The sequence below is a fragment of the Triturus cristatus genome, chromosome 2_2, assembly GCF_964204655.1.
Source record: "Triturus cristatus chromosome 2_2, aTriCri1.1, whole genome shotgun sequence".
Lineage (NCBI taxonomy): Eukaryota > Metazoa > Chordata > Amphibia > Caudata > Salamandridae > Triturus > Triturus cristatus.
In genome coordinates, this window is record NC_140582.1 from 1,166,761,476 (window position 1) to 1,166,905,654 (window position 144,179).

The 144,179-nt window shown below is 47.7% G+C and overlaps 1 long non-coding RNA gene across 1 annotated transcript; it reads right to left on the reverse strand.

The window, feature by feature from the left end:
* Positions 1–32,803: 32,803 nt before the first annotated feature.
* LOC146863303 (uncharacterized) lies at positions 32,804–117,256 on the reverse strand. The gene is made up of 3 exons (XR_014978593.1): positions 117,146–117,256; positions 33,444–33,538; positions 32,804–33,028 (listed from the first exon to the last, which is right to left on the reverse strand). It is a non-coding gene; the product is annotated as an uncharacterized LOC146863303 (long non-coding RNA).
* Positions 117,257–144,179: the final 26,923 nt, after the last annotated feature.

Here is a 144,179-nt window from a genome sequence, read left to right on the forward strand (position 1 = left end):
GGAGCAACCAGACTAGTGATGAAGCAATCGTGGTGCGTCGTGAAGAGGGCCACAAGCCGGTCGGCAAGTGGTCGAACAACGCGGTGAACAACAAGGAGCGGAAGGGCCCCCACGCAGATCTCGGGGATGCTGGGGAGGCAGACTTCGATGCTGGAGCTGCTCAGGGTTAGGGCTTCTCAAACCCTAGGTGCACTCACTCGAGGGTCCCTCGGTGGGCGTGCTAGATAAGCGTCGTGCAGGTTCTGAAGATAGCCGGTCCCGCAGGTCTCGTCACACCTACGACTCTCAGCTGAGCTGATGAGGGAGGTAAAAGGTCAGAGATGGCAGGGAACTCGGGTCTCGTCGAGCTGGGCAGTCTTGATCCGTAGGAGAGACTTACAGCAAACCGCAAGCGCTTAGATGGTGCCTGCTGGTGCAGGGTGGCTACTCCTTAGCCACAAGGGAGAGTCTTCAGAAATAGTCAAGAGTTCCTTTCGTGGAAAGTAGTTCGTGATTCGGAGTTATCCGATTATCTGATTATCCAATTTGGGAAGGGGACTCGCTCCTACCTTTATTCTAAGAAAAGGGGCTGGCCCGTGACTAGGTTCTACCTATGGGTGGAGCCAGGAGGGGGGTGGTTACACCCCTAACCTTTGTCCGGCTTCGCGCCAGCTCAGGGGCTGGTGTGCCCCCGAAACTGGTTTGAGCCGGGCTATGCACAGTGAGCACCGGGGTGCCACTTACAATCACCTTCCTTTCAGCCCTGCCTACCTGGGATACACAAACCCTGTCTGGGACGGTGCTAACACCGCCCTCGACAGGAAACCCTTTGTCCAAGCTCCCCTTGCTGGAAGGTCCCCCAGCAGCAGGAGGTCAGACTTGTGTCTGGTGGCAGCATCCATTTTGTGATGCTGAGGCTTGAGTCAACTTTAACCGGGGTTCAAGGTTACTTCCATGTCGTGTCCCTCTAAAAGGGGGGAATGCTAACCCCGTCACCAGGACTGGCGAGGGGTTCGTATTCCCATTCGTATGACACCTTACTCGACATGTATAGGTGATGCGATGCCAAAGTTAGCAAATAACCGCAAGGATTATAATGCATTAAAAGTAGTTGGCCCGCGTCACCATGGAACGGCTATTAGGACTTGGTTCCGCAAGCCGTCGACGGGCTCAGCTCGCGCCAGAGCACCGTCCCACATGATTCCCTGCACTCTGCCTTCAGGATTGATAAGGCCTGCTATAGGAGTGACTGATAGGAATCCATGTGTCCATTTTAGGGTTTAGGTGTAGGAATACTACACCTACAGCAACGGGTGATTACACCACGTGGCCCCAGCTGTCGTGCAGCCAGTTGTGTCAGATTTGGGCGGCCATTCCGGGGGTGGCATAATACATGCTTCAGCCCCTGGTAGGCCCTGGGTACACCGATGCCCTGGATACCTGTGGTATGCTGAGACAGGGACTGACAAGGCGGCCCAGTTCCAATTAGTGGATGCACCTAATGTACATGTGTGTTAATTTCGAGAGAGAACAGCTAGGCTGTGGGTCTGATTGGCAGGCCCACAGCCGGAGAAAGTCGTAAACCAATGAAGCAAAAGCAAAAAATCTGGGTGATCATAGGATTGCAGACCCTACTCTCCTACATGACCCCCCCCCAAACTTTGGGACAATAAGCTAACCTTGACCAGGTGAGTCTTCTTGCTCTAAGTGGAAATACCTGGAGAGCCCATCTGCATTGCCATGATCAGTGCCAGGTCTATGCTCCACTGTGAAGTCCATCCCCTGTAGGGAAATGGACCACCTAAGTAGTTTGGGGTTTTCACCCTTCATTTGATTTAGCCACAAGAGGGGCTTATGGTCGGTCTGAATCTTGAAGTGAGTGCCAAACAAGTATGGCCTCAACTTCTTCAGGGCCCAAACCACAGCAAAGGCCTCCCTCTCAATAGCTGACCAATTCTTCTCTCTGGGGGTCAGCCTCCTGCTAATAAAAGCTATGGGCTGGTCATGACCATCAAAATTCAGTTGCGATAGAACAGCTCCCACACCCAGCTCCGAAGCGTCTGTTTGGACAATGAATGGTTTGGAGTAGTCTGGACTCTTTAGGATAGGTGCTGTGCACATGGCCTGCTTTAGGTCATCGAATGCCTTCTGACAGCTTGCTGTCCACTGAACTTTTTTTTGCATCTTTTTACTTGTCAGGTCGTTTAGCGGGGTCACAATGGATCCATAATTTCTGACAAATTTCCGGTAATAACCAGTCAGGCCCAAGAAAGCTCGAACCTGAGTCTGGGTGGTTGGAGGAGCCCAGTCCTGGATGGCCTGTATTTTGCTCTCCAATGGTTGAACCTGGCCTCCACCTACAAGGTGGCCCAGGTATACAACCTGTGTCTGCCCTATCTGGCACTTGGTGGCCTTGATAGTGAGGCCTGCCTTCTGCAGGGCCTCTAACACTTTCCTCAGGTGGACCAGGTGATCCTCCCAGGTGGAGCTAAAGACAGCGATATCGTCCAGATACGCCGCACAGAAGTCGTCCAACCCAGTGAGAACTCGATTCACCAGCCTTTGGAAGGTGGCAGGTGCATTTTTCAAACCAAAGGGCATTACCACGAACTGATAATGCCCACCCGGGGTAGAAAATGCTGTTTTGGGCTTGGCCTCCTCAGCTAACCTGATTTGCCAATACCCAGCTGTCAGGTCAAACGTACTTTTTTTTTTTTTTTTTTTTTTTTTGAAAAAGTTTTTATTGAACAATAATTCGGTTACAAGTATGGGCCTACAACCACCCGGGCCGGCCGCTAGGTACATAAGGAAATATACACATATCAAGGCTGCAGTCCGTTCCCCGGGCACTGCCCCGCAGTGGCTCAAGATAGTTCTCGAAGAACAGCAAGTGTCAGTCCAACAAGAACAGAAACAAAAGGAAAAACAATAAAAACAAAAGGCGAGTTACGAGGGATACCAGTGCGGTTCAGGCTCCCCCCGGGAAACTCCAGTCAGAACATTGGCGCAATCCGCTAAAGAGAGGAGTACCGGGAGGCCGGGGACGGAGGGGGGGGGGAAGGGGGTCAAGGGAGATGAACTTCCATATGTAGTTGTTACAAAAAGCGCCAGGAGCCGTCAAGGGTCAGGGGGACATGGCGATATCAGTGTCTACCAGGGGGGGCGTACAGATGCCTCCGCGATACGCATTCCAAGGTCAAACGTACTTAAGTAGTTGGCCGAGGCCAACCGGTCGATAAGTTCGTCTGCTCTTGGTATCGGGTGGGCGTCGGTCTTAGTGACCGCATTGAGACCTCTGTAGTCCACGCAAAACCTCATCTCTTTCTTACCGCCCTGGGTGTGAGGTTTCGGCACGAGCACTACGGGACTAGCCCAGGGGCTGTCCGAGGGTTCAATGACTCCCAGCTCCAACATTTTCTGCACCTCTGTCTTGATGCAGTCTCTGACATGATCAGGTTGCCGATAGATTTTACTCTTTACGGGCAGACTGTCCCCAGTGTCGACCTCGTGGGTACACCACTTGGTCTGACTGGGTGTCAGAGAGAACATATGTCGAAAGGATTGAAGAACCTGTTTACAATCCTCTTGTTGATGTCCAGAGAGGCTGCCACAAAAGACAACACCACCTACTGATCCATCGTCAGGGTTCTGAGAGAGCAGGTCTGGGAGAGGGTCACTCTCCTCCTCCTGTCCCTCATCTGTGGCCATGAGCAAGCCCATGCCCTCCCTGTCGACATATGCCTTGAGCCTGTTTACGTGGAGCACCCTGTGGGGGCTCCGGGGAGTTCCCAGGTCTACCAGGTAGGTGACCTCTCCCTTTTGCTCAATGATCGTGTGGGGCCCAGACCATTTGTCTTTGAGTGCTGCTGGGGCCACTGGCTCCAGCACCCACACCTTCTGTCCAGGCTGGTACACAGTCAGGACAGCCTTTTGGTCGTGCCAAGCTTTCTGTAATTCTTGGCTCGCCTCCAGGTTTTTAGACGCCTTTTCCATGTACTCCGCCATCCGCGAGCGGAGACCGAGCACATAGTCCACAATGTTTGATGCCGGCTTTCTGAGAGGTCTCTCCCATCCTTCCTTTACCAAACAAAGGGGTCCCCTTACAGGATGTCCGAACAGAAGCTCAAAAGGGCTGTAGCCAACCCCCTTCTGCGGGACCTCTCTGTAGGCGAACAAGAGGCAGGGTATCAGGACATCCCATCTCCGCCGAAGCTTTTCAGGTAGTCCGTGAATCATCCCTTTTAGGGTCCGGTTGAATCTCTCAACCAGCCCATTGCATTGTGGGTGATAGGGTGTGGTGAACTTGTAGTTGACACCACATTCCTTCCACATAGCAGTCAGATATCCCGACATGAAGTTTGCACCTCTGTCTGAGACGACCTCCTCAGGGAAGCCCACTCTGGAGAACACTCCCAGCAGGGCCCGTGCCACCACAGGTGCTGTAGTGGTCCTAAGGGGAATAGCTTCAGGATACCTGGTGGCGTGGTCCACCACCACCAGTATAAACTTGTGCCCTGATGCTGTCTGGGGTTCCATTGGTCCGACAATGTCGATCCCCACTCGTTCAAAGGGTACCCCCACCACTGGTAGTGGTATGAGGGGGGCCTTTGTCGTGCCACCTGACTTACCACTGGCTTGGCAAGTGACACAGGAGCGGCAAAACTCCTTCGTATCTTCGGACATGTGGGGCCAGTGAAAGTGTGGGACAATCCTGTCCCAAGTCTTATTCTGGCCTAAGTGACCTGCAAGGGGAATCTCGTGGGCCAAGGTGAGAAGGAAACCTCTCAGAGACAAGGGGATGACCAGCCTCCTGGTCGCACCAGGTTTGGGGTCTCTTGCCTCGGAGTACAGGAGTCCATCGTCCCAGTACACTTTGTGGGTACCTGTGGCGTTCCCTGCAGCCTCAGCAGCGGCCTGCTGTCTGAGGGGTTCAAGTGAGGGGCAGTCTAACTGTGCCTTCCCCAGGTCTTCCCTGGAGGGTCCCCCTGAGCCCAGAAACTCAACCTGACCAGGTTCAAGCTCTTGCGGCTCAGTTTCCCTCAGTTCTTTAAGGTCAGCCTCCTCGGAGACTTGATCCACGACCTGGGGCAAGGGGGAAGGCGAAGCCTTACCCTTACTGCTCCTTTTCTTGGAAGGTGTCTGGTCCGTTCTTCCAGGATCCAGCACCTGTTCAGTGGGGCATCTTTTGGCCTGTGACCTGGTCACAGCAAGGACATGTGCTGGCAAACCTAACATTTCCATGTGAGTCCTCTGCTCCACTTCTGACCATTGTGACGTTTCCAAATCATTGCCCAACAGACATTCTACGGGGAGGTCTGAACTAACCACAACCTTTTTCGGGCCACTTACCCCTCCCCAGGAGAAATCAACAACTGCCATACTGTGATTGGTAGTGACGTTGCTGGCATTGGTCACTAGGTAACTGGTACCTAGCATGATCTGTCCAGGGTCCACGAAGTTAGGCGTCACCATGGTGACACTGGCACACGTGTCCCTGTAGGCCTGAGCGACTTTTCCATTTATCAAAGGTGTCTGCCTGTATTTGCCCAAAGTATTGGGACTGGCATCAGGGGACATATCCATATCCCCTGTACAGACAAGGACGGCCTGAGTGAGCGTGCCGACTAAGTCGTCACCCCCCTCGGTTCCCAAGGTTAACCCAACTAATGCCTTGGGAGGCGCACTACCACTGCTGACTGTACTAGGGGGCGCAGGTGCCTTAGGGGCTGCAGTGGTAGGAGTTTGCCCTCCTTTCTTGGTGCACTCACTAAACCAGTGAGTCTTACTTTTACAGTATTGGCACCACCTTTTTGACTGGCCTTCTTGAGTCTTCTTCTTCTGTGAAGCCTGACCCCACCCTCTTTGGTTTGTTGGGGACCTGTCGAAGACTTCTGGTCATTTTGTTCGTTCTTGTTACCCTTTTGGTCTGCTTTCTTCTGACCACCCTGGTTCTGATTCTGGTTCTGCTTGACCCTTGTTCTGACCCATCTGTCTGCCTTCTTTCCCAATTCTTGGGGAGAGGTCAGATCCGAGTCGACAAGGTGCTGATGCAACAATTGGTTCTGACAGTTGTTTAAAATCTGTTCTCGCATGATAAGATTGTACAATCCGGTGTAATCAGTAACCTTGCTACCCAGCAACCAGCCTTCCAAAGCCTTAGTGGCACAATCGACAAAGTCAGCCCAATCCTGAGACTGAATTTTCTGGGTGTCCCGGAACAGCACCCGGTACTGTTCCGTGGTTAAGCCGAACCCATCAATCAGTGTGTTCTTCAGGACTTGGTAGTTGTTAGCATCCTCAGCTCTTGTAGTGAGGAGCTTGTCCCTTCCTTTACCTTCAAAGGAAAGCCACAGTATAGCTGCCCACTGACTTGGGGGGACGCACTGGACAGTGCAGGCCCTCTCCAAGGCAGTTATCCACTTGTGGATGTCGTCCCCTTGTTTAAAGGGGGGCACTATTTTACTCAGGTGTCTAGTGTCTATACCCCTGTCTTTCTCTCTATTGAGAATGCTGCCACCAGTGGGATCTAACCCACTTAATTTCTGCTCTCGGGCTAAGGCAAGTCTTTCTTTGGCGAGGGCAAGTTCTTCCCGCTCGATCCTCAGATTGACCTCCCGCATCTTCGCTTCATGCTCCCTCCTCTGAGGGGAAGTCATTCCTCTCTGAGAAGGTGCCTGAGAGACATGTGTATGAACCGATCTGCCAGAGCCTCTGGAGAGAGACCTAGCTCGTCCGTTCCCAAGGTTAAGCCTGCTTGAGCGTGGGCCCGGGGCTCCCCCAGTTCCATTCTCATGCCTGCTTAAGTTGGTCCTTGTAAGCCTGCCGACTACCACTGGACCTTTGTCTGCCTCGTCTCCCGATAACTCGTCCTCGTCCTCCTCCTCTGTGTGGAGGTCGAGGTCTGGGTCACCGAGGGTTCCCTCTAAGGGAGGCATGTTCCCATCTGCACTGGGGGGACCTGGGTTAGAGGACCTCCTAGCATCGTACGCCTCTAAGAGACCTATCAGTATTGCGATGGTAGGGTTAGAACCCTGGTTTAGCTTCCTGGAGGCACACAGTTGTCGCATCTCCTTGAAGCTAAGAGTTGCATATCGTGACACGACCTGTGGAGGGTCACTGACCACTAAGGGAGTCCCTGCAGACTCTCCGTGGACCGACATGCTTTTCTAGTGAGGTGTAAGTGTTGCACCTACCTACACTATGGGTTTACCTACTGATCCCTTGCTAAGAGTTGTAGTCAGGGTGTGCTAAGCCCTGTTACACTACAACAGCCGGTTCAGTAGAACTCGGAGTATTCTAAGTTAAGTTATATGTACCTGGGTACTTATGTGATCTTTCACTGCGATATTCTTAGGATACGTGTGTGGTAAAACAACAGCAAGCTCAAATCCCATCCGCTGCTCACCAATGTGAGAAGTTGGCCTGATATGTAGTGCTCACTATTCTAGTGATCACTGTGTATCATTCCAAACGACCCTTATTGATGATTGGTTGTAAGTCAACCTTTTAGACCAGCTATCCTAGTAGCGTGGATACGAGCAGTCTTTAGGCTAAACTCTAGAGGGGGTGTTAAGCCAGCTGTTTACCATCACATATACCCCTTGAACACCAAGTGAAAGGACACCACACAAGTTGTTATGAAAATAAAAGGATATTTATTTATAACAAGACTACCCTGGCTCTTTATGAGTCAGGGAGCTAAGCACACTACAAAACTCTTAGGAAAATACTTCAGTTGCACAATTTACACAAATGCCCGAGGGGCACGAGAAACCATCTACACTAACAGTGAAATGCGAATGGTTAGAGTCTGGAGATACTGATTCCGTAGTGATCCGATCAGTGAGACTAAACGAAAAAGGAACTGGACACTTGTAGAGCGAACCTGCGATGGAGCACCGAGATGCTCGAGTTACCTAGCCCGGAGGCTGCGGCTGCGTGAAGTTCGGCAAGATGTCGGGAGTCCTCGTGTAGTCTCAGGAGCCTGAAAGAAGAAGTTGCTGGCAGGCGACCAGTGACGATGTTCAGAGCGATCCAAGCCTGGATCGGTGGTGAAGGAAAACCTGAAAGCAGAGGGGACTCAGTTCTCAACCGCTAGCCAGCGATCGTGTGGGTACCAGGAGGGTACCGGCTGAAGTCACCTCGACCAGGTGAGTGGGTGACGTCGGACTCGGCTGTTCCTCGGACCAGGAGGCGCGGCGGCGACCAGGATGGAGGGCGAGCTGTCCCACGAAGGTGTCTGCTGTCGATGATGCTGGGCCCAGGAAGGGGCAGCGGATTTTGGCAGTGGCCACCCAAGCGGGGGAGTCAAGATGGCGTCGGGAGTGGACCAGGAGGGTCCGTGGTACTCCTCTGTTGAAGGGGAGCAAAAGCCAGTCTGGAGCAACCAGACTAGTGATGAAGCAATCGTGGTGCGTCGTGAAGAGGGCCACAAGCCGGTCGGCAAGTGGTCGAACAACGCGGTGAACAACAAGGAGCGGAAGGGCCACCACGCAGATCTCGGGGATGCTGGGGAGGCAGACTTCGATGCCGGAGCTGCTCAGGGTTAGGGCTTCTCAAACCCTAGGTGCACTCACTCGAGGGTCCCTCGGTGGGCGTGCTAGATAAGCGTCGTGCAGGTTCTGAAGATAGCCGGTCCCGCAGGTCTCGTCACACCTACGACTCTCAGCTGAGCTGATGAGGGAGGTAAAAGGTCAGAGATGGCAGGGAACTCGGGTCTCGTCGAGCTGGGCAGTCTTGATCCGTAGGAGAGACTTACAGCAAACCGCAAGCGCTTAGATGGTGCCTGCTGGTGCAGGGTGGCTACTCCTTAGCCACAAGGGAGAGTCTTCAGAAATAGTCAAGAGTTCCTTTCGTGGAAAGTAGTTCGTGATTCGGAGTTATCCGATTATCTGATTATCCAATTTGGGAAGGGGACTCGCTCCTACCTTTATTCTAAGAAAAGGGGCTGGCCCGTGACTAGGTTCTACCTATGGGTGGAGCCAGGAGGGGGGTGGTTACACCCCTAACCTTTGTCCGGCTTCGCGCCAGCTCAGGGGCTGGTGTGCCCCCGAAACTGGTTTGAGCCGGGCTATGCACAGTGAGCACCGGGGTGCCACTTGCAATCACCTTCCTTTCAGCCCTGCCTACCTGGGATACACAAACCCTGTCTGGGACGGTGCTAACACCGCCCTCGACAGGAAACCCTTTGTCCAAGCTCCCCTTGCTGGAAGGTCCCCCAGCAGCAGGAGGTCAGACTTGTGTCTGGTGGCAGCATCCATTTTGTGATGCTGAGGCTTGAGTCAACTTTAACCGGGGTTCAAGGTTACTTCCATGTCGTGTCCCTCTAAAAGGGGGGAATGCTAACCCCGTCACCAGGACTGGCGAGGGGTTCGTATTCCCATTCGTATGACACCTTACTCGACATGTATAGGTGATGCGATGCCAAAGTTAGCAAATAACCGCAAGGATTATAATGCATTAAAAGTAGTTGGCCCGCGTCACCATGGAACGGCTATTAGGACTTGGTTCCGCAAGCCGTCGACGGGCTCAGCTCGCGCCAGAGCACCGTCCCACATGATTCCCTGCACTCTGCCTTCAGGATTGATAAGGCCTGCTATAGGAGTGACTGATAGGAATCCATGTGTCCATTTTAGGGTTTAGGTGTAGGAATACTACACCTACAGCAACGGGTGATTACACCACGTGGCCCCAGCTGTCGTGCAGCCAGTTGTGTCAGATTTGGGCGGCCATTCCGGGGGTGGCATAATACATGCTTCAGCCCCTGGTAGGCCCTGGGTACACCGATGCCCTGGATACCTGTGGTATGCTGAGACAGGGACTGACAAGGCGGCCCAGTTCCAATTAGTGGATGCACCTAATGTACATGTGTGTTAATTTCGAGAGAGAACAGCTAGGCTGTGGGTCTGATTGGCAGGCCCACAGCCGGAGAAAGTCGTAAACCAATGAAGCAAAAGCAAAAAATCTGGGTGATCATAGGATTGCAGACCCTACTCTCCTACAGCCATGTCTGAACTGGGGTGGCAGAGTGGGCTAAAGAATGGTGATGGATTAAACCCAGATCAGTTGACTGGGGGTGAGTGCTTGCAATGTTCAACACTTCGTCCATCATTCCCTTTGGTTTTGCTTTGTTCGCCATAAGTTGGCAGGGTATGCTCAGACGTGAGTCCCTTGCTCACTTTGCCACTGGATTCAAGCAAGCCTGGTTGAAGATGGCTGAAATGCCAGAAACCGGTCCTAGGAAGCTTGTTTCCGGTCCAGGGAAGGCATAGCTTGGCAGTTCGGGCTGGACTGTTCCCATGAGGCACAGGGTCAGACTGATTTGCATATGGCCATGTCTGAACTGGGGTGGCAGAGTGGGCTAAAGAATGGTGATGGATTAAACCCAGATCAGTTGACTGGGGGTGAGTGCTTGCAATGTTCAACACTTCGTCCATCATTTCCTTTGGTTTTGCTTTGTTCGCCATAAGTTGGCAGGGTATGCTCAGACGTGAGTCCCTTGCTCACTTAGCCACTGGATTCAAGCAAGCCTGGCTGAAGACGGCTGAAATGCCAGAAACCGGTCCTAGGAAGCTTGTTTCCGGTCCAGGGAAGACATGGCTTGGCAGTTCGGGCTGGACTGTTCCCATGAGGCACAGGGTCAGACTGATTTGCATATGGCCATGTCTGAACTGGGGTGGCAGAGTGGGCTAAAGAATGGTGATGGATTAAACCCAGATCAGTTGACTGGGGGTGAGGGCTTGCAATGTTCAACACTTCGTCCATCATTTCCTTTGGTTTTGCTTTGTTCGCCATAAGTTGGCAGGGTATGCTCAGACGTGAGTCCCTTGCTCACTTAGCCACTGGATTCAAGCAAGCCTGGCTGAAGACGGCTGAAATGCCAGAAACCGGTCCTAGGAAGCTTGTTTCCGGTCCAGGGAAGACATGGCTTGGCAGTTCGGGCTGGACTGTTCCCATGAGGCACAGGGTCAGACTGATTTGCATATGGCCATGTCTGAACTGGGGTGGCAGAGTGGGCTAAAGAATGGTGATGGATTAAACCCAGATCAATTGACTGGGGGTGAGTGCTTGCAATGTTCAACACTTCGTCCATCATTTCCTTTGGTTTTGCTTTGTTCGCCATAAGTTGGCAGGGTATGCTCAGACGTGAGTCCCTTGCTCACTTTGCCACTGGATTCAAGCAAGCCTGGCTGAAGATGGCTGAAATGCCAGAAACCGGTCCCAGGATGCTTGTTTCCGGTCCAGGGAAGACATGGCTTGGCAGTTCGGGCTGGACTGTTCCCATGAGGCACAGGGTCAGACTGATTTGCATATGGCCATGTCTGAACTGGGGTGGAAGAGTGGGCTAAAGAACGGTGATGGATCAACCCCAGATCAGTTGACTGGGGGTGAGTGCTTGCAATGTTCAACACTCCGTCCATCATTTCCTTTGGTTTTGCTTCATTTCTTTTATAGCACTCCTCATACCAGTGTAGGGTGTCAGAGCACTTTACATCATACATACAAGTTGTTGCAATGACATGTCATCCATACTAGTAGGCAGTATAGTTTAAACAAGCATTAAAAATGCAATATATCTCGCCTTTTATTAAGTTAAAGCCATTTGCTTTGCTATACAATACCATTAGCAAAGCAAACGGCTTTAACTTAATCAAAGGCGAGACCTTTTGCATTTTCAATGCTTGTTAAACTTGGGAATCCTGTTTTGTCTGTACATTGGTTGCACTTCTTCAGTACCAATTCAATACCCAAATATAGCACTAAGCAACAGAAAGCTGACCATGCCAGCTTTGCCAAGGAACTTCCTCTGCACTGCAACACGTCACTGCATTTTTAGTAACTTTTACACCGTTAGAGGTTAAATCAACATTTTTTATGGGGCTAAAATCTGCAGATTATGCAGCAGATAGTGGACTATGTGGCAGATGTAGTAAATCGATAATTATGTGAAAATCGACACACAATTGCATAATCCCAGTGCCCTGCTAATAATATATGTGCACTGGCACCTTTCAGTTAGTTAGCAGTAATAATAATGTACTAGCACTTGTACTTTTCAGTTGGGTAGAATTACTGCGAATATACGAACACTGGCACTTCTCAGCTGGTAAGCAGTACTGATAATATACAAGCATTGGCACTTTACTGTTAGTTGGCAGTACTGGTAATACACCAGCACTGGCGCTTTCCAAGTTGTTTGCAATACTCATAATTTAAAATGAGTGGTGTTTCTCGACAGGGTTGGATGCAGGTAATATGCGAGCACAAGCACTTCTAGGCTGGTGTGAATTCTGATAACATGCTATCGTGAGAACTTCTAGGCTGGTGTGAATACTGGTAATATGCACGCACTTCTATGCTGGGCTATAATTCTGAACAAATACAAGCACTTTTATGCGCTGGGTTGTAATAAAGGACAGTGGCACTTCTTGACTGAGTTGTAAAACTGGTAGTACATGAGCACTGGCACTTCGCAAAGGATTGGGATACTGGTAACATGTGAGTACAAGCACTTCTAGGCTAGAGTGAATACTAGCATTATGTATGCACAAGCACTTCTAGGCTGGTGTGTATACAGGTAATATGCTAGCACTTCTAGTCTAGAGTGTATACTGGTAACATACAAGCACCTCTGGGCTAGAGTGTATACTGGTAACATACAAGCACCTCTGGGCTAGAGTGTATACTGGTAACATACAAGCACCTCTGGGCTAGAGTGTATACTGGTAACATACAAGCATCTCTGGGATAGAGTGTATACCGGTAATTGCGAGTACATGCACTTCTAGGCTAGAGTGAAAACTGGTAATATGTGAGCATGAGCACTTCTAGGCTGGGGTGAATACTAGTAATCTGCGAGGATGAACACTTCTAGGCTGTGGTGAATACTGGTAATATACACGCACCAGCACTTCTCAGCAGGGATGAATACGTGTTATAGGTGAAGTGTATGCCACTTCTGGCTCGGTTGTAATACTTGTAATACGCGAGCACTGACCTCCTCCTCTGTCACTACAATAGCCTTTCAATGGAAGCACCAGTACTTAACAGGTGGATAGCAGCACTTCTCAGAAGCGTGTTTGTACTGGGTGGGGGTGGTGGTGGGGGGGGGAGTGAGTATGTGCTCATTTTCTTTCCAAACAACGCCTGCAAGTGGCTTAGCAGCACAGGCTTGTTACCGGGTATTCGGCTGAAAGGCGCTCGCCTTTCCAAGCTGCACTTAGGAGACAGGCCATCCCTGCTCACCTCTATACAAATATTTAGAGGCCCGATATAAAAGCCCTGGAGCACCTTCAGCTAACGGACAGAGAGAGCTGCCCCACACTGTCTCGATCACCTGACTCACAGCTCATGGCTGCCTGGCTTTGATCTGCGCAGAATAAAACTCGAGTCTCTTTTTATACCTCGATCGGCTTCACAATGCGACCTTGTACCTCCAGCCACTTCGGTTACAGTGTTATTTCTTCCCCGATAAAATAAAGATTGTATTAAAAAATACCGAAGCAGGTAAAAAACTAGCAATTACAATGTAATCGGTCCGATTGCATTGCAAATGCTTAAGTTTAAAACTGAGCGCGGCGCCGCTTCACGAACACCGCGCTCGGTTTCTCTTGATATATTTCTTAACTTTAACACTGAGCGCGGTGTCCTTGAAGCGGGCGCTGCGCTCAGTACTAAAGTTAAGAAATATATAAGTAATCCGAGCGCGGTGTCCGTGAAGCGGTGCCACGCTCAGTTTCAAAGTTAAAAATCGCTCCAGCTGGAATGACAAAAAAAGTCCTCACCCTGTAATTAAAGGAGATAGTAACACGCTGCCAGTAAACAATCCAATCCCGGTGGGCGGGGCCAAAAGGAGACAAGGCGGCAACAAGGCGGGACTAAGAAGCCTCCTTTACAATCAGAAGCAAGCGTTTTGCATGGAAGATGACGCCAGCGAATGAGGAAGATGGGTGGGCTTCAACTCCGCCTCCGAGATCTTCGGAATTTGTATTGATTCCAAGAAGCCCTCGTATGACGAGAGCAACGCATGCGTCGCTTTCGCCAGCCGAGACCTAAAAATTGTTGGTCCAGAGAAGCACAAATTCGGGATTTAAAACGTACCACAGTGATTGGCTTTACTATTAAAAGAATGTATTTCTATCCAAACAAACCCCTTTTAGCAACATTAGGATAATGAAAGGCTGGGGGGGGGGGGGGGGAAATAACTTTCTAACCTACACCTTGCAATTTGAATGGCATTTCATATGTAACTGTGTCATATTAGGTTTGTAACTTATGAACTGCAGGTAACAAAAGGCTCTCTGTGACAAAAGTAGTAACTCTAAGTTAACCTCATGAAATGCAGTTTAGTGAACTGTACGGTACAAGTACTTTGAAGCATGCACATTAACCCTCTGCGCTGCTTCATGATCAGTGAAAACTGGCACTAGACCAAATGCTGATCTCGCTCCAGAAGCCATCATTCACTGGTTCCCTCAGAAATACTATTCACTTGCGTTATCTTTACATTTTAATTGTTTCCTGAAAACTCCTGGACACACGAGGAATTGGGCAGCAGGTGGTTTCATTTCTGAATGCACAGGACCTGACCCTCCCCCTCCCTTGCCCCCAAGCTCAGCGCTAGGTGCCTCGGCAGAAGATCCACGGTCTCAAAAGGATCTATATGACAAAAGCAGTAACCCCCTTGCTATAATCCTCATTAAAGGGTTGTGATGAAAAAATGTGTGGTACCCGTTGTTTGTATTTAGGATAATGAACTGCCAGTGCTACGAGCCATGCTGCTGCGTCAAAACTGCCAGTGGACCACAGACTCCGACCTCTCAGCAGGAACATTATTTGACTTGCTTACCTGTGTATCTCAGGGTCGTGCAGCTCTGTGCTGCAGCTTCCTGCTGCCTCGCGCTGCCCTGGAGCGTCTGTCAGTCACACTGGCTGCAGATAGCTGCTGCGGATGTCATGATGAAGTCTGTCACTGCGAGGAGATGTTGGAGTGGTGACACCTTGACTTTACAGCTGTGCCCTCTACCTTTTAAAGACACTCAGCGGCTCTGCTCTAAATGTGACCAGACACAAAATTACCCCCCGCACCGCACTACACACACACAACAGGGCAGCAGCATGTGTGTTGAGGACGGTGCCATCAGTGAGGATAGGTAAACTGTGGCGGGCGGCAGCAATTTCAGGTGAGCCAGGTCCGTTGGCAGGAAATGCTGCAGCCTGTGCCGAGTCCCGACCCTGCAGCGTTCAAGTGAGACAGAGACTGTCTACGTGCACCGACCTGGGAGGCGCCAATTCAACATAGAAAGAACAGACAGTGCCCATTGTGATCCTCTGCAGATTTAGCAGTCCACCAGAAGGTGTCAGCTGCACTAACCGTTTCTGAAAAACAGCAACACAGGGAAGGCACCACTGCGGTTTTCACTTGGCTGTCTCTACACTGACTGCTGCTAGCATGATGGAACCTGACATGGGACGACCTCTGAGGCAGCTGGGCATCACACCAGATACCGGTCGAATCTGCCCCTTTGCGACCGGTATTTTTGTATTTGGGATGCATCATCCAAAATGCAAAAATAGCAAATGAAGGAACCGCAAAATTTGCGATTACTTAAATTGTGATTGCATTTAAGGAATCATCATCAAGATCTTTATTTCGGTCACTATGGACCATAAAAGAAAGCGACATGAATACAATTAATATAAAACATAAATGGCTAAAATAGATGGTAAGAAAAACCATAACACATTCATTAAAAAACATTTCATGTTAAGCAAATGGTATTATTGGACGTATTAAATCGATTACGGATAAACCACATTGCTGTTAAAAATTTGGCAACTGCAAAAACAACTGGGGCGGATAAGTCTGACTTTAAAATCCTATATGCAGGGTAGTATTTCCTAAAGCCTAAGTTTCTGAGGAGTGGGGCAAGCCAGTATCTCCTAGGTATGTTGTATGCAGGGCAAAAAAAGATAATATGTAGGTCATCTTCTCGCGAGAGTGGGCATACTTGACAATTTACTGTTGTGTGCATGTTAGACCAGTGTTCAGTGTGTGCCCTCAGAGGAAGAGTCCCATAGCGCCACTGCATATACAGCTTCCTTGTTATCGGAGGTCCTACATCATCAAAGACTAGTTCCAGATGATAGTGATCTTTAATGTCAAGGAAGTGTTTGGATAGAGATCCTTGGCATAAGGGCTCGAGACCCGCAGCTTGTACTCATAATATGCCTTTGCTAGGGATCTGCGAGAGATACCAGCGCAGGCATTTTCTGGGTCAAACCACATTTCGCGTTTCCCCATCATTTCGAAAGAGTGCTTGATATATTTGAGCCAGGGTATTTGTAACACTTTAGGAAAGCGCAAAATATCTGCAAGTTCTGCTCTATAGCTAGATAGGTCCTGCGAGCTCCATATTCTGCGCCAAAAGGTTAGGGGCTTGAGTCCTAACTCCTCGGTGATTGGTCTTAGGTCAAGGTCAAGTCTTAAGGGGAGAAGTGGGGTGCTGGATGGTAAAACAGCCAATTGTCTGATAAATTTATTCTCAGTTATCTGTAATTTCTTACTAGCTATATGCCCCCATATCTCACCTCCGTATATTACTGCCCCTCTAGCCTGGGTTTTATAAATATGAAGAGGGGGGCCAAAGGGTTTGTGAGACGACCTGGATAACATCTTGCATATACCGCCCGTTAACTGGGCTAATTTCAGATTCGCCTTGATCATATGGGAATCCCAGGTCATAGATTGGTTAAGGGTCACCCCCAAATATTCGAAAGTGGAAACCCGTTCCAATCTAACGGTCCCTATCATGGGGTTTGGGCGAGATGAGAGGGGTGGGTTGAAAACCATGAACTTGGTTTTACTTGCATTGATTTCCAGTCCACGCCCCTCACAAAAGTTCGTAAACCCGTCCAGCACCAGCTGCAGGCCCATAGGGGATTTAGACAGCAGCAGGGTGTCGTCAGCAAACATGATTGCCGGCACCCTGCTGCCGTTCAGCTTTGGACACAACCCTGTCTCACCCCTGTGTCCACGGGGAAACCATCGGAGAGGGTTCCCCCTCTACCGCATCGGACCTTGGCGAAATTGCCCTGGTGCAGTCTCATCAGCATTAATAAAATATCAGCCGGAACGCCTAAGTATTTTAATACTGTCCATAATTTGGCCCTCGGTACCAAATCGAATGCCGCTTGTAAGTCCACAAAGACCGTGTACAGAGTTCCGCCCTCGATTAATGCGGTCTTCCAATATAAAAGGTTGAAACGGAAGATCTGGTCTGTGGTTGACACACCCTCTCTAAACCCAGCTTGATACGGGCTCAATATTTCCCGCTCCACAATCCAGGCCTGGAGACGGTTTAGTATCAGTCTGCCAAACAATTTTTGGGGGACATCAATTAGACTGATAGGTCTATAGTTGGAGGGGAGCAGAGGGGATCCCTTTTTGAATATTGGGACGATCTCTGCGCCCAACCATGTGCTTGGGACCTCCATACCACCTAAGATGGAATTAAATAAAATCAGTAAGTATGGGGCCCAAACAACAGGTTCCTGTTTGAATAGGTCTCCGGGTAAACCGTCTAAACCGGGTGCCTTTCCTGGTGCTAACCTAGCTATTGCCTCCTGAACCTCAGCTAGCGTAAATGGAGGTCCTTTTAACTCAACCCTAGCAGAAATGGTTGAGTCAAATCTGACATCGTCGGATGCACTATAAAGTGATTTAAAATGATTTTGCCAGACAGTAGCTGAAATATTCGGCTCTATTGCGCTGGTTTGTGATTCGGTACCCGTGTTTACAAGGGACCAGAATGTACGGGAGTCTCCTCGTGCCAGAGTGATTTTAAGTTTCTCCCATTTGTCATGCTCCCATTCTTTTTTAGCGTGGCAAATCAGGTATTTATAGGCTGTTCTCCTGGCCCTAATATCCTCGATCCCCTTCCCCTCCTTCATTGCATCCAAAAGGTCATTTTTAGCCTTCCGGCATGTAGAGTTGTACCAAGAGGGACGAGGAAGGCGTCTTTTGGCCTCTTGTTGTGTTGAAAAGAAAATGTCAGACACTGCCAAAATTAGATCTTCATGTAACGTGCCCCACATTTTCATGGTGTCAGTGATGCTACAATCTTCTATAATTGCAAGCGCTTTTATGAGTACTGGGATGACCTTGGCATAAAGCCTAGGTAAGTTGTCTGGTTTGGAGACAAGTCTCTCCCATCTCACTCTACGTCTATTACTCGAGAGGACTAGGCCCGTCTGGGATGTCAGCCTCTGTTCCCTCCTGGCCTCAAGGAAGGGGAGATTATATTCCATTTCAAGAGCACCATGATCGCTATCCTTCCTTGGGAGGACCCGGAAATCCTTAATGAAGGACCACGATGCTAAAGGGACAAGAATATAATCCAATCTTGATTCCCTTCCACTTCTGTTATACGTGGGTTTTGGTGGGATATCAGATTTTATCCGGCCATTACATGCCCGGACGGCAAATTTTAGGGTTAATGTTGTAATTTGGACAGCCAAAGGTGTCCATGCTCTTGGGCCCGGTGCCTCCAAGCGAGGTATAGACCAGATTGCATCCTCCTCATCGGCCAACTCATCCAGAGCGCCGTGAAGTGGCTCAAAATGGCAATTTAAATCTCCTCCTATTATAAAAGGAATGCCTACAGGAATTTCTCTCAAGACATCCTCAAGTTCTTCAATAGTACGTGATTCATGTCCCATTTTGACTGGGTGAGAATAGACATTTATCAAGAGGAGTTTATTTAAGTTTGGCCATTCCAATAATACCACAAGAATGTCCTCCTTAGTGAGTGGGTATAAAGCAGCACTGCATCCAAGATCTACTGCCACCCAAGTTGCAAGACCACCCGAAGGGCGTCCCTTTCCCCCCCATTTCGCCTGTGTAGAAAATGTGGCGAATCCTATATGTTTCACCTCTTCACGTGCCCAGGTTTCTTGGAACATACATATATCTTTGCTCTTGACATATGTGTTCCATTCTGGGCAATATAGCTTGCTAATTAGGCCCGCCAGATTCCACGATAATAATTTTAATGAGGGAATATTAATGCTAGCAGTAAGTTCATTCGTGGGGGGGGCCCTAGACAGTTGGTACGCCAGGAGTATACTAGTGTGTAAATTAGTGGCTCGAGGGGTCTCCAGCTTGCTGACATATTCGGTGGTGGGAGAAAAGCAATTGACTGTGTCATTAGTGTTATCAACCTCCCCCAAACTAGCTTCCTCGTCTGGGAGAGGTACACCACTATCCTCTTTACTACCCAACCTAGACTGTCAATCTACATTGTCTAGACTACTATATCTATTTTGAATGGGAAAATAGTCAAGGTGCGATGTTCGAGTCGGGCATGGGAATATCCTTTCCCTATAACCCCACCTACTGCCTCTTCTCTGGACTAGTTCCCACCCGCCCTCTACCTGTTCTTGTGATATGGGCGGGTAGAAGAAAGCTAGAGGTAAAACTTGAATTGAGGTTACCCTGTCCCAGTAAGGCCAATTTAATATATAGGAGACAGTCATAGGGTCCCTGAAATTAACCAGGACACAGTCACCAACAATAGATTTCCCTGTACCTCCAAGCCACGAAACTCTTCTGACCATCAACACTTCACTCCTTATTCCTTCAGGGAGCGGTCTATTGGTGGAAAGCCAGTTAATAACTTTATTTTTTAGGGCTTTCACCGGTTCTTGTTTGGGTTCTTTTAATTCAGGGATGCCTGCCAAGATAATTATATATGGGCTGGCCTCAGGTGGTAGGTTGATTGCCCTTTGCTTACTAATAGTGCCATTGTTTAATCCCTCATTTCTAGGCGTAATCAGCTTCTCCCTCATGCTACTATTTTGTGGCCGGCCCTGTAGTCTGTAAAATAGATTGCAGAGAAGGGGTTTGGGATTTCATAAAACCAATAGCAGGACTCGACTTTTTAGCTGGAGGGGGTGTTTTTATCGTCTCACTGCTCGACCCTATATCTAATATTCTACTCTGTTTGGGATGAACAGCTGATAAGGAGGCCATTTCCTTTTCCATAATCTGCAGGGAAGTTTCGATCTTACCTAACCGTACTTCCAACGGTTTAAGCATAATCCTCAACAAGTTGCGAATATCAGCAAGAGTGACATCCTCCTCTCCTGCCGTTGGGGTGGTGTTGTGAGGTTTCTCAGTTAGTACATGAGAAGATGGAGACCCTTTATCTTGTAATGGGGTTTGCCTCTTGTTAATTATATCATTCTCCCCCTCGGGTGGTATAAGGTTTTTGGGATTTTTCCTTTTTTTCCCTCGTGGATTCTGAGCCCTCTTGTTTCTTTTTGGAATGGCTCCCTCTCTCTCCGTCGACTTGTGCATTACCGGAGTATGAGCCCCGGGAGTTTTTCCCTCCTTAGCAGGCATAGAAGTCTTTGGGACAGTTTTAAGCTGTGCAGGCTTGGGTAAGGGTAAAGATATTATGCTTAAGTCTACTGGGGATAATATTGTACTTTCTGCATCAATTGCAGTGGGACTACTTAGCCCAACCAGATCGGGCGCATCATCTGGGCCCCTGCTCCCAACTACTGATGGTCTAGGATCAAATATTTGCTCTGGGGTAATGGCAGTAGCAAGGGGGCCCAAAGACGATCTCCTTACCCACTCAATCTCTTGGGAGATACGTCTTTCTAGCGTAGTAATATCTTCAATAAGTAATGAGCCAGCCTTTGCAAAATAGTTATCCAAAGTACTTTGGGGCTTCCCAACAACCATCAATGTCTTACTTCTTGTCTCTCTGGTAGTCATTCTTAAGATGGAGTTTTAAATATATATAAACAAAAACCAGTGAGAACAATGTAATGAAGGTGGTCCACAACCCTTCACGACCGTTCTCGAACGGCCTCAAACGGCCCGCTCTTTGCCCGGTCTTCGCCCCGGGATACGCCCCGCACGCGTCCCGCTAACGCAGGGGGAGGTGTAGATTAAATAAAAAAGGGGGGCGGAGCCGGGAAGAGGAGCCAGCTGCGGTAGATAACTGAAGCACAAAGCAGCCTGGACCTCGCAGTCCCGTTTATTAAAGTTAGAGTTTGCAGGTAAAAATCCCCATGTGGATGAAACGTCACCCGCACCCGATCTGTAGTCACCACAGCAGCGAGGGCACAGCCAGTGGGTTCAAATAATGTCTACAGCCCCAGGCGGCATTCACGGCAGCAGCGACAATTAGGGCAGGAAAATCACCAGTGTCCAAAAGCCTACGAGCGGCTCCCGCGTAGCGGGGGCCGCGAGGCATTGTATACTTGTTGGGGGCGGAGCCGGGAAGAGGAGCCAGCTGCGGTAGATAACTGAAGCACAAAGCAGCCTGGACCTCGCAGTCCCGTTTATTAAAGTTAGAGTTTGCAGGTAAAAATCCCCATGTGGATGAAACGTCACCCGCACCCAATCTGCAGTCACCACAGCAGCGAGGGCACAGCCAGTGGGTTCAAATAATGTCCACAGCCCCAGGCGGCATTCACGGCAGCAGCGACAATTAGGGCAGGAAAATCACCAGTGTCCAAAAGCCTACGAGCGGCTCCCGCGTAGCGGGGGCCGCTAGGCGTTGTATACTTGTTGGGGGCGGAGCCGGGAAGAGGAGCCAGCTGCGGTAGATAACTGAAGCACAAAGCAGCCTGGACCTCGCAGTCCCGTTTATTAAAGTTAGAGTTTGCAGGTAAAAATCCCCATGTGGATGAAACGTCACCCGCACCCGATCTGCAGTCACCACAGCAGCGAGGGCACAGCCAGTGGGTTCAAATAATGTCCACAGCCCCAGGCGGCATTCACGGCAGCAGCGACAATTAGGGCAGGAAAATCACCAGTGTCCAAAAGCCTACGAGCGGCAAATTGCGATTCTTTACAAATCGTAATTAAGAAGTCACAATTGGCTATTTTGGTGCATGTGTACCTTAAGGTCTACTAGGTTAGCAACTGCAAAAATTGTGCCATATAGCTTTCTAATTTTTTCATAAGCTTTCTCAGACTGGCTGAGATAACTTGAAATATAAACACCAACTTCAATAGACCTCCAGCTCTGGCATAACACTGAGAAGTACCTATCTCGATATGAAACGGCAATAGAAGGTGAAGGATTAATTTTCGCCTCCATGACCTTAATAGAGTTGATAGAGTTCAAACTTTCAGTCACAAAATCTACAACATTTTAAGTTCATCAACTGTAGGTATTTCAGAGAGAGGCTTGTCCAGTAGAGGGTCAGTTCATGACACCCTTTGCCCAGGCATATTGACTACAGTTACATTGTTGTTAGGTTCTGTGCTCAGAACCTAAAGCAGGTGCCACCTCGACAACTGTGTCTAAGGTGGAACCTGGAATGTAAATGAAATGTCAGATGTTGGTTGCTGTTTGCCCCGTTCGGTCACAATCCAATTGCTCTCCAAATAAATTACTTTCTTCTTGAAGAATCCATCTACGAGAACTTTTTATTGGCAATAATTGGGCTGGAATCTGGTGACCGGCAGGACAGGCAATTATCTGGTTGCAGCCAAAAAATCTTTAATTTGCTGGGAAAAAAGAGCTGCAGCTGATTGTGCCATCCTTGCGGCTCGTTTACTCTTCAGCGATAATCCTTGCTACGGAGACGAGTGACATGGCCCACAAACAAGTACTTTCTACTAATTTGGGAGGTCTGGTGCTCTTTGGTGGGAGGCTCTGGCGTAGCTCTCTCCCCAGCCTCATCAGGTGATCTTCTGGTTGCCTAGCAACGCCCCTCAGCTGTGTGGGGACTCAATATCGAGCCATTTAAGTGTTGCTTGGGAATATGGCTCATTGCATCGCAATGCATTACATGATTCGCTTTTAAAACACGGTCGTTACAACGACCGTGTTGTTAGTACGCGATGCATTTACATTGCAAGTCATTACAACGACTTGCACTAGGGGGGGCGCTGGATTTAAGAATAGTATTAATTTCTATTGCTACTCCAGTTTGGGCAACAGTAGGGAAGGTGTTGGAATTAATTTCCAATACCTGAGCGCCCCCAAGTGCAAGTCGTAGTAATGACTTGCAATGTAAATCCATTGCATACTAACAACGTGGTCGTTGTAACGACCGCATAGTAATAGTAGCGTGATGTAATGACAGCGTTGTAAACGCTGTTTCACGTTGCTTGGCAACACCTCCTAGTTGTTTTGGCAGACACCTTCCCAACTATTGCCCATTTCACCACGGCTTCATATGTCATGGAAGGAGGGATTTACTGGCATGCCAACCCGGAACATGTACTTGATGTCTGGTTGCCATCTTGGTTTGGGCACTGGTGTGAGCCCAGCCCAGCTTTGATAAGAAAGTCGCTGCAGACATCACTGTAGTTAGAACATGGTTTCCCATACATTTCTAAGTCTGCATCTGTGGTGAAAGGCACACCCCTGGTACTACATTTGTTGGCCTGCACCCGCGGTGACAGGCACACCTAATGTACTGCATGTTTATGTATTTATTTATTTCCCATAGCATTATGATACCATTAAGCTTGTGTTAGCTCCCTGTCTATCTATGCGGTGATAGGCACACCTTATGCACTTGATCTACTTCAATTTCATTGGGCTATTTGTAATTGTTGCCACTTCATTAAGGGATCACCCCTTATATGCACCTTGCACTTTATCAATTGGCATATTTCATGTGACAAATCCATTTTGTGCTGTGTGTGTCGTAATATGCACACCTTCCCTTTCAAACTGTGGATGCATTTCTTGTTTTTCCACCGGTGAAACGCAACCTATTTATTTTGTGCACATCTATGTCATCTGCATTGGTGTTTCGCAGGTTGTCTGTGCAACCTGTAACTTTTCTGCTAATCTACTTATACTTGTAGGGTGACCCTGAGTTCCTTTAACTGTTACACATAATTTATTCTTGTTACTTTGCCCCTCAAGATCTCATAATGCAGAAGATCATTTTATCTCCTCTCCCCTTTTTAGCCACTCCTGGACCTCCTCCAGTAGAATGGGAATTATGGTTGGAGGGGTTTGAGGCTTCCATGAAAGCCATTGATGGGGAGAAATTTACCCAGAAGAAGAAGCTAGTATTGTTACGGCACTCTTTGGGGATGGAAGGCAGAAAAGTCTTAAAGTATATATGTTTGCGATGAGGATGATGAGGTGGATGAATATGCGTCAACTTTCAGAATGTTGGGTACTAGGTTCAAGAAAAAACGCAATGTCATAATGGAAAGGCATACATTTCACATGAGGGAACAACTGTGGAATTAGTGGATCCTTTTTTTAGGGATATGAGGGTGTTGGCTACAACATGCAAGTACAAGGTTTTGAGTATGAGATGTTGAGGGATCAGATGGATGAGAAGACTAATACCAAGAAAATCCAGGAAAAAAATGAGATAGCCTAGTGTGTAGAAACTACTGCTGTGCGCATGGAGCAAATGGAATTTAAAACATGGGCTCAATATGAGAGTTTGGATACAGCAGCAAAGAGAAAGGAGAAAAGAATGGACTCTAAATAAAAGGTGTTAGAATGTTATAGATGAGGTAACAGAAATCAGTTAGGTAATGCCACTACGTGTCCAGCAGTGGACAAAACATGTGCCAAATGTAAAAAAAAGGGGCGTTTTGCAAATGTTTGCAAGTCTAAATCTACTTTTGTAAAAATTAAACAAAGTGCTGGAATCAAATTCAAACTTAGATAGTGATGAAGAGAATCTAGTCATGATGATTTCTTATTCACCAGTTGAGTGTGTGGAAAAGAGTGGTGTTTTTAAAATCGACTCCAATATGGTCCAGAGACCAGTTTGCCTGGTGGATGTTGGTGGTATTCCTGTATCCATGATGGCTGATTCGTGTTAATTTTTCACCCTGACTGGCCCAGATGAATGGCGTTAGTTTGAAAATATCGATTTGAAAAAGTCCATGGTTAAACCTATAGCATATCGGGGTGAACCAGTGGAGGTTTTAGGTGAATTTAAGATTTTCTTGAGTATAAAAGGACGCAACACCTCTGTGACAGTATATGTAGCAAAAAGTCATGTTTGTTGGGGTGGTTGGAACAGAAGAATTTAGGTATCATTTTAGATCCCAATAGTAAGGAACAGGCTTTGCTGAAAGATGAGTGCAAATCGGTTTGGAGGTGGAGGAGCAGGTTTGGGAAAAGAAGTTCCTGAAGTTTTCAGTGAGAAGCTGGGGGAAGATTAAGGGTTTTTCCCATCATAGAATTTCAAAAGATGGGCTCAAGCCAGAAGTTCATAAAGCGAGACGTGTGCCTTTTGCTATGAGGGAGGAAATGAAAATGGAGTTGAAATCTCTAAGAGAACAAGGGATAGTTGAACCCTTTGAGAGATCTGAGTGATTATCACGTGGTTCTGGCATGGAACGGGAACAATACTCTTAGGATATGCATAGACTTTGGGTGGATAGACACCTTTTGCCAAATATAACGGAAATGTTGGGCTCCCTTAAAGGGGCAAGGGTTTTTATGACTCTTGATATGTCGTCTGCATATCATCAAATTGCATTGCACAAGGAAAGTCGCCATCTGACTTTGTTTGTTACCCTGCCTGGTGCATTTAGTTTCAAAAGGATGCCTTTTGGTTTGGCCTCAGCCATTTTACATAGGTTGGTGAAAGCCATGTTCAAGGGGGTTGCCAATGTTAAGTGCTTCCAGGATGATATTTTTGTGTATAGAAAGGATGTAGTGTGTCACAATAAAACATCAGCAAAGTTGTAATTATTTTGACTGAGAAAGGGGTTACTTTGAAGGCAGCAAAGTGCAAGTTTGCAGTGGATTCAGTGCCTTTCTTGGGTTACAAATTAGCCTACCAAGGAGAGTTGAGTCAAAGTGATCAAAGATTTTCTGGTGCCACTGAACAAAGATCAGTTATGTTCATTTATTGGAATGTTAGAGTTTTCCGCCCCCTTTACTTCCCAACAGCAGTGGTAAAATATATCACATGAAATCCCTCATGAAAAAAATCAGCACTTTGCGTGGTCTGAGGAGCATAATCAAGAAATTGGAATCATTAAGAGTGAGTTAGCGAATGCCATTTCTCTGCAACCCTTTGACAGTCGTGTTTCTTCAGTTGTAGTAACAGATGCGAGTCAGCATGGTTTGGGGGCAGTTCTTTTACACAAAAGAGAGGGTAGAGAAGTAGTAGTAGCTTTTGCTTCAATGGCATTGAGAGGTGTAGAATCCACTTATTCAGTCATCGAACCCTGGACTCTGGCATGCTATGGGGTGTAGATCATTTCAGAAAATATTTGTGGGGGACGGAGTTCGTTAATCATATGGACAACAAGCCCTTGTTGGGTGTGTTTACCACACCCTGTGCCAGTGAGGGATTGCATTGGCAAGTGGGATTATATCATGTTGGCATTACAATTTAATTTGGAGTGCATTCCAGGTGCGAAAAATGTATTTGCAGACTGTTTATCCAGGTTACCACTTAAAGATGAAGGAACTGAAGAAGGTTTGGAAGAAAGGTTTTGTGTGGTGGCCATACTGAAAGGTTCAGATTATGAGTGCGTTTTGAAAGAGAAGTAGAAGTTTGCCGTGAAGAAGGGTGATATCTTTTAACAGGTGACATCTATGTTGTGTACAAAATGGTCTGATGTGGGTGTAGGAGAAGATGTGAAGGCGTTCAAACGTGTTTTCTCTGAATCAAGCATGGATGATGCTGTGTTGAAAAGAATGAATTTCTGGTGGTTCCACGGGCCATGCAGAACAAAGTGTTGACCTTAGACCATGAAGGGCAGGTGGGAATGAGGGCTATGAAAGAAGGATAAGGGAAATATTTGGTGGCCTGGAATGGACAGTTGTGTAGAACACTTTGTGAAGGAGTGTATAGCGTGTGCTTTAAGTGATAAAACACAGGTGACTTTCCCAGTCCTGTGGAAGCAATACCAGTTCTGGAAAAAAACATGGTTCAAATTGGGTTTGGACAATATAGGACCCATGTATGTTTTGAATGAGAGGATCAGGTATGGTCTTGTATTGGTGGATTATGCCACTAGGTGGCTGAGGTGAAAATTGTAAAGACGGCCAATACTGAAGAGGTAGCAGTGTTTTTACAAGTTGTTTTCTTGAGACAGGGTGCTCCTACAGCCCTGGTCACTGACAATGGGGTGCATTTCATGGTGAGGGGATTCCAGGAATTTCAGTCACATTGGGGCAAAAACATATCACAACCTCTTTGTATCACCCCTGCAGCAATGGCATGGTCAAGCGCTGCAATAGAATTATAAAGGACAACATTCAGTTGTCCATGGCAAATGGGTTGGGTTTGAAAAAGGAGCTAAAGGATTTATAGTGGGCTTTATGGACCACTCCTATTTTCACCACCAATATGTCGCCATTTGCATTATTGAAAGGAAGATTGGATACCACCAAGTTAGTCAGACCATGGATGGGTGACTTAAAAGTGTCTGTTGAGAAACGTGAGCAAGTCAAACTTAGTTGTGAGAAAGCACAATTGAGGTATGTGAGTGAGGAGACAACTAAGGAAAGACATCAAGCAAATTTCAAATTGGGAGACTGGGTAAGGGTGCAACTCCCTGGTATAATTTCTAAAGGAAAATCTAAGTTTTTGGGGCTGATTCATATCAAAGCTGTCAAAGACAGAGTGGTCCGACTGGACGATTGTAAATGGTGGGATGTATGTCGTTACAACGCACACTTTTACAACGCATGCACTTACAACGCATTTTTTACAACGCACAATCCATTACAACGCATGACATTACAACGCAGGACACTACAACGCATTTTTAAAAACTACCTTTACAACGCATTTCCATTACAACGCATACTACCTTTACAACGCATACCATTACAACGCATAATATTAAATTGCATTTAAGGTAAGTATTAGATAGTATAGGGGTAAAAATTACTATTCTAACTCCAGGGGGTGTAACAGTAGGGTAAGTGTTGGATAGTCTAGGGTTAAAAATTACTATTCTAACTCCAGGGGGTGCAACAGTAGGGTAAATGTTGGATAGTATAGGGGTAAAAATTACTATTCTAACTCCAGGGGGTGCAACAGTAGGGAAAGTGTTGGATAGTATAGAGGTAAAAATTACTATTCTAACTCCAGGGGGTGCAACAGTAGGGTAAGTGTTGGATAGTATAGGGGTAAAAATTACTATTCTAACTCCAGGGGGTGCAACAGTAGGGTAAGTGTTGGATAGTATAGGGGTAAAAATTACTATTCTAACTCCAGGGGGTGCAACAGTAGGGTAAGTGTTGGATAGTATAGGGGTAAAAATTACTATTCTAACTCCAGGGGGTGCAACAGTAGGGTAAGTGTTGGATAGTATAGGGGTAAAAATTACTATTCTAACTCCAGGGGGTGCAACAGTAGAGTAAGTGTTGGATAGTATAGGGGTAAAAATTACTATTCTAACTCCAGGGGGTGCAACAGTAGGGTAAGTGTTGGATAGTATAGGGGTAAAAATTACTATTCTAACTCCAGGGGGTGCAACAGTAGAGTAAGTGTTGGATAGTATAGGGGTAAAAATTACTATATTATGCGTTGTAATGGTATGCGTTGTAATGGTAGTATGCGTTGTAATGGAATGCGTTGTAAAGGTAGTTTTTAAAAATGCGTTGTAGTGTCCTGCGTTGTAATGTCATGCGTTGTAATGGATTGTGCGTTGTAAAAAATGCGTTGTAAGTGTAGTGCGTTGTAAAAGTTGCGTTGTAAAGGTTGTTCCCCTAAATGGTGTAATAAAGAAAAGTTGTCCAAACAAAATGTGGTGCCAAGTGTGCCCAGGAGTCTGGTCGATTGCCCATCATCCAATGGGGAAAAGAGGTTGTTGAGATCTGAGGGGGAGAGAAGGCCACCTGGGTGGCAGAATGATTATGTTTAAAAGTACATCCTCTAGGTTTATGTTAAGTTTGTGCTTGTCTAACAGTTCGTTTGGTAGTATATTTCTTAGGTTAGCAGCTGCTAATGTACTTCTGTTTGCTTGGGGAGGCTCTGGCAACTTATCTTTATGTACTTAACACTTTGAATTATTTTGGACAGCATTTATGGGGGGTAGCGAGTTTTGTTGTTTTGTTTCCTTTTGCCTTTGGGTGAGTAGTATGGGGGCAATAAATTGTTCAATATGCGGGAGAAGATGTGCTAGGTTCTGTGCTCAGAACTTAGATCAGGTGCTACCTTGACAGCTGTGTCGAAGGTGGAACCTGGAACATAAATGAAATATCCATTGCTGGCTGCTGCTTTCCCTGTCCCTCGGAAATCCCCCAACCCCGACGGACCACGCACGAAACCTCAGCATCATACTAGACTCATTGCTCACAATGAACCGCCAGATCAACGCCGTTCCATGCTTTGAAAGACTTTCAGATGGATCCCAACCGAAACCAGAAAAACTGTCACGTATGCACTCATCAGCAGCGACTGGAGAACGGCAACGTTCTCTACGCCAGAATCAACAAGAAACTCCCCTGCAAACTCCAGACTGTCAAGAATGCAGCAGCCAGACTCAGTGGCGTAGCTAGGGTGGGGCGGTGGGGGCGGTCCGCCCCAGGCGGCACTATTTTGGGGGAGGACAAAGGCATTCAGATAAGGCTCGGCTTGCTTTCGTGGACGTTCGAGGACAGGCAGAGAAGGAATAGGACTCGGGCAATGTCCTCTTCTTTTTTGTGCTGGCAGCTGTCCCCCCCTCTCTTCCTATTATTCCCTCTCTTTCTGTCTTGCTCCTCACTTACTGAAAACCGTGACTTGAAGAATCGGTTCACAACGTCTCTTTCCTTCTTTCATTTAGTTGCTTCCCTGTGAAATGGATCCATAAAAGAAAAACACTCTTGCGAGAAATGCCCTTTTTCTGACATTTTTATATTCCTACGTGCAGCGGGATGGAGAGAAATAGAAGGTTTTAAATATGAAAAATAAATACATAACTAAATAAAGCAAGACAGAGTGGTTGCAAAGTGGCCAGATTGGTTTTATTCCCATCCAAACACATCAGCCTCACTTTACAGAGTTTGCCAGTGAAGCGCTACTTTTGTTTTCTCGTCTTTCTTTGAACAGCATTGTTGTTCCCAGGTGGGAAAGTGTACCATTCCTGGAGGTACTGCAATACCTGGTTGATGGGTGGATTGGAAAACAAAATGTGTACCATGGCTCTGTGTTTATGGATGTGGTCTTTTTAAACCATACTGCTGACTTTTTTTAAGGATATAAGCAATGGACATTGAAACAGTTCCCTTCAGGGCCCTCTAGTCATGTCCTTAACTTTTCAGGTAAAACCACTTGCAATTTCTGAATAGTGAGTGAGAGATCGTTAAGGTAACCATGTTGTTTCTGCTTACATTTCACATGCTTTACTTAATCTTGCATTCCCTATGAGTGTTTGCTTTTACTTTTTTTTTGTTAGGCAGCATATTACTCTTATCAAGTGCATAATTTGAATTAAGCCACATCCAAGTGTTTATAGCGGGCACAATTAGGTTATAGCTGAAGGCAGTGCGAGTTTCTCTCAGTGGGGAAGTATGGTGTCCACTGGGGGAGAGGATGTGGCACTATGGCCAGAGCTGTCGAATTTGGAACTGGGGAACCGGGTTCAGCCTTCATGACCAGTCCACCAGACCACTCTACTGAGGGAGCATATTCCCATGCTAGACCTTAGAAGGCCCCACTAGACCTTAGAAGGCTTGATGTCTTAGCACAAGCAGGTGTACCCTAGTGGTGTCAATTGTGGGTTAACCTTGAAGGCCTGTCCACCACAATCCATACTGAAGTTCATCTCCAGTCTTGCGGGCAGGCCTACGAAGCAGCACACCCTAGAGCAACAGTGATCCAGTCTCTGTGACTCTCTCACTGAGGTCACATGAACCTTGAGCAGGTTAGGGCGATGCGAACGGTGTGACCGCACTGGTTACCTATTTCGGGTGGGTGCGTAGTGTATCATGGTTTAAAAATAACTTGCTACCTCCTTCCTGGCCTCCAGCAATTTTCAGAAACAATAAAAATGTCATGATAACATCGGTGATTAATGTTCTTCCTAGAGAGAGATTGGAGTTTTGTCTAGTGGAAGGGTTGACTTCTGGAAAGGTAGCACAGAGGGTTAATGTGCCTGCTGCAAAGAACATGTACCATTCAGATCACAAAGTGCACTGCTTTAATGGGGGGGCCATGATGAATGGTCATTTAATGTCAGCTTTAGATGATGGATCCCTGAACAGTGTCATATATGTGCATGTTTGCATTGTGCTGAGGGGATTACCAGGTAATTATTCACGCAGATCTCTGATGGATGTCACATGCAGTTTTTCTGAGTCCCCAGATAGATCATGCAGTCTGTGTGTTCTCTTTTGTACTGCCAGTCACTGGTGTATTCAACTGTGTAGCCTTGGACCGTGTCATGTATGTGCATGTAACTTGCATGATCGAGGTAACTATTAGCGGCGATACTACGTGTCTCTCGGACCTCTTTCAAGTGCTCGCCGTCCTTTTTCCCCAGCAACCCCCCCTCCCCAGGGGCGGCAATCTGAGGGATAGCCCCAGGCGTCACAAGCTCTAGCTACGCCTCTGGCCAGACTGATCCTCGACATCCCCCCTCACAGCCACATGACCCAACACCTCCGCGATCTCCACTGGCTTCCAGTCGAAAGAAGATTAACCTTCAAACTCCTCACCCACGCATACAAGGCCCTTCACAACACCAGACCCGCATACCTGAACAGCGGCCTATCCTTCCACGTACCCAAATGACACCTCCGATCAGCCCAGCTCTCACTGGCCACCGTCCCACGTATCAGCAAGACTAGAATGGGAGGAAAGTTCTTCTCGCAGCCAAAGCCTGGAACACCCTCCCCCTCCACGTCTGGTAATCTCCCACACTGCCCCAGTTCAGAAAGGACCTCAAGACTTGGCTTTTTAGATGACCCCAGCACTCAACTGAGCCACCCTCTCCCCCCCCCCACCAGCGCCTTGAGACCCTCACAGGTGAGTAGTTGCGCTTTACCAAGCCCTGATTGATTGATCTGGCAGAGCTTTATTCTGAAGCCTCATGCATCAGAATCTTGTGCAGTTGTGTGGTACCCCGCTCTCTTCTCTGTCTTGTCCTTTCTCAGTGTGCTGTACTCTGCTGCTCAGCCAGTGTAAGTGATGTCACAGAATGTTCCCTGTGTGTATGTTTGAGTGGGCTGATTCTCCTGATACTACTTTCAATACTACTACAACCAACCCACCCTCTAATGTTCCTGTCCAGATTGAACTAAAGAATAAATCTACCATTTGGATACAACAACATCTTAGGGTACCTCATTTCTTGCATTTCACAAGTCGTTTGTGATCCATTCTTAAAGTGATCTTTGTTCTCAAAACAAATATCTTAAAGTATTACACACTCATGCAGCTGCCACGGCTTTTTTCTTGATGACAAAATATTTTTTTCCTGAATCACTTAAAACATGGGATGAAAAGGCAACTGTTAACTCTTCATTTCCATGTTTTTATGATACAACTGCACCAATTCCCGAAGCACTGGCATCTAGATTGATGACATGTCAAAGGTGTTGAGTATACCAGAATTGGCAAAGGTGATTTTAATAGCTTTAACGCCTTTTGTTGAGATTCTAGCCAAGAGAAGTCACACTTTTTCTTAATAATACTGTGTGTTTTTGGCAGAGCTCTCAACAAGCTTGTCATAATATTCAGTCAGGCCCATGAAGGACCTGAGAAGGTCTTCATGGGTTGTTGGACAGGCATTCGCCATTGTGCGGACCAGATCTTTTGTTTGATTTTCACCCCATCTCCTGAAATGGTATTCCCAAGGTAATCCATTTCCTTTTGAGGTAAACAGCATTCCTCTTTACTCTGTGTCATGTATTCCATTTTTATTACCAGCAGCCATTTAACACATTAACAGTCTTCAACAAAAAACTTCATTTCCCAAAAACCATAAGGAACATGTAGTATCAATCCATAACAACAGTCTACCAATCAGGGTTTAGCCTCGCCGATAACTCGTATTGTCCCTCGTCGGAATCCCTCTTTCTTCCTGCCACCATGCAGCCAGTTGAAAGTCCTTATTCTGGTATCGCGGACTATGATCCTGAAAAAGAGAGACTTGTGAATTGCCAGGAAAACTGAGGGAACACATCCCTGAAAGCAATCATGGTAACATCATTGTCAATGCAGGCAGCCCAAATCAACTGGAAACTCGGTTACTTACATCCATACGCCGATCCGATAAACACAGATGGGTAATTCCTGGTCTCAGGGTGGGCTAATCCTCACCTCCGAGTCCTTAATAGAATTGAAACTTTCCGTTACAGTAGCTAGGACATTTTTTATTCGATTTCAGGACCCAGAGGTGAGGATTAAGCAAATTCTTTCTTCCATTTTTATTACCAGCAGCCATTTAACACATTAACAGTCTTCAACAAAAAACCTCATCTCCCAAAAACCATAAGGAACATGTAGTATCAGTCCATAACAATAGTCCACCAATCAGGGGTTAGCCTCACCGATAACCCGTATTGTCCCTCGTGGGAATCCCTCATTCTTCCTGCGACCATGCAGCCATTTGAAAGTCCTTATTCTGGTTTCGCGTACTCCTATCCTGAAAAAGAGAGACTTGTGAATAGCCAGGAAAACTGAGGGAACACATCCCTGAAAGCAATCATGGTAACATAATTGTCAATGCAGACAGACCAAATCAACTGGAAACTCAATTACTTACATCCATTCGCCGATCAAATACACCTGGGTTGGTCATTCCTGGTCTCAGGGTGGGTTAATTCTCGCCTCCGAGTCCTTAATAGAATTGAAACTTTCTGTTACGGCAGCTAGGACATTTTTCATTCTATCTCAGGACCCAGAGGCAAGGATTAGGTAAGTTCAAAGCTTATCCACTACTAGTGTCAGGAGCTGAGCCAATGCGCCTACTGAACATGCAGTGGGACCACAACTCCCAGAGATCTCGGCGGAAAGGAGGTGTGGCCACAGCTGCTAAATACGGGCACCGAGGACCTATCGGTGTGCGTAATACTGCCTGGTTGGATTTGCTGGTGTGTGACCGCAAGCAGAAAGAAAGGAAACGCCGAAGCTCACACGAGCACGGAAGGAAACCCTGAATGCCCCGCTGGGCAAAGGATTAAGTCGAGTGGATACGAGAGGCTGAGGAGTCAGTCTCCAACCTTGGTTCGCGGGACGCTGACGTAAGCGTCACCGCGGTTGACGGTTTTTCGGGAGTGGAGCACCCTCCCTGTTCGCGGAACGCGGGACAAGCGTTGCCGCGTTGTACCGCCTTCGGAGCCCCTCCCTGTTCGCGGAACGCGGGACAAGCATTGCCGCGTTGTACAGCCTTCGGAGCAAAGAGGAAGTAGGAGCGGACGCTCACTACGGAAGATTGTGGACCTGCACAGTGGGAAGGACGGAGACCTACCCAGAACTGCAAACGGTCAGGTAGCTCATCACAATAGGGGGGGGGGGGCTGTTTTGTACGGGACACTAGTCAGTGGTTGGAAGAGACCACGAGTGTAGGTTCAAAGGGAGAGCGTGACTTTAACTTTACTCCCAGCGCTCCTCGCGCTATTATTTGGAATTCACTCTCGAGGACCCTCAGAGTAGATTCGATTCAGGTCTATTGGAAGAGAGTCATCCTTGGTTCACTTTTGCTTTCCAGGGAACTTAAGTGGGGCTTTCACGTAGCACAGTGTGTTAACTGTTGTACAGTGCGTGGGAGGGGGTCCAACCCTCAGTTGTATCTCATTGGGTTCTAAGGCATGGTTAATACCGCTTGAGTGTGTTTGGGAAGACACATGGTTGAGGCATACCTAGTGAGACCGAATGAGAGTAGGATGCCTTATGTTTACCGTCATTTGTGTTATACTTATGTTATGTTACAGGTATCCCTATCCCTGCTGTCCCCATCCTAACTCCCTTTCCCTCGCCTGATTGCCCTGGTACTCTGTTTCCCTATTCAGAGCCGGGGACGTCGGGAGGTGGACCCCTTATGCTTCACTCGACTCAACGGAACAAGAAGAGAAACGTGACAGAATTACGCGCCCAAGAAATAATTCCGTGTGGGTCGAGTCAAGCATAAGTATGGCCTCTCTAGATGAGGTGTTACAGGCCCTCATGTTAGTCCAACAGGAAATGGCCGCCTCAAAGATAGAAACGGCAGCCCTTAAAGATAGGATAGAAAGGCAAGGGCGCAACACCTTTAACGCCACGCAGTCGTCAACTCCTATTCAAGTAAATGTTTCACCGCCCATACCGCTGGCAAGCCCAGAAAGGTTTTCGGGGGACCCTCTAAAAATCCAAACCTTTCTCACACAAATAGTGTTTCATTTTTCGTACAAACCCGCTTCTTTTCCGACTAATCATTCGCGAGTGGCGTTTGCAATATCGTATATGACAGGGGACGCTGCCAATTGGGCAGTCCCCTTGGTCAAATACAACGATCCTCTTCTATCCGATTGGAACGCATTTAGGAGTGAGTTTGAGAGGGTGTTTGACAGGCGGGCCACTACTTTATCAGCAGACCGCGAATTGTTATCGCTCCGACAGGGCAAACAAGATCTAGTGACGTATTTAACCCAGTTCAATCGTCTCATAGCGGAAACAGAGTGGCCAGAGGAGAAGCGTATGTCCCTCTATTACCAGGGATTGCGGGACGACATGAAAGATGTACTGGCGCAAATAGATCCGCAGCCCACTACGTACACAGACTTGATGAACCTTACGCTTCGGTTAGACCATAGACTGGCGGAGCGCAAGGGAGAGAGGGTTTATACTCATGTAGAGAAAACCGAGAGAGGACCCGGAACTGCAGGGGCAGCCCCGGGAGCTCAGGCAGAACCTATGGAGGTAGGGGCAATCAGAGCCCCGTTATCAAGGGTCGAGAGAGAGAACCGCCGATTAGCCGGTCTCTGCATGTATTGTGGCAAGAAAGGTCATTACGTTCGGGACTGTCCCGTCAAACCCAAGAAAGGGGGATACGCCGGCCCGAAGAAAGTGGCAGTGGCCACAGTACAGGCATCGACTTCTGAAGCATTGGACACAGTCATACCCGAGAAGACACCTGCCTCTAGGGTCTTGCAGTTGCCTTCTTTGGCCATCATAGAGTCGGTTGCCTCTGAATCACATGTCGTAATAAAGATGCGAGTAACGGTGGGAACTAGAGAGCAAGAGATAAGAGTTATGATTGACTCAGGTGCCACTGGCAATTTCGTAGATAGTGGGTTAGTACAGCGGCTTGGGTTAAGGCGCATCCCGAGAACAAACCCCGAGACAGTCTGGGCGGTGGACGGTAAGCCTCTGAAATCCGGGCCCATCACCGAGGTCACGGAGTCTCTAACCCTGACCAGACCAGGATCGTTGTGGGATCATGTAGAACAGGTAGCGTTGAACATTATTGATGCTCCACAATATGAAGTGATCCTCGGCATGCCTTGGTTGACGACTCATAACCCATCCATTGATTGGACCCAGAAAACTGTGGAGTTTGACACAGAGTACTGTAAAGAGGCGTGTGTCAGCGCTCATCGGACTCACCTGTTGGCCCTCACTCAGGGGTATCACCTCAGTACAGCAGCAGAGAAAGAGACGGTCCTCCCCGTCGCCTACGACGCATACCGAGAGGTGTTTAGCGAAAGTAAAGCAGAACTCCTGCCACCGCATCGCAGTTACGACTGCCAAATAGACTTAATTCCAGGGGCTGTCCTGCCGGCTTTTAGAGTCTATGCCTTGTCCGAGCCAGAAACCGAACATCTGCGAAAATATTTAGAGTACTACGTTGAGAAAGGATTCATCAGGCCTTCCCGTTCTCCGGCTGCTTCGCCCCTTTTTTTCATCAAGAAAGGCAATGGCGACTTGAGAACGTGTATCGATTATAGGGTATTGAATAGAAATACCGTCCGCAATCGCTACCCTCTTCCTCTCATCCCTGTCTTGCTGGATCAGGTGAAGGAGGCGACCATATACTCTCGATTGGATTTGAGAGGGGCCTATCACCTGGTCCGGATAAGGGAGGGGGATGAGTGGAAGACGGCCTTTAAAACGCGGTACGGGCTGTTTGAGTACAGGGTAATGCCTTTTGGGCTGTGTAACGCCCCCGCAGCGTTCCAGTACTTCCTAGATGACGTCCTCAAAGAGCTCATTGATAAAACAGTAGTGGTATATATTGATGACATACTAATATATTCCACAGACCCTAGGGAACACATCACGCACGTCTCACAAGTATTACACAAGCTAGAAGCTAACAATTTGTTTTGCAAGTTGAGCAAGTGCGAATTCCACGTTGAGAGGGTGGAATTCTTGGGGGTGGTTCTGAGTCCTTCGGGGTTGAGCATGGCGGAAAGAAAAGTGGCGGCTGTACAGGAGTGGCCCATACCAAAAACAGTGAGAGATGTGCAGTGTTTCCTGGGCTTTTCTAACTATTATAGAAGGTTCATCTCTCACTTTTCCCAGCTCGTATCGCCTCTCACTCGTTTGCTACGCAAGGGGCATCCATTTTCATGGACACCGGAGGCCATGCAGGCGTTCCGTGAGCTACAACAGGCCTTCACCTCAGCTCCCATCCTGCAACATCCACAATCTGAAGTACCTTTCGTGGTAGAGGCGGACGCTTCGGACATAGCAGTAGGGGCCGTGCTATCGCAGAGAGAGGCTCTGACCGGACAATTACATCCAGTTGCCTTCCTTTCCCGGAAGTTAACATCAGCGGAAGCAAACTACACAATTGCAGAAAAGGAACTGCTGGCCATCCACAAGGCGTTCCAGGAATGGAGACACTACCTGTGGGGGGCTAAACACACCGTAACTGTTTATACCGATCACAGGAATTTGCAGTACCTGAAAACAGCCCGACATCTCACGCAACGACAAATGCGTTGGATGCTGTTTTTTGCAGGTTTTGACTTTGTCATTACGTATCGACCAGGGTCAGAGAACCGGAAAGCGGATTCACTATCGCGACAAGAGGGAGGACTGGTACATCGGTCGGAGGAACGCAATGCCCTCATTCCCCCTGAGAAGGTGATATGTGCGGTTCGGGCTGACACGTTTCTCAACTCCATAAGAGAGCAACGCACATTGGTGCAATGGCTACAATGGGAGGATCAGGAGGCGGACAGACACCTCAAAGAGGGGTTACCCTTTTACCAAGATCGTCTGTTTGTGCCCTTGGAGGAGCTGCAACGCCAGGTATTCGTGTGGTGTCATGAGTCAGTGGCCGCAGGGCACCCAGGTCGTACCAAAACAATGCACCTGATGAGAAGACACTTTTGGTGGCCCTCCATGACCAAGGAAGTCAGTCAATCGATACAGCAGTGCGAAGTCTGCGCTAGGGCGAAAGGAGAGCATTCAAAGGCTAAAGGCAAGTTGGTGCCGCTACCGACTCCCTCGGGACCCTGGCGCAACATAAGCATAGACTTCGTGGTGGGCCTACCCGTGGACCAAGGATACGATGCAATCATGGTAATAGTGGATGGACTCACCAAGATGGGTCATTTCGTCCCGTGCAAGAACTTACCCTCAGCCAGTGAAACCGCCCAGTTGTTGTTGTCTCATGTGGTACGACAGCACGGTTTTCCTGGAGTGATAGTCTCGGACAGGGGACCGCAGTTCATTGCTCGGTTTTGGAGAACTTGGTTAAGGCCTTACAAGTAGAGGTGGCCACGTCCACCAGCTTCCACCCGCAGACGGATGGCCAGACCGAACGTCTTAATCAAACGCTCAAGAGATATCTCCGTTGCTATGCAAAAGAAGCAAATACATCGTGGGTGTCTCTTCTGTGGTTGGCCGAACTCTCATACAACAACGCTTGGCACAGCTCCATCAAAGAAACACCGTTTCGGGCTAACTACGGGTACCATGCCAAGACACTCCCTTTATCGTTTCCTGAGGATACTCGCAATCAGCCAGCTCTGGCCGTTCAGTTGCAGGCCTTGAGGGACATACACCGCCATCTACAGACTAACTTGGAGAGGGCCAAGGGCTTGTACAAGAGCTGAGCGGACCGACATCGTCAGGAGGGACCCGTGTATCAACCGGGCGACCGAGTGTGGTTGTCCACAAGGAATCTCCGTTTTAAGTTCCGCAGCATCTTCCATCCTCGTTTCATTGGTCCGTATCCCGTGGTGAGACGAGTGGGATCCGTGGCGTACAGGTTGGCCTTACCGGCTTCGTTGCAGATCCATCCAGTGTTCCACTGCAGTCTCCTGAAGCCGGCGCTGGGGGCTAGGCGAGTCGACCCACCTCGGGTGTTCAGGGAAAGTCGTGAGGAATACGAGGTCCGTAAGGTGTTGGATTCCCGGTTTCGGAGGGGGCGTCTGTGGTACCTCATCACCTGGAAGGGGTACACGGCGGAGGAAGATTCTTGGGTTCCCTCCTCGGAGGTGCATGCTCCTACTGCTGTGCGTTCGTTTCACGCCCGTTTCCCGGACAAGCCTGGTCCTAGGAGGCGCTTGGGCGGGGGGCATACTGTCAGGAGCTGAGCCAATGCGCCTACTGAACATGCAGTGGGACCACAACTCCCAGAGATCTCGGCGGAAAGGAGGTGTGGCCACAGCTGCTAAATACGGGCACCGAGGACCTATCGGTGCGCGTAATACTGCCTGGTTGGATTTGCTGGTGTGTGACCGCAAGCAGAAAGAAAGGAAATGCCGAAGCTCACACGAGCACGGAAGGAAACCCTGAATGCCCCGCTGGGCAAAGGATTAAGTCGAGTGGATACGAGAGGCTGAGGATTCAGTCTCCAACCTTGGTTCACGGGACGCTGACGTAAGCGTCACCGCGGTTGACGGTTTTTCGGGAGTGGAGCACCCTCCCTGTTCGCGGAACGCGGGACAAGCGTTGCCGCGTTGTACCACCTTCGGAGCCCCTCCCTGTTCGCGGAACGCGGGACAAGCGTTGCCGCGTTGTACAGCCTTCGGAGCAAAGAGGAAGTAGGAGCAGACGCTCACTACGGAAGATTGTGGACCTGCACAGTGGGAAGGACGGAGACCTACCCAGAACTGCAAACGGTCAGGTAGCTCATCACAATAGGGGGGGGGGCTGTTTTGTACGGGACACTAGTCAGTGGTTGGAAGAGCCACGAGTGTAGGTTCAAAGGGAGAGTGTGACTTTAACTTTACTCCCAGCGCTCCTCGCACTATTATTTGGAATTCACTCTCGAGGACCCTCAGAGTAGATTCGATTCAGGTCTATTGGAAGAGAGTCATCCTTGGTTCACTTTTGCTTTCCAGGGAACTTAAGTGGGGCTTTCACGTAGCACAGTGTGTTAACTGTTGTACAGTGCGTGGGAGGGGGTCCAACCCTCAGTTGTATCTCATTGGGTTCTAAGGCATGGTTAATACCGCTTGAGTGTGTTTGGGAAGACACATGGTTGAGGCATACCTAGTGAGACCGAATGAGAGTAGGATGCCTTATGTTTACCGTCATTTGTGTTATACTTATGTTATGTTACAGGTATCCCTATCCCTGCTGTCCCCATCCTAACTCCCTTTCCCTCGCCTGATTGCCCTGGTACTCTGTTTCCCTATTCAGAGCCGGGGACGTCGGGAGGTGGACCCCTTATGCTTCACTCGACTCAACGGAACAAGAAGAGAAACGTGACAACTAGAGCCGTAATGGAGGAGACTGGTTTGAAGTAGAACCTTTTGAAGGTTGAATGCGAAGACCAGTCTGCCGTATTGAGAATGTCCTCCGACCGAGCTCCCAGGACAAAAGCTTTTGAAGTCATCGCACCCCTTGTCGAGTGCGCTCCAAAGACCTCCAACATCAGCCATCTAACCCACCTGGCGAGAGTCAGGGATGACACAGCTCTGAAGGGCTTTTGCAGGGCGATCAACAACTGGCGTTCCCCGTGGGGACGTAACTCTTCCATCAAGCATTCGTAGGCTTTAATACATCTTACCACTCACAATTTGGGTACCTCCGGGAAGGCCGGGTAAGAGATAATCCTAGATTAGCATTTAGTCCTGCGTTACACGTGAAAGGTGACTCCATCAGGAGTAAAAGAACGACCAGAGCCATCTAGAGCAAAGACATCGGAAACTCGTCTACACGATATCAGACATAGAAGCATCGTCAATTTCGCAGACAATTGCTTGCAAGAAAAATATTTGTTGCTCGGCCAAGCCGTCAGGAAATTGAGTACCTTGTTCATGCCCCAAAGGACCAAGCATTGTGGCTCAGGTGGGAGTGATAATCGAATTCCCCGAATTAGTTTCCTGAATAGCAGATGTTCACCCGCTGGGAGGCTCGCCATAGTGGTATGACCCGCAGAGATAGCAGAGCGAAATTTATTTATCGACCAATAAGCCAGGCCCTCCGAGGCTAGATGTGCCAGAAAATTCAGGACATGAACAACGTCTGACCCCACGGGATCCAGGTTTTATTGCAGACACCAACCCATCCAGCATGCCCAAGCTGAACGGTATCTCTTGACCATTCCATCCCACCACGCTCAAGAGAGGAGGTCTGCAGCATTTCTCAAAAAGCCAGGGACTTGCCATTGAGTCCTGTAATCCTCTACTCCATGAGAGGCACTGAACCGGACGTCACCAGCGGGGAGGATTGCCCGCTGGATCGCTCAGGAGATGAGGCACCTGGGGTAGTCGGATTGGAGAACCCCAGGAAAGTTCCATCAGAACTAGAAACCATGCTTGCGACTTCCACACTGAGGTGACTACCACTAGAGCCACCTTTTGCCTGTGAACTTGGGTTGTCAATCACATGACCATTGCGAAGGGAAGAAAGGCATACCCCAGTTCCATTGCCCAATTCTGGTGGAAGGCATCCATGGCCGTCGCCCCCGGATCCGGTCTCCAACTGAAGTACCTGGGGAGTTGGTGATCTAGGCACGATGCAAAGAGGTCGATCGAGAAAGGTCCCCATAGCTCCGACATAGCCCGAAACACCAGGGAAAACAGTTTCCACAGACTCAGGTCCCGCAAGTGCCAGGAATGACAATCTGCCACCTGATTGTCCAGGCCCCGGAAGATGTTCCGCCGTCACTGAGATCTCGTGATCGAGGCAGTACTCACAGAAGTTCTTGGCCAGATCTGCCAAGGCCTTGGAGCGCATGCCCACAGGTGGTTAATGTAGCGCACCAACGCCACATTGTCCATCTTGAGAAGGACACAGGCCTGTGCTCTGTCTCTGGTACAACAATGAACCTCGAAAGAGCCTGCCATTAGTTCCAGGCAGTTTATGTGCAAGGATTGTTCCGCAGTGGACCAAGCGCCTCCGGTGGTGTATTCTCCACAGCGGGCTCTTCAACGGAAGCCGCTGGCATCGGCCTCTATCATGAGATCCAGTTGGGAGCCGAAGATGGCATGACTGTTCCATGCCTCCATGTGGGCTAGCAACCAATTGAGTTCCTCCTTCGCCTCCTCCGATCGCGACCCATGCTGTGCATATGAGAGACCTCTCCATAGGTGAGATGCCTTGAGCCAAGGGGCCAGGGAATATAGCCTGGATTGAGGTATACAGGAGGCCTACTACCCTGGCAATAGTGCAGTAGGGAGGTCTGAGTCCTCCTTAGTAACTGTCGTACCTCGTGCCGAATCTTCGCAACCTTTCTGGACGGGAGGCTCAATGTTGCCCTTACCGAGTCTATGACAAAACCCAGGAATGTAATCTTAGAGGAAGGAGAGAGACTGGACTTTGTCTGTTTGATCACAAACCCCAACGATTGGAGGGGAGACACTGCGGCGAGTACCTGCCGGCCGAGGGCCTGAGGGCACTGATTCATGAACAGCATGTCATCCAGATAGACGATCATCCGAATCCCCTGTTTCCTGAGGTAATCTATCACCGGGTGAAGGACCTTGGTGTAGCACCAAGGGACCGAGGAGAGACCGAAGGGCAGAGAAGTAAACTCGAAAGTCTTGTCCCTCCACTGGAACTGCAGGAAGTGCCGATGAGGGGGAAAAATCAGAATCGTCAGGTATGCATCCTTGACATCCAACCTGACCATCCAATTGTTGGGGCGAAGGCGGTCCTGCAATAGATGGATACCCTTCATCGTGAAGTGGCAGTAGACCAGCCACTTGTTGAATTCCCAAAGGTTTATAACTGGGCGGTAACCCCCGTCCTGCTTCTGAACCAGGAACAGATTGCTCAAAAACCCTGCCGGGTGAGGGGAGGATCTGCTAATTGCTCCTTTCCTCAGCAACTCTTCCACCTCCCGCTGAATGAGACAAGCTTCCTGTCCCGAAAAACCAGAGTTGTCTGGGCGGCACCGGTTGAACGGGCAACCCGTAAAACTCTATGTGTAAGCCTTGTGCTGTCTGTAAGACCTAAGCATCGTTGGTAAGGGACCTCCAATTGTTGAGAAATTGAGCCAATCGACCCCCCAAGCGAACACATGAGAGAAATGAAGAACTCACCGTGGGAAGAGTTGTTGTTGCCTCCCCCACGGGGGCCGTTTCGCTGTCCCTCCTGACGGCCACATCCTCTGGTCGAGTTGAAGCCCCTGAAGCGAGAGGGGTCTTGCCATTGTCCTCTCTGGGATTGTTGACCTAGGCCGGAGGTGCCTTGCAAGGAACGGCCTGCCAAGTGCCCAATGCCGCGTCCGGCCCCGGAGGAAAAACACGCCTTGAAAATGCGCTTCACCGTCGACTGGGCTTTGTCTAGAGAACTGAATGTAGACACAAACTTACTGAGCTCCTTAATAAAAGGATCTCCTAAAAGTCCCTCTTGAGCTACCTGGCCCACTTACGAAGTGGCTAACTCGCCCAACTTAGGATCTAACTTGATCAACAAAGACCTGCGCCTTTCGGTACGAATTATGCAGTTGGCATTACCGAGAAATATGATCGCTCTCTGGGCCCAAATGGATAGAACATCGAGCTGGATCAGGGCACCAGGGGCCTTGGTGTCTTCCGCCATGTCAAATATCATGACTAGTGGGCTGGTAATATCAAGGAGCTTGTCTTGGCAAGCCCGCCAAGACCTGTCAATTCCCATTTTGGGATCCTTAATATATTTGGTCAAAAAGGTTGCCAGCCGGGCGTCAATTTTAGGTGTCACCGCCACCTTGTCCTCCAAAGAGGGACGAGGAAACTCGGCCCTTAACCTAGAACGTACCTCCTGGTCCAATGGCTTGCGCAGCCTGGTGGCCACGTACTTCGCCACCTTATCCGAGGGCACCCACTCCGAGGAGCGGGGGTGCAAAAGCTGTTCTGGATCCAGAAGATCTGAATGGCCCTCTTGGGGGGTTCAGATGGAGGAGCGGGAGAGTGGCGCCATGACCGCTGATGGATTTGTCCGAAGGTTGGGGGGAGTTTTCCCTTTCCATGTTATCTATCACAGGGGGTTCCTCCTGTGTGTCTAATTGCGAGAGGGGGTTCCTAGTGTCTAGGAAGGCTTGTTTAAGTCTGGCGAAAGCGTCCAGATCAACCCCATCAGAATGGGCTCGTTTGAAGAGTTTATCTGGGGCAGCATCAGTGGCCCGCTCCTGAGGTTTAGGGGCGGAAGGCCCCGGGAGGTCTTCCCTCTGAGGGAGGGGTGGAAGGCACCTTTGTGCCACTCAATGAGCCTCTTCTCAAGAGGGGCCACTGCCTCCGAAACTGCCTTCAGTATAAAGGCAACCGCCGCGTCACAGAAATCATCTGTGACGGGAAAGTACTGGGCATCCTCCCCCTCATAGTAGGCTTCCTCCTCCATGGGTAGGTACTAAATAACAAGTGAGGAGGGTAAAGCAAGGGTGGGGGAACCACCAGGTAAGAGGGTCAGGCAACACTGGGATCACTCCAGTAAATATGGGCACCCTTAAGGATGAGGGCGCAAAGTGGGTTAGAGAAGCCCTGAGAGAAAAGACAGGCCTTTATGAAATGGGGAAAGAAACCCCAGGCCGAAATCAGGCTCACAGCAGACTGTCACCCTTAGGTATATACACAGATCTTATTTACCAACCTGGGCAAGTCTGCACACAACCAGCAGCTTCCACGCTGAAACCTTACCCCGTAGGGTGTCAGGCTCCAGGCCAGCCGGGGCAGAAGGGAAAACGCGGGTGGAGGCGCTCAGCAGCAGGCCATAACTGATAAGCTTGCCGCCCACGTCTCTGCTGTAATCGAACAGCGGGGAGGCGCGCCCTCTAGCGGCCAGCAGACCGCCGTGCCTCCCTGTCCCGTCACCACAATACAGGAGCTGTCTGAAGGGACAACGAAGTGTTTCAGCTGCCTTTAACTAACGAGCCAAAGCTATGACTCACCTCAGGAACCTGCGAAAATACATTGCGCAACATCCGAAAATAGTCATGAATGCATCAAGGCAACAGTAAATACAGCAAATAGAGAAAAGGGGTGAGCGAACTCCACACTTAACTAGAGGCAAGTACCTCTTCTAGAACTTGGTATGTTCTCTGACAGTGTTCCCAAAGACTAACATATCATCTTGGATGAAAACCATGTTTCGGGGTCCATCAACCGCCAGACATCATACGCTAGTAAACACTGGGAGCTGATGCCAAGTCTCTTAAATTGGAAAATCCCCTCAAGTGTAATAAACGCTGTTCAAGCTTTGGATGTAGGGTGCAACTGGATCTGGTGAGAGGCAGTTTTTGGTTCAAGTTTTGAAAAATCCATTCCACTCTTTAGTACCAACACCATCTCATTGATGTTTGGTAAAGGATAGGAATCTAATACTACATTTTGGTGAAGAGACATCAAATGTGTACAAAAGTGAAGGCTTCCATCAGCCTTCTTCATTATAACAATAGGGGATATTCATTCACACACCTCTGCATGCTCAACAGCATCGTCCTTAACCATTTGTTTCAACAATGTCTTTATTTCATCACTAACTCAGTGCCTAATAGGCACCGTTCCTTTTTTCAATACAATTTCATGCATGTGATTCTTTACTGTACCCATTCTATCTTTGAAAGACATTTTGAAAATGTGTGAGGACCCCATCCAAACTTGTATCAGAAACTACTATCACCTGATCATGTTCTCTAGGGTTATTATACTCAGATTGTACTGAGGCACCCACCTCAAAATGGGTGGCCCTGACTGAGCTACATATGCCTTTCCCTCAACTCTGTGGCCTGGAACATTATCTCGGCTCACTTGCATCCTAGTACATCAATGGAATGTCTCTGCTATTCATGTGGGTTTATGTATTTTGGGAGAAGTTTAACATCCTGCCATGTATTCACAAACATTCAGGATACAAGGGTGTTCCTCCTCTTTACACTCGTTGTGGGATCATCTTGGTCAGTGTCTATTGCTACAAATCTGCCTTTCCCAATATGACATGCGCAGGCAAAACAACCTCTTTTGCCACATTTCATACAGCCTTTGCCGATCGCTGGGGTGCTCCTTTGTGGTTGTTTTCCCTGTTGCTGTGCTGTACACTCTTTGTTTTCAGTAATGTTTCATTTTGTCAATGAAGATGTTTCTTTCCAACTACATTTATTGCAGTATTTAGTTGTTGCTGTATCTGATCTGCCATTGCATGTTATTGCCACTTCTTGAATCTTCATTGCACCCTTCATGCAGGCTTGATTCCTCAACAGTCTTCGCCATTGTGTTTGCCTGTTTGAGAGTAAGATTGCTTGCTGTTCGCAGTCATTCAGGCAATTTTCTACTGGCACACTGAACTATGGCTCAAGCTTTGATTAACTCTTCAGTCATTGGGCAGAAACTGACATTTTGTTGCCAATTCACAAACTCTTGTCATAAATGTATCTATACTCCCTCCTATCTTTTGTAGCAAAGTATAGAATTTCTGCCTTTTCATGACAAAAGTAGTAGTTTTAGCAAATCTGTTTTCAAGTCTCATCTTCGCTTTCTTGAAGACCTCTTTTATCGTAACTTCTTGGTGTAGGAAAGTGGCTCTGTATATACTGTTCCCAAACAGGTACATTGTGTACAGAGTCCACAGTCCCCAGAGGTTTGGCAGAGGCTAAAGTTAGATATAACATTACTCTCTAAAGTGGTAGCTTGGTCGAGCAGTAAGGCAGTATCAGAGGACAGTGTAAAGCATTTGTTGCACACACTCAGACAGCAAATGGTCTCACACACTCAAGAACTGAACTCTAGGCCAATTGTTTGTATATAGAAATATATGGTTGTTTTATTTTAGAACCAACAATAGGTATCAAAATATACTTTCTCAGAATGAGATGCTTTAGTTAAATACTTTTCAATAGGCAATTGACTTTTGAATGCAATAGGCAGCACAATTTCAAACACAATAATACATTGAGCTCAATGGGAATTTCAAGTTAATCAATCAATATGAACTTTATTCGGATAAAAAACAGCATATCCATAAAAGTACAGTTTAAAAAGTACAGTATTTACAAATATCACATAAAAGAAATTAATCCAAATTCATGGAGTTACGAAAGCGTACGGCCATTTTTAAAAAAGATCCTACTCGAAAACATAATTCATCGTTATCAATTGCAAGCACCAACTCATAAGCTATTTTGTAGTCAGTTACGCATCGGGTTTTAAAATATGGAATCAAAATTTTTTTCGTAAGAGGTATATAAAAAGAACAAAAGACTAAAAAATGTAACATAGATTGTTTCAGATTATGGGTACATGGACAGGGGGTATGATCAAGGTTCGGAGAATAACCAATGGGAAAGGACAGTAAATATTACATGGTATCTGTCCTTAGCCTGAAGAATAAACCCCTTTCCCAGCGGCCAACAGGTTTTAAGAGGTATTTAGGCATAACTGTGGTTACGTACTCAATTTGCATATATCTAGCAACCAAGGTGTTTTTACATTCTGCTGCTAGTCTTATTTCTTTGTAGGATGCATAGAGTAGTTTTTCCACAGTTTTAATGCTTGGAATGTTGTGGGCTAGAGGGTTTGAAAACAAGTGTTCCAAATTCAGGCTATTTAAGCTTTTGTGGACTCCAGCCAACCATGGTATAGCCAGCCCTCTGTCACATCTTAGGCAATCCAAAATGATTTCCCTAGTCAGTTGCGCAGCCGAGTTCTTCCAGATTCTAAGCCAGAACAAGGTCGGGCGAGCCTTAATGAAGTCCTCCACATAAAATAAATGAAGCTCGCTATGACAAGCATATATGGAAGAGAAAAATGGGGCACCCAGTATTTTACGGCAGAACCTGTTCTCTTCTCGTTGAATAGGTGTGCTGACAATGTTCCCCCATACCTCTGCGCCATATGTAACGGTTGGAATACATTGTGTTCTGTAAATTTTAACGATAGCAGGCACTTCCTCTATATTTTTAGGTTTGGGTAGCCTGAGAATTGTGTTAATGGAATTAACAAATTTCCTTTTGCAGTGGACAATGTGATCATTCCATAACCCGTTAGATGCGAAAACCAGACCAAGATACGTGCAGGTGCTAGACAATCTGATAGAGTTAGATACAATAGAAAGGTTAAAATGCTTCTTAGACCCACATGACATTAAAAACGATTTCTTAAAATTAGTGCACAAATCTAATGTTGCCATAAATTCCACGAACCCATGGACCAAAGCTCGCAAGGCATTAGGGGTGCACCCCATTAACACAGCATCATCTGCGTAAAGCAGGGCGGGGATCTTGTTACCACCGATGCTTGGGACGTCCTCAGTTAAGGGCAGTAGAGATTTGGATAGATCATTGATGTATAATATAAATAGGAGGGGGGCCAAGACACAGCCCTGTCTGAGCCCCCTCCCAATATCAATAGGTTTAGAGATCTCACCGTTTCTTCCTATGCGAACCCTGGCTCTCAGGTCTCTGTGTATATATGCCAAGAAGGAGACTAACGAGTCGTCAAGGCCAAGATTTAAAAGGGTTTGCCCCAGTCGTGATCTATTAACAAAATCAAAGGCTGAGGTAAGGTCCATGAATGCCAGATACATTGGTGTTTTCTTGGCTATAGTGTATTTACTGACAATCAAATGTAGGTTCAGGCATTGTTCCACTGTGCCAACCTTACTCCTGAAGCCCAATTGGGACGGGTGCAAGACCTTATTATCCTCAGCCCATAGATTGATTCTGTTAAATATCACCCGCCCCAAGATTTTTAAGGTGTTATCGATCAATGAAATTGGCCTATAGCAGCTCGGGTTAGATCGGTCCCCTTTCTTAAAAATTGGAACAATTGTGCTAAGTGACCAAGTGTCTGGGATAGATGAATTAGTGAGATTATTAAAAACATTCGTGAGAAGTGGCGCCCAAAAATCAGGTTTACTTTTGATAAGGTCGATAGGAAGACCGTCTGGTCCGGGGGCTTTACCCCCCAGGCTTTGGGCTATTGCCTCTTCGACCTCATGTAAATCGATCTGTATCCCACCGGTATATATATATTCTTTTTTGGAATTATTAGAGATAGGGGCAGCGTAAATCTTACTAAAATGGGCCTCCCAAGATTCGCTCAGAATATTACAGGCAATTGGTGAGGGGGTATTGCCCATAGATTTCATGTCCTTAACTGCCTTCCAAAAATTCTTGCTGTCTTTTAGCACATTTGCCTGCATAAGGTTTGCCCAGTAATTGTTGGTAAGCTCTTCCTTTCTACATTTAATAGCTTTTTTGTAATTAGCCCTGAGCGATGATATAGAAGACGCCACTCTGGGTTTGCTTACTAGGGCCTTTCTTAGCGCTCTATTAGCTGCAGAGCATTCCGCGTTAAACCAACCAAACTCAAGATTCGGCTCCCTTGTCGGTTTAGACAGTATATTTTTAATGCCAGAGCATAACCCTGAAAAGGCATTAACTACCTTTATATTGTGAAGACATGGCGATAAACAGATATCGACCAGATTTAAATGGTGTTTTATCATTTTTTCAAATAATATGTTATTGTCGATGTTACGCCAAACGACTCTAAGTTTATCATTTGATGCCACCAGGTCACGTGCACCAAGCGCACAATCGTGCGCTGGGCGGCGTGTGAAGCTTAGAGTAGTACTAATAGGGTTGTGGTCACTTTGCATAGTTTGGATCACCTCTGCCTTTAATACATAGCTTTCTAAGGGAGCAGTTACAAATATGTAATCAATAATAGAGGTGGATCCTCTGCTTCTATAGGTTGGAATTGTGTTGCTTCCAGGAGGGGAAACGTCAGCAATCTGCATGACATTCAAAAAATTGTGGGAATTTAAAAGATTCACTAATTGTTCCCCTCTTAGGCTCAGAGGTGCTTGAGTGTCAATTCGGATAACAGAAAGAATGTCTTTTTGAATCTTTACATTGAAATCGCCATCCAAACATATACCCATAATTTGGTCACCGCGATTATTGGATTGTAATTTTAAGACAAAATTAAACAGAGATGAAAAGTTCATATTGGGCACAGTTTTAAAATCATCATTATAAAAATTAATCAGATAAATTGAAACTCCCCTGGTGTAAAGGACTGCTTGAAATGTGTCACTGTTCGTGGGTATGATTCTGAAGCGGCCACCTGCCTTAATGTTAATCCAAATTGAAAGACCACCAGCAGGTCTACCTAATGTGGGGATAGGGGACAAGATATTAAAACATTCAAACCCCTCCATATACAGCTCCTGGGTTGCCCAAGTCTCCTGGAACATGACAACATCCTGCTGATTAATTAGATCTTGCCAATCCACTAAATTTAGCTTGGATGTCAGACCAGCTATGTTCCAGCTCAATATTTTGAGTGTCTGGTTATCTTCCCTAATGAGTGATGTGTCCAGTATAGGGGCATGAAGACTTACTTGGGTTGATATTGGGATTGTGACCTCTTCCCTAGTAAGTGATTTGTCCAGTATAGGAGCGTGGAGACTTACTTAGGTTGATATTGAGATTGTGGCCTCAGTTCTTAATTCATTTGCTGCCTGGGAGGGCAGTCAATCTTGACTGTCCAAACCCGACAGCAAAGTGAATCTATTATGGGTTGGAATATAATTATACATGTTACGGGCTGATGTTTCGAATACAGGTTTATAAAAATAGCCTAGGGGTAAAGCCCATATATTAGTGTCATGGCCATTCTGTTCCATCTGGGGTGTCAAAATAGTTTTAGCCACCGATTGTCTCCGGAAATTAATAATAATGCAATCACCATTAATAACTTTGGGTGAAGTCCCCAACCAGCCTACTCGTCGTACCATAATTATGTTCCCAATCAATGAGGGCCTGAATCTCTTATGTTTGGTAAGCCAATCCACGCACTTACAGCGTAATTGCTCCCAGGACTCAGTCTGATCTTCTCTTAGGGGGGGGACGCCTGCTAAGATTACGACGTATGGGCATGCCTCAGGGGGCAGATTTAACACCTCCTTATTGCCCGCAGTGTGATTTATTGGCTTAGGATTAATATCGGCCTCTTGTATGGTCTTGTTTGTTGGGTTCACAGATACATTCCTGGTGGGTGTCTTATTATTTGACATATTACTATCAGAAGTTTCGATAATATGGTCTGGAGGTCTGTTGACATCCCTAATGTTTCTCGCATCAAAGCAAGTACGAATCTTATTACAAGTCACACAGTTGCTGGGTCCCAGGATTGGGTTGGGTGTCGCTTCGATATTTCGTTGGGGAATGGGTATACTACTTGAGGATGTATTTGCGGTTCGCCCACCAATATTGGCACGGTCGCATATCTTGGCGGGAGCTTGAGATACCACATTCACAGATTGTAATGCCGAATTAGGAACTTGACCAGGCTGAAAGTTGCTAATGCGGTCTTGCAATAAAGAGAGGAAATTGTCAAGAACTGGCTTAATATGATCGGTAATAACAGTGACTAAATAACTCGTATCAATTGTTCTATTTTCAGAGTCATTGTCAATAGAGGAAAGTGAATAGTTATTGTCTGTTTGAGTTCCAACCGTATGAGAGATCATATCAACCAGAGAAGCCTCCTCGGATATTTGATTGGTAGATGGATGAAACCATGAAGTTAAGGTCGAGCGTGTGGAACAAGGGCGGCTGGGTTGCTTCCTCTTCACGCTAGCTGTCTTTCCAGCTTTCCTTTTGCGTTTGGCCCCAGAAATAGATGTCGGTGTGTTCCTTGCATCTAGGTTTGATGCAGGTAAGTCAGATAATATGGCGTCATGAGCCGCTTCACAGACCAATACAGGGGCTTCGGAATTGTTGGCGGACAGGTCGCTAATTTCACCAGTGGGTCCGCTAGGTGGTGCAGTGAATGGAACAGATTGATCCAAACCAAGAGATAACCGCCTCTCCGTAAGCTCGATTTCGTTGCTTACAATACTGACTGCCCTCTCCAACATATTTTCTATGCATGTGGTAGTAGATTTCACGACAGGGGCATTAGTGCGCTTCCCCATAGTTCTCAGAGTAGCAATGACAGTGCGACAGTAATACAAGGGGGTAACAATGTCAATTACAATAAGATAAAGGAAGAGGGTGGCGCTCACCTAACAGATGACCACTGACTGTCTTCAATTGTCAGGGGTATGGCCCAGACCAGTGTGGTAAATATTTCATTACCGGTACTATTTTTTATGCGGTAAAGTCAAGTAAGAATAACTCAGTAAATATAAGAGGCAGAATCCGTGGTATTAGAGGTTTTAAAAGGCTTTATTCCTATACAAAGGAATGTAATTCGAATTACAGGCTTCTATTCCATCACCACGAAAGTTCAGGAAGGAAGGCGATACATTATTGACAGGTAATCACTTTTATAAGAATTACATTATAGTGTAACAGATGCAGGAGGCGTAACAGCTGATAAGAGAGATAAAATATGCATACGTAACCAAAAAAGGCGTAAACATGGGTGTAACTAAAATACGTCATTAAACATGATGTCACAAATGGGTGGATCCATAAGAGAATCCTGCGGTGGCACCCGGCGGCTTAAGTGCTGTTCCGGCACGCCTGGGTGACGTCACCTGCAGCGCCGATGGTGTGGGATGCTGGGTAGGGTAGTCGCCTTCTGGCCGTTCCCCTCACGGCGTCGGGAATAAGGAAATAACCAGGATTCCCCCACTGGCGAAGCCGTTCCCCTCACGGCGGATCAAAAGGTATGAATTGTATCAGGCTCTCAAGCGCGTTAAATGCAATTGATTACTTTTAGGATTACTTTACTAACTCCAGGACTGCATCCTAGATTCAGTCCTGGGACAGTTGCTCGAAACAGGTGAGTAAATACGATTTAGTTACTGTTGTGATTTTTAAGCAATATTTTGGTATTTTAAAAGTTGACACTTGGAAACTTTTCTCTAATAAAATCACCAATGTTATCCTATGGGAGTATATTCACTTAGCAGGTAAGTGGGGTTATTGTTACTTTTTCTAGCTCAGTGTTGGATCCTGGATCCAGCACTAGGGTACCACCTGTAAGCAGTTGATAGAATGCGTTTAGGTTATACAGGCAATTTTTAACGAATATTTATAAGTTTGCAAAATCGACACTTCGAAGAAATTTCACAGAAAAACAGTCAATGGTTTCCTATGGAAGAAAATTCAAGTTATAGGTAGAGTATGTTCTCGTTACTTTTGTAATCCAGTGCTGGGCTCCTAGGTTCAGCACTGGGACATCTATCTAAGACAGGTAAGTAATTACGTTTTCACAGTTGGTGCAATTTTTAAAGAATATTTGTAGTTTGCAAAAATCGAGACAGAAGAAATTTCACAGAAAAACAGTCAATGGTTTCTTAGGGAAGAAAATTGAGTTAGCGGTAAGTAAGGTTGTAATTACTTTTCAGGGTCGGTGCTGGGCACCAAGATCCAGCACTGGGATCTCTCCTAATAGCAGGAGAGTATTTCCATTTTCGTTACTCGGTTGATTTTAGGTGAATATTTTAAAGTTTAGAAACTCCACACTTAAAAGAATTTTCAAGTAAAACCAGCCAATGTTACCCTATGGAAAGTGAGTTATCGGCTTTTGGGTAAGTACTCGACTGGCAGAGTTATGGTTCTGGGCATAGACTGAGGGCTCTCCCAGGGTCAGCTAAGTACAGTTGTTACACCCTCGGCGGCACAGGGGCAGCCGGGTGCCGAGTGAGTTAGGCCCAATGTTATCCTACGGAAGGCAGGGGGCCCTTGGTTGGTGGCTGCTGGCAGGCAGGCCACGTGGCTGTGGGAGCTGGGCTCCTGGTCACTTGCTCAGGGCAAAGGGGTAAGTAGGTTAGAGTAGAAGTTGCACTGCCAGGGCCACTCAAGCAGCTGGGTGCAGGGTGCTTTTGAGCCTTCGGGCACTCAATGGACTGCAATAGAGAAGCTCAAGAAATAACAAAGGCTGCAAGCTCGGGGATGAAGATTCTTCAGGTGCGACCACCACTTCGAGAGGTGAGTTGGGTAGTTGGAGGATAGGTAGGTACCCAGGAGTTGGGCACAGGGGGCCGCAGGGCGCCGGTGCAGGGGTGACTTTTGGTGTCGGAAAATCTTACCCTCTGTTGATAGCGGTTGGGGGGGTCCCTGGTTCTGAGCCTGCAGGCGTCGTAAGGAGCATCGAGGTGGGTCCTTGGGTGCCGGATTTGGGGTCGCAGTCGCCGGGGGGACGTCCTCGTGGTCTTTGTCCACTCCAACACAGGCCAGGCTTGGCGGGTGCAGAGTGTGCAGGGTTCGCGGTTCCTGGCTGATGCCAGGGGTCAGTTACTTGCTTTGAGCAGTGCCACTGCTCGTGGGAGTCCCAGATGCTCAGAGTCACAAGGTAGCCAGGTCCTCCGGGGTTTGTGAGGTTGCTGGCCACGGGAGATGCCGGGATTTAGCAGGAGCAGGTTTGAGGGTCGACAGGCCGGTAGGGCTGGGGCCAAAGCAGTTGGTGTCTTCCTCTTGTTAGCAGCTGCACGGCAGGTCTTCTTTCTTCTTGATCTTCTTTGCTGTTTCGGAATCTGGATCTAAGGAAGGAAGGTTCAGGGTGCCCCTAAATACTAAATTTAGGGGCGTTACAGGTAGGTAAAGGGCAGGGACCACTGTGTCCCTGCCCTGGGGTGGGTACACCCCCTATCCTGCCACTCTCCTGTGGGAGGATGGCAGTGGCTTAGTCCTGATTGGGCAGGGCTCCCCATCTTCAAGATGGCGAGAGCCCGGAGATGTGCTTCACCTCGCCTCCCCCACCTGAGGGGTGGGGTTGGCAGAGGCTGGCACACCCCCTGTTCTTCCTTGGGGTTTCCGGACAGTCTTCCCGCCAGAGTGGGGGTTTAGAACCGGTAGGGGCCAGTTTGCTGAGTACAGCAAGTGGCCTGGGGAAGCTCACAAAGGCGGCATGCCTTTGAAGCTTCCCCTGCCCATCCTGAGGGAGGAGACCTAGCACCTCGCCCAGGATGTGCATTGTTGCAGGCCCAGGAGAGCGGATGGCTCTCTACACTGGGGTCCAGCAACATGTCTGCTGTGTGGCAGCCTAAGCAGCCCCTCAGACCAGATGTGGATTGTAGGTTAGGTTCAGGGGGCATCTCTAAGATGCCCTCTGTCGTGCATTGTACATTACATCATGCACTGGCATCAGTGCTGGTTTAATGTGCTGAGAAGTTTGATACCAAACTTCTCAGTCTTCAGTGGAGCCATCATGGTGCTGTGGAGTTCGTGTGGATGATCACCCAGCACCATATACTCTTAAATGGCAGCACTGCACTTACAGTGCCCAGGAATGGACCTGGGTACTGTAGGGGCACAGGGCTCATGCTCCTGTACCCACACCACTGGCATAGGGCACCCAGCTAGAGGGGTGGCCGATGTATGCCAGGGCAGTGTATTTTGTGGGCATGGCACACAGGGATGTGTGCCATGTCGACTCTCTGTTTTGTTCTATACCCAGACACTCAGCCTGCGAGGGCAGTGTGTTTGTGTCAGGGTACAGGGCCTCTAAGGGTGGCACAATAAGTGCTGCAGCCCTTAGAGGCCTTCCCGGGTCACAAGGCCCTGGGTACCCAGTGTACCATTTACCAGGGGCTGACATGTGGCCAGGGTTAGCCAACATGGGTTTTAGGTTTCAGCACAGTTTTTAGGGAAGGAACATAGGCCCTGGGCACCTGATTGGCAGGAGCCCAGGGCATACTTAGTTAAAGTACATTCAGCAATTCAGAAAAAGTGGGGGCATACCATGCAAGAAAGATGGCACTTTCTCACACTTGGGAATCCATGACTTGTGACAACAAGCATTGGCATAACCAATAGGTCTCGCTTTTGAGACCTTATAAGTATTTAGTTATGCAGAACAATATCCTTGGTGCAACAACATCAACTGTTGCATGGCTAAAAACTTATAAGGTACAAGGTTTAGCCATGCAACAGCTGATGTTGTTGCACCAAGGATATTGTGCTGCAAAACGAAATACTTATAAGGTCCCAAAAGCGAGACGTATTGGCTATGCCAATGCTTGTTTTTATTTTGAGAGGGAGAGTACCGGCGCTTCTCAAGAGAAATTATATACTTTTAAGTGGAGAGAACAGGCACTTCTCAGAAACAAGCAAGTACTCTGGTATAGAGTACCTGCACTTCTGTTTTTCCATTTCAAGCAATGCTGTGAAGTAAAGCTAACACACAGGGAAAACACATACATTTTTATACAAACCATAGAATGGCTGCTTCTAACAAATTAAAAAGCATCATATAATTAATTGCTCAAAGACGGGTCCTGTTTTCCTGAAACGATTCCCTGCACAGAGGCATTAAATGCACGACAGAAAATTCACTCTCCTGGCAGGCGTTCTTGCTGTTCGTGGTCAGCACAATCAACCCGAAGCATGTTAAGGATATTCAGGACTACATAATATATTTTCCGTATGGCAGCAGGTTCAGGTAATCATAATATTCGGACTTATTTCGAATACTGACATTTTTATGTAAGCATATTAAAAGTGGAATGCTTCTCGGTTCAGCATTGAGAAAGCGGCTCTGTATATACTGTTCCCAAATAGGTACAGTGTGTACAGAGTCCACAGCCCCCAGAGGTTTTGCAGAGGCTAAAGTTAGATATAACCTTACTCTCTAAAGTGGTAGCTTGGTCGAGCAGTGAGGCAGCATCAGAGGACAGTGTAAAGCATTTGTTGTACACACTCAGTCAGCAAAATGGTTTCACACACTCAATAACTGAACTCTAGGCCAATGGTTTATATAAATATATATAAGTCTGTTTTATTTTAGAACCAACAATAGGTATTAAAATATACTTTCTCAGAATGAGATGCTTTATATAAATACTTTTGCAATATGCAATTGGCTTTTGTAGAAAGTACAAGTTGTTGCAATAGGCAACACAATTTTAAACACAATAATGCATTGAGTTCAATGGGAGTTTCAAGTTATTTGCAATAGATTACTTTCTAGATTACTTTGGTGATTCCATGACTGGATCCTTGATTCAGTCCTGGGACAGTACTTAGAAAACAAGTGATAAAAGTCGACTTAGTTACTACTAGGATATTTAAGTAATATTTTGCTATTTTAAAAGTTGACAGAAGAAATTCCATAGAACACAGTCAATGATTCCCTTTGGGAGCAAATTCAAGTTGCAGGTATGGTATGTTCTCGTTACTTTTGTAATCCAGTACTGGGTGCCTAGACTCAGTACTGGGACATTTATCCAAAACAGGTAAGTAATTACGTTTTCACAATTTATACGATTTTTAAAGAATATTTGAAGTTTGCCAAAAATCGACACAAGAAATTTCACAGAAAAACAGTCAATGATTTCCTATGGAAGATAATTGGGTTACTGGTAAGTACGGTTGTGAGTATTTTTCAGGGTCAGTGCTGGGCACCAAGATCCAGCACTGGGATCTCACCTAAGAGCAGGTGAGTATTTTCGTTTTCGTTACTTGGCTGATTTTTGGTGAATATTTTAATTTTTGAAAACTCCACACTTAGAAGAAATTTCAGAAGAAACCAGTCAATGTTACCCTATGAAGAAAATTGAGTTATCGGCTTTAAGGTAAGTACTCGACTGGCAAAGTTAAGGTTCTGGGCACAGACTCAGGCGTCTCCCAGGGTCAGGTAGATACAGTTGTTACACCCTCAGCGGCACAGGGGCAGCCGGGTGCAGAGTGAGTTAGGCCCAATGTTATCCTATGGGAGGTAGGGGGCCTTGGTTGGTGGCTGCTGACTAGCAGGCCATGCAGCTGTGGGAGCTGGGCTCCTGGTCACTTGCTCAGGGCAAATGGGGAAGTAGATAGGTGTAGAGGTTACACTGCCAGGACCACTCGGGCGGCTGGGTGCAGGGTGCTTTTGAGCCTTCGGGCGCTCAATTGATTTCAATGGGAAAGCTCCAGTTTGGAAAAAGACTGCAAGCTCGGGGACGAAGATTCTTCAGGTGCCACCACCACTTCGAGAGGTAAGTTGGGTAGTTGGAGGATAGGTAGGTACCCAGGAGTTGGGCACAGGGGGCCGCAGGGCGCCGGGTGCAGGGGTGCCTTTTGGTATCGGGAAATCTTACCCTCTGTTGATCGCAGTTGGGGGGGGGTACCTGGTTCTGAGGCTGCAGGCGTCGTCAGGAGCGTCGAGGGAAGTCCTTGGGTGACGGACTCGGGGTCACAGTCATCGGGGGGTCGTCCTCGTGGTCTTTGTTCACTCTGGCACAGGCCAGGCTTGGCAGGTGCAGAGTGTGCAGGGTTCGTGGTTCCGGGCTGATGCCAGGGATTAGAAGCTGACTTTGAGTAGAGCCTCTACTCATGGGAGTCCCAGGTGCTTAGAGCCAAAAGGTATCCAGGTCCTCCGGGGTTTGTGAGGTTGCTGGCCACAAGAGGTGCCAGGTTGTAGCAGGAGCAGGTTCGAGGGTCGAAAGGCCGGTAGGGCTGGGGCCAAAGCAGTTGGTGTCTTCCTCTTCTTAGCAGCTGCAGGGCAGGTCTTCTTTCTTCTTGCTCTTCTTTGTATTTCGGAATCTGGAATCTGGGGAAGAAAGGTTCAGGGTGCCCCATAATACTAGATTTAGGGGCGTTACAGGTAGGTAAAGGGCAGGGACCAATGGGTCCCTGTCCTGGGGTGGGTACACCCCCTATTCTGCCACTCTCCTGTGGGAGGGGGGCAGTAGCCTAGTACTGATTGGGTAGGGCCTCCCATCTTCAAGATGGCGAGCGCCCGGAGATGTGCTTCACCTCGCCTCCCCCACCTGAGGGGTGGGGTTGGCAGGCTGGCACATCCCCTGTCCTTATTTGGGGTTTCCGGCCAAGCTTCCCGCCAAAGTGGGGGTTGCAAGTGGCCTGGGGAAGCTCACCGAGGCGGCATGCCTTTGAAGCTTCCCCCTGCCCATCCTGGGGGAGGAGATCTAGCACCTCGCCCAGGATGTGCATTGTTGCAGGCCCAGAAGAGCATGGGCTCTCCTACCCAGGGGTCCAGCAACATGTCTGCTGTGTGGTAGCCTAGGCAGCCTCTCCGACCAGACGTGGATTGTAGGTTAGGTTTCAGGGGGCTTCTCTAAAATGCCCTTTGTGGTGCTTGGTACATTAAATCCCACACTGGCATCAGTGTGGGTTTAATGTGCTGAGCAGTTTGATACCAAACTTCTCAGTCTTCAGTGTTGCCATTATTTTTTTTTGCAAATCTGTTTTTATTGGTTTTGTAATTTGGTGTAGAAGTACATTGTACGGCAGCATGCTTTACACACAGTAAGTCATAAACTTATACAGGTTGGCAAATCATGCCGGCAGTCAAGAGGAGATAACCTGTTGTCTGGTTGCGCGCCAACCACCACCCGCTTAGGAGCCGGCCACTTTGCCCTTATCAGTTCCGGTGTCTTCTCTTGAGGAGGGCCCATCGCCACCACCCACCAGCCATTGAGCCGTACATGGAAACTAGTATCGCCTACACAACTGAGGCGCCAATAAAGACAGAAAAGTTACATGCAATACAAAAAGAAGAACCCATAACAGAGGCAGCGTGAACAGTGATTCACATGGTGTGCTCCTTCCCCCTTCCTACCCCGGTCCCCCCCCCAAACCCCCGGATCGCCCCTCCCAGCTCCCACTGATGCAATTATCCCCAAGTGTTCGCAGACGCCCCATCTGTGGGCCAGTGATAGTGGGGGCTATGCTATCCCGTCAGCGAGACTGCCTGCACTGCGCCGCCGCTTGCGCCATCGCCATCCTGTCTGGCCTCCCCTATGCAGCCCGTGGTACCTTCCCCGTCCAAGCGCCGAAACTCAGCAAGCAACTGCTCCTAGCGGTCCGCCATGGGCTCCCTCCGCAGCCCCAGGGTATCCTCCCTGCGGATGGCCGTCCCCTCCGCCCTGGCCCATGCCTGGAACGAGGAACTCCAGGCCCGTGTGTGTGGTGGGTCGTGCGCCTTCCATCTCCTGGTGATGAGGCGCTTCGCCACTACAAGCCCCAGGTCTAGGAATCGGACGCTACCTTGTCTTTGGGCGATCTGGTAAATTGGTGTAAGATGTGTTTAGGCCAGTCTAAGGGGATGCTGCGACCCACGCTCCCCAGTAACTGCCCACTGACCGCCCTCCAATAGGTGTGCAACGCAGGGCAGCTCCACAGCATGTGTAAAAACCCCGCCCCCAGCTCCCGGCACCTAGGGCAGAGCGCGCCGGTGCGGTGGAAGTACCTATTAATCAGCTCGGGTGTGAGGTAGGCCCTGTGGACTATGAACAGCTGGATTTGGCGGAACCGCATATTGCGGGGGATACGCACTGGGCTTTTGAGGACCCTCTCCCACTCTTTGTCCGCCAGTGGCCTCCCCAGGTCCAGCTCCCATTTGCCTCTGAGTGGGCCCAGGCCAACCGCCGTGTGCTCCTGCAACGAGGCGGCGAACCTTCAGTGTTGCCATTATGGTGCTGTGGAGTTCGTGTTTGACAAGCTCCCAGCACCATGTACTCTTAAATGGCAGCACTGCACTTACAGGGCCCAGGAATGGACCTGGGTACTGTAGGGGCACAGGGCTCATGCTCCTGTGCCCACACCACTGGCATAGGGCACCCAGCGAGAGGGGTGGCTGATGTATGCCAGGGCAGTGTAGGTTGTGGGCATGGCACACAGGGATGTGTGCCATGTCGACTCTCTATTTTGTCCTGTATCCACACACTCAGCCTGCAAGGGCAGTGTGTGTGTGTTAGGGTACAGGGCCTCTAAGGGTGGCACAATTAGTGCTGCAGCCCTTAGAGGCCTTCCCTGGTCACAAGGCCCTGGGTACCTAGGGTACCATTTACCAGGGGCTGACATGTGGCCAGGGTTTGCCAATTTCGGTTGGAGGTTTTGGTTTAGGGAAGGAACATAGGCCCTGGGCACCTGATTGGCAGGAGCCCAGGGCACACTCGGTCAAAAGTACATTAAGCAATACCATGCAAGAAAGATGGCACTTTCTCACAAGCATGCCCACAAAATTTGCTCTTGTTGGATGGGCATCGGTGCAAATTATTTGATAATTGGAATAATAAGGCAAGGCGTAGTTAGATGGTTGGTTACTATGGTTTTCTTTATTAACTAGGTATGTGTATGATGCAAAGGGTCTTTTTATGCCAATCTTGTGTTCGCAGCTCACAGGCTGTAGATGGCAGCACAGTCTCACAAATGAGATTGAAGCTGATCAATCTTAAAGTGAACTAGCCATCGAGCTGCAAAACTCTACGAGGCATGCAAGGCAAGCAACTTAATGACCCGTGACGGAGGAGTGTTGTCTTTCAAGACGCGCTCTGTGGTGAGGGAGGGGGAGGGTATTGCAAGGCGGAGAGAGGCATGCAAGGCAAGCAACTTAATGACCCGTGACGGAGGAGACAGATGGCGGCTGCGCGCGTGCACGCTCACGTGCACGCAAGCTTTATGCCACCAAAAGCCTGTGGCAGCACTTGGAAAACCCGTACACTAAACGTCTCGGCCAGACCAGCGCATGCGCTGGATCAGGCGAGACGTAAAAACTTGAACACTTGCTGACCTTCTTTGCCTAAAGTGCTTAACAGTTGTGCCTTTTTGCAACCAGGAGAAAAATCTATCCATTGATTCTAAATTACAACATATCGATCCACTTTTCCCATTCTATTTTGAGAGTTCCAACCTGTTCAAGAAAACTGGATGATATAATTATCCCTTGTGAGGATGTGATGGTCATACCAGGTAGGCTTGGGTGGTATTTTACCAATAGAAAGCTGTAATATTGTGCCTGGAGGCATAAAAAGTTCATGTCATTTTTCTGCTTGGCATGGATGGCACTTGCTAATCTTTTGCTTAAAGACATTGCTGCATAATGGCAAAGGACTTAGTCACTTTTCTAGCTTGGCGTGGTTGGAACAATGCTAATCCTATGCTTACAAACAGAGATTTGAGGTGATCAGTTTAAGAGTGTCAGTGCTGTTGTAGAGTGTTCCATATGAAGGAGCTGCTCTCCATCTAAAACTTGGGAACTACCAACAGTTCCTTTTTAGGTCAAGCCTAGAGCAGCGCATGCGCTGCTTGCTCGACTTTTTGTAAGGGGGTTTTCAAAGTGCTACCCACAAGCTTTTCCTGGCCTCAAGCTTGCGTGCACGCTTGCGTGCATGCTCGCGTGCACGCGCGCAGCCGCCATCTGCCTTTCTTATCTCTTCCTCTGCATCGCTGGCCGTGTCACTTTCACAGCCGCGCAGCCATTGCTTGTCTTGTTTTAAAAAGAATACCAAATTGTACTGTTGGACGTTTTTAGCAGCCTACGTGTCACGTGGACACAGGTGTACATCTGGATGGGGCACTTCCTCCTCTCGTGCCAAGACTATATATCTGCAGGGGCAGCTCAGATGGCATCACCGGCCTTCTGCTGAGGGAGCAATATGGCAAAAAAGTTCTAGCTCGAATATGTTTCACGGGCAGCGGTTGCACACAGTTTGTGGTGTTTAACCATCAGTTCGTTCGCAGGGTGCACACTCAGACTAACGACAGAAGCTCACCCAGCATCAAGGCATACGTCGTGTCCTGCTATCAGTCGGACTTTAGTTACCCGCAGCTTCCGGCCGGACCCTCGTCTCACCCCTCATCAGTGTTTCACTGTGCACAGCCTACACCTGACCGCCCCTGCCGCTGTGCTTATGTTTAGGGCCCTGATCTGTTGACTGGCTCCGATGCACCCGCCTCCTTTTGTAAATAAACCACCCTGCTGTCAGGGACATTGTTAGCTTGAAACTAGAACTGATTTTGATGTACAGGACAGAAAGCTGGTTGTTTTTCTTGCTGTACAACTTTGCATGTATGTTAATACTAAACTAAGACTTGGGTTCAGGAAATGCTCGATATTTTGAGTTTACGTAACTCATAAGACATGATGAACCGACAGTTTGCAAACAGACACAACACTAAAAGGTGCAAATTATGGTGGTAATCAGGCACGCAATGCCCATAGGACTCAAAGGGCTTCAGCAAACACCCCCCCATCCCCGTCGTGTGTGGCAGCCCGGGCTGAGACGCTTCCCGGGCGAACACACAGCCCCACCCGAGTATTTCAGAGGTGATTAAAAGACCATTTGCATGTTAATGAGGCTTTGTTGTTCTTTCACCGCTTTCAGAGCCCCTGCTCCTCTACTCTGCCAATTGCTGGAAGAATTAGCCCCAATATTTTTCTTAGCTACACCCAGCCCCCCATTACCCCCCACCCTGCGAAATTTGACTCTAGTTGCGCCTCTGGTGGCAATCAACTTTCCGTTGCCGAAGTTTTTCAGTGTACCATTCGTTGACCCTCTTGCAGCTCCAAATCCGCCTTGTGTTGTGAGGTGCCAGTTCCCTCGTAATTCATGCAAAGTGGGCATATCTGGAGTGGAACACCTCAAACACCACTAGGTTTCGGCAATAGAAAAGCCAGATCAGCTGAAGAAGATGGCCATGGCTTTGCCCCACATTCTTACTACAGGTGAAACCAGAGGCAGGAAAACGGACAAGCAGTAAATTGCCTGATACTCTGTCCTGCACGTAAAATGTGGGATTTAAGAGGAGGCACACATCCTACTGAGTTACCCCTGTGTGTTTGTGTTCACATAGAAATTTGACTACTCGACGATGTAGATTAAGTACAAATCTTACACTATACAACGCTGGTAGGCCTTTGTGCCATAGGGTAAGGCTGAGTGCCACACAAATCAGACATTTCTTAATGCAAGCACCACCAGTGACATCTGTGGGTGACTGTGAATGTATTGCAGTGCACTTTTCTAACGTTTGTGCAATGCTTTCACTCATTCCTAGCTAATCCACACAAACACATAAGGATTAGGCAATCCCCTTCATTTGAACCCTTTTTCCTCATTAGGGTTCCGAATACACAGTATTACTATTTAACCATGTTTCCCCCCTATTCACAATACTGAGATAAACCAGACTTGGCGAATTCATAATTTAAAATAAGAAAACATGTATGATGCCATATTTTACTCAAAGATGAGCCATCATGCTCAAAATCATGTTTGAATAATCTATTATCTTGGCAATGCAATAGGTCACGCCTTTGGGACCTTTTAAGTGTTCAGCCATGCAACAGTTGATGTTGTTGCACCAAGGATAATGTGCTGGATAACTAAACACTTATAAGGTCCCAAAGGCGAGACCTATTGGCTATGCCAATGCTTGTTTCCTGTATAATTATAGTTAGGATTACGTTTGGGTTGAAATGCTACCCTGAGCAATTGCCGGTGGTAAGACTATTTGCAATCATTCCTTCTTTCACCTTTTGTGTGTTGGATGAAACACTCTAAGTAGCAAGGGTATGCTCAGACATGGGATCTGTGCCCACTGGAACCAAGCTGCAGCTGACTGACGAGGCCCAAGTAGGGCAAAATCAGTCTATGGTTCCTATTGGAGCAGGATCTGATTTGTATATGGCTGGGTCTAATCTGAGGTAGCATGGTTTGGCATCAAAACAATACGTTGGAATGCTACACCAAGTGATTGCCAGGAGTTACGCTATGTGCACACATTCCTCTCATCACCTTTTGTGTGTTTGATGTAACATGCTATGGCACCAGGGGTAGGCCCAGACATGGTTCCCCTGCTCATGGTGCTACTGGAACCAAGCGCACCCGACTGTAAAGGCACAAATAGGCTGAAGCCAGTTTCGGGTTGCCTTTAGTCTGGTGCAGAGAGGACCTGGCTTGGCAGTTCGGGCTGGACTGTTCCTATTGGAGCAGGATCAATACTAATTTGCATATGGATGGGTCTAATCTGAGGTGGCACGTAGGGCATCAAGACAATATGTTGTAATGCTACCCCAAGAGACTGCCAGTGGTTTGACTATTTGCAAACATTTCTCCCATCACCTTTTCAGTGTTCAATGCAACACCCTGAAGAGCGAATGGAATGCCCAGAAGTAGGGCTCCTTCTCACTGTGCTACTGGAACTAAGCTGCACCTGAGTGAAGAGGCCCTAACAGTCTGAAACTGTCCAAAAATTGCTTGTGTTCCTGTTCAGAGAGGACCTGGATTGGCAATTCCTGGTGTACTATTGCTATTGGAGCCAGACTAAGGCAGATTTGTATATGGCTGGGTCTAATCTGAGATAGCGTGGTGGGCAAAAAATGCTGGGTTGGAATGCTTACACAAGAGATTTCCAGTGGTCAGACTATTTGCAAGCATTTATCTCATCACCTTTTGTGTGTTTGCAGTAAGGCCGTAAGGCACCAAGGGTATGCCCAGACTTGGGTCCCCTGCTCACTGTGCCACTGGCACCAAGCTGCACTTGACTGAAGAGGCCAAAATAGACCAAAACTGGTCTAAGGTTGCTTGTCTTCTGGTTCAGAGAGCAACTGGCTTGGCAGTTCAGGCTGGACTGTTCCTACTGGAGCACCATAAATGCTGATTTGCATTTGGCTGGATCTAAACTGAGGTGGCATGGGGGTATAAAGTTAATAAGTTGGAATGCTACCCCAAGCGATTGCCAGTGGTCAGACTTTTTGCAAGCATTTCTCCCATCACCTTTTGCATGTTTGATAGAACTCAAAACCCCTTGTTCTAATGAACAACATTCCCACCTTAAGTCCTGAACACAATAATGATTGGCAAAATATGCAAAGAAGCTCAAGGGGCTGCCCTACGAATCTCAGGAATAGGGACTCCCTGAATTTCTACCCAGGAAGCATCCAGCCCTCTAGAACACCTCTAATAAGTAGATTCAGGAAGAGGAGTTCCAGACAAAAAGTAAGCAAAATAAACAATAGACTGAATCCAGTGACTGGTGGAAATAGCAGAAGCCATACAACCTTGGCCTAGGATACCAAAGGTCACAAACGGGTGATTTGATCTACAAAAGGATTTAGATCTGTCCTGATAGATCAAAATTGCTCTCTCCACACCCAAGGAGTGAATAAGGAGCTCTTCTAGAGATGAAGGACTGGAAAAATGGCAACTAACACTATTGTCTGATCTCTATGGGCCATCAGTTTTCAAAATAATACTATCCATTATGATTATAATAATGGAACTCCACACAGAATAGCTGCAAGTTAACCAATTCTACAAGCAGAAGTTATTGCCACAAGAAAAACTATCTTTAAGGTCAAATACTTCAAATCCGCAGATTCAAAAGGTTCGAAAGGGGAATTCTGAAGTGAGTTTAGAACCAAAGGCAAGTTCCAAGCTGGAAGAAACGGCTGAACCATAGGTCTTGATAGAGGAAAAATCCCCAGAAGCATAATAGCAAGAAATTCATCTACACACAGGCCTTCCCAAGTCTTTAATGATGAGACTGCTAAACTCTGCTCAAAAGAAAGAAAGAAAAATTGAATTGCAGAAGACAAATCATATTGTAAGGCGATAACCACCTAGACAGATACTAACTATGGGAATTTACCCCAGTGTCTGAAGAATGCATTTAGGGCGAAGGGCTGTGTAGATCTTCAGGTAGCTTCTGCAAGATGTTGTGTGAGCCCTCTTTTTGCAACCCTCTCCCCTCAACCCTCTCAATTTCCAGACTGACTGAGACAGACACAGATTGAAGAGGAAGACAACCTGAGAACCCAATAAGAAAGATAAGCAGAGGAATATGCAAAGGATGAGACAGAGACATAAACTTGTCAGGTTCCAAGCTTGTGGACCCACAGGAAACCCATGCTGACCCAAGTCCCTAAGCCAACAGGGGATAGAAAAGCAGGGACAACAGTGAAGGGGAGAAGGAGATATAAACACCGGACCGTAGACGCTCTCCAGCGCCACAGTGACTCTCTCGGGGGACTGAACCTCTCAGGTAGTTGGTGACAAAATATCTAAAACTGACACAGCTGTTAAACAAAAGAGAATACATAAGTTCAAAGGGTCTAATATAAAGGCCAACTATTCAAACACACAAGCAATAGGTTTACCGGTTTCAGCACTGATTTAGCTTTGATGAGCAAGGGCCGCCCTGGAAACTAGCTGACCGCCCCACGAAGCTGCTTAAAACACACTAGTCTGTACTGTGAGGGGTAACGTAAAACAGAGAAAACACAGCACAGGCGAGTGAACTCTATGTAAGTAAAAAGGGAATGCAAGTAGCGACTTGTTGCAAGGCAAGGTGCATGAGTTCCTTTAGATCTTATATAGAGCTCTGCCACTGGTGACCCAGCAATGACCTCAACAATGGAAGCGAGTAACGGGAGGGAATGAGGTTAGCAGTCTACTCTTCTGAATCGTCTGAGTTCCCCTAGTCGTGAACTTCCCTCCCTACCACCAAACTGTAGGGGTGGAATTTCCAACCGCCAGGTGCAAAAGCTTAGTTCAGTGCACCAACACAAATGTTAAAATCCAATTGGATTGCGACCCATGCACAGTCCACTAAGCAGCAGAGTATTCATGACACAATTAATCCCTCTAGATGAGTTCAGGGAAACAGTGGCACCCCAAGCCCCTCTTTCATAAATGAATAACACACTCAAAATAGCATTTTTTATCTCACGTTCTTAAGTTTGGTGACACAAAATTCTTACTAAGAAAAAGGAGGATGGCGATAAATGCATCATCTCTATTCACATGTTGAAATGTTAGCCTCCACTGTAAGCATCTATATTAACATGGCAGTGTCAGTAATCCACATGTAGCCTTCCTGTTGACTACCTCTGGGGATACTCTTTGGTCCCTGGCACCTGGTCGCTGTTTCTCATGGCACCTTCTCGGGATAGTGTACAAAGGATGCAACTGAATGCAATTGAACACTGTGCCCCTCCCCACATAACACACAGTCAGAACACAACCAACTTATACACTGGTCCCCCATTAGTACTATAATGCTTTGTGGAGCCGGCATCCGTAGACTAGTTGATCTTCAGTAAATGGTGTAATGCAGTTTAAGGCCAGTGAAGAATATGGTAGCTAAGTGGCATGATGACAGTGATTATGGTGTTTAGGGGTGAGTGCATAAACATTCCAAGTAACTGTGTTGCTAGTGATTGCTGTATTGAAAGGCTTGGACAGAAAAGCTTTCCTAACATATCAAACAGGGCCCAGGGACCTCATCTGGCGATGAGGATCCTCCAACATGTGATTAATCCACTCCTCCAGAATCCCGTGAGAGTTCTCGGCTCTCGTGAGACTTCAAGATCTTGGTGGCCATCTTGGCTCCAGCGATTATAAAAGGCCTTGTTGCCCGAATCTTCGATGCTTCGCATCATAGAACTTGAGGAGAGAGGACTGTTCTGCCGGAGCCGCTGCAGGAACATAGTCCCTTTGGAGGTACTTTCCCTAGTCTTACTAGAGGACAACTTGCTCCTTCTAGCAAAGGGTCTCTCTCAGACTTTCACAGAGAGTAGCTCACCGGTCAATGTGGACTGCCTCTAGCTACTTATTGAACTGTTGATGTTTGCGTTCGGGAACTGTGGCATTGAATTACTGATGTTTATCCAAAAATTCTGAACTAAATCGAACAATGTGATGTTATTATGGCAGCACGAGGTAACATTTGGACATACAGGTGCTTTAACCTAGATGTGCAAATTTTTGATATAATAACAGTTATATGTCATTTGTTTGAGGTGCTGCAGTGTTCAACTGGGGCCAGTCAGAACTAAGACAGTGAACAGCCATTTGTGACAGGCTGGGGTTGTCAAACGGGAAACGCTTTGACCGTGGTGACTGGTGGGCCGCTACACCCCTCTCTACCCCTCTTGTTTCTCGCGACAGGAGGACTGGACTAACAATCCCAGAATCCCCCCTTGTCAGCTATCAGGAAGAAGGTTTCTCTGATTGGGGACTCCCGAACCACGAGACCCCACCCTCGACCGATGTCATGACTTTCAGCACAATAAGGAATGGAGACGCCCGGAAGGAGGTGTGTCGCTACACCGGCGAGGAGGACGAGGCGTGTTTGGAGAGTGTTGTGTCCTACGGAGGAAGCGGAGCGTCAGAGGAGGAAGCAGACCGAGTGGCCGTGTCATCAGGAGGCCAGGGAGATCCAGGAGGCCAACGACCCCGTGACTCGTCCAGCCACGCTCCTCAATCAATCAATCAATCAATCAATCAGGCATTTATATAGCGCACTACTCACCCGGAGGGTCTCAAGGCGCTTGGGGAGGGGGGTCCGCTACTGCTCGAACAGCCAGGTCTTGAGTTGCTTCCTGAAGGCGGGGTGGTCTTGGGTCAGGCGGAGGTGGGTCGGGAGGGAGTTCCAAGTCTTGGCGGCCAGGTAGGAGAAGGCCCTTCCTCCTGTGTTGACTCTTCGGATGCGGGGGACGACGGCGAGGGCATGGCTGGTCGATCGAAGATGACGTGTGGGAGTGTAGAAGTTGAAGCGGCTGTTGAGGTATCTTGGGCCTTGGTTGTGTAGGGCTTTGTGTGCGTGGGTGAGGAGACGGAAGGTGATTCTCTTGTTGACCGGGAGCCAGTGCAGGTCTCTCAGGTGTCCGGAGATGTGGCTGTGTCGGGGGATGTCGAGGATGAGTCTTGCTGAGGTGTTCTGGATCCGCTAGAGTCTCTTCTGGAGTTTGGCAGTGGTTCCGGCGTAGAGGGAGTTGCCGTAGTCCAGTCGGCTGGTGACGAGGGCCTGGGTAACCGTCTTTCTGGTCTCGGTGGGGATCCACCGGAAGATCTTACGTAGCATGCGCAGGATGTTGAAGCACGACGAGGAGACGGCGTTGACTTGTCTGGTCATGGAGAGGGAGGAGTCCAGGATGAAGCCCAGGTTGCGTGCGTGGTCTGTCGGTTTGGGTGCGCTGCCCAGGGCAGGGGGCCACCAGGAGTCGTCCCAGGCGGAGGGCGAGGAGCCCAGGATGAGGACCTCCGTCTTGTCCGAGTTCAGCTTCAGGCGGCTGTTCATCATCCACTTGGCTATGTCTTTCATCCCTTCGTGTAGGTTGGCTCTGGCGGTGGCGGGGTCGTTGGTGAGGGAGAGGATCAGCTGGGTGTCGTCGGCGTAAGAGATGATGTTGAGGTTGTGTTGGCGTGCGATGGCCGCGAGGGGGCTCATGTAGACATTGAAGAGGGTGGGGCTGAGCGAGGAGCCTTGAGGAACGCCGCAGATGACTGCGGTGGCTTCTGATCTGAATGGGGGGAGGCGAACTCTCTGTGTTCTTCCGGCGAGGAAGGAGATGATCCATTCTAGTGCCTTCTCCTGGATTCCGACGTTGCAGAGGCGCTGCACTTGGGTGCGGTGGCAGACAGTGTCGAATGCCGCGGAGAGGTCCAAGAGGATGAGGGCCGCTGTTTCCCCGTTGTCGAGCAGGGTTCTGATGTCATCAGTGGCGGCGATGAGGGCGGTCTCGGTGCTGTGGTTGGCCCGGAAGCCAGACTGCGAGTGGTCGAGAGGTCTTGTGATGGGGTGATGTTGTTGTTTCCGGCGTTGGGGTTGGAGAGCTCTTTGACGATGTTGAAGAGTTCCTTGCTGTTGTGTGCGTTGTTGTCCAGTCGTTCCTTGAATGCGGTTTTCTTGGTGGTGTGGATCAGTTGGTGGTGTTTTCGAGTGGCGAGCTTGAGGGTGGTCATGTTGTCAGGTGTTGGGTCTCTGCGCCAGGCTCTTTCGAGGGCTCGGCAGTTCTTCTTGGAGCTCTTGAGTTCGTCGGTGAACCATGGTGCTTTTTTACTGCCGGGTCTACTAGGCGCGGTACTCAGGGGGGCGAGGTCGTCTGCGCAGTTGCTGATCCACTTCGTGAGGTTGCTGGCGGCTTGGCTGGGGTTCTCTGAGCTGGCTGGGTCCTGGCTCAGGGATGCGGTGAGCTGGTCGGCTGTGATCCTGTTCCAGCTTCTGCGTGCAACCTGTTGCTGGTGGTGGTGGATCGTGTTCTTTTTGAAGCTGAAGTGGACGCAGCTGTGGTCTGTCCAGTGGAGTCCGGTGGCGTGGCTGAAGGCGATGTCCTTGCTGGATGAGAAGACGGGGTCGAGTGTGTGTCCGGCGTAGTGGGTGGGGGTGGTCACCAGCTGCTTGAGACCGAGGTTGGCGAGGTTGTCCAGCACGGTGGTGGTGTTGCGGTCGTTGTTGTTCTCCAGGTGGAAGTCGAGGTCCCCGTGGAGGATGTAGTCAGGGAGGGCGTGCGGGCTGATGAAGTCGGCGATGTCTTCGCTGAATTGTGTACGTGGTCCCGGGGGTCTGTAGATGAGGGTGCCTCTGAGGGTGGTCTTGGGGTCGGTGTGGATCTGGAAGTGCAGGTGTTCGGCGGTTGCGAGGGTGGGGGTGTCGTCGGTGTTGGTCGTGATGCGGATGGTGTTCCTGTGGATGATGGCGATGCCTCCTCCGGTCTGGTTGCCGCGGTCCCTCCGAGTGATCTTGTATCCGTCCGGGATTGCGATGGCGATGTCGGGTGCTGAGGAGGCGTTCATCCATGTTTCAGTGAGGAAGGCGACGTCTGGTGATGTTGTGTCGAGCAGGTTCCAGAGCTCTACGGCGTGTCTGTGGACGGAGCGGGTGTTGAGCAGGATGCACTTCAGGTGGTTGCTGCTGGTGCTCGGCTTGGTGGGTGCGGGTGCAGTGCAGGACCAGATGCAGGAGAACTTGCAGGAGTGGCAGCTGAAGGGTCCGTGGGTGCGTCTCGGGGTGGCTCGGTAGCATCCGGGGATTCGACCGACATTGAGTGCGTAGAGTTCGGTGGCGGCGTAGGTCCGGCGGGTGGGCTGGTGTCTGCGGGGGCCAGGGGTCCGGGCGCTGGGTGCGGGATCGGCGCGCCCGCTGCACGTCAACGCTGCGCGTGCGCACGGTCGCCATTTATGGTGAAGTGCGAGGGAGGGAGGAGCAGCTGGGAGGCGGGAGCGGGGAGGGCACAGAAGGAAAAGGGGGCGTGTCCGTTCTCACGGCTGCGGGAAGCGGGGAGCGGGGCGGGTGGGCACAGGGGCAACTACGGGGAGAAACACCACAGGGGGGCACACAGACACAGAAAAAGGGGCAAAATGCCTAAATGAGGCAACAAGAAAACAGAAAAATACTAAAATACACAGTTAACGCAGGAGCCCACACCGAGCGACGGCGGGGGGCGTGGTCAGCAGTTAGGCTCAGCGAGGCTGAGGGCAGCGGCAGGCGGGGAGCACACGCTACAGCTGGTGGCCGTGCGGCGCGGGGGTGTCCTAAGAATAGGTCACACTCACCTGTGCCGCACGGTCGCCATTTATGGCCAAGTGCGAGGGAGGGAGGAGCAGCTGGGAGGCGGGAGCGGGGAGGGCACAGAAGGAAAAGGGGGCGTGTCCGTTCTCACGGCGGCGGGAAGCGGGGAGTGGGGCGGGTGGACACAGGGGCAACTACGGGGAGAAACAGCACAGGGGGGCACACAGACACAGAAAAAGGGGCAAAATGCCTAAATGAGGCAACAAGAAAACAGAAAAATACTAAAATACATAGTTAACGCAGGAGCCCACACCGAGCGACGGCGGGGGGCGTGGTCAGCAGGCAGGCTCAGCGAGGCTGAGGGCAGCGGCAGGCGGGGAGCACACGCTACAGCTGGTGGCCGTGCGGCGTGGGGGTGTCCTAAGAATAGGTCACACTCACCTGTGCCGCACGGTCGCCATTTATGGCCAAGTGTGAGGGAGGGAGGAGCAGCTGGGAGGCGGGAGCGGGGAGGGCACAGAAGGAAAAGGGGGCGTGTCCGTTCTCACGGCGGCGGGGAGCGGGGCGGGTGGGCACAGGGGCAACTACGGGGAGAAACAGCACAGGGGGGCACACAGACACAGAAAAAGGGGCAAAATGCCTAAATGAGGCAACAAGAAAACAGAAAAATACTAAAATACACAGTTAACGCAGGAGCCCACACCGAGCGACGGCGGGGGGCGTGGTCAGCAGGCAGGCTCAGCGAGGCTGAGGGCAGCGGCAGGCGAGGAGCACACGCTACAGCTGGTGGCCGTGCGGCGCGGGGGTGTCCTAAGAATAGGTCACACTCACCTGTGCCGCACGGTCGCCATTTATGGCCAAGTGCGAGGGAGGGAGGAGCAGCTGGGAGGCGGGAGCGGGGAGGGCACAGAAGGAAAAGGGGGCGTGTCCATTCTCACGGCGGCGGGGTGCGGGGCGGGTGGGCACAGGGGCAACTACGGGGAGAAACTGCACAGGGGGGCACACAGACACAGAAAAAGGGGCAAAATGCCTAAATGAGGCAACAAGAAAACAGAAAAATACTAAAATACACAGTTAACGCAGGAGCCCACACCGAGCGACGGCGGGGGGCGTGGTCAGCAGGCAGGCTCAGCGAGGCTGAGGGCAGCGGCAGGCGGGGAGAACACGCTACAGCTGGTGGCCGTGCGGCGCGGGGGTGTCCTAAGAATAGGTCACACTCACCTGTGCCGCACGGTCGCCATTTATGGCCAAGTGCGAGAGAGGGAGGAGCAGCTGGGAGGCGGGAGCGGGAAGGGCACAGAAGGAAAAGGGGGCGTGTCCGTTCTCACGGCGGCGGGAAGCGGGCAGCGGGGCGGGTGGGCACAGGGGCAACTACGGGGAGAAACAGCATAGGGGGGCACACAGACACAGAAAAAGGGACAAAATGCCTAAATGAGGCAACAAGAAAACAGAAAAATACTAAAATACACAGTCAACGCAGGAGCCCACACCGAGCGACGGCGGGGGGAGTGGTCAGCAGGCAGGCTCAGCGAGGCTGAGGGCAGCGGCAGGTGGGGAGCACACGCTACAGCTGGTGGCCGTGCGGCGCGGGGGTGTCCTAAGAATAGGACACCCCCTTTCACAGGTATGCAAGCGTTTCACAGGTTGAATTGGGAGGCGGGACAGGCTAACCGAGTAGGAGCCAAAGCCATTCCCCCCCCTGTTTTTCTCCCTCTACACCTTATCCTGAGCACTTTCACATCTTCATATGCCTTAGAAGTGTGTCACGGTTGCTGCGGTGTCCCATCACTACCCACCCCTTTTTGGGCTTAAGCCAAACCGACCCCTCACGTCAGTTTCTTTGCTTTGTGTTTCCCGCTGCCTTATCACAGAGCCCACAGGAACCCTACAGCAGACAAGGAGGGAGAAGATCCGGAGCGAGACCGGGAAAGAACGGACGTCCGCCCACCAGACCACTACACCCCTGTATCCATCAGAAAGACTGGCATCAAGGAGGAGACGTATATTGAGCACAATAAAGCCCTCTTTACCTCAGCTTGGTTTTCGTCCCGTTCATTTGCCCACGCAACAGCATTTGGACAATTTCAGCTGGGGTTTAGGCTGACCTCACCTTGCGTTCTTATTATTTTAGTTGTTTATTTTAGTTAGTTATGTTAATTTTTTATTATCGTTTATTATCTGTTCCAGACCACCTTCCATTGTGTTCATACCAACACCACAGTGTTTTCTCTCCTTCTGGCAGTGGCGGTGTGGGTGCGAGGAAGTGTCAGTCAATGCTGCCAGTTTGTTGCATTGTGACCGGTTCTGAACTTGACAGTCAGCGACCATAACACAAACAGTCAAAAAATAGGTCAGCTTAGATAAGAGGCCGACTTGATGCTAACACTTCTGCACATATCTAAACTTCAAACTTTCTAATAGAGATAAAAGAGTTTGCAGGCAACCATACAATAAGAATAGAAGTTTAAACGAGCCCTGTCACGGTGTTGAGGACACCCTGACTTGTCTGCCACCTCCTCCAGCCCCCCATGAGGGGTCAGATTTAATTTCTGTGTCAAGTACTAACCCTGACATATTAAGGGAGTGGAAACCATGATCTGCCAACGACAAAGGAAAGCACCACAACCACTTCTGCTGCCTCCCTCTATATTTGAAGAGGAGGACAAGAGATAAAAGGTACAAACAGAGCTTTCACTCCACAATGCCCTGCTAGAGCAGGGAAGTGTGTGAAGAATCTGGGAAGTTATACATTCTCTACAAAGGCAAACAGAACTAAGAATGGCCTCCTGAACCTTTGGCAGGTTGTCTTGAAAATCTGTGGAGCTTGGGACTGATCCTGAGATGAGGGGAAAAGTCTGCTCTGGCTGTCCGCCTGGATTATGTCCCTGATATGTGAATCCTTCAGAGGCAGCAGATGCCTTTCTGCCCAGAATCCCAGCTGCATTGCAGCCGTAATGAGAGAGCTGACATTAATCCTTCCCTGGCAATTTCAATATGCCAGAGTCACCTGTCTGTCTGAATGAGAACATGCCGATGTTCCAGATTGCTTTGGAGTGGCATAGAGTCTGAAGAACCACAAATCCCCTTCGTTCAATGGGAGGTGACTCTTTCTCAAGGACCATCTGCCTTGATCTGAATGCTGCTGAATAGTTGCCGCCACCCTTTGAACTGCCATACATTGTTATTAACAGAGAAAGAATATGATGAAGCAGAAGACCCCTGACCTGAGACTCAGGCTTTACACCACAGTAGAAGCTGGACACGGAGACGTGCAGTTACTGGAATGAGTTTCTTGGAGTCTTGAGCTGCAGGGCTTCAAAGCCTCAGAAGATGGACCAATAAAGGATGAAGATGAAGTTGATACCATAGAACTTAAAATACACGTGAGACCGTGTGTTCTTGAACTCTTGGCCATAAACGTGCCGGAGCTTGAGAATGGCAAGCAAGGAAGCTAGGACCATTCTTAATTGCTCTGCTCTTTTCAGAGGTAGCGACACCATCCCCAGGTCTGTTCTGCACTCGGCTCCGATAAACACTCTGTTTTGAAAGGGAATAAGGTGGCATCTTAGCAGACTGAGAAGTAGACTATGATGATTCAAATGCTCCTGAAGAGATTCTAGTCTTTGAGGGTTTCCTTTAATGATGGAGCATGAAGAAGCCAGTCACCCAGATAATGCACATGCCACCCTTCAGGATCTAACAGAGCTACTAAAGGTGCTACTATCATCTTTGTGAAAACTGTTTGGGCAGATCTGAGTCCAAATGAAAATACCTGGAAATGATGAGCCTTCCCAACTAGGCAAAATTCAAGGTACCTCTGATGGCAAACTACAAAGGGTATTTGATACTATAGGAATATTTCTAAGGGTGGATCTATGCAGGGTCTCCCTTTGGAATGCAATCTTCAGGATCCAGCTGTTGGCGTTCTTCAAGTCGATTATAAGTCTGAAACCTTATGAGTGTTTGCCACCAGAAATACAATGAAGTAGAGTCCCAGTCCCCGATCTTTTGAAAGGTGCTGGAATTGTTGCCTTTTCCTAATAGGAGGAACAGGCCTGCCTAAGATATCACCGACCTCTTAGTAGATTTGAGAGGGCAATACGTAAGCATAGTCTTGTGGGAGGGAAATGAACTCTATGAGATAACCGTCCTTGAATACCTCAGGACCCAAGTCCGGAGGTAGACCTTTATCAGACTGACATGCAATACTTCATTTCGACAGGTCGGACAGCTCTTCCTTCACATGAACTCCTTGTACCGGGGTGCCTACCCTCCTCACAGCCCTCTACACTTGAAGCATTGATTCAAGTCATACGTCAATTTGTTTCAACTAAGAGTAGCTACTCACTAATCAAGTGTACATGCTTCTATCTCCTTCCTCCATAGGGAGGCCTGCAAGATTGACACTCCGTCTCTGCACCCTCTGAATACCGCATTTGTTTTTGACTCTGGGTCAGATACACTACACATTTTCTGTAACATCTACTCTGTCCATAACTTTACCTCATCACTTGCTTTTGGGCCCTTAAGGTTTCACTCCCACTTCTTACGGTTTCCCCTATACCCACTTTGTCATTGTTTCACCCTCTGCTCGGAGGTATTGCTTCCATGCATATGCTAGACGACATACCCTATCGGGAACCTCCACTATCCACCAAACAATTTCTGACTCTCTTCCTGTCTTTTTTTCTGTCTGGGCGACATCTAACCATCTTGCTATTCCTAACCAACTATTACAAGTTTCACTGTTTCTGTGATGCGTGTTTGACTGTTACATTCAAACTCATTAAAAACAAATTAAACAAGCATTGGCATAGCCAATAGGTCTCGCCTTTGGGACCTTATAAGTGTTTAACCATGCAACAGTTAATGTTGTTGCACCAAGGATATTGTGCTGCATAACTAAATACTTATAAGGTCCCAAAAGCGAGACCTATTGGCTATGCCAATGCTTGTTATTTTAGATGCAGTAGTTGACTTCTTCCCAGTTTGACTGGACCAGTTCTGACAGACGTATTATCTGTCAGAACTGGTTCAGTATTTGCTCCTGCCCTAAGACGTTTATACCATAACTGTTTATTTTTCATAGTCTGACTGTAAACTACAGTTTCTCTTTATTCAGATGAAATTTTCATAGGGGGTGCTTTGTTTCAATTTCTTTGAATGTGCAATGTCAGCATATAATATGTGCTTTTCTGCAGTTGCTTTACAGTAAAGCCATGTATGTAAGATTCAACACTGAATAAACACAGTGATATAGCACACTGACGTCATAATCAAAACTTGCTAACTCAGGGATTACACCATCAGCCTGTCTTCAGAAAAAGCACTATGTAAGAACAATTAGAAAATAAATAGGTTTACAAACTCTAAATCCTAAAAATATTATTGGAGAGCAATAAGATACTGAAGATTTCTATCCAGGAAAACAAAACGGGATTGAGAAGTAAGAATGAAATACACGATGATCCAACGCCCAATGGTAAAGGCAGACAACAATGATGGAGGGCCTAGAAAGTAGGCTCAGGTATTTTCAGTTTTCTGAAATTGACAAAGAAGATAGAAGCCAACCCCATCATTAACAACTGCAGCCGGGTCTGGTGGCGCAGTGGCGAAATGCATCCACTGTAGGGGTCTGTGTTTGACCTCATGGTTACAGGTTCTAATCCCAGCGGGTCCACTCAGCCTTTCATCCATCTGAGGTCGATAAAATGAGTACCATTGAGTTGGGTAACAATATACATCTGTTATTCAGCGCCTTGAGACTTTCGGGTGATACGTGCGCTATACAAAAGTATGTTATGTTTTTTATGTTAGTGCTCTTTAAGTGCCAAAAAGATTAAGGATAACACATTGGCCAGGTGCTTTCGACCCTCATAAACTCAACTTAATCGAGTGATAGCAGGCGAATACAATACAACAAGAAAGAATGTGATCTGAGGGTTATCTACCACTGACTCTCCTGCATGCTGGATAGTACACCTCCCTTTTCCACACTGCTCTAATCATAGCGGTTTAAAACTTCACCAAGCCCCCCCTATTCCAGCCTCTCCAGCTCAGCTCAAGCTCTTTACAGCGCTGGGACGCCCCTGGGTAGCCAACACGCTTTACAAATCCTAATTCCATTCCATTCTCGATGATTGAATGATGCGAGGAAGCACTTTAGAAAACCTACTAACAAATAACTTGCAGCCAGGTGTACTAAGCATTTTACTGTTCCAAACCCTCCGATTCGGCATTTGCGATTGTTAAAATGCTTTTTCTTATTTCATAATTCTATCTTAGAAGTTGGGAAAAATCTCTAGCTCCTTAAAATGGGAATGCATACCTATTCGGTTTATGGGGGAAACGTGTTGCAGGCGTCCTTTCCAAATATCAAATCAGTATTTAATTTGTCAATGTTTTGAGACCAAACTGTGGTCCAAAACATTGATTTTTTTTTACTGACACCTCAAACGAGGTCATAACCCATTCATAAAATGGAAGGGAACACTTTTCTGTTTGAAAGCAGTCCCGTTTCCATTAAAGAACCGACCTATGAGTATGAAAGTCGGTTCTTTAAAACTCTTTACTGGTTGCAAGTTGAAACCAGTACTTTGAGACCAGTATTACTACATATGGCCCCTAAATAATGGAAGAAGATGGACGTTTTCTGAAAGAGGTGCTTATGTCCATGTTCAGGTGCTGGAGCGGGTTATGCAAAATTTTGTATACCCACCTCTTTTTGCATGTCATTTTATTAATTAGATTAATTAATTAATTATAATCGTACTAATGGTTTGGAGTGATGTGGAAATAACTAATCAACCTTATTAATGACCAAAATACACGCGGAATTTGCATCTGCATGGCCTAATTAATGACGTGAACTAAATTTCGTACGCATACTTATGATAATTAGAACGTTGCATGATATATGTCGCTTTAGTGATGTAATTGTGATTCGTGCTTTATTTAGTAAGTATAAACCGCATTGAGTGTTGTTTTTGGCTAGGTAAATACACACACATATGGGTATTAGCGAAGGAATAACATTTAATTAGTCATTTCTATGTATTAATTACGTTTTTGTGTTTCTTTGCTTAAGTTGACCATTTTGGCCTGCCGAAAGATGGCTGACTTTGGTGCCTAACCCGACTGCCGACGCTGAACCAGGCTTGGGTGAAGTGCGCCTGCGCTAAAAAGATGAGCAACAATGGCCCTGTCCTGACCCCAGGCAAGCTGTACTTATCAAGGCCACTGGGAAAGGTGCCAGCGCTACTGACAACAGACTTTATTAAAGAACCGGAACCAGCAAGTATGCTGACAACATGGACTAAACCTTATGGGAACGGAGAGGTTGACCCCTGATCAGCCAATCAGAACAGTTTAAAACTAAATATTGTTACATTTTGCTATTGAAATTATTATAAAACCCATAGAATAGAGAGGTCGGGTTGTCGCTCCTTCGATTTCCTGATGATATGCTGACGGAGAGGACGGTGACACTGCAGGACAGCTGTTAGCCTGCATCTTTGACGGACTGAATTAATGCCCAAACTCCTGATGAACTGAATCTGCTCAAATTGATGGGCATAGATTTGCGAGACTGCAACATTTGACATAGAGGACGACTTTAGCCAGAATAGGTAAATATGAATGGCAACTTGATCAAATGAATGATTTACTCTTCAATATTAATATAAATTTGGATTTGAACAGCTACAGAAATGAGTTGGGTTGTTTATTCATTGAAATGTGTTAATGAAAAGGTTAATTAGAGTATTAGAATTTCACTTAAACTACAACTAACAAATCCATCCCAGTCAAGAGGGAAATACCAAGGGCCATATGTAGGTAAATTACATTTACCGATTCTTAAATACCGAATTTTACCGATTCGGTATTTATGAATCGGTAAATGTAATGTAGGTGAATAATTACCGATTCGGTATATGTCGGTATTTTAGAATCGGTATTTACCGATTCAGTAATGGCAACTGGCTTCCCATTCATTCCTATGGGCCTGGAGGCCCATAGGAATGAATGGGAAGCCAGTTGCCATTACCGAATCGGTAAATACCGAATCGGTAATGGGGGAGGCATCATCATGGGTGGCAGGGTGTCACATTGACACCCTGTTGCACCCCTGATTCGTCCATGTGTGCACATGTGGCACACATAAATGCCCTAAGGGCATGTATGTCTGCCACATTGCTCACCTCAAATTGCAAAAAAATGCTTTTTCACAGGTATTCGTTATTTACCATCAACTTTTAGTTGGTGGTAAATAACGAATCCCCACACCCACGACACACTCCCCCTACATATCATTTCAGGATTCGGTATTTACCGAATCGGTAAAATTACCGATTCGGTAATTTTACCGATTCGGTAAATTACCGAATCCTGAAATGTGCCCCCTACATACCAAAAGCCTAAATACTGGTCGGTAACGGGATATTTACCGAAAATCGGCCGTTACCGACCGGTATTAGGCTTCCTACATATGGCCCCAAATGTGGAATCTAGGGCCTAGTGAGTATAAGAAGGGTTTGCAGGTTTGTTGCTCATTAGGGTAGAAGTGGTATTTTTCCCCTCTCATTATCCAGCGCTTGGAAGGATAATCGCCTCTCACACGGACTGATGGTGAGTGTGTGTTGGTGTTACGGGCCCCACCAGTGAATGTATGGATAGTGTGTGTGTGTGTGTGAGATCTCTAGTCCGTGACAGTAGGGAGGGATTTTGCACTCCGCGCTGGAACACAGGGACTATGTAGAAATCGAAATGGTAGTGTCCATTTGTTAAAGAAAAGGTGGAAAGTTAAGAAGCTGAACTTGCAACTGAAGGACAGTGCACCATTAGCTTTGTGGGCATAAACTGCACACTTATGAACTGAGAGGCAATGAGACAGAGATATGGTTTGAATGAGGATTAGAGGGGCGAAAATGTGAACAGTGACCGTATCAGATTGCTGTAGGCAACCTCGTGTGACGAGGCTGAAAATATCAGCACAAGGGGTCAAGACAGTAATATTGGAGGCTGGAGTCATCATATGTACAAAGGAGTGACGCATGAAAATGCTGAAGAAAGGCATGAAGCAAAGTAGAGAAAAGACGAAGCAAAATTGGAAAGAATAAGAATTTGCTACTGTCTATTTTATATTTATGTATGAATTGCAACTGGTTGCGGAAACATAGCACAGGATACTGCTGGAACGAGAGGGTGATAGGTGGTATGAACACTGGGCTCAGAGGCTGATGGCCAGCTGTTTAAAGCATATAAATCAACAACAGATGGAACATGGTTTAGAAGATGAAAAGCTCCCACGTAAGAAACAACGAGCAGAGAAACTGAGGAAGGAAAATAAGGCAAATGAGAAGAATGAATGAGCCAACTGGTTCCATGCACTGCAGCTGTGAACGTGCAGACATTGCAAGAGCCCTCATACTTACTGTGCACCTGCTACTAAGCAGCCAACCGGCTCCATGCACTGCAGCTGTGAACATGCAGACATTGCAATAGCCCTCATACTTACTGTGCACCCGCTACTAAGCAGCCAACTGGTCCCATGCACTGCAGCTGTGAACATGCAGACATTGCAGGAGCCCTCATACTTACTGTGCACCTGCTACTAAGCAGCCAACTGGCTCCATGCACTGCAGCTGTGAACATGCAGACATTGCAATAGCCCTCATACTTACTGTGCACCTGCTACTAAGCAGCCAACTGGCTCCATGCACTGCAGCTGTGAACATGCAGACATTGCAAGAGCCCTCATACTTACTGTGCACCTGCTACTAAGCAGCCAACCGGCTCCATGCACTGCAGCTGTGAACATGCAGACATTGCAATAGCCCTCATACTTACTGTGCACCCGCTACTAAGCAGCCAACTGGTTCCATGCACTGCAGCTGTGAACATGCAGACATTGCAAGACCCCTCATACTTACTGTGCACCTGCTACTAAGCAGCCAACTGGTTCCATGCACTGCAGTTGTGAACATGCAGACATTGCAGGAGCCCTCATACTTACTGTGCACCTGCTACTAAGCAGCCAACTGGTTCCATGCACTGCAGCTGTGAACATGCAGACATTGCAGGAGCCCTCATACTTACTGTGCACCTGCTACTAAGCAGCCAACTGGTCCCATGCACTGCAGCTGTGAACGTGCAGACATTGCAGGAGCCCTCATACTTACTGTGCACCTGCTACTAAGCTTAGATTCATCTAAAGGCACCTATCTCAATACAAGCCCAATTGGTTTGTTTTGCTGATGTCATTGACCACTTTCTAACAGCCTGGCCACAAGTGCACATTAGAGAGAAAAAGAGGAGAAATGATCATCATTTTTAAAAAGAAATAGCCTGTCACTGAGCCTCTCTATATATAAGTGGGAAGGGGGAGGGGCTGGCAGTGTTTGCACCCTCATTCACAGCTGCAATACATCTACGTCAACGAAGAAAACAGCAGGTACCAAACGCAGCGGAACAGCAACAAATGGCAAATGAGTAATCAATACAACATGAAGCTGCAGAATGATTGGTAATCGCAGAGGGCGAGCTTAAGCATAAGCATTAGCAGAAGTAATAGGATTGGAGGTAGAAGGTTCTGATGTAAAGATGCTTAATGAATTACTGGATTGACTAAGAAACATTTTACAACAAAGCAAACATATATACCTGTGCAATAGATGCTTCTATTGTAGTTTCTCCATTTACAATAAATCTACAATAATAGGGGACCGTATTATGCTCTTTACCATCCGTGCACCGAAAGCACACCAAAAGTAAGCGTTCCCTTCCGTTTCAAAGGGCTGGAGACCACTGACGCCCCTGTGTCCACTCACTACACACAGTGGCCGATAGCTTTCTGTTAGTCCTTTAAGGTCAATCAGTGTCATCTTTTATCTGGACTCAGTACTTCCCTTCATCAACCATATCAAGCAGAAAAAAGATACTCCAAGTGGCAAAATACTAGCACTGGTTCAAATAATTCACACACGCGTGTTAAACAAGTACTGTCAAAACCCATAGGACTGCCTTTATAGTGACAACACATACAAATGAAGGGATTTAAAAATGCTGTTTGGATGTGTTCCATGTACAAATGCTACATGCATGTCAAAAGCAGACCACATGGCTTGCCAGTGTCAAAGGAAAACATGGCAGTAGCCATGATTCAGTGTACTTTTCAGATGTAAAATAGTGTGCATTGCAACTAAAGCACTTCATTGAGGGTGGAAAGATGCAGCAAACTACTAAAGGCAGGAGGAGAGAGATGATGCTCTGGATAGAGTCAAACTCAGTATATCTGCAGTTTAAAGAATTGGTTCCAAAAGGTAACCAGACCTAAAAGTCTGTCTCTCTACAAGTCTTTTCAGATTTTTAAAAAAAGAAAGAGAACACTTACACACCCAATGGGTTTGGATTTCTAACATTCAAGAGCACAGACAAACATAACGTGCAAGTACAAATGAACAGTGAGAGCTTATACATATACACACACACACCAACAGGCCACACAGACCTATTATTAAAACAAGAGCGAACACCAAGGCGTGTTATCACATGTACTCAAAAACATAAATGCATGCTTGCTTGCACGCAGATCAATAACCATGTGCAGCATAGGGAGCAAAGTATAGTCCATCAACAGGACACATGAAGCTGTGGAGCAAGGGGCTTGAGGTGAAGTGCAGCAAGGGGCTTGAGGTGAAGTGCAGCAAGGGGCTTGAGGTGCAGTGGAGCAAGGGGCTTGAGGTGCAGTGGAGCAAGGGGCTTGAGGTGCAGGGGATCAAGGGGCTTGAGGTGCAGTGGAGCAAGGGGCTTGAGGTGCAGTGCAGCAAGGGGCTTGAGGTGCAGTGCGGCAAGGGGCTTGAGGTGCAGTGGAGCAAGGGGCTTGAGGTGCAGTGGAGCAAGGGGCTTGAGGTGCAGTGCGGCAAGGGGCTTGAGGTGCAGTGGAGCAAGGGGCTTGAGGTGCAGGGGATCAAGGGGCTTGAGGTGCAGTGGAGCAAGGGGCTTGAGGTGCAGGGGATCAAGGGGCTTGAGGTGCAGTGGAGCAAGGGGCTTGAGGTGCAGTGCAGCAAGGGGCTTGAGGTGCAGTGCGGCAAGGGGCTTGAGGTGCAGTGGAGCAAGGGGCTTGAGGTGCAGTGGAGCAAGGGGCTTGAGGTGCAGTGCGGCAAGGGGCTTGAGGTGCAGTGGAGCAAGGGGCTTGAGGTGCAGGGGATCAAGGGGCTTGAGGTGCAGTGGAGCAAGGGGCTTGAGGTGCAGGGGATCAAGGGGCTTGAGGTGCAGTGGAGCAAGGGGCTTGAGGTGCAGTGCAGCAAGGGGCTTGAGGTGCTGTGCGGCAAGGGGCTTGAGGTGCAGTGGAGCAAGGGGCTTGAGGTGCAGTGGAGCAAGGGGCTTGAGGTGCAGTGCGGCAAGGGGCTTGAGGTGCAGTGGAGCAAGGGGCTTGAGGTGCAGTGCAGCAAGGGGCTTGAGGTGAAGTGCAGCAAGGGGCCTGAGGTGAAGTGCAGCAAGGGGCTTGAGGTGAAGTGCAGCAAGGGGCTTGAGGTGCAGTGGAGCAAGGGGCTTGAGGTGCAGTGCAGCAAGGGGCTTGAGGTGACGTGCAGCAAGGGGCTTGAGGTGCAGTGCAGCAAGGGGCTTGAGGTGAAGTGCGGCAAGGGGCTTGAGGTGCAGTGCAGCAAGGGGATAGAGGTGAAGTGCAGCAAGGGGCTTGAGGTGCAGTGGAGCAAGGGGCTTGAGGTGCAGTGCAGCAAGGAGCTTGAGGTGCAGTGCAGCAAGGGGCTTGAGGTGCAGTGCAGCAAGGGGCTGGAGGTGCAGTGGAGCAAGGGGCTTGAGGTGCAGTGGAGCAAGGGGCTTGAGGTTCAGTGCAGCAAGGGGCTTGAGGTGAAGTGCGGCAAGGGGCTTGACTCAAGCCCCTTGCCGCACTTCACCTCAAGCCGCTTGAGGTGAAGTGCGGCAAGGGGCTTGAGGTGAAGTGCGGCAAGGGGCTTGAGGTGCAGTGCGGCAAGGGGCTTGAGGTGAAGTTCAGCAAGGGGCTTGAGGTGCAGTGCGGCAAGGGGCTTGAGGTGAAGTGCAGCAAGGGGCTTGAGGTGCAGTGCAGCAAGGGGCTTGAGATGAAGTGCAGCAAGGGGCTTGAGGTGCAGTGCAGCAAGGGGCTTGAGGTGCAGTGCAGCAAGGGGCTTGAGGTGCAGTGCAGCAAGGGGCTTGAGGTGCAGTGCAGCAAGGGGCTTGAGGTGCAGTGCAGCAAGGGGCTTGAGGTGCAGTGCAGCAAGGGGCTTGAGGTGCAGTGCGGCAAGGGGCTTGAGGTGCAGTGCGGCAAGGGGCTTGAGGTGCAGTGCGGCAAGGGGCTTGAGGTGCAGTGCGGCAATGGGCTTGAGGTGCAGTGCAGCAATGGGCTTGAGGTGCAGTGCAGCAAGGGGCTTGAGGTGCAGTGAAGCAAGGAGCTTGAGGTGCAGTGCAGCAATGGGCTTGAGGTGCAGTGCAGCAAGGGGCTTGAGGTGATGTGCAGCAAGGGGCTTGAGGTGCAGTGCAGCAAGGGGCTTGAGGTGCAGTGCAGCAAGGGGCTTGAGGTGATGTCCACCTTTGCAGCACTATTGATGCACCATAGGAGATCACTGTGTAAAACACCTCAGAAGAGCACACTTCTGTGTCTCAGGACAGCACTGGGTGATGTGTCTCAGGGGAACTCTGATTTTTAACAAGGGAGAACTGGATATGTGCTATAGGAAAGTACTAAGTGATGTACGGCATGGGAGCACTAGGGCCAGTTGTATCACAGGGTTTTACCCATTCTGTGTCTATGGGAAAACGTGCTTATTCATGTGGCCCTAAGTCATTTACAGATCAGAGGTCCAGATCTGTGTGCATTATATGTGTAAAAGAAGGTGTGCAGTAGAAGCCACAGGGGAAGTACAATGGGGTATACGGTGGAGTACAACACACATTAAGCAAACTTTGTTTATTTTTAAAAACTGGCATTTACAATGCTGGAATTTGACTTACAAACTCAGGATTCAGAGTGCAATTGGCTCAAAACATAATACTTGGCCAAATGAATCATTTGGCATGGGACATTTGGTGGAGAACTTGGATGGACTGTTGAGAAATAAAAAAACAACATACATTTCTCTTATATATTTGAAGTTTTCTATGACTTTTAATATTTTCTGCTTTTGGAGCAAAACGTGTGTCGTAACACGTTCACCTCGATGCTGCTCTGAAACATTTATTTGCAAGTATTTGCATTAAACTCTAGTCAGAAATGGTGCTTATGGGGGTACAAGGAGGAGTACAATAGTGGGAATATGTCCATTTAGAATGGCAAGTACAAAAAATGTGTACCGGACCGTGACAAAGAGCCTCTGTGCAGGTGTTGAGCCCTCATAAAATAAATAAAAACATTGAAAAAAAAACAATAAATTTGAAAGCGAGGAGCAGGACAGAAAGGAAGGAAGGAGCAAAAGGGTGAGAAAGCAGAAAGTGTGGATGAGACTCGGAAGAGACCAAGGAAAGAAATGCACTTCTATGGAGTGCTGAAAGGAAAAGAAAAAAAAAAGTCCCCTGAAGTCACGTCAGCAATGGAAGGATGCAACTCATCCACTCGAAAAACTATGAGACCGAAATGTTCCTGGGCTGGACAAACGCAGGAATAGGGAGAAAGCAAATGAATGAAGAGCAGAGGCACGAGATAGACAACAAAGCCATCCAACCATAAGCAACAGCCTGACAGAAAGCCCTCTCTAAGTGTATGTCTTCTACTGGAAACCATAGTTCTACGCAGGACCCCAAAAGCTGTCTGTAGTGAGGTCTAAGACGGAAGCGGATAAGAGACAGGATGTCTAGCAAAGCAGCCACTGATATGCAGCTGAAGACTATTCGAACCGTTGTTCAAATGCTGCATGAAAGGATTACTATATCATCCTGGATCTCTTGTAAAAATGTTGAAAAGCAAAAATGTTATCTACTTAAATTGGGCCCAATTTGCTGTTGGGTTTAACTCCTAATTCTCCAGCAGTACGTTTTTTGCTGTGTGTAGTTTTTTTTATTTTGATGGTCAGGTCTTGTTTTGCTGTTATCTTGGCCCCCCTCTATTGATCAGAGTTTGTGGCTCCTGCCTTTGCAAATCATCCAGTATTCTGCTGATGGCGCATTCCTCCACTTCTCATGGTTTCGAGAAACCTGACTATAGGGAAGAGAGTTTTAATATGAAAAGATAAAGATGGGGCTGCCTTCTAAGAATACTACGACGAAAAAGAGCAAGACATACAGACCTGAGCAGAGCCAAAAAGGCAATGAGAAGAGATTGGAGCAGGGCAACAATGAGTGGATGCACAGAGAAGCGGAGCCATAAGAGGGAAACTATTGAAGGGAAAGATTTATAAAAAGAAGACAACATTCTATAGGCAGGTGGGAGAAAAGAGGAGGAGGATAAAGGATGTTTGTTCATCAGCATTAAACAATGCACTCGTCCCTTTGCTGTATGTATGTATGTATGTATATAATGTATTAAAGCGCAGGAATCACCCCCATAGGGGTATCTCCGCGCTAGCATAGAGAACAGAACAGGCTGACATAGCTTTACATAGCTCAGATCTTAAATAATTCCGTCTTCAGGAGTTTTCTGAAGCGCATCAAGCTAGAGCATTTCCGAAGGTCCTCTGGCAGGGAATTCCAGTGTTTAGAGGCCAGGAGGTCCCTGTCTGGGAGCAGGGACAAGACTCCTATCTTGCTTTAGACATCTTGTTGCTACTCCTGTTATACCATCCGTGCAACAAGTAAGCCTCAGTGCCTTTGCAGTGATTTCTACAAAAGCTACAGAAATTGTACTGCTGAAGAGGATGTGAACATTAAATGTCCCTGCAAACTGGTGGCATAAAGGGTATTGGACTGTGTTCCTGTTTTGTGGGTACACTTTAGATTTCTCCTCGCTATCGCAGGTCTGATTTAAAACATTTACACGAGGAAAGATGTCAAATTCCACTTGTTGGTTTTTGCCTTCCATTTGCATACATTGTTAACCTTACAGCCATTCTTGAACAATTGCAGAATTAACCCTCCCAGAAGGTGCCATTGTCACAGCTCTCCAGGAGTGCCCACATGCAGGAACATTTAATCATACAAAATGAGACAAGTTAACATGAGTACAATTTAGAGTGGTACAGTCCCATAAATACATGGAAAACAGATATATTCTTATCATTGACAGGAGCACAGCTTTAACTGTGTCCAAGATGGGAAACTAAGTAAAAAAAAACGTTGTGGATACCCACAACTTGCCCTTGCAAGTTTGGGTGCATTTAGCAGCTTTTGAGTCTACTCTCACCTCAAAAAGCTCAAACCGAGCCACTGAGTAGATCCCCTCAAAGATTCTGCCATACTGATAGAACTATAAGTGAAAAAATAAACTGTTATGGATTATGTAAGGCACAAAACTAATGCTATTCTTTTAAATATGTTATTGACAAACCTAAGATACACATAGGCGCTCAAATATCTTGTACATTCGGCCATTAGAGAGGTGGGAGGTTTCACAAATAGGTGGGAGGTTTCACAAATAACTACAATAGATGCTCTGCACACTAAATGCAACTTTCCTGTTCATCAACATGTAATGGGCACCTGCACAGAAGACAAATATGGGCAATAAAGCCACTATCTGCAAAAATATGCCATTCATTCTAGGTTCTAGTAATCAAACTCTACTCCATTTGCGCTCCATTTGACCTTTACAGGAGTGTAAGGAACAGTCGAGCTGATAAATTTGTATTCAATAAATTGTAGCATGTTGTTTATATTATCACATTCTTTTAAAAACATTCACGTTTAAGATTGGATTCAACACTTGCGGTGTCATTCAAAGCCTTTATTTTTCATTATTACAGTTCATGAATAAAGGAAACTGTAAAAAATGGAAAAAAAACTTTTTACGACATCTTGCAAGGTCACCACGAAGATAGGGTCTCGTTGTAATACTTTTTCCACCCTTTGACCAAGAATCATTCACGTTCTGCAAATCAATTAAGGATAAGATTTCATTTGTGTAAATTGCATATCTTTCTTGTCCTTGACCCAGCACTGTCTTTCGGAGACCCAGCTATCATATTACAGACTGAGTTAACAGGACCAGTGATAAGATTTTCTCCTGCTTGAGCCAGTGTGCTGTCTGTGAGCCAAGTATGACAAGAAGCGCGAGCAAGACTGTTGTGCTCTGTGGTAGAAAGTAGACGCTGGTAGCCAAGTAGATTTAACATGTACCTTTAATCTGTAGTCGGTTCAAGTACATCCAGATGGTAAGTAAGTACATCATAGGGATAGTCCAGGTAACAGGTGACGTATAAGTAGATTAGCCAGTAGTCAAGCCTTAGTTCCATATCACAGCAAACCCCTTGTAGTGTCAAACTACACCAGGAGCAGCCTGCCTGCTGCTCAGCCCCTCTCTCTCACTAACTGTCATTCCTCACTCACACAGACACCCAACATTCCATGCATCACTGCATTCCCAACATTCTACAGTAAACATGCACATTGGCTGAGCAGCAGGAAGAAAGGGTGAAATGTGGAAAATAGAATAAATCAAATCAAATCAAATATAACTTTATTCGATTGTTAAAAACAACCATAAAAACATACATTAAAAAATTATTACGTTAAAAAAGTCACAACAGTTCATTTAGCAATAACTCAATGGCTTAAACACCAGGATTATTAATACAAGTCATTCAAGGACATGATAAAGTGCATTATATTATACTTTTCCTAGTGCAAATCACTTTTTTTTAAAAACAATGTGATTGTGGCAACACAAAGATGGTTATCCAAATGTAGGATGTCTAACATAGCCAAACGACATTGCCGATGACCCACCTCTCTCAAGAATGGCAATAAAACTGTATGCCTAATGTAACTGTAAAATTTGCAAAATAAAACAACATGGATAGTACTTTGAGGGGAAACATCATCACAAGGACAGGGCAATAATTTGTGCGTCCAATCATTTGTTATAGGAAAACTAACCAATCTGTGGAAGATTTCAAATCTGAAACGTGATAGTAGGAATCTGTCATAGTTACCAGGGACATATAGCAAATAGGGTTGAATATGAAAAGTTGTTAAAATTAATTGATGTTGCAGGACAGTGGGTTTTAAGATTTCCACAGAAATTCTCGTGGAATCCAAGAAAGCAAGGCCCTCCTTCTTCAAGTCCTTACGCAATATGGCTGAGATAGTAAAAGGATTTAAAAAATAGTCCAGCTTTCCCATATCAGCTAAAAATGTACGTACATATCTCAGCCATGGTATCCTCATTACTCCTTCCAATTTCAAAATATCTGTCAGTACAACTCTATTAAACTTGGTTTCATCTTTAGTCCACATCCTGTGCCATAGTAGCACTGGTTCAAGTTTAATAAGATCAGTTATAAAAGGAAGACCCAATTCTGCATGACAATTATAGTTAGAGGAACTCTTGGGTACTGCGAGGATAAATTTCAAGAAGGAGTTTTCAACTGCCTGAATGGGAGCAGAGTCAGCAAAGCCCCAAACCCCACTACCATACATTGCACCAGACACGCATTTAGCTTTATAAATCTTAATTAATTCTGCCGGCGGTCTGGTACCTAGTTTCATGGAGAAGGATTTAAGTGCGGCAGTCGAGCGAACCAATGCAAGTTTTTTCGCTGCCACTGCCGGACCCCATGATTCATTCTGATTAAACAAGATACCCAAATAAGAAAATTGTTTAGTTGAATCAAGCTTCGGTCCTGCTATAAAAATGGCCTTTTTAATTTTGGGATTTCGACCACAGCGCATGATGAAAGTTTTCGAGATGTTCACTCTTAAGCCCAACTCGTTCATAAAGAGGGCAAAACTATCCACCACACATTTTAATCCCACTTGAGTACGGGACATTAGCACAGCATCGTCCGCGTACATCAATGCCGGGATTGGACGACCAGCAGCGTATGGGGGGTCAAATTTACTAATGCACAGGGCTTTCTCCAAGCCATTTATATACAAATTAAAAAGGAATGGGGCGAGGACACAGCCCTGCCTGACACCACTCCTGATTGGGATTTTGCCCGTGCATTGCCCCCTAAGGTCATAACGGACGCGAGCTGAAGCGTCACTATAAAATCGTTTAAGAAAATAAATACTATTAGGTTCAACCCCAAGTTGTCCCAGTACAGTCCATAGAGTGGAATGGACAACACAATCAAATGCGGCCGAGAGGTCAACAAAGGCCAGGAACAAACTCCCTTTCCTGGCCCTCGTGTATTTCCCGGTCAGCATTAAAAGATTTAAGCCCTGTTCCACTGTTCCTAAGCCGGAGCGGAATCCATATTGTAAGTCAGATAAAATAGAATTCTCCTCAGTCCAAAGCAAGAGGCAGTCCAAAATTATTCGACCCACTATATTAATAAAAGAATCTAAAAGGGAAATGGGTCTGTAACAACCCGGGTCGTGTCTATCCCCTTTTTTGTAGATGGGCACAATTATGGACTCCACCCAAGTGGGCAATAATTCTGTAGTACAACTAGTGTTAAGCACCTGAACCAGAAGGGGACCCCACAAAGGAACAAATGCCTTAAAAATATCTATAGGGACACCGTCCGGACCTGGTGCCTTCCCGCCGTGACTCACACGTAAGGCTAGTTCAACCTCTTCCAGGGTGAACATTAAGTTTCTTGAGATGGGATAAGCAGAGGGATTCAGAGGAGGGCTAGACTTACCTAGTCCTTCATATACTTTAGTAAAGTGATTAATCCAATCTGTTTCAGCAATTGCTATCTGTAGAGTTGGGCCAGTAGCATCGCTAAGGAAAGGAGTTCTAATAATCTTCCAGAAGCCCGCACTATCCTTCCTTTCCGAAGCGTCGTGCAATGCTTCCCAAAATTCTCTTTTTAGCTCGTTCTTTCTATCTTTTAGGGCGAGCTTATACTCAATCCTAAGTCTACTCACTTCCTTCGCACACCTAGGTGATTTATGCAATTCTTTCTTTAAGAGAGAATAAGCTCTTGTACACCTAGAATTAAACCAGCCTCCATTTTGTTTATTATTAGTTTTACTTTGCCTAATAAGGGAGGACCTGATTTCATTACAAATAGCTAGGAAGGATGCAAGACTCTCTTCAGATGTAGACTCTTCCCTCAGGCAAGTCATTACCTCAGACATACTTTTAACAATTACTGTTTTAAGTGTTTCTACTTGATCCACCTTATCCCATCTTAGCGTGTAGCCATTAATACTGCCAATGCCTAAATTTTCACGCAATCTGTCCGCATCTATGTTATCTTTTGGGACAGAATTCCTTGGGATCAGAATGGTTACACAAAGAGGAAAGTGGTCACTTAAAGCAATATCTGAGACCTTGAAAGAGTATATGCTACCAGCATGCTTAATAGTTACTAGAGCATAGTCAATTGTAGAAGTACAACCCCTCCCAGTAAATGTAGGAGGTAAAATAAAAGGGGTTGCACAAACTTCATTTACAAATCCCAAATCAAGTTTGCCTATTAGTTCATTGAATTGTTCACCCAAGAGGGAATGATTAAAATGTGACTGGCACAAGCCGTCTTCCTGGGTGATTCCGCACCTATTGTCTCCCCTCATGGCACACAAAGTGCAATTAAAATCACCGAGGAGAAGGGTCATCATATTATATCCACAAAGTTTACCTTGTAGAAACAATGCTTTAGCCATCTTTTTAAAAACATTAGATACATCACCAGGGGGTATGTTATTGTACAAATTAATCAAAGCAATCGGAGTGTCTGAGTCCAAAACAAGTAGCAAAAATTGGAAGTAAGTGTCTTTGACAGGCTCCGTTACCTTTAAGATGTTCAACTTATTTGACAAATAAATCATCAGTCCACCCTTAGCTCTTCCGTGGGTAATGTCCAGGGCTGGTGTGTGAAAGGTCTTAAAACCATTTATATGGACCGGATCCCTACTCCATGTTTCTTGAAGACAAATCAGATCGTAAGTCTGAATAAAAGCCTGCCACAATGGATTACCAATCTTAGATTTAATACCAGCAATGTTCCAAGAACAGACATTACATAAAGGAGGACCCAAAGGGGGGGAGATAAAAGGGGCCACACTCAGACCGACGGGTAGAGATACAGAACTACACTCACTCTGCTTCTCTAACCCACCACCCAGAGCCTCCGGCCCCCCTACGGGACCCTCAGACATTGATCGACTAATGTCTAACCCCTTGCCTTCCTTACTGTTGTCCCCTAAAGTAAAAACAGGCATAAGAACCGTAGCTCTCTCTAGGGAATTGTGAGGAGAATAGAGTTGTGGTCAATCATTTATGTCCAATCCACTCAGGGTATCAAAGGAATTAAACGTCGGGATACCATATCTCCCTCCCATAAATCCCCCCTGATTCAATGTTTGGCAACGGGGACCTGAAAACCTAACCAGGCATTGGGGAGAGTAGAAAAAGCTAAGGGGGAGAATGTTAACAAAATCAGAGCTAGCTAACCCAGTACAACCCCTCTCAATTATATTCCGAACCAATGGTGGTGACTGAAATGTTAAAATTACACAGTCACCACTCAGGGATTTAGTCAACGGGCCTAGCCAGCTAACTCTTCTAACCATTTTGAACTCAGGAAACAAGGAGCTTTTAGGTCCAAGCTTGGTGGAAAGAAAATGAAGTGATTTATTTCTAAGAGTCGACCAGTGTTCATAAACATTGGGGGGGGAGAGGAGGAACATTTGCTAACACCACTGTATATGGAATGGCCTCAGGGGGCAAATTAAGAGTTGGTAAGATTGATATCGAATCAGCCTCCCTAGTGTCTTCAACTCTTCTCATAACAGTCTTAGAATTGTTAGTTGGCACTTGAGGGGGACCGGATATACCTGCTACGCTAGGCTCTAAACCCCTGGGTTTATTAAACTCCAAACGTCCCAATTCCACATTGGTTTTAGATTTAACATATTTTTCTGAAGCCCCTGTTGGTTTTTTTAGGATTATTAATTGCTTCAGACGGAGTCACTTGGGTTAAAGTAAGGGGTAATTTAACCTGCGTAGACTGCAGATTTCCGGTAAGCTATTTCTCCATATTAATTACCCTAGATTCTACATGCAATACTTTAATACGAATAGGTTCTAGGAGAGTTGATATCAGTGTCTCCGTTTTCCCCCAAAAACATTCCCCAACTACTGGTTCGCCTGTACTAATCGAGGGAAAGACAATCTCTGTCTGTCTACTACCTTTATTACCTTTCGTTTCATTTATTATTGCAGCAGATTTACGTTGCTTATGGGTAATCTTCCCTTTGGCATTCAATACATTTGGTCCTTCCTTATTAATATGCTTTTGTTTGCGCTTTGCCTTCTGCCCTCTAGTTGTTACTCGAGGACTGTGACTATCTAAACTAACAATTGATGCATAAACCAAAGGCGAACTTAAACACGAATCAGACCCTCTTTTCTCTATTGAATCCTTAGGTAAAGATGTAATCTCAAAGGATACATTTGCTAGAGGAATTGTTGGTGTTAAAGATAACCTGGTAATAATGGGCATAGGGGGAGATAGCAAGTTAGGCAAAATAGAAACAGAGTCCTGGGCAGAATGCGTCGATCGAACACCAGGGAGGCCAGCAAAAGAAGGCACTAATATCGAGTCCTGGGGGTTTATTGTAAGCATCGAAACATTTGTAGCAGGCAAGGGAGGAAGTGTGCCAACTGGAAGAGAAAGTCGCCTTTCTGTGCTTTCGATAGCAGAAGCAACTACCCCAATAGTTTGCTGCAGCATGCGATCAATCGCTGTCAAGCTAGGGAGGGGAGTATTAGGAACTACTTTTTGCTTAGTAGCAGGACAGAGTTGAGGGAAAGTATTCTTCCCCATTATTTACCACAACAAGGGATCAGTGTCTAAATTAAAAACAATGTAAATGCGTTACTGACCAAACTCTTAAAGGATGCAGTTAGTACGATGAATTTTGAAACAATGTCTTATGATATAGAAATAAACTACATTTACCATAATAGTAAAAACTAGTAGCGTGATTTACATATAGCACTTAAAAAGTCACTTGGGTCTTCACTTCAGGAGTCACAGGAATCGCAGAAACCAAGAAACCTCTACCGGCCCCTGACGGGTACGGACGGTCCCGCCCTTGTCCCGGGCTTCTCCCGCTCACGTCCTTGCGGGACGGAGAACCGGGAGGGGCTTTAAGCGGCTCCTGGCGCGTTAAAATCAGGGCAGCCTGCCCAAGGGAGTCCTGGGGCTTGTAGTTGTAAACGGTGTGACCGGTAGAGCCAAACCCGGCCAGCCAATGTCCCGAAAAGGTCACAAGGGCTCAGAAAATAGAAGCGGAGCAAAGCCCGGCCACAAAGACAACCATGAAGCCAAGCCCGGTGAGTAGTCGATCAGCCTGTCCACAGGGCCCTCAAGATCTCTGCCCTCTCTTTTGAGTGGCTCCACACTTTAGTCCCCCGAATGATGTTATCCGCTGCCATGCGGCATACGAGAGGGCTGGGCAGCGTGATAGATGGGCAAGGCGGATAAGGATAAGGAGTAGGTGCAGCAGGACAACAGGGCTGGCGGTGGGAGGCTATGCTCGCAGGTTGAAACGAGGTTAAGTCGAGTTGCACTGTGGCCCCCCCCCCCGTGAAACCCCCTCACCAAGACCTTATGCTGCCTCGCTGGTTTATAATACCATTGCTCACCTGTGCCTTTCAGCGCCGAATAGTGGGCAGGTTGAAAGTCTGGGCAGCACAGTTTTTCAGATCACCCCCTACACCTCTGCTGGGCCTCGACTCAACACCTCAGCACCTCAGCACTCTCGACTGCTGGTTCGGGCAGCAGTGCAAACCCCTCTTAGCCCCGGGCTCTGTATTGGGCCTGGGCTGTCCCTTGACTACACCTGGCCTTGGGAAGCCTACAGGGGCTGCGGAAGACAGCAAAATGATGGCGAGATGCGGTGGTCGGCAAACGGCAGGCCGTGAGTCTGTAAGTCTGCAAACGGCGTCCTGCTCGAGCCGTAGGATTCACGAGACCCACGGGTGCCTTGGATGTCTTGAGTGCAGGAGGCGTAGAGGCGATCGGCCGAAATCGGCGTGTCAGCACGGCAGGCAGCCGCCTCTCCGTGCCTCCTCGCGCTGGGTCTGGCGTTTGGCGTCTAACAATCTGGCGTGAAAAGAGCCGGGGGTTGATATAGCCAGCAGGCAATAAAAGGCTCCTGAGAAGAGCTGAGAAGAGCTGGGGAACACTGGAAAATACACTCGGTCTGGCTGCACCTCCGTGGCAACCCCGCTACCACTGCCACAGCCAAGCCTGCTTGAATGTCTGGTGTGCGTAGATTGCAGGAGACATGCACTGCTGGCACACTGAGCTTGCCGGCGGGACCCCAAGCTCCGGGTGCTTGATCTCCGCTGCTCAGCTCAGCTTGGCTCGACCTCAGTGCCCCCACCTCCGGTTTAGCACTGTGGAGCCGAGAAACGGGCGCCGCGACTGCCTCTACCTGCCCCCACCTGGGACTCTTCGGGAGACAGTCAGGCCAGAGTCCGCCACAGCCACTGTCAGTCTTTGCCTGAGGACTGTGGCAAGCGTGAGGAGGGTACCGGGGGGGCGCCGGTGCAGGTGCAAGTCTTATCTCACCACCGCTGGAACCGCGCAGGAGTTCACCGCGCCCGTTGGCTTGGCTGGAGGGCGGAGGGCGGAGAGCAGGAAGCGGGAGCCTGGAAACCCTGGAAAAGCCGGAATCTAGTGTGGCAGTCCACCCCACCTCTGCTCACCTTACAATTTGGAGAATCGGGCCGGCTTTTGCAGTTACGGCACTTGCAGCACTTAAGCTGTTAGGCAGTTATGGCGGTTGAGGGCATAACACATCCCTTTCCTTTTAAAAGAAAACAAAAAGTAAAAATACTGCAAAAGAAGAACTATACTCAGAAATGTACAAATGCAAGAAATAGTTCAAAACCCAGGGATGTGAAATAAAGTAAACATCACGGGAGGGTCAGAGCTATTTTTAACAGAGAGAATAGATGCCTTAAGAACATCACTGGAGTAAAATAACCCATCCTCTCCCAATAAATATAAAAAAACAAAGTTCCTTGTAAATTGCAGAGGGCAAAAACAAACCCGCAACTACAATCTCTTCTGAAAGGGAACAAATCAATAGACAATATTCCTCACGTAAGGAAACTTACATTTGCTGTGAAAGAGGAGATAAAGACCAAACTTCCACCCCTCATACGAGGTACTAACACTAGGGACTGTGACCCATAAAGTCCAGTAAGACTTTATACATGAATATGGGACCATAAACTATGTAAATACACACTGTGTAGGGGAACCGTACCCATAAACCCAAATCCAACCCAGAGAAAGGGTTACCTGTAATATTGATGGGAGAAATCCCAAAACATACCCCGCGTAGGGGTTACCTAATAAACAACTGTAAATGGGAATTGTACCAAAGAACAAAACCAAACCAGAGTAAGGGTTACCTGTTATGTTAATCGGTGGAGACCCGATAAACATACCCCGTGTCAGGGTTACTAAATAAACAACTGTAAATGGGGATCGTACCCATGAACTAAAACCAACCCAGTGTAAGGGTTATCTGTTATGTTAATCGGCGGAGGCCCGATAAACATACCCCGTGTCAGGGTTACTAAATAGTACAGAACAAACAACTGTAAAAGTGAAATACACTCATGAACCCACCCCAATGTAGAGGCTGCGTGCTACATTTAACACTATGTGAAAAGAGCTCATAATACCCACCCCTGCGTAGGGGCCGCGTGTAATGCTTTATGGGAAAGGGACTCATACCCAAACCCATGCCCATCCCTAATGTAAGGGATAATATAGAACAGCTACCCACTATAATAAACTAGACAAAGACACCCATAGAGAAACAAAATCCAAACTGTAGAAGCTGGCACATATACATTTTAACCGTAAATCCTTCAAGCATGGATACTAAACATTACATACATTGAACTGGCAAGGCAAAGACACTACTGTAGAAATCTCTCATCCGGAAACTGCTTGATGTAGAAAAGAGAACGTGGATTAAAAATTCATTTCAAATACATAAACGTCATATTTCATCTTGGCAGTAGATGGCAGCACAACACTGGGCAGAAAATGGGGAAAAAACATGACGACAACTATGAACATTTTCATGCCGAACAATAACAAAAATACAAGTCACAGTTCGTGTTGTAAAATGACTGCTACTCCTTGAAGTCTCTCATGCGCGTTCTGCCACTTCCGAACAAGAGTAGAATCTTTCTTACTGCCTATGTGTGAGAAGGCAAAGAAACAAACTGATTCAGCCACCGGATGGTAGATAATTGCAAAACACACTTCCACTCAACGTCAGTGTCCAAAACAGCATCCTCATTCCTATGTTGGATACTCATGCCGATCACCGGGATCACGTGAAAACCCCTAGGTGCACCATACAACTTTATTGAAGACGCTACATCCCATCCCCGTCGCTAAAATATGTTGTGCTCTGTGGTAGAAAGTAGACGCTGGTAGCCAAGTAGATTTAACATGTACCTTTAATCTGTAGTCGGTTCAAGTACATCCAGAAGGTAAGTAGGTACATCATAGGGATAGTCCAGGTAACAGGTGACGTATAAGTAGATTAGCCAGTAGTCAAGCCTTAGTTCCATATCACAGCGAACCCCTTGTAGTGTCAAACTAAACCAGGAACAGCCTGCCTGCTGCTCAGCCCCTCTCTCTCTCACTAACTGTCATTCCTCACTCACACAGACACCCAACATTCCATGCATCACTGCATTCCCAACATTCTACAGTAAACATGCACATTGGCTGAGCAGCAGGAAGAAAGGGTGAAATGTGGAAAATAGAATAACTATGCAGGGCATAACAAAGACGTAGAGGCGGAGCGAGGCGCGCACGCTTGGGAGAGAAGTCTGAAGCGCGAGCAAGACGGAGAGGCAGAGCAAGGTGCGCGCGCTTGGGAGAGCAGCCTGCTCTTTTTCGAAGCACACACTTGTGCTTGTGGCGCGCCCCTGCACGCTCCCGCAAGGTGGATGCCGCCACAAGCACGAGTATGTGCTTCGAAAAAGAGCAAAACGACGGCTAAAGGTCCTCCTATGCAGCGCATGCGCGCTGCATTGGTGAGACCTAAAAATGAAATACTTAATCCGACCTCCAACTGACCACTTTAGGCCACTGCGGACTGTAAGAAAGTGGCTCTGTATATACTGTCCCCAAATAGGTACAGGGTGTACAGAGTCCACAGTCCCCAGAGGTTTGGCAGAGGTTAAAGTTAGATATAACCTTACTCTCTAAAGTGGTAGCATGGTCGAGCAGTAAGGCAGTATCAGAGGATAGTGTAAAGCATTTGTTGTACACACTCAGTCAGCAAATGGTCTCAAACACTCAAGAACTGAGCTCTAGGCCAATGGTTTGTATATAAAAATATATAGTTGTTTTATTTTAGAACCACAAGTAGGTATCAAAATATACTTTCTCAGGATGAGATGCTTTAGTTAAATACTTTCAATAGGCAATAGACTTTTGAATACAGTAGTTACAGTTGTTGCAATAAGCAACACAATTATAACATTGAGCTCAATGGGAATTTCTTAGTAAATGCAATTAATTACTTTTTGGATTACTTTTCTAACCACACGACTGGATAAAAGATTCAGTCCTGCGACATTTCCTGTAAACAGGTGAGTAAATGTGTTTTGGTTAAAGGTATGATTTCTAAGGAATAATATTGCATTTCAAAAGTTGACACAGAAACTTTTTCACATAGAATAACCAATGTTATCCTATGGGAGGAAATTTACTTAACAGGTAAGTACGGTTATCGTTACTTTTTCTTACTCAGTGCTGGATCCTGGATTCAGCACTGGTGCATCTCCTGTAAACAGTTGAAAGAAATAGTTTTTGTTATATAGGCGATTTTTAAGGAATATTTGTTTGTTTCAAAAATCGACAGTTGGAAGAATTTCCAAGTGAAACCAGTCAATGTTACCCTATGGAGGAAAAGTGAGTTATCGGCTTTTGGGTAAGTACTCGACTGGCAGAGTTAAGGTTCTGGGCATAGACTCAGGGGTCTTCCAGGGTCAGGTAGGTACAATTGTTACACCCTCAGCGGCACAGGGGCAGCCGGTTGCAGAGAGAGTTAGGCCCAATGTTAGCCTATGGCGTGTAGGGGGCCTTTGGTTGGTGGCTGCTAGCAGGCAGGCCATGCGGCTGTGGGAGCTGGGTTCCTGGTCACTTACTCAGGGCAAGTGGATTAGGATAGATGTTGCACTCCCAGGGGCACTCGGGCGGCTGGGTGCAGGGTGCTTTTGAGCCGTCGGGCGCTCGATGCATTACAATGGAGAAGCTACAAAACGAACAAAGGCTGAAAGCTCGAGGACGAAGATTCTTCAAGTGCGACCACCACTTTGAGAGGTAAGTTGGGAAGCTGTAGGTTAGGTAGCCACCCAGGAGCTGGGCACAGGGGGCCACAGGGCGCCGGGTGCAGGGGTGTCTTTTCACATCGGGAAATCTTACCCTCAGCTGGTCGCGGTTGGAGGGGCCCTTTTTCTGAGGCTGCAGGCGTCGTCAGGAGCATCGAGGTGGGTCCTTGGGTGCTGGATTCTTGGTCACAGTCGCCGGGGGACGTCCTCGTGGTCTTTGTCCACTCAGGCACAGGCCGGGCTCGGCGGGTGCAGAGTGGGCTGGATTTGCGGTTCCTGGCTGGCACCAGGGGTTTGTTACTTGCTTTGAGCAGAACCACTGCTCGTGGGAGTCCAAATCTTTTAGAGTCACAAGGCAGTCAGGTCCTTCGGGGTTTTTGAGGTTGCTGACCACTGGAGATGCCGGGATTTAGCAGGAGCTGGATCGAGGGTTGACAGGCCTGTAGGGCTGGGGCCAAGTCAGTTGGTGTCTTCCTCTTGTACACAGCAGGTCTTCTTTCTTGTTGTTCTTCTTGCTTGTTTCGGATTCGGGATCTGAGGAAGGAAGGTTCAGGGTGCCCCTAAATACTAAATTTAGGGGCGTTACAGGTAGGTAAAGGGCAGGGACCAATGGGTCCCTTCCCTGGGGTGGGTACACCCCCTATCCTGCCACTCTCCTGTGGGAGGGGGGCAGTAGCCTAGTCCTGATTGGGCAGGGCTCCCCATCTTCAAGATGGCGAGAGCCCGGAGATGTGCTTCACCTCGCCTCCCCCACCTGAGGGGTGGGATTGGCAGAGGCTGGCACACCCCCTTTCCTCCATTGGGCTTTCCCGCCAGTCTTCCCGCCAGAGTGTGGTCTAGAACCAGTGGGGACCAGTTGCTGAGTACAGCAAGTGGTCTGGGGAGGCTCACACAGGCGGCACGCCTTTGAAGCTTCCCCCTGCCCATCCTGGGGGAGAAGACCTAGCACCTCGCCCAGGATGTGCATTGTTGCAGGTCCAGGAGAGAGGATGGCTCTCTACCCAGGCGTCCAGCACAAGTCTGCTGGGTGGTAGCCTAGGCAGCCTCTCAGACAGGACGTGGATTGTAGGTTAGGTTCAGGGGGCACCTCTAAGATGCCCTCTGTCGTGCATCTTACATTAAATCCCACATTGGCATCAGTGTGGGTGTAATGTGCTGAGAAGTTTGATACCAAACTTATCAGTCTTCAGTGTTGCCATCATGGTGCTGTGGAGTTCGTGTTGACGACCTCCCAGCACCATATACTCTTAATGGCAGCACTACACTTACAGTGCCCAGGAATGGACCTGGGTACTGTAGGGGTACAGGGCTCATGCACCTGTACACTCACCACTGGCATAGTGCACCCAGCTAGAGGGATGACTGAGGTATGCCAGGGCAGTGTGTTTGTGGGCATGGCACACAGGGATGTGTGCCATGTCGACTCTCTGTTTTGTTCTGCACCAAGACACTCAGCTTGCAATGGCAGTGTGTGTGTTAGGGTACAGGGCCTCTGAGGGTGGCACAATAAGTGCTGCAGCCCTTAGGGGCCTTCTCTGGTCACAGTGCCCTGGGTACCTATGGTACCATTTACCAGGGGCTGACCTGTGGCCAGAGATGCCAATTGGGTTTAGGCTTCAATGCAGTTTTAGGGAAGGAACACAAGCCCTGGGTACCTGATTGGCAGGAGCCCAGGGCACACTCTGTCAAAGTACATCAACAATTCAGCAAAAGTGGGGGCATACCATGCAAGAAAGATGGCACTTTCTCACACAACCCACCCCCCCCCCCCCCAAATGAAAGGTGATGAGACTAACCTTGTCCTATGTGGTCTTCATTGTCTAAGTGGAAGAACCTGGAAAGTCCATCTGCATTGGCATGGGCAGTCCCAGGTCTATGTTCAACTTCAAAGTCCATTCCCTGTAGGGAGATGGACCACCTTAGTAGTTTTGGATTTTCCCCTTTCATTTGCATTAGCTATCTGAGAGGTCTGTGGTCGGTTTGAACCAGGAAGTGAGTACCAAACAAGTATGGCCTCAACTTCTTCAGGGACCAAATCACAGCAAAGGCCTCCCTCTCAATGGTACTCCAATGCTGCTCTCTGGGGAGAAGCGTCCTGCTTATTAAAGCAACAGGTTGGTCTTGGCCTTCATCATTTGTCTAGGATAGGACCGCTCCTATCCCTAGCTCAGAGGCATCAGTCTGCACTATGAACTGCTTGGAATAATCTGGAGCTTTTAGAATTAGTGCTGAGCACATTGCTTCTTTCGGGGTGACAAAAGCATTTTGGCAACTAACTGTCCAGTTAACCTTCTTGGGCATCTTCTTGGAGGTAAGTTCTGTGAGGGGGGTCACAATGGACCCATATCCCTTCACAAACCTCCTGTAGTACCCAGTCAAGCCAAGGAATGCCCTCACTTGGGTCTGGGTTGTTGGAGCTACCCAGTCCAGGATGGCCTGGATCTTGGGTTGTAAGGGTTGTACCTGGCCTCCTCCAACAAGGTGAGCTAAGTACACCACAGTGCCCTACCCTATCTGGCATTTGGATGCCTTGATATTTAGGCCTGCAGTTTGCAGGGCCTTTAAAACCTTCCCAAGGTGGATCAGGTGATCCTGCCAGTTGGAGCTAAAGACAGCAATATCATCAAGATAAGCTGCACTAACGGACTCCAGCCCAGACAGGACCTGGTTCACCAATCTCTGGAAGGTGGCAGGGGCATTCTTTAACCCAAAGGGCATCACAGTGAACTGATAGTGCCCATCAGGTGTGGAGAATGCTGTTTTCTCTTTTGCTCCTGGGGCCATGCCAATCTGCCAGTACCCTCCAGTTAAGTCAAAGGTACTGAGGAAATTGGCTGCCCCTAGTTTGTCTATCAATTCATCTGCTCTTGGAATGGGGTGAGCATCTGTCTTGGTGACAGAGTTGACCCCTCAATAGTCCACACAAAACCTCATTTCTCTCTTTCCACCCTGTGGATGCGGTTTTGGGACCAGAACCACTGGGCTAGCCAAGGGGCTCTCAGGGGTTCAATCACCCCTAGCTCCAGCATCTTGCTGACTTCAGCTTTGATGCTTTCCTTGACTTGATCTGACTGTCGATAGATCTTGTTTTTAACAGGTGCACTGTCACCAGTGTCCACATCATGGATACACCAGTTTGTCAGACCAGGGGTCAGGGAAAAGAGGCTACCATACTGTTGCAAGACCTGCTTGCAGTAAGTCTACTGTTGGGCAGAGAGTGTGTCTGAAAAGACCACACCATCCACTGACCCATCTTTTGGGCTGTAGGAGAGGAGATCTGGGAGAGGTTCACTCTCTGCTTCCTGTTCCACATCAGTCACCGTCAGCATGGTGGTGTCCTGCTAGTGCCCAGGTCAACTAAGTAAGTGACCTCACTCTTTTTTTCCAGGATAGGGTAAGGGCCACTCCATCTATCTTGGAGTGCCCTTGGTGCCACTGGCTCCAAAACCCACACCTGTTGCCCAAGTTGAAATTCAACCAGTGCAGCCTTTTGTCATACCAGTGCTTCTGAAGCTCCTGGCTGGCCTCTAGATTCTTGGATGCCTTTTCCATGTACTCAACCATTCTTTCTGTACCTTAGGCCAAGCACATAGTCCACAATGTCTTGCTTGGGTTCTTGGAGAGGCCTCTCCCAACCCACCTTTACAAGATAGAGTGATCCCCTCACAGGATGACCAAACAGAAGTTCAAAGGGGGAGAAACCTACTCCCTTCTGTGGTACTTCTCTGTAAGCGAAAAGCAGGCATGGCAACAGGACATCCCATCTCCTTTTGAGTTTTTCAGGGAGTGCCATGATCATGCCTTTCAATGTCTTGTTGAACCTTTCAACAAGGACATTGGTTTGTGGATGGTATGGGGTAGTAAACTTAAACTGCACTCCACACTCCTTCCACATGTGTTTTAGGTAAGCAGACATGAGGTTGGATCCTCTGTCTGAAACCACCTCCTTAGGAGACCCTACCCTGGTGAAGATACCCAGGAGGGCCTTGGCTGTTGCAGGTGCTGTAGTAGTCCTAAGTGGAATTGCTTCAGGGTACCTAGTAGCATGATCCACTACTTCTAGAATTAATTTGTTCCCTGAGGCTGTGGGAGGTTCAAGTGGACCCACAATGTCCACACCTACCCTTTCAAAGGGCACCCCCACCACAGGCAGTGGTATGAGGAAGGCCTTTGGGTGGCCACCTGTCTTGCCACTGGCCCGACAGGTAATACAGGAGCTGACAAACTCCTTCACCTTTTGGTGCATCTGGGGCCAGTAAAAGTGACTAACTAGCCTTTCCCAAGCTTTGGTTTGCCCCAGATGTCCAGCTAGGGGGATGTCATGAGCCAAAGTTAGGAGGAACTCCCTGTACTTCTGTGGCACTACCACTCTCCTGGTGGCTCCAGGAGTGGGGTTTCTTGCCTCAGTGTACAGTAATCCCTCTTCCCAATAGGCTCCGTGGGTGCCCTTTGCCTCTGAAACACCTTGCTGCCTCAGGCTTTCAAGAGCGGGACAGTCTTGTTGACCCTGGCACAGCTCTTCCCTAGAGGGCCCCCCTGGGCCCAAGAGTTCAACCTGGTAATGGTCAAGCTCCATAGGCTCAGTTCCCTCAGGGGTATTCAACTCCTCTCCCTGTGGAGAGGGGTCCTGAGTGGTTTGCTGTACAGAAGATGGTCCCCCAGTCTTCTTACCTTTTCTCTTGGTTGGTAGCCATACCTTCAGTCTCCAAACCTACTTTTTCACCCTTCCTCTTGCTCTGTGCTCTGGTTTGCACACACACCAATTCAGAGAAACCCAGCATAGCTGCATGGGTCTTTAGCTCAACCTCAGCCCAGGCTGAGGTTTCCAGGTCATTTCCTAGTAGACATGCAGCTGGCAACTTTGGAGAGACCACTACCTGTTTCAGGCCAGTAACCCCTCCCCCCTCCCAGCCTAATGTCACCATAGCCATTGGATGATTAGTGGTAACACTGTCAGCATTGGTGACTGGGTAGGTTTTCCCAATCAAGTATTGCTCAGGGGAAACCAGTGTATCTCTCACCATAGTGAAACTGGCACCTGTATCCCTCAGAACTTCTATCCTAGTTCCATTAACCCAGGGGTATTGTAAATACTGCTTTAAGTTGGGTGGCCACACAGCTACAGTGGCAAACTCAACTTCCCCTTCTGAAACTAGAACTGCTTCAGTGTGCATCCTGATTTGCTCTGGGCACACTGTTGATCCCATCTGTAGACTTGCCACTCCAGGTGTAGCTGTACTGGTTGCCTTAGGGGCCTTGTTGTGAGGGCAAGATTTATCTACAGTTAAGTGTCCCAACTTGTTACACCAGGCCTTTGTGGGATCAAAGTTCTTCCCCCTATAAGGTTGAGGCACATAGGGAGTAGTTTGGGGCCCACCTCCCTGAACAGGTTTTTGGGGCCCTGTAGAAGACTCAGACTTTTTGTCTTGGGGATTCTCACCACCTTTCCCTTGGGAGGTTTTGTAACCACCTTTGTCTGGTCACCCCCAGTGGTTGTCCTTGTCACCCTAGTCTTGACCCAGTGGTCTGCCTTCTTTCCCAATTCTTGGGGAGAAATTAGACCTAGGTCTACCAAATGCTGACGCAACTTTTCATTTGTGTAATTACTTAGTACATGTTCCTTCATAAACAAGTTGTAAAGTCCAGTAAAATCATGCACATTATGTCCAGCTAACCAACCATCCAGTGTCTTTACTGAGTAGTCTACGAAGTCAATCCAGGACTGGGTCTGGGTTTTGTGAGCCTCCTGAATCTAATTCTATACTCCTCAGTGGTGAGCCCAAATCCCTCAATCAGAGTCTTCTTCATGAGTTCATAGGACCCTGCATCTGGCCCAGAGAGGGTCAGAAGCCTGTCTCCGCAGTTACCAGAGAACAGTTCCCACAGGAGTGCCCCCCAGAGAGGTTTCTTTACTTTTCTCATTTCACAAGCCCTCGTAAAGTTTGTGAACCATTTTGTGATGTTATCACCTTCCTCAAATTTAGGGACAATCCCTTTGGGGATTTTAGGATCAGAAGTTTCCTCCCTATCCTTAATTTTAGTATTGCTGACACCATTGATGGGTGCTAAACCCATCTCCTTTCTTTCTTTCTTTAGAGCCAGGAGTCTGGTCTCTAGATTCAATCTTTTGACCAGCTTTGCTAAAAAGCTGTCCTCTTCACTGGGGGGTCCCCCAGTGAGTTCCCTGGTACCTGGTCCATCTATGTGGTCTCTAGGTTCCCAGAGATTGATTCTTGGAGTCAAGGGTATGGGGGCCCTTTCCTCCCTAGGGATTATTGGAAGGGGCCCATTATCCCCCTCATCCTCCTCCCTTTCCTCCTCTGACTGGTCATCACCATTTTCAGAAGGGTGGTCCTGAGCATACCCAGTCAGGAGCTCCTGGAGCCCTTGTTTGTTTGGATGCAGGCCCATTGGTATACTTTTTAGTTTGCATAAGGACCTCAATTCCTTGAAAGACAAGTGTAAGTAAGGTGTGAGTTCGAGCTCCTCCACCAGGTCCTGCATGGTATTACTTTCACTAATAGCTGGGTTTCTTTGAGACATTCTAACCTGACAGTTCTAACCCTCTACCCTGACTACAGTGACTTTAATTTTCTAAAATTCTAATGGGACTTAAGCACTTTTATTATTGTGGAAAGACCAATTTAGGAAATCAGAATTCTAAAGGCAATTTTAAGAGTTCTGTCGTGTGATCAGATGGTAACCAAGTAGTCCAACAAATGCAAGTTTGTATCCCACCGCTGATCCACCAATGTAAGAAAGTGGCTCTGTATATACTGTCCCCAAATAGGTACAGGGTGTACAGAGTCCACAGTCCCCAGAGGTTTGGCAGAGGCTAAAGTTAGATATAACCTTACTCCCTAAAGTGGTAGCTTGGTCGAGCAGTAAGGCAGTATCAGAGGACAGTGTAAAGCATTTGTTGTACACCCTCAGTCAGCAAATGGTCTCAAACACTCAAGAACTGAGCTCTAGGCCAATGGTTTGTATATAAAAATATATAGTTGTTTAATTTTAGAACCACAAGTAGGTATCAAAATATACTTTCTCAGGATGAGATGCTTTAGTTAAATACTTTCAATAGGCAATAGACTTTTGAATACAGTAGTTACACTTGTTGCAATGGGCAACACAATTCAAACACAATTATAACATTGAGCTCAATGGGAATTTCTTAGTAAATGCAATTAATTACTTTTTGGATTACTTTTCTAACCACAGGACTGGATCCTAGATTCAGTCCTGGGACATTTCCTGGAAACAGGTGAGTAAATGTGTTTTGGTTAAAGGTATGATTTTTAAGGAATATTATTGCATTTCAAAAGTTGACACTTAGAAACGTTTTCACATAGAATCACCAATGTTATTCTATGGGAGGAAATTCACTTAACAGGTAAGTAGGGTTATCGTTACTTTTTCTTACTCAGTGCTGGATCCTGGATTCAACACTGGTGCATCTCCTGTAAACAGTTGAAAGAAATCGTTTTTGTTATATAGGCGATTTTTAAGGAATATTTGTTTGTCTCAAAAATCGACAGAAGAATTTCTGGTAGAAACCAGGCAATGTTATCCTATGGAGGAAAATCAAGTAATGGGTAAGTACGGTTGTAATTACTTTTCAGGGTCAGTGCTGGGCACCAAGATCCAGCACTGGGATCTCTCCTGATAACAGGTGAGTACTTCTTTTTCGTTGTCCGGCTGATTTTTAGTTAATATTTTAAAGTTTCAAACACTTAGAAGAATTTCCAAGTGAAACCAGTCAATGTTACCCTATGGAGGAAAAGTGAGTTATCGGCTTTTGGGTAAGTACTCGACTGGCAGAGTTAAGGTTCTGGGCATAAACTCAGGGGTCTCCCAGGGTCAGGTAGATACAGTTGGTACACCTTCAGCGGCACAGGGGCAGCCGGGTGCAGAGAGAGTAAGCCCCAGTGTTAGTCTAAGGCGGGCAGGGGGCCTTTGGTTGGTGGCTGCTAGCAGGTAGGCCACGCGGCTGTGGGAGCTGGGCTCCTGGTCACTTTCTCAGGGCAAGTGGGGAAGTAGATTAGGATAGACGTTGCACTCCCAGGGGCAATCGGGAGGCTGGGTGCAGGGTGCTTTTGAGCCGTTGGGCGCTCAATGGATTTCAATGGAGAACCTACAAAACGAACAAAGGCTGCAAGCTCGGGGACGAAGATTCTTCAAGTGCGACCACCACTTCAAGAGGTAAGTTGGGAAGCTGTAGGTTAGGTAGGCACCCAGGAGCTGGGCACAGGGGGTCGCAGGGCGCCGGGTGCAGGGGTGTCTTTCACGTCGGGAAATCTTACCCTCAGCTGGTCGCGGTTCTGAGGCTGCAGGCGTCGTCAGGAACATCGAGGTGGGTCCTTGGGTGCTCGATTCCTGGTCACAGTCATCGGGGGGACGTCCTCGTGGTCTTTGTCCACTCAGGCACAGGCCGGGCTAGGCGGGTGCAGAGTGTGCTGGATTTGCGGTTCCTGTCTGGCACCAGAGGTTTGTTACTTGCTTTGAGCAGAACCACTGCTCGTGAGAGTCCCAAGGCAGTCAGGTCCTCTGGGGTTTTTGAGGTTGCTGACCACTGGAGATGCCGGGATTTAGCAGGAGCAGGTTCGAGGGTCGACAGGCCTGTAGGGCTGGGGCCAAGTCAGTTGGTGTCTTCCTCTTGTTAGCAGCTGCACGGCAGGTCTTCTTTCTTCTTGTTCTTCTTGCTTGTTTCAGATTCGGGATCTGAGGAAGGAAGGTTCAGGGTGTCCCTAAATACTACATTTAGGGGCGTTACAGGTAGGTAAAGGGCAGGGACCAATGGGTCCCTTCCCTGGGGTGGGTACACCCCCTATCCTGCCACTGTCCTGTGGGAGGGGGGCAATAGCCTAGTCCTGATTGGACAGGGCTCCCCATCTTCAAGATGGCAAGAGCCCGGAGATGTGCTTCACCTCGCCTCCCCCACCTGAGGGGTGGGGTTGGCAGAGACTGGCACACCCTATTTCCTCCCTTGGGCTTTCCCACCAGTCTTCCCGCCAGAGTGGGGTCTAGAACCGGTGGGGACCAGTTGATGAGTACAGCAAGTGGTCTGGGGAGGCTCACACAGGCGGCATGGCTTTGAAGCTTCCCCCTGCCCATCCTGGGTGAGGAGACCTAGCACCTCGCCCAGGATGTGCATTGTTGCAGGCCCAGGAGAGCGGATGGCTCTCTACCCAGGGGTCCAGCAACATGTCTGCTGGGTGGCATCCTAGGCAGCCTCTCAGACAGGACGTATATTGTAGGTTAGGTTCAGGGGGCACCTCTAAGATGCCCTCTGTTGTGCATCTTACATTAAATCCCACACTGGCATCAGTGTTGGTTTAATGTTCTGAGTAGTTTGACACCAAACTTCTCAGTCTTCAGTGTTGCCATCATGGTGCTGTGGAGTTCGTGTTGACGACCTCCCAGGCACCATATACTCTTAATGGCAGCACTGCACTTACAGTGGCCAGGAATGGACCTGGGTACTGTAGGGGTACAGGGCTCATACACCTGTACCCTCACCACTGGCATAGTGCACCCAGCTAGAGGGGTGACTGAGGTATGCCAGGTCAGTGTGTTTGTGGGCATGGCACACAGGGATGTGTGCCATGTCGACTCTCTGTTTTGTTCTGCACCAAGACACTCAGCCTGCAAAGGCAGTGTGTGTGTGTCAGGGTACAGGGCCTCTAAGGGTGGCACAATACGTGCTGCAGCCCTTACGGGCCTTCTCTGGTCACAGTGCCCTGGGTATCTATGGTACCATTTACCAGGGGCTGACCTGTGGCCAGAGATGCCAATTGGGTTTAGGCGTCAATGCAGTTTTAGGGAAGGAACACAAGCCCTGGGTACCTGATTGGCAGGAGCCCAGGGCACACTCAGTCAAAGTACATCAGCAATTCAGCAAAAAGTGGAGGCATACCATGCAAAAAAGATGGCACTTTCTCACATGGATGTAGTAAGAAATGTTGAGACTTGTTAGGCCAGAAGCCTGGTTAAACTGTCATGATAAAGCGTTCCCACATCGCCTCCTTGTATTAAATACCTGACATTGAAGAGAGCAGCCCTAGCAGGTTGCCAAAATGAAGACTTATAGGAAGAGAGGACTGAAGTTGAAGGTTACTAAGTGAAAGCGAAATAATGTTTTTTCCCTTAAATAGTGTGTGGGGTATCTCTTCCAATTCTGAGCCAAAGAGCTTAACTCCAACTCATCTATGACGTGCCACAGCCTTCTGAACTGCATCTTTGTGCATTTCATTGAGAAAAAGATTTCTTCAGGCTGCAATGGTTGCTCTTTCTGACAAAGCTGAAGTGTGGAGAACATAAAATTAAATGTCAGCTAAAAATCCCACTTGTTTTTCTATAGCTTCCAGTAAATCAGACCACCCAGAGCCATCCTGCATGTCCTTAAAGAGATCCTTAAGTCTGAGATGAGAGACTGCAAAACATAAGCTCCATAAATACCAGCCCTCACAGAAAGTGTGATCTCGCATTCACCTTCTTCGAAGACAAATCTACTTTTTTGGCATCAGAGTCTTTTAGATTAGCCTCCTCAGCCACAAAAAGTACAGCGCACCATACTTGCCACCATAGTACCAACTGCTACGGTTTCTGAAAAAGTTTTCATGAGTCTTCTAGAGGGTAGATCCTGGACATAACTCAGGGTATATTTATACGATATGGTTCTTTCCACTCTCTTATAATCACATTATGGACGTGCTGATGTCAAGGTAGACCGAAGGAAGGAGCATGCTATACCAAAGTTGTCTTGATTTAGAAAAAGTACCAGTCAGTTCATCTTCTGGAAATCCCGTTGTTACAGATTTTCAACAGAATTTTAGACAGATTCTCCTTGTCTATAGAGGATGGGGCGTATTGGCCAGAGATGTCGACTTAGGAATTGGGGAACCAGATTAGAGTCTTTGCGTCGGCTCCACATCCTGTGATTCTGGGCACATCACTGAAGCTCCCTGTATCTAAACAACAACAAAAGAGTCCATGTGTAATGTAACTGTTGCTCATGTAATGCACTCCAATACCTTTGGGTTGAGTTCAAGCTATAGAAAACTGGGGAAACAATTCCCTTGGCCAGAAGTGAAGAATTCTACCTCTTTAGAAGCAGAAGAATCCATCTGAAAACTATTATTTGACTCTTCTATGGTGGTAGGAGGAGCAGGAAATTCCATAGAGGAAATTTTTCCAACAGTGATATGGCAAATTGTGTCCTGAAGGCCCTCTTTAAATCACTCTCTAGCTCTCTTTGACTGTTCGCTAAGAGAAGAAGAGTGGGAGGCAGTAGACTCGGAGTTCTCCAAATAATATTATGTTTAATGCACAAAAGAGGAATGATGGCTATGCTACAATGTCTGCACATAAAGATGTCGTTCACAGTCCGGGAAAAATATGGTTTGATGCAAAACCACATGTCTGTGGGTTGGTGCTTTCCTGGTACGTCCGCCTGGTATAACCCTGCCTCCTAGGGTGATAAAGCCATCCTGGAGTGAAGTCCTAAACTGCCAAGTTTGGAAGCCCAATAGTCCCTGTATGAGAACACCAATAAAGTACTCAGAAATCTAAAAAAGTGTTGATTGAGTTTATTCTCCTCAGTTTATTTCTCCAATCATTATAGGTAAGACGTGACGTCAAAGAAAAGCACTAGCGGACACGTGTTTCGTCAAATAGACTTTTTCAAGGCTGATATGCAAAATAAGTCCAGACGCCAAGAGACATCAAGTAAGGGGTTTTATTTTGGTTTTTGTTGCCGCAATCTTTAGAGTAGTCCTAAAATAGATATACGAAAAACGGATACCAAGTGTCCCAAAGGTATCGAATCCCAAGTAATTGTTCTGGTCACCAGAAACGGTTCAGTAGTAAGGTAAATAATGAGGACAGCGTAACGTGCAGCAGGAGAAAAAAGAGGAAGAATGCTGGGTCAGCTAGCAGCATAATTCTATCCTTTTTTCCCCTATCTAAAAGTGGAACACTGCAAAAGTAATGAGTGGAATGAAGACAGTCGCTGTAGGAATAAGGACTAGTGTGCCGACTACGACTACAGTGGCATGGATTCTGAGGTCATTACGGCAGGGACACTTTTAGATGTTCCAGCTGAAAACTTCAGCCCTTCATTGTTGGCCCCCAGTCAGCTACCACTCCATCAGCATTGGTATGCCAGACATAAATCTGCCATATTTAGTAGTCCACTGTCAGAGTAAGATGAAGAAACTCTCACAACAGAGGACAACAATGGCAGACATGGTTTCCGATAATTGACGCGTCCATCAGTGCTGATATAGGGTTTTGCTTAAAACATTAACGCCTTGTGAGAGTGGGCATTAAAAGATTAAATGTTTTCATTTCTCCGTTGTTTTCCGATTTTGCATGTGTGCTGCACTATACAACACACATACAAAATAGGAAAAGTATTAAAAGTCGTCTAGGGATAGTATTTTGTATTGAAAAAGTACCCTTCCAGTACAAAACCTATGCTCGACTCACACAGACACCCTTGCACTGTAGTGCAAAGGTGTGTTTGTTGCGCATGGCAGCAAAATTCGCCGGCGCTAGTGAGAGGGGATGAGAGTGCCATATCTCTGTCACTGTGGGGCTCTCCTGCTCCTTTTCTGTCACAGAACGCAGTGCAGCATTTTGGCTACTGGGCTGGGTAGAGCGACAGTTTGATAAATCTGTCCCTGGCTCTCAGCCTGGCACCTTACTCATTGGAAGCCCGCAAACTCATCTGCAGAGTGTCTCATGGTTCATCCACCCTCTTCTACATATACATGATCCCTCTGGCTAAAGACATATCCTCAGACACAACATCAACATGCCATGCTCTCCTATGCCGATGACATGCAACTCATACTCTCTCTCTTTCAGAAACGGCCCCTAACACAAGAAACAAGTTCACCACAGTTGCTAACTGGGTGAAGCCTACTATCTCAAGCTCAACCGACAACACTCCCAGCCCCCACACCAGGAATCTCAGAGTCATTATTGACTGCCATCAATGCATCCTGCTTCCACACCATGAAGATGCTGAGTGTGAGGAAATGGGGTGTATTATATGGTGTTGTTGTGCAACCTCACCGTTTAATACACCTACCAACCCATTAGGACCAGTAGGTTTCGTTTCTTAAACCCTCTAGCTCAACCCTGAGTAGCTTTGGCTCTGAGCAGCAAGGTTTACACAAAGGAACAATTGTAAAGCATTTGAACAGCACCAAAACAACTGAAGAAGAAATCAACGAGACACTCAAGAAAACCAACACTAATCTATAAAAATAGACTGTATTTTTATGAAGACCAGCTCTGACAGGGATCCAGTCAGGGGGACCAGCAACACCCTAAAAAAAAGATACCTTTACAGGTGGAGCAGTCTTTAGTAAGTGCTAAGCATGTTTATGCTTTGCTATGGTTTCCTATGAGAAGCTGGCCTGGTATATGATGTCCACTTATGTAAGTGGGCAACTTGCACCAGTCCAGACAACCTTTATGGTGATTTAATAGGTCTTAGACAACCTTAGAAAGCTCTCTAAGTGGTAGCTGTCGAGAGCAGCGTTCATGCTTAGTCCAGAAGGAGTGTTAAGCAGCTTATTTTACCAGAATGCAATCTAATAGTATAGATTAAGTGAAAAGAACAACACCAATAATTTATAAAAAATATGTATTTATATATATACACTCTATAGTACGTTCAAAAATCTCCAACACAGGGATAAACACAATGCACACAATACTTTAGCAAGAAATACAGTAAATAGCACAGAACACACAGAGTGCCCTGGGGGGGGGACCAAACCATATATTAAGAAAGTGGAATAAGAACCACAACTCAAGTCAGGATGATGGCGAGAGGATGTAGAATTGCTGGGGACCCAGAGAACCACCCAAGGTAAGTAGATAGGGACCCCACGGAGAGTGTGTGAAGTGTGGAAACACTACCGCAGGCTCTGAACAAGTCTATGTGCAAGTCGTGGTTGGATTTTTAAAATTTAAGGATCTTTCCCAGTGGACCCTGAAGAAACCCCTTGGAAGACAGAAGGTTGGAGAGCCACCCCACCCGTGGATACCCTGGTACCCACGTTAACTACACCAGGAAAGCCGGGTGCATATGTTTAAAGTGGTGTCGGAAACCGCTGTCGAACCCAACAGAGGACTTCAGATAAGTGCCGCTGTGGAGGAAGGAAGAAGTGTCCGATGGAATCCGAGGATGATTCTTGATGAGAGGTACCTGCAAGCAGAGCAGACAGAGTCTATGTTACTCAGGGGTGACCAGGAGACTTGGAAGACGACTGCCCTCCGATGTCGGGTGTTGGAGGATGGATGACGTCTAGCTTAATGTAACGAGTTGTTTGATAACTTGGAGTATCAACTTTGGTTGTACTGTTCAGGAGTTAGCACAGCTGAGGGGTCAGTTTCTAACCCTGTACTTGCCAATGGAGTGACCAAGTCATCCCACAGTAAAAACAACAGTTTCGTATTTTTACTGCCAGAACCTGTAAAATATATATTCAGCCTGTAAAATATGTTGCACTCTGTTTTAGGGCTCGGTAGGCCGGCCATAGGTGTGACTTACACATATTGCAGAGGGAGGTTTGGCGTTGCCATTTCTCTAAATGGCAAAGTTGGGCCAGCAATTTAAACCTGCTCTTCGAGTCTGCAATGGAAGACTAGGAGACTCATTTTACTTGTGCCATACTCTGGGTGGCACAACCAGTGCTGCAATCCCTGAGGTAACTAACGTGTGCTCTGGGTACCATATACTAAGGACTTACATGCAAGTTAGCTTAAACCAATTTGGTATAACCAATTCAACATACACATTTTGTGGTTTGGGCACTGGCACTGAGGCCTGGTTGGCAGGCCTCAGTGAACTCACAGTCAAAACACCAGCAGCATCAGTCCAAAAACATGGGTGTGACCATACCAAAAAGAGACATTCCCTAACACTGAGAAATATCTTCATAGGGCTACCAGGCAACACCAGAAAACCCATCAGTTATGCCCAAGTCACCATCAAGTTGGACTACAGGAACATCCTCTATGCCAGAAGTACCAGGCAACTCAAAAGAAGACTACAAACCATCCAGAACTAGGCAGCCAGACTCATCCCTAATCTCCCACACACCACTCACATCACACCACACTTGGGGAGCTCCACTGGCTCCCGATAAACAAACGTACTCATTTCAAGCTCCTCACATACGCATTTTCAAGGCACTACACAACTTAGACCCCACTCACTTGAACAGTTGCATCTCTTTCCACCAATCACCCAGACACCTTTCCCTCTACGTGACCCCTACTAGCCCACATTCCACGCATGCACAGAACCCAATCAGGAGGATGGGCGTTCTCCTACATGACTCCTAAAGCATGCATGACCTCCCACTCCACATCAAAGCCTCCTCCTCTCGTCTTGAATTCTGGAAGCCTGGTTTTTCAATCAACTAACCTGCTCTGGGCTGGGCTGGGTGCACACGCCTGCTCAGCGTCAGGATACCCTCGTGGGTGATAATGTGCATTACAAATACACATAATGTAACGTAACATCACATAACAACATCTGCTTAGTTGTGTATATATTCAGATTCACATGATTTGTAGGTTACTTTTCCAAAATAAATACTCTCATGATAGTAAAACATCATTCAGTGTACGGGCTTACTGATTTAGGGGTACGAAAGTGGTACTCCATTAGTCATTATGCTTGTAAGTGAACTTATGGTCACCAGGTTACACGCGTGCAGTCACCTGAAAGTGCTCACACTCTGAGAAACATGCCTAGTTATCCCGCGCTCACTCAGATCCAAGTTGTTGAACAGGGCACATGGCAGCCACAAGGCACCGTGGCCACAAAACGGCTGCTGCGTCAGAACGTCTGGTTCCTATTTCTTGACAAACTCATGGAGAAGGTAGTGAGAGAATGCCATGTCTGTAAGAGCCCGGGGAAAGGTAGTGAGAGAATGTCATGTCTCAGCTGTAATAGTCCAGGGAAAGGTAGTGAGAGAATGCCATGTCTGTAAGAGCCCGGGGAAAGGTAGTGAGAGAATGCCATGTCTGTAAGAGCCCGGGGAAAGGTAGTGAGAGAATGTCATGTCTGTAAGAGCCCGGGGAAAGGTAGTGAGAGAATGCCATGTCTCAGCTGCAATAGTCCAGGGAAAGGTAGTGAGAGAATGCCATGTCTGTAAGAGCCCGGGGAAAGGTAGTGAGAGAATGCCATGTCTGTAAGAGCCCGGGGAAAGGTAGTGAGAGAATGCCATGTCTGTAAGAGCCCGGGGAAAGGTAATGAGAGAATGCCATGTCTGTAAGAGCCCGGGGAAAGGTAGTGAGAGAATGCCATGTCTGTAAGAGCCCGGGGAAAGGTAGTGAGAGAATGCCATGTCTGTAATAGCCCGGGGAAAGGTAGTGAGAGAATGCCATGTCTGTAAGAGCCCGGAGAAAGTCGGTGCCAAAGAACCTCGACAAATGTCTACATGACCGACTCAGTCTAAAAGGAAGGAGGTGCAATAGATGTGTTCAGATCTATTGCTACCGGCCAACTTGTGCTAGTTGTATCAGATAAGTGTCCTTACTTTCGTTCGGTAGTAGTCACAATCCCAAAGCGCAGTAGCGAAGTCGCCATACTTGCACTTTCGCCGTTGGCATCCCACTCTCCTGTGAAACCGGACAAAGGGCCCTCTTCTTTCCGAAAGAATTCAAGACTTCTAAATAAATGCCTAAGCTTCAAGCATCAGAAAATAACTCTGCTGTGGCCGCAGGGCAGTGGCATTGTTGACCACACGGTGGCGCTGATTGTTTGTTTGAGGAGAGCACATCGACACAGCGTTTAAAGATTCAATAGACAGTAAAATATTCATAATCCAGCCAGGCCAGTCAACCTTTGGGAATCAGAAATAGTCGGAAATGTCACACTTGCAGGAGGAGTGTGATCTTAGTATTTGTTGGTGCTGTAGGTGGCAGCAGCGCTGGCGGGGGCACTGGACGGTACAAGTTGCGGTGGCTTGCCGAAAAGAAAAGTCTTGGCGTCGGCTCAAATATCCTGTGATTCTGGGCAAATCACTTCCTCTCCCTGTGCCTAAAAAAATGAATGTGTCTGTAACGCAACTGGTGATCATGTAAAGCGCTCCCATGCCCTCGGGTAAATTTCACGCTATTTAACACTTCAAAAAACATAAAATAATAAAAATAATAATTTAGAATCCACCAACGACCACCGCAACATGGGACTCATTCACTGGGAAGCTGCGGAGTTCCTTCCACTGACGCACATGATAAACTCTTAACAGTTGGAGGGGCTGGGTTTCCAAACTGTACACATTATACACAGAGCGTTCTGTTGTAATGGAAAATGTGGCCCTTAAAAAATGGTAAGTGGACATAAGTGATACATTCAAGGTACTGCGGCTTGCAAACAAACTGGTATCTATTCATTGCAGACACTAACTCATCTGTTTTAAATTCCTTAACAGATTTTAATGTACCCCCAATGTCCAGCAAAAGATCGACCCCAGGGCTTTAAGTGGACTGGGTCCCTCCTGATCTCAGATCAGGTACTATTTAAAAATGGACATTGAAACGGGTCCGTTTCGGGCCCTGTTTTCATGTCCTCTGCTTTACAGGCAAACACACTGATCGATTTCTGAACGATAAGTGTAAAAGAAAGTTAAGGTAATCCATCACCTGCTTATCTTAATATTGCGTTCCCTAAGAGTGTTAACTATTTGCAGGATGTTGTATTTCGGTATTTTTAGGTCGAGCCTAGCGCAGCGCGCATGCGTTGCACTAGGAGATGACCTTTTGGAATCGGTCTGCACTTTCCTAACACTCGTGTGTGTGGCGGCATCCGCCTTGCGGGAGCGAGCAGCGGCGTGCAGGGGCCATCTGTTTCTAATTAGCTTGTCCACGCACGCTTGTTTACATTTCCTCTACTCTCTCTCCCCTGCCTGTCTCACCCTCATTTTGGATTCTGAACGACATAAAGAGAATAAACTCACAAGGTGTAGAGTTAAGTGCAGCCGTTACTTCTTTTAATCGTACTCTGTGTCCCCGTGACCCCCGTAATGTCCCATACATGCTGCAGCGTCACATACGGCCATTTATTTTAGGGGAGGATACACTCTTGCGTACACTGTGACCAGGGGGCTACAGTTTGTAACAAGTGACGCCAGCCACAGAGTCACACTCTGCGTGCGAGGTTCGCGCAGCTTTTTTGCGGAGAGCTTCCGGTCAAACAAACAGTGCCGCTTTTGAGCAATTCCAAAGCATCGGACTCGTCTGCCACACACAGCTGTTTGTTTTCCGTCTCCTCTCTCTCTTTTCTGTCCCATCCCCGTTTCTGTTGTTTGAGCAGACCGCGGCACCGTGTGAAAGTCAGGCATATTTGAATGTATGGACGAAGGAGCACAGCTGTTTGTTTTCCGTCTCCTCTCTCTCTTTTCTGTCCCATCCCCGTTTCTGTTGTTTGAGCAGACCGCGGCACCGTGTGAAAGTCAGGCATATTTGAATGTATGGACGAAGGAGCACTGAAAGCAATTTAGAGGAAGAAGCTTATATTTTAAAAACGTCAGCACTGTGAGGTCCAACCCTTTGTTTTAAAAAAAGAGCAGAAGCAGACGTTTTACCCTTGCTTCTCTCGCCAAATATATGAAAGAAAACATGTTTAGGACATCAGTGGGAAGTTTGTGGTATTTACAGCGCTTCATATTGGCTTCTAAGCACTTGACGGTGTGGATATATTGAGAATTTGGGCACAGCCTTCATTCCGATCAGACTACATACACTTTGTAACTCGACTAGAACCATAAACTTGTTTATTATCAGGCTTAGCGCTCAGAAGTGGCAGATAGCATCACAGACCTATTCAAAACACCCAGCGTAAAAAGACCTAAATAAACTTGAAATTGGTTTATTACACCACTGCAGTTTTATCATACTGGAGGACGCTCCGAGCAAACCTGTTTTCAGTTTGATTGGATTGAAGAAGAGGAGAATGTGCCGCACAAAGTTACGAGCAAGTTGTGTCGTGATTCGAAGGACGCACACATTTCTCTACCCCTTATAACCAGCAACACATCCGAACCCAGACCATAGTATTTTTGAGCCCAGAGCTTTAAGTGGACCGGGTCCTGCCCGGTGGCAGTTCTAAAAAAGCAGGTACTGAGACGGGTCTCTAGCAGGCTCTCCAATTTTGCCCTGGCATTATATTACTCTTGTATAGTGCATGCTTTGAATTGAAAACATCCTGATGCTTATAGCGGACGCAACTGACGCTGAAGGCAGCGCGATGTTCCCTCAATGCCCGTCAGTGGGTCAAAAAGGTGTTCAGACCATATGGACATCCAATCCGTGGCCTCTCTGTAGAGCGATTATCCAATTGGAATGTGGAATAAAGCACCCCAGGAGTATTCACTTGTGGTCGTAATTCATCGGGTTGGATGGTGCAGGGTTGGTAACCCTTCTGAACACAAGGGTATGTATTGATTAGCAAAGCATTATTTCCCTTGGGAGTAACGTCCCCAACCTTGCACTCCTGAAAGATTTCAATAAAGTCTCTCTGTAGAGCGCACAGAACAATGATCATGTATACCACCTGCACTTGTGAATCTTTGCAAATGTGTGGATAGGGTGGTACTCTATGGGAATTTTAGTTTACAAGTGCAAGTCAAAGTATGCTTTATTCGAATTTCATTCATAAAAGCAGAATACAAATTACAATAAAAACAATACATACAACATTTTAAAATAGAATTAAATTCCAATCAATGGCATCAAAATTCAAAACATACTTCTTAAAGTTTTCTGACTTGGTTGCTAAACCTATATAAATAGAATGCACTGTTCCGTTAGTAATGGTAGGTTATAAAGAGTAATGAAATAATTTAAGTAAAAGTAATTTTAAAAATGACATACAGGATAAAAATGCAGAGAAAATTAGCATAGCAGAGAATAGTCAAATGACTAGCAGTCTCTGTCTGATCAAGAGAATAGTCAAGTGACTAGCAATCTCTGTCCAATCAACCATGCCCATCCTAAATACTTTGCGGTGGCTACTGAAATCCAAGTCAAAGTGCTAGTGCATATAATACGCAGAGCTACAATACTACTACTTGTCCCTAGGTTTTTACACATCGGGGACAACCAGATACGTCTTGGAACCGCATAAGGTTTACAAGAAAATAAAAAGTGACCGATAGTTTCTTTGGTAATACCACAAACAGGGCAGCTATCACAAGATCCACCTATCCACTTAGCTGTCAAAGATTTGAGGGGGAGTGCACCTGCTCTGAGTTGGAAGAGGAGCTTCCTTTCTCCAGGCCCAGTTATAATATCCCAATAGGGTTCTAGACAGGGGTACATCTTGGCCTCTAAAAATTCTCCAGTCATGGAACCAGCACTGGAGCTACTCCAGTGCCGGGAGGCAACCATCTCCCAGTAAGTACTCTTTAAGGTGCTTTTAGATGGAAAAGTTGCTCTCACCGGATCTTCCCAAAGTGAGCACATACCGAGTTCATTCAGGGATATCTTAAGTGATTTTAACCATCCAATTTTGTGGTATACATCAGATCGTATAATATCTAAAAAGCCCTCGGCGTAATGAGAGAGCACAGGAGTCGTCCATAGCCTGCGCCAATACAAGATCAGGCGAAGCTTTACCATATCTGAGACTGCTCTTCTACCCAAATCGTATTTAAGGGGCAACAATGGGGTGCTTTTAGGGACACCAGTTATTGCCCTAAGAAATTTATTCTCCGAGGATTGAAGTGCAACCACCTTCTCAAAACCCCAGAGCTCAGCACCATAAAGCGCAGAGCCTAGAGCCTTTCCTTCGTAGACCTGTAGGGCAGGTTTTACAGGTTTGGTTATAGATTTTCTGTGCTCTGTACAAATAGCACCAGACAATTGCCTATGTCTAAGTGTAGCAATATCAATATGATGCCGCCAACTCTTCTCGCTAGATATATGTATACCTGAAATATATAAAAGTATTCACTACCTCTAGCGGGCGGTCATTCAAGGTAATTTTAGATTTAAAACTACGATGGGGGTTAAAAATCATTAGTTTTGTTTTGGCTGTGTTAACCTCTAAGCCATACTCCCCACAAAATTGATCAAAAATAGACAAGGCACGCTGTAAACCGCTAGGGGTTTTAGATAGGATGAGCGTGTCATCTACAAACATTAAAATAGGGATTTTGGTCCCAGCTAAAAGAGGGGCATCCACTTGTGCAGAGAGCATACGGGCAACAATGTCATTGATGTACAATGTAAAAAGCACTGGAGCCATCGAACATCCCTGCCGAACTCCCCGCTCAACAGGGAAGTCGGCAGTTACCGAGCCTAGTCCCCCCCAACCCCCCAATGGATTCTAGCATAGTTAGATTCATGGAGCCTCATTATCAAAGATAATAACTCGCTTGGGAGACCCTGCTTCTTGAGGACCGACCATAACTTAGACCGGGGAACAAGGTCAAAAGCGGCCCTCAAATCAACAAAAGCCGCATACAAGCTTCCCTTACCCAGCACGACAGTTCTCCATTGCAACAGGGTAAAACGAAAGACCTGGTCCACCGTACTTGTGGACCGACGAAAGCCTGCCTGGAAGGGTGAAAGGGCATTAGACTCCTCCGCCCAATCCAGGAGCCTATTGACGATCACACGCCCCACAACCTTTTAAATAGTATCTATAAGGCTTATTGGTCTGTAGTTACCCGGCTGAGACCGGTCACCTTTTTTAAAGACAGGTATGAGGACTGCACCCTGCCAAGATGTTGGTACCGCTGCACCCAGTGCAATAGCATTCATAAGAAGATGAATGTACTTGCACCAGCGCTCTTTATCATTAATGAATAAGTCAGCTGGCACCCCATCGAGACCAGGGGCACGTCCACAAGCCACTGAGCCAAGGGCCGTCATGACTTCAGCAATACTGAAGAAATTATCTTGGAATTGATCTACACTCATTTCTGTACCCAGATTGGCATTATTTCGCTCGGCATACTGATTTTTAAAATTTTTTACCCATTCTTCTTCTGGCACATTGTTGTGCGGGGGCTCGGGAGAACCCGAATTTCCCCACCTAACGATGTGCCAGAATAACCGGGAATCCTTACTGTCGCTAGCTGCCTTTAGCTCAGACCAGTGGTGCTCGTCCCAGACTTTCTTTGCCCTAGATATACTGATTTTGTAATCCTTTCTAGCAGATTGAATCACAACAGATTGCCCCCCTTGATGGCATTACCTAAAGCTAGTCTTGCTTCCCTACACTGGTCATTATACCACTTTGGGGCTCTGGCTCCTTTGTTTTTCGCAGGTTTAAGGAAATAGTTTTTGATTGTGCAAAAGAGGGTATTGTGTATTCCTGCTACCTTGTCTAAGCCGGTGCTAAGTGGATTAAAGTGCTCTATGTCCAATATTGCTTTGTCTACCTGTCCACTGATATTAGCAATGAACTGTTGGTTAGTTACTATATTTTCCCACCTTAATCTACGCATATCATTAGTGGGAACAATCAGGGGAGGGACGATCTCAAGAGGGCCTATGGGACGATTAGTATGGGACCACCATTTATGAATTGCACATAGGGGGTTGTGATCGCTCTCTAACCTCCCAACAACCTCCATGTCGCAGATCAAGGGCCATAGTTTAAGACTACATAAAACGTAGTCAATTCTACTATTGTATCGCCCATTATCAAATGTGTTGGTCCCATTTCTGTCACTACTAGTCCTTCCATTTAGGGCTCTTAAACCCTTTTCATAACAGAGGGCGTTTAGACCGATCACATCATCGGTCCAACGCACAACCGGAGTGAGCTCCAATTTAGGAACTCCCCATTGCCGGTCCTCTTCGTCCCCGAAAAGATCATCTTCATTGACTAGGGGTTCAAATGTTCTATTGAAATCACCCGCAATGACGATGTTGTTGCTTGAGGAATGGGTATCAAGAAGACAACCCAAGGCTACTAGAGCCTCAGACCTCCCCCCTCTGTTACTCCGGACATAGACATTATAAATATCCAACGTTCCTAATTTATCTAGGTCCATTTTAATTAGTTGGATATCTCGATTATTAGTGTCAACAACTTTGATAGCTAGCTTTAGACTCTGGCGGACCCATATAGTTAAACCCCCCCATAGGTCTCCCCCTTGGGCCCTTTAATGCAGGCACAGAATAATTCAAATATCCCTGTACAAAAGAGGGTTCACATAACCAAGTCTCCTGGAATATGCATAAATCAAAATTATTAACAAAACATATCCAATCCTCAGATTCCAGTTTAGAGGACAGGCCTGCAATATTCCAGGAGAGTAAATTCCCCGTAATGGCCTCAGTGCCAACCAAACAGGTGACAGATGGTAAGGAATCTGGGACAATGAGATGATTGATACAAGTGGCTGCAATTACTTCTGGCACCGAGTTTCTTAGCTCATTAAAAGATGGAAATGTATCAGGAAATGGCTCATCAGGGACCAAGGACGGAGCCTTGGGGTTATTAAGTCAGTCCACGTCTTCAAGATTTGCTAATGCCTCATAGCGGTTTCTGAGCGGAATGGGAGGGATTGGTTGGTTACAAAGTAGAGCCCCAGGATTAATAATGGAAGCTGTCTGAGATCTGGGATAGAAATAAGTTAATTCCCAGGTAGTAATGACAGACCTCATATGATTTGTGTGCCAGTTAAGAATGTGGCTGACAGCTCTAGGATCCCTAAAGTTAATTAAAATGATATCCCCGTTTATATTCTTTGGTGTATTTCCCAGCCAGGGTAGACGCCTAACGTGTAAGATTTCCCCATTAATATACGAGGGGAGAGGGCGGTTCTGTCCAAGCCAGTGGATCACCTTGTTCTTTAACTGCAAATATCCCTCTATTACACCGTCCTTTAGAGTTGGAACACCCGCAAGGACAACTACAAGAGAGACAGCTTCTGGTGGCAAGTTAATAGAAAAAGGCCCACGTATCTTTGTAATAGGGACTGGATTGCAACCCTTTCTATCGTACATTGGGCCTTTTTGTATTGAGATATTTTCTCCCAGGGAGTCTCTGTCCTTGCTTAAAATAATGGGTTGCATTAACTTGGGAATAGTAGTTCCTCCTACATTGCTATTAGTTACATTACAAGTGCTTGGTTAGATTTGAGGGATAGACTCCAGTGGTAATGCAGTAGAGGGTGATGCAGCAGAAGCTGAAACAATAGGGGGCACTATAGTTGGCTTTGTAAAATTCGTAATTGATTCCCTGTTATTACCCATTAGGAATTCTACTTTCTCTAGCCTTTTTTCAATTGCTTTTAAACTCTCGACAATAGGTAACATGAAAGATTTCAATAACTGGTCTATGTTGCCGAGTAGCTCCGTGGTAGTTGTATCATTTGCAAAACGAGATGTAGACATACCTGAGAGAGATGTATTATCAGTACAGAGTAAGAGGCCTTTATCAATATGAACCAGATCAGAATTACGACTAGGTTTTTTTTTACTCCTTAGTAGCTCAGAGTCTATCTTTCTCCTTTTTCTAGGTAATGGGCCTGGAAGTTTAGATTGCCTAGGTGGTTTAACCTTTTGAGGTAAAGGCTTGTGGTAGTGACCCATTCAATACAACTGATTCGGTAATTAGGCTAAGAGGTAAGGATGAGGCAATTGGGGACAGATCATTGGATGACTCAACAGAGATTAAATTACGAGATAATGTTAGGGAGTCATTATTACCAGAAAGGACGGAAATCTCATTGTGAGGAGGTCCACTCGTGCCTGGGGGAGTCACTACATGAAGAAGGTCCGTAGATTGAGGCGTGCTTTTAAAAAGCTCAATAGAGCTACGCCGCCTCGCCCTTAATTCTGCAAGAGTGGCTTCACGATCTAGTCCCGAATTGACTTTAAACAAATAACCATCAAGGGTACCCCTATTAACACATTCAGCCATGTTGATAAAACTAATAAAATACACTACTAAAGTAGTGCATACAACGGGACTGAAGGAAACAAATCAAGAATGTCAATTATAAACACTAAATAACAAACCGGGACAAATTACAATACACTGGGAACAGTACAAGCAAAAGTCAAGGGGGTGAGCCCGGCCCGGCCTCCTTCGGCTCCTGAGGGCTACAGAAGGCCCGCCCTTTGCCCGTGCTTAGCCCGGCGCCGCCCGCGCGCGTCCCGCGACGCGGAGGGAGCCGCGGTCTTTTGTGCGCCTCCGGGCGCGTGGGTGGCGTCAACGGGCGCTAGGGCGCCTGGGAGCTATAGTCTCCCCGCTCTGGGCCGCAAGGTGAAGTGGCGGCAGCGGCGGGTGACACGCAGCGTAGAGGGCCAGAGGAGCAGCGGCTATGACACCGGTAAGGGAGGGCGCCAGCAAAATCCCCCAAACAATGGAGCAGGTCTCTGAATTTGAACTTCCCGCTCCCCCGAGGGAGCCGCGGTCTTTTGTGCGCCTCCGGGCGCGTGGGTGGCGTCAACGGGCGCTAGGGCACCTGGGAGCTGTAGTCTCCCCGCTCTGGGCCGCAAGGTGAAGTGGCGGCAGCGGCGGGTGACACGCAGCGTAGAGGGCCAGAGGAGCAGCGGCTATGACACCGGTAAGGGAGGGCGCCAGCAAAATCCCCCAAACAATGGAGCAGGTCTCTGAATTTGAACTTCCCGCTCCCCCGAGGGAGCCGCGGTCTTTTGTGCGCCTCCGGGCGCGTGGGTGGCGTCAACGGGCGCTAGGGCACCTGGGAGCTGTAGTCTCCCCGCTCTGGGCCGCAAGGTGAAGTGGCAGCAGCGGCGGGTGACACGCAGCGTAGAGGGCCAGAGGAGCAGCGGCTATGACACCGGTAAGGGAGGGCGCCAGCAAAATCCCCCAAACAATGGAGCAGGTCTCTGAATTTGAACTTCCCGCTCCGCCGAGGGAGCCGCGGTCTTTTGTGCGCCTCCGGGCGCGTGGGTGGCGTCAACGGGCGCTAGGGCACCTGGGAGCTGTAGTCTCCCCGCTCTGGGCCGCAAGGTGAAGTGGCAGCAGCGGCGGGTGACACGCAGCGTAGAGGGCCAGAGGAGCAGCGGCTATGACACCGGTAAGGGAGGGCGCCAGCAAAATCCCCCAAACAATGGAGCAGGTCTCTGAATTTGAACTTCCCGCTCCCCCGAGGGAGCCGCGGTCTTTTGTGCGCCTCCGGGCGCGTGGGTGGCGTCAACGGGCGCTAGGGCACCTGGGAGCTGTAGTCTCCCCGCTCTGGGCCGCAAGGTGAAGTGGCAGCAGCGGCGGGTGACACGCAGCGTAGAGGGCCAGAGGAGCAGCGGCTATGACACCGGTAAGGGAGGGCGCCAGCAAAATCCCCCAAACAATGGAGCAGGTCTCTGAATTTGATCTTGTGTATAGCCGCATGGAGAAAGAGTTATGTCTATATTAGAAATTGTAATGGTCTGCAGAGCTCCCCGTCGCACAGAGCCCTCAGTCCACCTCTTGGGGCCCCATCCCAGCCCTCGTGCCCCCGTCGTTCACAAATGCCCGAGACAGGAACAGTTTGCAGAAACCGAGCGAGATTTAATAACGCAGCATTGGTTCTGAGCAAGAGTAATGGCTGCAGAGTCTATGGTTGCGGGCTGGGGCACGCGCAGAGGGAGCTTAATTATGCAGGTCCTGACCCTTTTAGAGACCCCACACTTTTTTCTTCCCACTTAAAGCCCCGATCGACCCCTCCTATCGTCTGAATGCAGTAGATGTCTAATAAGTACCGCATACTTAATACAGGCGCAAGTAGGTTATTGCACAACTGTGCAGGTAGCGCTGCACGTACAATAACTGCTTCGACGCCTCGTCGGGTGTAGTAAGCATTTTATAATTACAATTAGAGAGACCACCATGCTAGGATATGTTGACATGATTTCGGTCTGTACTCCTAAGGGTTTTTTCCATAAAATTTGCCAACAAGCTTTTTTTGAGGGACACAATGTTGTCCCTAGCACAGACGTAACTGGGTTACTCCCACCTCCACCCCCCACCCCCAATCCAGCAGCATTCCCCGGGAATGCTGCTGGAATGCGAAATTTTTGAGGACCAACTTTTCGACAGTCAGTACTTTCGAAAACTTAGCTCTCAAAAATGTTTGCTACCCTCCAACAGAACAGGGTATTTACACCATACAACTTCAACTTACAAGAACGCTGAGCACTAAATCAACTCCAAGAAAACAAAACCTTGATGATCAAACCTGCTGACTAGGGAGGGGGAACTGTGCTACAGGAAACAGACAAATACAATTCTGGCATTAAAGAACTGTCCAACCAAGCACACTATGCCACTAAAGAGATTCAAGAGGGATGTCGCAGACTTACATTGGAAGCCAAAGAGGCAGGATACCTTTGTACCTCTGTACATGTTAATGTAAATAAACCTAGGACTCCAGTTACATACATGCTTCCTAAAATCCATAAAAATCAGGATACACAATAGTATCAGGTTGCAAGTCCATTCTTGAAACCATGTGCCTGTACATGGACTTTTTTTTATTAAACCTTTCTCTGTCCAGACACCGTGCTACATACAAGAAAGTATGCATTGCATAAACCTGATTGACAATACCCAATCTGGCCAGTCAGAATGTATACTTATCACACTAGTCACTGAAGCACTTTATACCAATATTCCACAGATAGATGGTATAAGTGTGATCAGTAATTATTTAAATGCAAGACCTTCCAAGTACCTACCGGATTTTTAATTTCCCTACTTCTTCTGTCATTTGGAAATTAGTTTGTCCTTCAAAACAAAGGGACATCTATCAGGCTATCAAAATGTGGCTATTCTGTAAATGGATTACCTCAAAACCACCATCATTTTGGCACCTTCTAATCCCTTCAGGCACCAGATCAATGTATGGAAACAATACATTGATGATCTGTTTATGATTTGAGAAGGGTTCCCCTCTCTCCTTAATCAATTCCAAATTGGTAAACTAGGACGGCAATGGCCTAGAGATCACTGTGCACAGTGACAATACCAAAACATCTTTTCTGGATCTACTGGTTAAGGTGGATAATGGCCTCCTCTACACCGCCCTCTGTCGTAAACCCCCAGGGAGAAAGACTCTATTGAATTATTTGAGCTTCCACCCTTGGGCCCTGAAAGATTCTATACCATTCAGCCAATTTCGTAGGAATGGATGTAATTGTAAACTAAAGAATGATTTTTTTTCAGAGAAACTGAAATAATAAAAAGAGGCTAGTCTGGACTGTTGGTTAGCCGCTCAATGCAAAGGGCATGGTATTGCCCCAAGAGAGACTCTATTGACACCAAAGCAAAAAGGAAAATCTGAGAAGCCTTTGTGCGTGACTACATTTTCACCAGCATCTACTTTTGTTACTAAATGTATAAAGAAACATTGGAATGTACTAGCAGCAGGGAGTCCTACTCTTAACCTCCTATGTTTACTTACAACAAAAAGCAAAAATCTGAAAGATGACTTCGTTCGGGCTGAAATCCCCGCAGTAATAAGCAACCCATGCAGTTTCACTGAATTTTGGAGTTTGTCACCAATTACTGGACATTAGAATGTGATGTAGATGCAGTGCCTGCCCCTTTACCATTGAAACTAAAATACTCACTCATGGCACCACCAGTATCACTGTCACGCACCTCACTAATTCCAATACAAATGATGTGGTGTATGCAATTTTCTGCTCTTGTAATTTAATTGCCTATATACTGGCTCGACTCAGAAAACAAAGATCTGGAAAAACTTCGCATCAGGGAAGAACTTAAATGGATCTTGAGATGAGACACTAGGAGAACTGTCCTAAATCACCACGCGGACTGGACAACTCTACCAAGAGAAAGAATTTGACTATGTGCTCTGAATTACAACTAGTTTGTTGTTCCTTATTATGTATGTTATCAGTATCTATTCTACTATTTTTTTTAATGCTGACCCATTCTTTCCTTTCCCCCATTTTGTATACATACAAAATCTATACAGGACCTAATATACTCATTAAGCTCAATTAGATGCCTCACAATTCAATGTCATAAGTCTATGGGGCCCATGAGCATAGTTTTTTCCCAATGTACTCAGTTCCTCCTCTTCAAAATGGCCGCCAGTACCCCAAAGGATCCTACCAACCCGGTCCGATCCAAGACGGCCACTGTTCATGGCAGCCAATCTCTGTCATCTCTAGCGCTCCCACCCCCTGCCCTTTATGTGACTTCCAACCAGGAACATTTTCAGACGTGCTGACCCACAGCCACACTATCCATTGGCTCTTCTCCTTGGACAGCGAGCCCCTAGCTCTCTAGCAGCAAGACTCCATTGCTTGGTGCTATGCGTGATTTCTCCTTCAATGTTTTCTCCAAGTATGTTCAGTAGAATCACAGGGCAGGCAGTTCCTCTTATATTTACTCCCTGAGCACTTAGTACTCCCTCATTTGTGTCCATACAGGTCAGCAGCTTGCTTTGTCCCATGTTTAACTGTGGGCCACTCACTCTCGTACAGGTATTTTGGCCTAAGTGTATTCACCTCACCTTTCCCTTCCCCTATACTGTGCCTTTCACTTACAAGTCCTCTCTTGACAGGCATTACCCATGTTGCTTTCATGTGCCCGCGGAGCGCCTCCTCCCAGCCAATCTAGTGTGGTTAATTTGTCTGCATGGTGAGCATTCTCTTTTTTCAGATTCCTTTTTAAAGGGCACATGCAAATAGTGTAAATGTTGTATACAATGTAAACATGCTTTTTGTTCACTACCGTTTTTGATGTGTTCCCATTTCAGCAACCCACTCGGGCTCCTCATTGAAGGAGTCCTGATGATGATCCCACATCACGATAAGGGGTTGCAATGTCGTTGACTTATAACATGTTCGGTATTTAAATGGTTGTATTTGAATCAAACGGGCTGTGTTCTTGTTTACATGATACACACGCTGATCTCTTAATCAACTTGTATTTATTGCACCAAAAAGAGCACTGAGTACGTTTTTGTCACAAGCACCCAACGCATATCTGTGTTTGTATATATCTTTCATTAAATGAAGAGAGTTAGTTATCACTTTTATTGTCTTATGTATTAGGGACCGCTGTGTTTACAAATACTTTAAGACCCCAGGTCCCTAGTTATACTTTGGTTTTACTTTGTTTCCATTAACTCTCTCAGCTCAGATCATGCTGCTGCACAGAGACCACTATCATCATAGAAGATGGCCTCCCAACCACAGATGAAGATGGCCCCTGCCTCCTGATATTGCCGGACCTCTCAGCTACCTTTTTTTTTCACAACAGATTTTATTGGCATTTAATACAGTACAAACCGTGAGCATCCGGTACAGTGGGATAGATTATCTCAGGTTGACAAGTATGTTCATGTCATATATGTGCCCACTAACCCGATGGTAGTACATTGAATACCCCACTTAGATTTCTCTCGGCTGCCTTTGACACAGTCGACCATCAAAACCTCATCCACCCCCAGAGTCTCGAATGGGATTCACTGGCAATATTCTTCCTTGGATCTGCTTTTAACTTTCTAATTGCCCTCCAGGTCCCAAAAGATCCATATCACCTGTGGTGTCCTCCAAGGGTTCCATGCTAACTTCAATCATTTTCAACCTCTACTCACAGATAACAGCATCACTTTTCATCAAGTTCATCCCAACCAAGACAGAATTCCTATTATCTGCCAAGAACAAGCAAGAAGTAGTACACACCTGGCTCAGTTTCATGGACCTTGACTGCTTGAGACCCCAGCTTCACCAAATGCCAAGTCCCTTGAATGCAGTTTGGGCACTAACTTCACCCTCAAGGAACACATTGCCAAAAACAAAGAAGGCCTGGTACCAGCTGTCTCTTTTAAAGAAAGTGAAACTGTTTCTTGCAATTAATATAGAACAGCTATTCAAGCCCCGGTACTCTTGTATCCGGTTGGTGGAAATTACATGCTTCATGATGTGCCCGACTCGACAATGGCACCCCTTAAGGGTGTCCTACACACCGCAGCATATCCCTCCCAGGGTCAGAAGAAATATGATCACATCATCCCCATCCTGATGGAACCGCAATGGCTTGCCTTACTGGCCCGCACATCTTCAAAACCAGCTGCTTCATTTACAAAGCCATCATGACCAGAACTCTCGCTCATCTTGTGGACCAGCTCACCATCTCTGGTGGCCTTTGACTCATGCGCAGCCATTCAACATCAAACTGGAAACTAAAAAGCATAAAGAAGAAAAAAACAAGACAGAAGACCTTCCATACATGTCTATGTGCTTTGTATATACTTTCAGGCCTCATATTTGCCACCATAAAAACAACCCATAGAGAGCACCACTTTCTGGCCACATAAAATGCAGCCACAGAACCAGCCTCTAGAGAGAGCTGCATTCCCAGCTGTACAACAATAGCTTAGCAATACTTAAATAATGACACAATTCAGGGCAAGTTATCATTTTGGGGACCGCAGCAACATAGGGTCCGTATGTAAAAGTCAGGAGAAGGAGGGCTGTAGCGCGCCTGCAGCCCTCACACACATTTTAAATGTTGTTGGTGGTGCCCCTGTCCTCCTGGTGCCAACACAAGTTGGTAAATATTATGCAAACTGAGTAGCCCTGCAGGGCATTATGGGGTGCTCCCTCGGGTGCAGTGAATATCAAATGAGCTGCTCTCCTGCTGCAACGGGATAGCTCTTTTTTGATTTCCTGGTGCAGGGCCTCACACGCCTCTTTTTCTGTTATTTTGTATATCCTTTGAGGGGTGTGCAGATACCACTCGGGCACCACGCATGCCTTGTTCATTGGGTGGCAGCTGGGGAGCCCACCCCTGGCTGGCTCTCCACCCAGCCAGCCTTTTCATCAGCTGAAATGGGAGCAGGCAGCTTTTCTCCCCTGCCAGTGTTGCTCAGTGGTAGGCAGACACAGGCAGGGGGGGTGGGGCAGGTTCACCACAGTTGGGGTGAGTGTGGCATCACCCCTTCCTTCCGCGTCCTCTGCCTGGGCCAGGGTGTGGGGTCCCGGGTCCCTTCTCCTCCTCTGGGGGAGCACAACGGTGGTCTCCTGCTGGTAATTGTGTTGGGGCCCCGGCTTTGGGATCCAAGCCCTTCTCAGGAAGGTGGGGGACAAACAGAACACCTCACTTCTCTTTCAGTTGTGGGGGGGCCTGAGCCCCCATATATGAATTTCGGCCTGGGTGTTGGTGTTCGCAGCCCTTCGGAGCTCTGGGAGGAGGCCCCACGCACACCCTCTCCACGGATAAAAAGCGTAATCATAGAGCTTGCGCCGACCCCGGCGCCCTGGCCCACCCCTGGGGTTTAGAAGCCTCATGCACTGGAGCTCCATGCAATCTGGGTCCTTGGTGGGGATCAAAGATCCCCGACCTTAAAAAGGCCATAACTCTGGCCCCGTTGGGACGAGTTGGATGATCTTAGTCTCATTTTACTCTTGGCAGTGAGCTCAAGATCCTAGGCACTGTTTTAGCAGACCTCCTAATGGTGCATTTTGCAGGGAGCTGGTTCCAATGGTTCCACTGGCCCCCTGCGCCAGCTTTCCTCCTGGTTGCAGGAGTCCAGATCTTTCCCCCTACTGGTCCTTAGAGGGAAAAGTGGGCCAGCCTCCATGGTTATGGTGTCATCTGGGGGCAGAGTCTTTAGTTCTCTTGGGCATCAATGGGTTTGTCCTTACAGTTGTCCATGGCTGTCGCTGTCCCAGGGTCCAGCAGCAAAAAACACCAACAACCCTCTCTCTTCCTTGTGTAATTTTTTTTAAAGGAGGTGGAAGGTTCTAGAAGCCAGGCATGCCAGGCCAATACTATGGGGTCACATCACCTCTCCACCACAGTCACAACCTTCCTAACAGCATGCTGGGACAGTTCAAGATGGTGTCATCAAGGAGTCATTGGTCACATCTGCTCCTGGGGTCTCAGCTACACCTTCGATGATATCACTGCCAGGGCCTTTTCCACCAAAAGAGGAGCCAACTCCTGTGTTGGCTCCAGTTGTCTTGCCTTCTTCCTTTGTTCTACGGTCTTAGGCTGTCCTCAGCCCTGGTACAGGGTGGCAGGTACTTAACAGATGCAGATTTTCATCCAACCCATTCCTGTTCAGGGGCTGAGGGAAGCACTGTTAATTGCTCCTTTTGTGTGTGTGGCAGCCTTTGTTCCCTCTACTGGGGAGGAATGTAATTAACTTAGCCCAGCAGGGCGACAAAATATATAGGCTCTGATCCTGAGCTGAGCCAGAGTAATATGACAATCCTGTGTGACTCATAAGATGTAAATGTATGGTCTTGCGAGTGATGGAGCAGATAGAGCAACATTTTGTATACCTTCTCTATTTTGCATGAAAGTACTAATTGAATAACCTACTTATTATAATTTACTAATTATGTGCTGTGATATATTAGTCTAACCATTTGCATACACAAATTACACGTGGGAACTTGCTATTTGCATGGCAAAATAACTCTAATAACTAAAATATGTACGCATATTAATAGTAGTATATGTGGTAATTAGATATTGCATGATTTTGTGACGTTTGCATATTCGTGGAGGACCGTAAAGGTGAATATATTGCTTTAAATGTCGCTATATGCTAGGAAAATACTAATACATAAAGGGATTAGTAAGGGTATAACATTAGAAGCATCATTTCTTTGTATTAATTATTCTTTTGTGTTTGTTTAGCTTAAGTTGACATTTGGGCCTATCGCAAAATTATTTTCCTAATTGATTCTCTCAACATTCAGTAATTCGGAAAACAGATGTCAATACAATCTATAATCTCCCTCCTAGACTTGCGAGGAAAATAGCTGATCTTGATCATATGTTTCCCTATTCCTGTGGATAAGAAACCATTTTTTCTTACTGTTTCTCCCTTTGTAGTGTTTTGCTGTGCATTCATCATATTGAATTTTTTTTTAATGTTTTTAATTGTTTTAATTTTGTGTTGTATGAATTTTCGATTGTGTAAAGCCACATGATTATATTTTTAATAAAATACATTGATTTTTTCATATGAAAACCTGACTGGGGATTACCTTTGGTGTCTTATCCTGGTGACAGATTGGGTGTAGTTGTGAATGTGTGGATAGAAGCTCATTTGGGCCAAAAGGGGAATTTTCTCTTTGACTTTTGGCTGCTCCAATTGGAACAGTCCAGCCTAAACTGCCAAATCAGGTCCTCTCTGAACTGGAACACAAGCAATCCAAGACTGGTTTTGCCCTAGTTGGGCCTCGTCAGTCAGTTGCAGCTTAGTTCAAGTGGCAAAGTGAGTACGGACTCATGTTGCACTGAAGTATACAAAAAAGTGATGGGTGGGATACTTGAATTAATCTCAGTCATTGATAATAACTAGGGACGCATCCCAGTCAATCATTTTTTTGCCCAAAATGACACCTCAGATTAGACCTAGTCATATGCAAGTCTGCCTTGATCCTGCTCCAACAGGAACAGTCCAGCCAAGCTGCCTATTTCAGCAGGGTTAAGACTGATTTGCTTATTGCTAAGTCCAAACTGAGTTAGCATAGTGGGCACAATGACAATGGGTTGGAATGCCACCCAAGTGATTATCAGTGGTTAGACTTGTTGCAAGCATTCCTCCCTTCATCTTTTGTGTGTCTGAAGTACCGCCACAAGTGGCAAGGGTAAACTCAGATGTGGGTCCCATGCTAACTGTACCACTGGAACCAAGTTACCCCCAACTGACGGGCCCCAATCAGAGCAAAATTGGTCTTGAGTTGACTGTGTTCTGATTCAGGAAGGGACCTGGCCTGGCAGATCAAACTGGACTGTTCCTACTGGAGTACGGTGAACATTGATTTATACATGACTTGGTCCAAACTGAGCTAGCATGGTGAGCAAACATAATGATGGTTGGAATGCTACCCAGAGTGATTGTCAGTGGTTAGATGGTTAGACTTATTGCAAAGATCCTCCCATCATGTTTAGTATGTTTAATCAACCTGTAGTGAGTCACTAGGCTCATGTAGAGAGTATGTGCCAGTGCAGCAGGCACCACAAGCCGGGTTCAGCTTGGGTATAAATAAAGGGACATCCTACCACTCTGGGTGGAGTCTGTACCTGAACTTCAGTGTGGTGTGTCTCATCAGGAGTGGCTGTACCTGGCAAACCGAGCTGTGCACAGTAGGTGCATTACAGTGGCAATGAATTATAGACGCCCCAAGCGGGCTGCAGTATCATTCCTGCAGCCATTGTGCACTGGCAACAGAGAGAGAGGAGCGAGGAGAGTGAGGGAGCAAGAAAGGTGCAAACCGGACATGAGTGTTGCATGGAGTGGAAGACGCCCGGAGGCAAAACAACCTCATGCCGGGCATCAGATATTGTCGATAACAAGTTACCAGAACAGAAACTCACAGTGAATAGCTTAGGCAGGCAGCAATTTTCTGTACTACCCGAACTGCTACAGGTACCGTACCACAGCCGTGCACAAGGCAACAGTGCCCAAGTACATTGTGACTCAAGTTGAATCACAATTGCAGGTCACTGACAAGCATTATACTGGCCCCAAAACACCCACTATCCGGGAGAACAAGGATAGAGACATTAAAACATAACATGACATTAGCCCAGTGAAGACAAGAGAAAGGCAGAACCTTGTACTAAGAATTCTGGCACTGAAGAAAAACAGGGAATAATAATAGGGTGGCTGTGGCACACTGAGTCAATGCTGGAGCACAAGTCCTGACTAAGAGCAAGCCCCCCGACAGACGCAGTAAGGCAAAAGGGAGCACCAATGCACTAAGCCACAAATACACAGCCATCATTCAGTAAACTTGTTCACGCCCGCAACGGTGGCGCTGCAGTGGAAAATGTGATTGAGTAGGCTCAACATCTACCGTAGAGCAGTGGGAGGAACCAACCCCTTGGTCAAAAGATCCCTCCTACTCCCTTATGCAGAAGAGTGTTCAAGCTTTTCGATAACCTCATGAATACTGGAGGCAAAGATGATTATGACACTGCGAGAGCTGCGTTAAATGTGCATTTTGATCTGCAAATAAACCCAACTGTCAAAAGTCTAAACTCCATCAAGCGGGACAGCGAGACCATGGATTCTATGCATGTATGCACAAAATGGCCAGCACATGCACCCGTAGAAATTGGTCCATGCACAAATCATACAAGGCTGTTAGTTGAGCACCCCTTGATGCCTCATCCTGTGAGAATCAGGCATGAAACGTGAAGATATGTTGATTCAATGGAAGAATCCTTGGTGAAAGTGGGCCTCAACATATCCCTGGAAAGAAACTCCCGAAATAAAGCAATAACTGTCTTACTGACCTAGTCCAAAAAACAAGATCTCCATGGCCACCCACCAAACCCCGCATGGCCCACAGCACCTGCGAAAATTACGGATGAGAGCCATATCCTCTTCAGCAATACCCACTGCAAGGCAAAGCGTGCTCAAAATGTGGAAAATTGAACCACTTTGCGAGTGTGTCAGAGGAGGAGGCAGTCAAAAGGTGCATGTCAGGGGCATAAGCACTTGTGAGAAGTTGGCCTGGTATATGATGTTCACTAGTTAAAGTGACCACCTTGTACCATGCCAAGCAACCCTTATGGTGTGGTTGTAAGTCAACCTTTTCGGACTAGCTGCCCTAGTGGTAGCGTAGGCTAAGCAGTCTTTGAGGCTAAACTCGTTAAAGCGTGTTAAGCAGGCTGTTTTACCATATGTAACCCCCTTTTATACCAATGAAAGGACACCACACAGATATACATTCAAAATATATATGTATTTATTACTCAAAGTATCCCCTAGACTCTTTATGAGCACAGGAGCACAAATCGTTAAACAAGAAAGTATTACAATATACAAAAGTTGCACTTTATATGGATGGGCCCTGGTGGCCACTCAACCCATATCCTAAAATAGTGGTATAAGTACCACGAATAGGAAAGGGAAAAGGCCTAGGGCCTCTAGAATTGCTGGGCCTATAAGGAGCTAACGTTAGTTAGTGACCAGGAGGTCCACGGGTCGCGTGTGCAGTGAGGAAAGTTACACGCGGGCTCCCATAGGTTTTCAATGGGTGCGTAAAAGTTCAAAAGTTACTGCTAGAAGGGTCTTCTGGATGGACTACGAACTTAAGACTTAAAACACAGACACTAGAGATGATTCTCTACACTTGGGCACCGGAGTGCCAGCTTTACCTCACCCACAGGAAGCGGGTGCATAGGTCTCGAAGTGCGTCGGGTTTCGTCTATCGATTCAATGGAGCCTGATGACAAAGATGCTGCAGGCGGTCGATCCAGAAGAGATGCGGTGGATCCAAGAGTGGATCGGAGTTGTAGAAGACCTGAAAGCAGAGGGGACAGTGTTCACAGTCACTAGCCAGTGGCCGGCGTGGCACCAGGTAGGTACCAGGCGATGTCGGGTGCAGACAGGTGATGAGGTGTAGCTTGTCTCCGCAGCCACGTGGTCCCTGAAGGTCGACGATGTCCAGGAGTCGGTTCACGAGCTGTCCCACGCAGGCTCTCGCTGTCGGCGCAGTCGGTGACTCGAAAGAAGCAAACAAGCCTTGGCAAAGGCAGGAGTCGTGGAAAGTAAAGAAAGCTGATTGTTCTGACCAGCAAGGTCAGAGGGGCTGCTCCTTTGGAGAGCAGCTGGGGCCAGTCTGGAGCAACCAGACCAGCATCGTAGATTTCAAGGTTCGTCGCTAAAATGGCCACTAGCCAACGGGCCAGGGACCGGGCAAGCGCGTCGAGATGCAAAGTGCAGAGGGGCCCCAAGCAGATCGTGGAGATGCTGGAGGGCTCACCTTTGGTGCAGATGCTGCTCGATGTTGGGCTTCTCAGGACCCAAAGTACAACTTGGAGGGAGCCTCTGTTGTCACGCTTGCAGCTTGTTGTGGGTCTTTCAAGATGGCTGGCTCCACGTGTCTCGGTGCCTCCACGGGTTCCTTCTTTGCAGGGACTGTGGATCGGGCTGTGAGAGGTCTGGAGGTCTAGGTCTTGTCGGGCTCTGGGCTCGGGCTCTGGCAGGAGGCGGCGGCAAAGCAGACGTCGAGTAGCTGGTTGGTGCTTGCGTTAGCAAGATGGTCACTCCCTGACCATAGGGGAGATTTCCTTCTGTCCTCTGTGCAGCAGAGCGTCGAAGTTCCCGTCTTCTTCTTGTAGTTAAGTTGATTCCAGGATATCTGATTTTACCCGGGTTTCAGGTACTGTACATGTCGTGTCCCTCTAGAAGGGTGGAATGCTAACCCCGTCGCAAGAATTGGCGAGGGGTTAGTATTCCAATTCGTATGACACCTTACTCGACATGTTTTGATAAAGCCAAACCAAAGATAGCATTTAACCGCGAGGTTCATAATGCACTTAAGAGTATATGGTATGACGATATCTGGAAACGGTAGAAGGAAGTTGTTCCGACCACTGCAGACAGGCTCAGCTCATGCCAGAGCACCATCTCACATGGAACCAAGCACTCTGCCTTCAGGATTGTTAAGGCCTGCCATAGGAGTGACTTATAGGTTACCAGGTGTCCCATTTAAGGTTAGGTATAGGTATACTACACCTAAGTAAGAGGTGGTTACACCAACTTACCCCAGCTGGGTGATCAGCCAGTTGTGTCAAATTGCTAGGCCAGGCCAGGGGTGGCATAATACATGCTTCAGCCCCTGGTAGGCCTTAGATACACCAATGCCCTGGGTACCTAGTGTACACTGGTACAGGGTCTCCCAGGGTGATCCACTTCCAATTGGTTATGCACCTATCGTGCATAGTGTTAATTTTAGTAGAGAGAACAGCAGGCTGGGGGTCTGATTAGCAGGCCCACAGCCTCAATATGTCAAAAACCAGTGAAGCAAAAAGCAAAAATTTGGGGTGACCATAGGATAGCAGACCCTACTCTCCTACACAACCCCCCCCCCCCCAAACGCAGGGACATTAAACTAGCCTTGACCAGTCTCGTCTTCATGTCCTAAGTGGAAGTACCTGGAGAGACCATCTGCAATCCCATGGTCTGTACCTGGCCGGTGCTCCACTGTAAAGTCCATCCCCTGTAGGGAAATGGACCACCTAAGCAGTTTGGGGTTTTCACCCTTCATCTGATTTAGCCACAAGTGGGGCTTATGGTCGGTCTGAATCTTGAAGTGAGTGCCAAACAAGTATGGCCTCAGCTTCTCCAGGGCCCACACCACAGCAAAGGCCTCCCTCTCAATAGCTGACCAATTCTTCTCTCTGGGGGTCAACCTTCTGCTAATAAAAGCAATGGGTTGGTCTTGACCATCTACATTAAGTTGTGACAGCACAGCTCCCACACCCAACTCAGAAGCATCTGTTTGGACAATAAACTCTTTGGAGTAGTCAGGACCTTTCAGGATAGGTGCAGAGCACATGGCCTTCTTCAGGTCATCAAATGCCTTTTGACAGCTTACTGTCCACTGAACCTTTTTGGGCATCTTCTTGGATGTCAGATCATTAAGAGGAGTCACAATGGACCCATAGTTCTTAACAAACTTCCTGTAGTACCCAGTCAAGCCCAAGAAAGCTCGAACTTGAGTCTGGGTGGTGGGAGGAGACCAGTCCTTGATGGATTGTATCTTACTCTCCAGTGGTTGAACTTGGCCTCCACCTACAAGGTGGCCCAAATACACAACCTTACTCTGCCCTATCTGGCACTTAGGAGCCTTGATAGTGAGGCCTGCCTTTTGCAGAGCCTCAAGTACCTTCTTCAGGTGGATCAGGTGATCCTCCCAGGTGGAGCTGAAGACAGCAATGTCATCAAGATATGCTGCACAAAAGTCATCGAACCCAGTAAGGACTTGATTCACCAACCTTTGGAAGGTGGCAGGTGCATTCTTCAGACCAAAGGGCATCACCAAAAAATGATAATGCCCACCTGGGGTTGAAAATGCTGTTTTGGCCTTAGACTCCTCAGCTAATCTGATTTGCCAATAGCCAGCTGTCAAATCAAATGTGCTCAAAAACTTAGCAGAAGCCAGTTTATCTATGAGCTCATCTGCCCTTGGAATAGGATGTGCATCTGTCCTAGTGACAGCATTGAGTCCTCTGTAATCCACACAGAACCTCATCTCTCTCTTGCCATCTTTGGTGTGAGGTTTGGGGACCAGGACCACTGGGCTATCCCAGGGGCTCTCTGAGGGTTCAATGACACCCAGTTCCAGCATTTTGTGTACCTCAGCCTTTATACAGTCCCTGACGTGGTCAGGTTGTCTGTAAAGTTTGTTCTTCACAGGCAGACTGTCACCAGTGTCCACCACATGGGTACACCAGTCAGTTTGACTAGGTATCAATGAAAACATATGCTGAAATGATTGTAGAACCTGTCTACATTCAATCTGCTGATGATCAGTGAGGTTGCCTCCAAGGGTCACTCCTTCAACTGAACCATCTTCAGGGTTCTGAGACAACAAGTCTGGGAGAGGGTCACTCTCTTCCTCCTGTCCCTCATCTGTAGCCATGAGCAAGCCCATGTCTGCCCTGTCAACATATGCTTTTAACCTGTTAACATGGAGTACCCTGTTGGGACTCCTGGGAGTTCCTAGGTCCACCAAGTAGGTAACCTCTCCCTTCTTTTCCAGGATTGTATGGGGTCCAGACCATTTGTCTTGGAGTGCTGCTGGGGCCACTGGCTCCAACACCCATACCTTCTGTCCTGGCTGATACTCAACCAAGACAGCCTTTTGGTCATGCTAAGCTTTCTGTAAGGCCTGGCTTGCCTCAAGGTTTTTGGATGCCTTCTCCATATACTCAGCCATCCTGGAGCGGAGACCAAGTACATGGTCCACTATGTCTTGTTTAGGCTTTTTTTTTTTTTTTTTTTTTTTTTTTTAAAGTTTTATTGCACAATAATTCGATTACAGGCACGGGCCTACAACCACCAGGGCCGGCCGCTAAGTACAGAAGAAAATACACATTTATCAAAGCTGCAGTCGGTTCCCGGGGCTCGGCCCCGTAGTGACTCCGGATAGTTCTAAAGGAACAGGAGACTTAAGTCCAACAAACACAAAAAACTAAAAGAAAAACAAAAGGCGAGGCATAAAGACAAACAGTGCAGGTCAGGCTTCCTCCGGGGAACTCCAGTTCAGACCATTAAGCAGCATGCGAAAGGAAGGAGTACCGGGAGGCTGGGGACGGGGGGGGGGCCAAGGGAAATGAACGCCCATATGTAGTCATTCCAAAAGGTGCCCGGAACCGTCAAGGGTCAGGGGGACATGGCGATATCGGTGTCCACCAGGGGGGGCGTACAGATACCCCCGCGATATGCATTCCATTGCCCCCAGATTCTGCCCCATGCCCCCGGCTTACCACGGGCAACATACACAGTCTTCTCCCTGAACATACACCAGTCCATATTCTCCTTCCATACTGACACGGTGGGCGGCCGCTGGGCACCCCAAAGCTGCGCTATATCTCTCTTGGCAATCATGTTCCCCAGGGCCGCCCACCGAGTCTGAGCCGCGCTATAATCATTGGGCTCCCACACATTCAGGACACAGCGACGCACCTCCGGCAGCAGCACAACCCCAGTGACCTGTCCCATAACCGTATGTACCCGGCGCCAGTAGTCCGCCACCTCGCGGCACTCCCACAGGATATGGAGAAAGGTGGCGCTGAGCCCACAACCCCGCTTACAGAGCCCATCATCGGAATATCCCATCGAGACTAAGCGAGGACCCGTCACATACACCCGGTGAAGAATCTTAAGCTGTACCAACCGGAGACGGGCCGGAATGGCGACCTCCTTGGGGGACGACAGTGCAGACTGCCAGTCCTCGTCGTCCAATTCCACCCCATCCCCCGTCCAAGCCTCCCGAAGGCGCACCAAGAGGTCAGCCCGATGATTAATCAGTTTCTTATAAATTAAAGAAATAGTACTGTCAGGGACATGTCCGTCAAGTATGCGGTCCTCGAGGGGCGAAGAAACCGGGATCTTGGTCCCCTCTCCAAAGACTGAAAGCAGGGCGTGTCGGACTTGGGCATAGCGGAAGAACTCCCTGTCCGTAAGCTCATATTCGGCCTGAAGAGCCGCGAAAGTCTTAACCGCGCCCTTATGCCACAGGTCTCCCACTTTGCTGATACCAATCGTATCCCACTGGTCAAACCCCTTCGTAGTCCAGAGGCTCCCCAGGCGATCGGAGGCAAACAAAGGAGTGGCACATGTCAGTCGCTCACTCCAGCCCGTGGCCGCAGTGGCAGCCCTCCAGGTCCGCACCGCAATCTTAGTAGGACCCGTAAGGGTCCGGCCAGCCGAGCGGGAGTAAAGCGCCCTGTTATAGTCCCCGCCGGGAAGCAGGAACTTGTCCATCTCATACGCCGGATTCAGGCCAGGCGCATACGTGGCATGGTTGATGGCCGAAAGCTGCGCGGCCCAATAATACCTGCGAATGTCGGGAAGCGCGATGCCCCCGTCGTACCAGGGGAGAGTAAGCTTAGCAAGAGCAATACGCGCCCGCCCGTCCCACACCAGTCTCCTCTGCAGGCTCTCCACCTCCCGAAAGTAGGCCACTGGGATGACGTCGAAGGAATTCTGGAGTGCATAGAGGAACCTGGGAAGGGACATCATTTTGAACAGCGCGGCCCGACCCAGCGGGGACAGGGGCAGCCTGCACCACCGGGCCGTGTCCTCTCGCACTCGCCGAAGCGGACGCAGGAGATTCTGCTCATAGCGAGCCACCGGGTCCAGCGAAACGTATATCCCCAGGTACTTAAAGCCGCTCAGAGATACCTGGATCGGAAGCCGAGGCGGCAGGAGAGGAGGACCACCGGAGATCGGATAGACGCAGGATTTAGACCAATTGATCGTGAGGCCCGAATTATTCCCAAAGGAAGTCAAAACGTCAAAGAGGACGTTGAGCGACTGCCGCGGTGAGGTGAGATATAGGAGAATATCGTCCGCATACAGCGAAACCCGATCTTCAAAGCCCGGGGCCCACCGGATCCCTCTAAGCGAGGGCTCCCAGCGGAGCCAAGCCGCGAGTGGCTCCAGGGCGAGAGCAAAGAGCAAAGGGGACAACGGGCATCCCTGCCTCGTGCCCCTGCCGAGGGCAAAGGGCCGAGAGACCCGCCCATTCACCACCACCTGAGCCATGGGTCCCGTGTAAAGAAGCTTCACCCAGCCAATAAATCCTTCCCCAAAGCCAAATTTAGCCAAGACAGCCCAGAGGAATGGCCACTCGATGGTGTCAAAAGCCATCGTGGCATCCAAAGAAACCAGCACGGCCGGTTCGGAGAGGAGCTCCGCCCTGGCAAGGGCGCCGTGAAGACGCCGCAAGTTAAGAGCGGTGTTACGATGCGGGATGAATCCGCATTGGTCCGGATGAATAAGATCGCACACGACGCTCAACAGACGATTGGCAAGGACTTTCGCCAGGATCTTAGGCTCCGCATTTAGCAGTGAAATAGGCCGGTAAGAAGTACAGCGATCTCGCGGCTTGTCCTCCTTGGGGATAACGACTATCGTGGCCAAACGCTGGTCGGCCGGGAGGGAACCCGCCGCCAGAGACTCACGGAACATGCGACTGAGGAAGGGCGCAAGCTTGTCAGGGCGCAATTTATATAGCTCAATGGGCAGACCGTTGGGACCCATAGCCTTGCCCGAGCGAAGGGAGCGGATCGCGGTCGCTATTTCATCCGCCGACAAGGGGGCGTCCAGCCGCTCACGGTCCTCAACGGACAGGCCG